Raw genomic sequence first — 144,179 nt, forward strand, 5'->3', positions numbered from 1 at the left:
CATGCAAATAAAATACAGGCCTTCAGAAAATAAATACATGTCGGCATAGTACATTCAGAATTTATATTTCTCAACATTCTACAACTGAAAATAAAACAGATATATATATATATATATATATATATATATATATAAATATATATATATATATATACAGCACATGGCTACACTTGCCTGTCCATCAAAAAGTGATGAAGTCCTTTTCACTTTACTCATATAGATATAAACAAATTCTACACACGCATTAGGTTCAGGTCAGAATTTAACATGGATTTCCAATAGTATTACAATGCACTTTAACATTTTGTTGACCTTACTGAATAATTCATAAACTTGCAAATAATTTCACCAAAATTAAACCATAAGCAGACCACAGTAAAAAAAAATAAAAAAAATAAAAGACAACATGCAGTAAGAGTGTTCTATAGAAACAATGCTCAATCTTAAATCTTACTTTCATTCCCTCTTTTGCTATAGTGCTTATTCTGTACAGGGTCACTGGAAGCCTGAAGCCTATCCCAGATGACTCAAGGCACAAGGTGGGGGGGCACCCTGGATGGGTGCCACAAGCACACACTCACACTCGCTCACACTTTTTTTTTAAGAAGAAAATAGGTCAGTATGAATTTGCTAAGTGCTGTAAAAGAGACTCACTCTTGTTCCTAGTTATAACAATGTCTAAAATAAAAAACTATTAGTTATAGCTTTTGTAACAGATTTTTTTAAATACAAGTCAGTGAGTGAGTAAGAGATTTGTTTCTAGTATTAATGGTACAGCAATTTTTAAATATGTGTAACTATTCAAACACACTTTCCACTTTTTCCTACATCATTTACTTCAGTAGACACATGTTTATTTTAACATTATTTTGCTATTCAAACCTTTGAAAGAATAAAATGAAAACAATTCTTTGTAATCATTATTGTAAATACCATCCATTTTGAGACATAATTGCGACCTCCCTTTCACCGTCTCCCTACATTTCAAAACAAATATCTTAATCTAATATAGCAACTAGGTTGCCAAAAATAAACACGTACACAGAGTGAAATAAAGTTAGGTTTGTTTAACGTAACTATACTAATTGGAATACAGTAACTACGTGACGTGAGAGACTGATAAATCCAACATAAAAATTAATTTGGCCACCAAAATACTGCCACAACATTGAAATCACTTCATTGTATATAATGTATGCAGTGGCATCACAGTTTCCCTTCATTGATTAGCTTCAAATTATGATGGTTTAGATGTGGAATAATTTATTTAAATATAATAAAAAGTGAATGCAACGAGTTTTAAACCCAACAGAAAGTATCATAATTACATTTGGCAGATGCTCTTATCCAGAGCGACTTACATTTTTATCTCATTATACATCTGAGCAATTGAGGGTTAAGGGCCTTGCTCAAGGGCCCAACAGTGGCAAGTTGGTGGTTGTGGGGTTTGAACCTGGGATCTTCCGAACCATAGTCCAAATGCCTTAACCACTGAGCTACCCCTGGCTAATTAAAATTAAATATATATATATTATACTGTATATTCCAATAAAATATAAGCTCCATGAGGAGCAGTGTTAGTTTTAAGAGTAGGAAGAGTGTGGATTTGCAGCAGAAAAAAAATGTAAATCAAACAATATCGTTAGCCCTAGCATCTTCACAGTCATCAACATGGTGCTGCCACCACTATACACAGTGTTATTTATTTCTGTCACGAACGGGGTGTAGTGGGAGGTGTTGATCGCCGTGGGCAGTGTTAGCAGGCACAGAGGTGTGTAATTAAAAAAAGGAGTCTTTAATGAAGACAAAATATAAATAAAGACACAAACAAAAGGAACAAACTCAAACAATACTCAACTCTGTGCCAACAGGGGCTCTCTGGCAAGACACAGACTGGAGGACAAACACATCCTGTGGTGAGACACAGGCAGAGGGAGACACATGACGCGTCCTGTGGCAAGACACAGGCAGGAGGAGGACAAACACATAAAAGGGCACACAAACTATGCGTGGAGCTGAAACCGGACACTAGAGGGAGACGCGTAGAGACTAGAGAGAGACACGTAGAGACCAAGAGAGAGAAGAGGCGAGGGCTTTCTAGCTAAACATGGTTAAGCTGTGCTTAACCATGGCAGTTAGCCACACATACACCTAGCTAAGCATGTCTTTAGCCCCAACATGCACTAAGCTACACTTACCTAATAGTGTAACACACACTAGGGAATAGGGGCACAGAAACACAGACAGAGGACACCCAGTGGCTAGGCGAGGCGGCCCTCTAAGGCTAAGCGAGGCGGCACTAACAAGCTAGTCGGTACTCCAAAGCTAGGAGGGGCAGCACTCTAAAGCTCTACCCCTGGGCCAGGGGTAGCTCAGTGGTTAAGGCATTGGACTACGGTTTGGAAGATCCCAGGTCCAAACCCCACAACCACCAAGTTGCCACTGTTGGGCCCTTGAGCAAGGCCCTTAACCCTCAACTGCTCAGATGTGTAATGAGATAAAAATGTAAGTCGCTCTGGATAAGAGCGTCTGCCAAATGCACAAATGTAAAGCTAGGCGCACTGGGACACTAGGGGAATAGGAAACACAGAACAGCTAGAGACACAAAGACCACCGTACTCACATACATTTAGGACAGGACTGAAGCAGCTCCACAAACACAGACACACAAAACATACACAGAAACATTGCCAATAAGAGAGCCCAAGTCAATACAACTAAAATCAAAGTACAAACTAAACAAAGAACAGAACAAAACGCCTAATAACTTGACAGTGGTGATACCAAAAATGCTTCACCCAGTTTCCCAGTCGAAACAGCTATTTATAGATGGATTGATGGCTACCTCGGTTCAGGTGTGCACTCGCATCACCTGACTGAGGTGCCTGCTGGGAAACTGAGTCAGCCAACAAAATCTACAAAATGAAAAACAGTGACCTCTAGTGGTGGACCCTTACAATTTTATTTCAGCATGCCTCAAACAAAGAATAAAACACTGTCTGTGCATTTTTTTTAAGTACAACATGTTTTAATAAAAGTTTATGACAGGTCAAATTGCACATGTCAAATCAAAATTTAGTCCACTTCATTAAAAAAAAACTACTGAGATATGCATATATTTTGTATTGTAACAGAGCTTTTTAATATCATTTAATATTTCTTAATTAACCTTAATTAATCTTAAAAAGTAACTGATTATGACTTCTAACATAAGAGCAAACAGCAAACAATTATCTGTTGAACATGAACATACAATGCCGGATTTTATTAAAATATTTATCACAGCTGCATCCATATTGTGATAGCATACAATATATCAGTAACAGAAAGAGAAGCAAGAAAAGCTCCAGCAGAATTTCCAATGGGATGTGTTACAGAAGTGGTAACAGGAGGAAGACCAGTAGCTTGAGAGGAATTTGTAATAGAATCTGCAACAGAAGGGGGAACAAGATGAGAAGATTTCATATTATAATTAAAAGTATTAATAGGGGCAACAGTTTTAACAATTAATCTAAGTACCATTTGTTAGCTGTTTCTTGAGCTCATTAATGAGAGGGTATTTTCCCTGTCCACAGAACAGTCCAGTAAAATCGTCCAGATCAAGAGCCCACACAAGTGCCCCTCCAAACTTAAAATTTTTGAGATAGGTCACCTAAAACAAAAAAAAAAAGTCTCTCTTGGATCTGTACAGAAATTGCATGCCTGTGCGCATAACACACACACACACACACACGCTGGATAAGTTCTACTGTGAATCAGATTTGCACATTTATTATGGTATTTTATTGAACAATTTCCTGGTGATATCGTTAGCCTATGTGTAGGTCTATGCAGGTCCTTAAGATTGTAACTTGTATAAGTTGGTGTTTAAATACAGTGCCCGGTGCAAAAAACTTGCCTGTGGATTTAAATATGCAAATACTTTGGCTCGGCTCAGCAACATTATGTTGTAACGTTTGGATTGTGATTAAACCACTAGTTACTATGCTACGGGGTCGAGAATCAAAATATGGGCTTGTAAACAGCACTTCCGGTATTGCACAATCGAAGTGGGACAAGTGAAGACGCGACACGAAAACAATTACTTAATCAGACCACAGTGTATTATACAAAACAAACCAATAAATAAACAAAAAAGGTGCACCACAAACCAATATATACAAAACATTTACAAATATAAACAAGGTGTGTGTCGTAGGCAGGTGTGCGAGTGTGTGTATGATAGTCCAGAGTCAATGATATTGCAGTGTGTGAAATGATGCATGGGAGAGATGGCTCGGCCTCACTGGTTAAGATGTCGAATCCGGGAGCTCGAAAAACGGAACGAGAGGTGAATTGTAAGTGTCCAATGAGATTAATCCGCCCGGGGATGAGTAAGGTGTATGAGCGGGTGTTGGCGGGATATTGGCGAGCCTTGCTAGTGGCCTGCTAGGTTTAGGGTTTTCTGTTTTGTATTGTTGACAAATGCTCCATGTTCTCATGTAGTGCCAGACGTCTTTTCGCACAGTCGGCCACCATGCCACATCTAGCAACCTCAGCATTGTTTTTAGTTGCCCCTGGTGTCCTCCCATGGGATTGTCATGGTAGTAATGGAGAAAAGTTTTCATTAATGCCTGGGGAACAACCAGCTGGAACTTCTCTCCGCGTTTTACTGGTACCCGGCAATATAATGCCCCCTGATGATGCTCGAATGAGACCCTCTGATCTAGTGTGCTTCTTGGATGGTCCGTAGAGAGCAGCTTTAAGATAGTAGGGTCCTTCTGTTGGGCTTGGACTATCTCACACAGGTCGCTGGGTAGGTCGGTGGAACCTTTAATGTTCTTGATGGCTAGACATTGTTCGTCACCCACTTTTAGTGACAGGGCACTTGGGAAATGGTATCTGGACCCAGATTTAAACAGTCCTGCTGTCTTTCTCTACCCTGGAACCTCTCTTCACCAGGTGTTCCTCAATGTTCACCATTCCTCTTAGACATCCAGCCACTTTTGGGTTGATGTTCTGCAGGATTGCTCCACTAGTTCTTCCTCAGAGATATCAGGCTTCCACTTTAGACAGAGGGCCCGGTAGTCATAGGCGAAGTGCCTCAGGCGTTGTCCCAGCTGCTGTACCAGAGACCTTAAGTTGTGGTCAACTTCCGTGAGGTAGTCATCAGGTAAAAACGCCGCCATGAATGCCTGTTTAAAAGACTTCCAATTCTTCACTTTGCCTTTTTCCGCCTTCCACCAACTCAGAGCAGGTCCTCGTAGAACCGTGCTGAGGGTTCCTAGCAGCTCTGGGCTGATCAGTGTTCTGATCTCCAGATAATTCTCGGCTTGCTCAATGAAGTTGAGCACATCAGCTGTCTCTGACGCGTCGCCAAAGGCTGGAAACTCCATGCAGATGGGTGGTCGAGCATAAAGAGAAGAAGAAGAGGGTGAGACTGAGGAGGTAACATGAGCAGAGGAGTGTACTGGAACACAAGGAGGAATGTCGTAGATATCATGCCTGCTAAGTTGCTTTACCTTGGCCGTAGCTGTAGTCATTGAAGTGCTGGGCGAATGTTGATCCTGAGATTGTTGAGATGCAGGGGTGCAGGCCTGTAACCTGTGGCTGGTGGGCGTACTAGTGAGACGCAGTTTCTTCATCTGGTTTTCCCAGATGACATCACGTCGCAGAAAACAGTCAATGACGGCTCTCTCCATTTTCTCGAGAGCCTCCTGGCAGTAGCGCTTCAGCCCTTCCAAGCTTGCGTCCACTGCGTCACGAAGACTGATTTCTCTGTTGATACTACTGTCTATGGATTGTCTAAAATCTTGCTCTACTGAGCTCACTTTATCTGTAAGCGCCACCATATCCACCTTGCATCGATTTAGTTCATTTTGTAGTGTGTGCACCACATCAATATCAGTCCCATGAGCAACAACATCATCATCATCATTGTCATCATCATGTCTATCAGATATATATATAGAGAACTAATCAATGAACTCATTCCAGCGGTAGCATCTACATCCTCCATCACACTACTAGCTATAGCAAAGTCGGCCTTCACAGCACCACTAGCATTAGCATTAGCGTTAGCACTATTAGCGTCCATTTTGTGCAGCCACGCCACACAACACCGGAAAATACCCAAAATACCGATTCCCTGTATGGGCCACCACTATGTAATGTTTGGATTTTATTAAAATCACTAGTTACTATTTTACTGGTCGGGAATCAAAATACAGGTTTATAAACAACACTTCCGGTATTGCGCAATCGAGGCGGGACAAGTAAAGACGCGACACAACAGTAATTACTAAACCAAACCACAGTGTATTATACAAAACAAACCAATAAATAAACAAAAAAGGTGCACCACAAACCAAAATATACAAAACATTTACAAATATAAACAAGGTGTGTGTCGTAGGCAGGTGTGTGAGTGTGTGTATGATAGTCCAGAGTCAATGATATTGCAGTGTATGAAATGATGCACGGGAGAGATGGCTTGGCCTCACCGGTAAAGATGTCGAATCCGGGAGTTCGAGAAACGGAACGAGAGGTGAATTGTAAGTGTCCAATGAGATTAATCCGCCCGGGGAAACAGACTCTCTCTCTTACTCAACAGCGTTGTGTATCTCATCTCTCCGTGTTGGGTCGCTTGCCGGTTCCGGCTTTATACCGGCACACGTGACCTGACGACGCTTACGGGTTCTCTCGCACTGCGATCACGCATGCTCGCGAGAGCTTAACCCTGTGACCAACACTTGTCCTTAAAATTAAAACCATATAGGGCACATTTCTTTGTGCAGGTGAGCAGCATTAGCTCCTTTATCAATACCCTGCTATTTTAACATAACCCTTTATGTGGTCGCGCTACAATGTGGCAATAAAATTAAGTTAGCTGTCTACCTAAATGCAATAAATGGCCTGGTTATCATGGAGTTTTTCTTCCCTGATGGCACAGGCTTATTCCAGTACGATACTGTCAAGATCCATCAGGCTCAAACGTTGAAAGAATGATTCTGGGAAAATTCTTTAAAGTTTAAAAGTTTGGAGTTTAAAGTTTAACTCGCCTGTTCTCATTATAAGGTTGTGTGGCAGGGTAAGTGTTTGTTTTGATTTGTGATTTGTTGGGGGTGTGGTTATAAGATTAACAAGGGGAATGCAGTCTATTTAAGGACTCTTATTTTGACCGATTTGTGGTGTCTGGGTCCTCTTCAGCCTGGCGTGTCCCTTTTCGTTCCTGGTTCCTTGTTATTAAGTTTAATTCTAGTGGAGGTGGCAGCATGGACTTGTGGATTATTCGTGGTGGAGCGCACTTTTAGTGTCAGCGGCGCTAGCAGGATGAGAATGCCGGCCGGTAGATTGAGCTGCAACATCGGCAGTGAGTAATCATCCAGCTTCACGCGGGCGATTGTTTAATCCAAGAGTGAGGTGGAATATTATACTTCCCTCGCCTTATTCCTAGCTGATAATGCTAGCGGCGACGCCATTGCTGTTTTGCTTATGAGTTTTTATTTGCGATTCGGCTCCTTTGTAGGCCGTTGGGCTGGTACTGTAGCTATGGTGTGCATGCTGGTTAAGTTTCTTTTTGTTTTCCTACTTTTATTTTTGATTGGCTTTTATTCTTGTTTTGTGTGGTTGGAAAATTTTCTTCTTGGCCGATTGTTTTGCATGTCTGCTCTGTGTATTATGTGGTGACGGCGCAAATGTTTGTGTTGTTGTTGTCCTTTTTTTTTTGTTATGTTAATTTGGTGCGTTTAGGCACCGATCTCGGTCGCATATAGGACTGGGAGACGACTTGGTGCCCTATATACTATTGAGTCTGTGAAATTGTTTATATTTTTTTCTTATGTTTGATGTGATTATTGTTCCATGTGGATTGTGTAGATTTTGTGTTATTTCTGTGTGTGTGTGTGCATGTTGTTGTTGTGCTCTTTTTTTTTTTCTTATTGTTGTGATTAGGACCCAGGCACGGTGCAGGACAGGGAAGGCTGGCTGCATGCGTTTGGGGTGTGTGCTTCACCAATTGCAAGTGTACCAACACAATCCTTTCTTGTAGTGAGTGCATTGCATTTAATTTGATGTGAATTTGGGTGGGTTTTTGACGATTTTCTAAGCTGCAGCTGCTCTGCTTTGTCCTGTTAGTCTTTGTTCCCTTTTCCCCTTTCCCCCTCCTGAGGAGTGTTTTTATTAATTAATTTTTGTTTATTGCTTCTGTGTCTCTTGGGAACAAATAGCTGTTGTTTGTTTTTAATAAAAAAAACATCCCTTTTGTATTGCTACCCACGTCTTAGTTGATCTGTATTCTTGCCTTTGATAGGTAGAGCTTACCTGTGTGTCATTATTGTGAGTATTCCCCTGGCGCCCCACCAGGGTGTCGTAGTCGGATTAAGTTAATCTTGCAAATTCCCGCCTTTCGGGATATTACGGTTGCCACAGCTGCATCCAAAATTATTGTAAACAATAAATGGAAGTACATTTTGTGATGTTGCATAAGGTTGTTAAAATTCCAAGGCAGATACATGTACAGTGCCTTGCAAAAGTATTCATACCCCTTGAACTTTGATATAAGCACAAACGTACATCTATGTTATTGGGATTTTATGTCTTAGACCAAAACAAAGTGGCACATAATTGTGAAGTATAAGAAAGTGTGGAAAGGTTCAAGTAACAAGTAATAAGTCAAAGCATAAGGTACAAAATATTAGACTGTGCAAATATTTTTGGCCAGAAAGTGTATATGTATCCACTACAAAATCTCAAAAAATTACATTTGACCTGAATTTTAAAATTCATACTTTTGTGTCAAAGCTCTCCTTGTTATCAAAGCCAACCCACTGATACCCCTTTGTGGCATAGGGTACTTTTTGATCCTGAATCCACTGAATGCTGGTTCCTTGAAGGAAGCTGCAGATCTGATGGGAAATAATAATTAGTTATTTTAAACATTAAAATTAAAACAATAAAATGACATTTAAGTGTCCCACCTAAACTATTTACAAACCTCATAATAAGCCAACATGCCTGCCTCTCTGGTAAAGTTGCCAGCAGGAGCAGGGCCACGTGATGAAGCTCCCAGGCCACTCACTGTCGATGACAGATTAAATGTTCTGCCATATGTAGCAAAACCCATCCTTAACTTCTCCACTGGAGCACCCTGATTCATCCAGTATGTCATTGAATAATTCTGTAAAATCCAAAACAACTCTTGCAGTCCATCTTTGATTGCCAAGCTCGGGTATAAGTAAAGTTATAAAACATTAATCTTTACAGTATTAAGGTTGGTTTGAGCTCCTGTTTCCTGAGATGATTGATACAGAGGACTATTGTGTCCGGTCATATTTTCCTGATAATTATGAAAGTCGTAGGTCATCACACTAATGAAGTCCAGGTACCTGTATGTTTAATAAAATAACAACTTCAATTAAATTTTATCCACTGCATTTTATAGACATATTTGCTATCTAACATAATTAGCAACACTATGATACAAAAACATTAAGATATCACTTCACTATGGTTAAATTACCCAAAAACTGTTCCAAATGCCCCTGTGCACAAATCTAACTTTCCGATGACAAGCTGTTGCAGAAGAAATAAAGTGGACTGCTCATGCCCAAATTCACCAATGCCCTTGTGGTTGATTGGGAAAATCCTCACAGCCAAAATTTATATTTAAAGAAAATCCTCAAATTAAACAAAATAATTCTACATTTGAATGAATGTGTAGAAATTGGCTTAGTGCCATTACACAGTTAAGACAATAAACCATTTCATACAATTGTATGCTTTTATTTATCAAGGCTTACATAACTGTTGTATGGGCAGTTTGTTTTACATAACCTACTTGGCAATCTTAGCAATTTCATATCCAGTATCTATAGTTGATTTCCCAGCAGCCACTGCAGCTGTGATCATAAGCTGGGGACGTCCTGTAGCCATGCTTTCATTCTTATATGCCTGTTGAAGCTCCTGCAGGATACAATTACTCATTTATTAACATTCTTTTTCACTATTATAAGATAATAAGGTACAACTTCAATTTCTAAAATATGTTAAAATGCTGTGTAAAATCTACATAAAAACAGAATTTAATGATTTGCAGAGCTGTTGTCTTAGATTCAGTATGTTGTTTAGCATTGTCTTACTGGAATATCCAAGGCCTGTCCTAGAAAAAGACTGACAGGGGCATTTGCTTCTTCAAAAACTGGATATATCAATCAGTATTGATTGTGCCTTTCCAAATATGCAAGCTGCCCATTCCATATGCACTTATGCACCCCATACCATCAGAGGTGCAATCTTTTGAACTCCACCCTGATAACAAGTCAGAAGGTCTCACTTTTAATCTGGAGGGCGTGACACCCATGGTTTCTAAAAGGAATGTCAAATTTCAATTTGACTGACCACAGACATTTTACATTTTAAATGAGCTTTGGCACACAGAAACAGTGGCATTTTAGGATCAGGTTCATATATTGCAACTTTCACTTGATCACACTGTTACTTTAGATGGCCTTACTGTTCCATCAAGTACAACAGTAAAAAACTTTGATGCGATTATAAATTCCAGTCTTTTATTTAAAGCACATGTAGCTAATATTATAAGGATAGCATTCTTCATTTCTAAATTTTGCCAAGATAAGGAATATTTTATCACTAAACGATACAAAAAAAAATGTTCATGCTTTTATTACATAGCTTGGACTACTGTCACACCTTACTGACTGGTTGTTCAACTAGGTGGATAAACAAGCCTCAGTTAGTTCAGAAAGCAGCAGCGAGAGTCCTCACTAGAACCAAAAGATAGGAGCACATCACCCCTATCTTATCTACACTGCATTGGTTCCCAGTGAAATTTCGCATCGATTTTAAAATTCTACTTTTGACATATAAATTAGTAAATGGTCACCTAAGTGAACTGCTAGTGTCTTATGGGCCACACCTACGTTGATCAAAGGCTGCAGGCTGCATGTCAGTACTGCGTATTATGAAATCTATAGCATGCAGGGAGAGTTTTGTCTTTACAAAGCCCTAGTAATAGTTGCTGAGCTGAGTCATGACCCTTTGCCCAACACGATAGGTTGGGGCAGATCTGCATGTAATTTAAATAGAGATACAGAGTGGCGGAGTCTGGTCCTAGCCCACAGCCTGTCCTCTAGCAATGTTGAACAAAGGCCTGGGCTGAGGGAACTGCCACCTCCTCCACTTGGGAAGGAAATAGGAGGGATAGCCCAGACTGCACTAGATTGGTGAAAGCCCTGTGGAGGCTGTAGGTAGCTAGTTGTGTGCACACATGATCCCTGGCAACATTTCACTCAAGAAGTGTGGATCTTGGGAGGTCATACTACGAATTTCAAGATCTTGATAGGCTCTCTCAGTCTGGCCACTGATATGGGGGTGGTAGCCAGATGAGAGGCTGGGAGTGGCCCTGATGAGTCTGCAGAATGCTGTCCAGAACAGAGCAGATAACTGGGGGCCGCAATCATGCACAATGTCTGTGGGAAGGCTGTGGAGGCGAAAAACATGGCTGATGAGTAGGTGTGACCAATGCAATATAAGACTATGGTCTGTGGGGAACCAGGAGTGGTCTGAGAAGACCCGCTGGTGGTTTATTACTAATCCAGTTGCACTGAGAAACTGGCATGTGTCTTCTATGATGGAAGGCCACCAGAAACTTTGTCAGATGAGTGCTAGAGTCCGGGCCCTACTGGGATGACAGGTCAATCTTAAGTTATGGCCCTATTTTAAGCTCAGGGAGTGTGCTGTGGGTGAAACAAAAAGCCAGCCTGGCAGTGTCCTTTGTGGGCCGGGGTTCTGGTTTAATGCCTGGTTGATACAGAAGGGTTATCTGTAACCAAGGCAAACTGACATGAGAGGGTGTCGGGCTTGGTGCTCTTGTTCCCCAGTCTGTGAGATTGGGAGAAATTGAAGTGAAGGAAAAACAGCAACCATGTGGCTTGGTGGGAGTTCAGTCGCTTGGCCGACTTGAGGTGCTCAAGACTTTTATGGTCAGTCCAGACGAGAAACGGAATGTTGGCCCCCTCAAGCCAGTGTCTCCACTCCTCCAGTGCTAGTTTTAACGGCAAAAGCTCCTGGTCACCAATCCCACAGTTTCTTTCAGGGACAAAGAGGTGATGGGAGAAGAATTGGAGGGCGGGGGTCTGGCTCACTATAACTTGGAGGGAGGGGTCTGGCTGCATGTGATTGGGCGCTGAGGTGAATCGGTTCTTGAGTTCAGAGAATGCCTCTTCTGCCTGACTCTGTCTTTTTGGGTTGCTGGCCATGGCCAGTCAGATACGGCTTTCACCTTGGCTGGGTCCATTTGGATCTTTGATGGGGTGATGATAAAACCAAGGAAGGATGACTAGCAGTGAAATTCTTAGCCTTTACATACAGCTGGTATGGCAGAAGTTTTTTAAAAGACTTGGCAGACATGCAATCTGTGCTCCTCCAGGGACCGGGAGAAGATGAAGATGTCCAAATAGACAAACATGAAGATGTTCAGAAAGTCCCTGAGCACATAGTTGACCAACGACTGGAAAACAGCTGGAGTGTTAGCTAGACCAAACAGCACTACCGGGTATTCGTAATGACCTGGTGGGGTGTTGGATGGAGTGGAATGCTGTCTTTCACTTGTCACCCTCCTTGATTCTGACTAAGTGATAGGCATGGCGCAGGTCAAGCTTCGTAAAGAAATTGGCCCCATGTAGGATATCAAAGGCCATTGACATGAGGGGGAGCAGGAACAGATTCTTGACTGTGACCTTGTTTAAACCGCGGTAATCAATACATAGCCATAGCGTCTTGTCCATCTTAGCTACAAAAAAGAAACCAGCCCCTGCAAAGAGATGAAGAATTGCGAATAATGAAAACCAGCATGAGATCTGTGTAGTCAGGAGGGACGGCAAATAGGTCGGGAAAGGCCTTGATGGAGGGAGATGTAGCAGGTTGGTAATGGCCTGACTTAAGACAGGATGCCAGGCATGAGGGCCTTGGCAGAGCTCCAGTAATTGCCTGGCAGCGTCTCAACCAGAGTGGGAGCGGTCTAACACGTTCCTCACACTCCTCAGTGAACAATTTGAAAGTAAAGCAACATTGGTCGTTGGCATCCCAAACAACAGTTCCCCACTTGCGTGCCTGGTCGGTTGATCACAAATGCCACTGTGGAGCATTCCGTGGAACAGGGAGCACTAAGAAACAAGGAAGCAACAGGTTCCGAGTGCGCCGCGGATGCTGGATTGAGGGCATGGTGGGCAGTTGTTGCAATTGTAAGAAGATGTAGAAGAGTTTTTGAGTAACTTGCTGGATGCTTTGCTGGTGGTCCTTGCTGTGAAAGCGCCTGCCTGAGTTGTTCCAAATCCACTGGGTTCATCATGGCCAATGTATACTGTCGGGTGCAGGAGAATGCTAAACCCATAAGCAGACTCAAAACACACAAAGCAGTTTAATGTGCAAATTGAATAACCTTATAATAGTGGCAGAGTTGGCAGTCTTGCTGTTGTGACCTAGTGTGCAGTCGAAGACTTCCAGGGTCAGTTTGGGAATCCCTGATGATGTGGAGGGGCTGGTCGATGACATAGACAGAATCACGAAAACCCGGAAGCAGAGTTTGAATGAGAATCAATGGTGGCGGTTGTGTATTTAAGCAAAAAACGTTGAGCACTCTGGAACAGAGTAAAAAGAATTGAGTTTGTCAGTGGAAGCACAAACATACACAAAGCCTAATGGGGAATCGGAATCGAAAGTAAAGACAGGCAGGGTCAGGAGTAGAGTAAATTCAACAAAGATTTCCAAATCCAGGTCAAACACAGATAGAAATTAAAAATCACTAAGACAGAAGCAAGATACATCAGCAGGGAATGAAGTCTCTGGCTTTCTTTTAAAGCCACAGGAGAATAGCTTAATTAGTGACAGGTGTGCTTAGGTAATTGGCTAGGAGAGCAGGAAACGGTTAGGACCTGGAATTACTAGGCTGATCAGACTGGCTCCTGACGGTTTTAAATGTTATGATTTCTTCAAAACATTTAAGTTATGGGTTGTGTTTACCCTTACATCATGGACATCCTTGTTTTGTTTTTTTTTCTTTTTGGAGTATTTGCATAGTAGGCCTGCAGTGTTGTTGTTGCTTTTTTCTATACGGCAATGCTTTTACTCAATGTCTTGTTAATGTAATAAAATTGTTTTTGTTTATGCAACCCCACCTTTTGCCTGATCATTTACCCCCACTCCTTTGGATTGGGGGGAGGGGCTTACAGTGCTACACTTGGATGCTTCGTGTTGTCTGCTTGAGATTGTTGTGGTCACTGGCGATGGTTCTACTTTACTGTGAAGACAGTCTGATACAGACAGCTGTTCTCTGAGAACTCGATAGTTCAGGACTGGAGTCTCCTACAGTCTACCTGACCCTCCATGAACTGAATACCTTCATATTAACTTAAAGACATCAACTGTTATATTGAATTTCCAGCTGCCTAACACACAATATGACAGCCTAACAATTCCTGCTATCGATTATCATTCAAATGAGAAGTCTGGGTCCTCTCAATGTTTCTTCCGACAATGACAATTGTTAAACACGTTATACAAATAAAATTGAATTGAATTGTTTTTAATGAGTGTTTTTTTAATACAATGGTCTTCCAGCTCTTCCTTATTAGTACTGCCTACTTTTCCAGTCTTTTGTTGCCTCTGTCCCCACTTTTTTGAGACTGTTGCTGCCATCAATAAAAATAAATAAATAATTGGTACAATTTTTAGTTTAAATATTTTTTATTTTCTATTGTGAATAAATATTATTAATAAATATAATGTTTTTATGATGGCCTATGATGGTGTGAAACATTAATAATAATATTAATAAAAATAATAATAATGCTTAGACACCGAATACAAAATGGTTGACCTGTTCTCAAATTAATGTAATAAAATGCTGTAAATAATTTTTTCCATTTTTTTATAAATAGGCATTATTGTTTTTTTTATTATTGTTGTTGTTGTTAAGAAGAAGAAGATGGTACGGTACTAAGATTTAACACATTTACAATACCACAGAACTAAAATTGTTAGAGGAAGATAAACATAAGAAAGCCACGTTGTAAGTGCTATTTACCTCATCTGTTTTGTTGGTGTCACATTTAAGTGAATAAATAATTTCCCAACACTGATATTGAATGATTTACATTATGTGAAAGTTTGCAAAACATTGTATTTTATTAATTCAATAAATAAATAAATATAGTAAATAAAATTATGTTTCATCCTTACACTATTCTATATGAACATTACTTATACTAATATTTTTTAATAATACCTTATAATAATCTAATGAATAATTTACATAATAAGAGAATAAAAAAATCAGATCTCGCTGCTGCATTTTGAATTAACTGAAGCTTGTTTATACATCTAGTTGAACAACCAGACAGTAAGGTGGTGCAAGAGTCCAACCTAGAGGTAATAAAAGCAAGAACTAATTTTTCTGCCAGACCCGCTCTGCCCTTTGGACCTGTCCAAAGGGCAGGTGCCCTGCTGGTGCCCTGCTTCTACTGTAGTTGGAGATCTCATCACTTGCAGCCCCATGTGGTCCGTTTGGAATGCATGCAGTGACTGGGGGTGGTTCCACTTTATTATGAATATGGTTCTGGCCTCAGCTGATGCAGACAGCTGTTCTCTAAGGACATGTGACTGCAGTTGCTTGATAGTTCAGGATAAGAAGTACACATGTGCTTTGTCTGCAGAGCATCAGGTGATCACAACTAAGCCAATGGTTCTTCTCTCTTGCACGCTACAGGATTATGGGTAATCCTCTCCCATGCTTATTGTGTGTGCGCACGCGTGAAGCAAAATTAAGCCTCATTAGAGAGGTTCCTTGTTAAAGATGCAGAGCACGCACACACACTAACGGAATGCTGTAAAGAAAAAAAATAAACAAATGAACCTGCGATTTTCCTTCGAAAAGAATCCCAACAGAGCAGTGTTTCCGTTAGTGTGTGTGTGAAGGCGAGAGAAGAAAAGGAGGGAGGTCGCTACTTTGTAGGATGACTTTCACACAAACACATACACAAATGGAATCGGACACACGGAATCTCTGCTTTCTGACAGAGTGAGACACATAGTCACAATGTTATAGTAAACAGTACATGCACATTCAGATGTTGACTATACAAGTAACGCACACGAACTAACACTGAGCATGAAAGACAGTTACCCATAATCCAGTAGCACTCGAAAGAGAGGAACCATTGGCTTAGTTGTGATCACGTGACGCTCGATATCAAGACCTCACTTGTTTAAGTTAAAATTTATTTTAAAATGTTGCTTCTTTTGAAAACAGACCAAGTTACTCACAATCCAAGGTTCCACTGTACTTTAAAATGTGTGTGAAATTTCACTGGAAGCTAATGCAGTGTAGACTAGATAAGGGTTCTGTATTCTGAATTAACTGAAGCTTGTTTATACACCTAGTTAAACAACCAGACAGTAAGGCATTTCAATAGTCCAACCTAAAGGTAATAAAAGCAATAACACATTTTTCTGCATTGTTTAGTGACAGTATATTCCTTATCTTGGCAATATTTTTGAGATGAAAGAATGGTATCCGGGTGAAATTTACCTATGCTCCAAATAAAAGACTGGAATCTATAAACACATAAGGTCTTTTATTGTTGCACATGATGGAACAAAAAGGCCATCAAAAGTTATAGTGTGATCAAAAAGCTTGCTTCTAGCTGCATGGGGTCCAATGACTAGAACTTCTGTCTTGTCAGGATTTAGAAAAGGGAAGTTAATTAACATCTCATTTCTTATTTCCTTCCCACATTGTTCAACTTTATTAAACTTGTTTTTCCCAGTTGTTTTTGCTGAGACATATAACTGTGTGTCATCAGCTTAACAGTGAAAGCTAATACCATGCTTATGAATTATGTAGCATCATCCGCACCGAGCTCCCTGACCTGCACTCAATCTACACCAAGCGGTGCTGGACCAAGGCCAGGAAGGTCGTAAAGGACCTCAGCCACCCCAACAATGGACTGTTCACTCTGTTACGGTCTGGGAAGCGATTCCGCTCCCTGAGGGCCAACACAGAGAGACTGAGGAGGAGCTTCTTCCCGCAGGCGATAAGGTCTCTCAACCACACCACTATGCAGAATTAACACAATATTTTCACAATTTTTACAATCAATCAATCAATCTTTATACATCCATGGACACTATGGACAACTCCACGCACATCTACACTACATGTTTACGTTTACATTCTGGACCATTGCACAAAGACACTTTAATAACCTTTGCACAAAGTCACTTTTTCTATGCATATTTGCACACCATTATATTTCTATTTGTACAGTACATTTCTATTTTCAGTTTCTATTTTTAGTTCTATTTTTCCTAGTTAAATTTATTTTATTTATTTATTTATTTTTATTTAAATTTTCTATCGTATTTCTTTTATTCATATTTATTACTATTATAAGCTTTAATTCTCTTTTTAAGGTCACTGGCGGTCGTGTAAGCATTGCACTACATTTCGTACTGTGTATGACTGTGTATGTGACAAACAAAATTTGAATTTGATTTGAATTTGATTTGATTTGATTTTTGAAAGCATGTAAAGAGAAAAACCTGTGGGTCTAAAACCTAACCTTGTAAAGCACCAAACTCTACCTGAGAACATGCAAAATATTCACCATTTAAATCTACAAACTGATAACGATCACTTAAATAGGATCTGAGAGAAGAGAGGGACATTTTCTTAATTACTACTACATTTTTCAATCTATGAAGGAGAATACTATGATCAAAAGCTTCGCTGAGATTAGGTTACACAAGCATAGTGACGTAACCATGATTAGAGACCAATAAAAGGTAATTTACTACTTTAACAAGTGTTGTCTCTGTGCTGCAAACAAGCGTGATTCTTTGATAGATACTTCTAAAAACCATGGATTCCCAGGCAACTAGGTTTGCCATGCGATCCAAAAATACAAGTTAAATCTCTATCTTGCAAAGAAGAGGAAATATATGAGCCTGCTCCTAAAACGCCACTGTTTTCTCTGCACCAAAGCTCATTAAAAATGGTAAAATATTTCTGTAGTCAGTCAAATTGAAAATGCTGTCTCTGTGTTGTGATGAGGTATAAATCCTGACTAATACAGTTTGTGTATGCTATTTCTATGTACTGTAGATATAAACGTAGCCACTGCTCTTCCTATCTTTTCCAGAGTCTTAGAGATAACGGGCAGGTTGAATGTTGCCCTGTAATTGAACAACTGACAGTCGTCAAGGTCAGATTTCTTAATTAATGTATTAATAACTGCCAACTTGAAAGATTTTGGAACATACCCATTGCTGAGTGAAGAACTATTTTCAATAGGGGTTGCATTATTGCTAATACTAAGATTATTTCTCTGCTTGAAGAAATGTGTCAGAATAAGATCTAATACACAGTTTGTTTATTTTGCAAAAGAGATGAGTGAAATTATGTACAAAATACTACAATAAAAAAAAGTTCAAGAATTTTCAATTATTTGAAACAAAGAAAGTTCATTTTAAATATAACTGTTTAATATGTTCACTATCTCATGTGTGAACACAATGACTGTACGTCATTTAGCCTGCCCCTACTGCTGGGAAGCCTGTGCCTGAAATTTGTTTTGTTTTCTTTTGTCAGTATTGTTTTGTTTTATTTTCCTGTTGTGTGAGTACACAGATATTTGATACCATTTGATACCTAGCATTGCATGGTATTGAATGTTTTAATTTGTTTTATTGTGAACTAAAAGTTTTGTACATTTTCTATCCCTGTCTTTCTTTCACTTAGCCTAATGAACTTGTGTTCCTTATTTGGGTTATTTCCCTGGTTAACCTCGGGGTGGCGTAATCGGTTTCAAAATACTTTATATTCATCTCTCCTCCCACAGCGTTAAAACATATACACTCAGCAAAAAAAGGAACGTCCTTTGACTTTTAACTGTTTTTACTTTCAGTAAACTTAATGTGTAAATATTTGTATGAACACTAAAAGAGTCAACACCATAAGACATAAACTAAAAATGTTTCACAATGTGTCCCTGAATGAAGGGAGGCTCAAAATCAAAAGAACCAGTCAGTATCTGGTGTGGCCACCAGCTGCTTGAAGTACTGCAGTGCATCTCCTCCTCATGGACTGCCTATTGCAGACAGTCTAAGCACTGATGGAGGGATTGTGTGTTCCTGGTGTGACTCAGGCAGTTGTGGCCATCCTGTACCTGTCACGCAGGTGTGATATTCGGATGTACCGATCCTGTGCAGGTGTTGTTACACGTGGTCTTCCACAGCGAGGATGATCAGCTGTCCTTCCTGTCTCCCTGTAGCGCTGTCTTAGGCGTCTCACAGTGCGGACATGGCGATTTATTGCCCTAGCCACATCAGCAATCCTCATGCCTCCCTGCAGCATGCCTAATGCACGTTCATGCAGATGAGCAGGGACCCTGGGCATCTTTCTTTGGGTGTTTTTCACAGTCGGTAGACAAGTCTCTTTAGTGTCCTGCGTTTTTAGAACTGTGACCTTAAATGCCTACTTTCTGTAAGCTGTTAAGGTCTTAACGACCATTCCACAGGTGCATGTTAATGAAATGATTATGGTTAATTGAACATGCATGGAAAACATTTTTTAAACCCTTTACAATGAAGATCTGTAAAGTAATTTAAATTTTTACAACATTATTTTTAAAATACACAGTCCTGAAAAAGGGACATTTCTTTTTTTTTGCTGAGTGTATATATGTTGCAATTTGTTTACAAACATTTTGTGGGGTTTAGATTTCAAGGTGAACATCTTGTAACTTTTAGCTGCCTACAGAACACTGTATGATGGCAATATACAGAATAAAGACTGAATAAATGTACTGACCTCACAAAGAAAAGTAAATTTTTGTTTGTCATTTGAAGGACTGCCGTTGGATCCAGGATATTCCCAGTCTAGATCCAATCCATCAAATCCATACTTTCTGAGAAAGCTGATGGACGACTGGATGAATGTACTTCTGTTTGCTTGGGTGGACACCATAGAGGAGAATCTGGATACAGAGAATGCAGCATGTGTTTTCAGTTTTTACTTTTGCTGACATCGAAGTTTAACAAAGTTTAAAGACGTTAAAAAAACACACAAAAAAAAACTTACCGTGCTGTGCCAAAGTTCCATCCTCCAACAGCCAACAGTGTTTTTAAGTTTGTATTACTAATAATTAATTAGTATTATTAGAATATAATTTTTAACCATAAGTATAAAATCATTTAACTAACAGAAAAAAAACTCACTTTTGCTTCAGATTATTGAAGGATTTGTATAGAGTTTCATCACTCAACTTGGAGGTGGCTAGCTGATTAGTAGAGTTAATGCTGGCAAATGCATAGATCAGATGTGTGCACAGAAAAGGATCGATGTTAGAAGGGTCATACTTCACAGGATCACGTCTGTCCTGAGCCCAGTTGGTAAAATAGCATATAAGCTGATAGGCATAGCCTAAATTTTAAATCAAATGCTTTATTATGTTGTTCGGATAAGTTAAAAACATGTCAGTTATTTCTAAAATAATGAATAAAGAAAACTCACCGAGAGGATTAAATAACAGACAGAGGCCTAAAAATTAAAACAAATATAAAGTGCAGTATTCAAACACATAGCCCACAAATATCAGATAACGAAAACTTAATGAATGAATAACAAGATAAAAAAAATATCTACCAGTGAGTAGAATGAATCTAGTCATTATTGCTACAGTTTTGTACTGGCTAGCTTTCCAGTGGAAGCACTTGAATTGTCCTATATCAACCTAACCTATTTGCATGATTTCCATAACCAACTTCCTCTGGTTTCCATCTGCAACATATGCGGGTGATCTTGTGACACTGAGTAGCATTGTTTTACATGTACTCCACTAGAATACTGACATGAGGTCTTACATTTTTTATGTGACCATTTATGTTTCTAAATTATATCTGTTACAGACAAATGATGACTTACACTTTTTAAATATTTAGTGTTATTTTGGCTCTGTAGGTTTTCTGTCAATTATAATTTTCATTTAATTTACCTATACATTTTGAGCAAACAATGGATTTTTTTTCTGCTGTCTTATTAAAAGGAAGTAACCATTTGAAAAGGTGGGTGGGAAGTTATGCAAATAAATTTTTACAATCCTTTCTTTTTGTCATTATTTACATTCTGCTCTCTCAATAGAATACCTAGTGTGATGTTTGTTTGTTTGTTTTTACAGTTTTAGGAAGTGTTGTTTATAGAGAAGTGTTATAAATGGAGTTTACATTTTCAAAATGCTTTTTTATACAAATTATTAAACAAAATGAATAAATATTAGGTATGTCCCTCTTTTTTCACAAAAACAGTAATGCATTGTGTGTTCTGACACCTTTTTATTAGAACCAGCTGACCCAATAGAAGAGCTTCTGTAACTCAAATTGCTCAAGTTTAAGATGAAAGAAAGATGTCAAAACACCCAGTTCATCACTGTTTTGGTAGCAAAAGTGGAGACCTAGTAAATATTAAGTAGAAGGTCATAATGGTATTGCTGATCTGTGAAAGTAAAAACTATCCTTATAACCACCCATATTCCTATATATAATGTCCAGCTACACTAATGCACTTATCCTAGCACTTCACTTGTATACCATTTTTCAATATACCAGAGCTCTGAATACTATTAATATGACTTGTTTTTAAAGAAATTGTTTTTATGAAGCAGAATATTACCTTATAGGACACTGTCATGAACTTTCCTTCCTTTAGTTATAAGTATAGAGAATAAAATAGTTAAAGTAATGGAAGATGTATTTTTCTTGATTTGGGGACATCATATGTAATATGCAATTTGTATTTTTATGCATGTGCATGCGCAGGCATGTGTGTGCATATATTCGGAGGGAGATGTGTTGCTGATGTTCATCGTAGATCTCAGTTTAGAGAAATGCACTAGACATTTGGTTCACACTTTTGCATTTTTAAATTCTTGAATGAATTTCGGGGTTATAAATGTTACTTAAAATCTAAAGGAAATTTAGTGTAGTGTTAAATCTAGTATGCGGGGTAAGAGATAAGTAAAAGTTTATTGTCCCAACCTTAATAATGTATGAATTATATAAGTTTTTGAGCAGTAAAATTTTTATTACTTTATATGCTAATTTATAAAAATATACAGTGGAAACCTCAGATTGCGGTTAACGCAGTTTTGCGAGTGTTCCGCAAGACGAGCAAAGATTTTTAAAAATATTTTGACTTGAAAAACAAATAAGTCTTGGTTTATTAGTAACGAGTATCATGTATTACATTGTTGTTTTGACGCCGAGCGTCACGTGATCACAACTGAGCCAATAGTTTTTCTCTCTTTTGCGCTGCGTAATTGTGGGTAATAGTCACCCCTCCTGGGTCTTAGTACACGTCTCTTACTGGTATAATCAACATCTGTGCACGCGTGTACTGTTTACTATAACACTGTGACCACGTGTTTGCGCGTAAAACATATTTTATTTTGTGTTTTTATACGTGTGAGCCCACGTGTACTGTTTATTATAACACACGTGTGTGTACGCGTGTAAAGCAAAAGAAAGAATTGTTATAGAAGTTAAAGATCCATTTTCTCTCTCCCTCTCTGTATCAGCCTGCATTTTGTCTGAGCGTGTCATTGGACACCGACCGTGCCCCTCCACACACACACTCACACAGACACACCCCTCCTCCCCTCACCTTCTCTCACACACACACACACACACACACACACACACACACACACTCTCTCTCTCTCTTTTTCTCTCTCTCTCTCTCTAATGGAAACACTGCTCTGTCGCGATTCTTTTCAAAGGTAAGGTGCAGGTTAATTTGTTTGATTTTTACTTTACAGCAGTGATTCCAGTAGTATGCGCTCATGCAAGTGTCATTACCGATGTTCCTTGTTAATTTTTCTGATAAAAGTCTTTCTGTTTGTGTGTGTGTGTGTGTGAAAATGACATATTTATAATAAACATATTTATAATAAACAGAATGAGTAGCATATCTCATATCTTCCAGTCTGAGTCGTTTGTTATTTTGAATATTTTGCACCGCATACTGTAGCGTCTATGGGAGTCCTGTGACAAAAGAACAAACGACTAGGACTTGAAGACTCATTGAGGCGAACCGTTCAATTCTGTTTCCTGTGTACTGCACTGCATAGCGTCTATGGGAATTACGTGACAAAAGAACGAACAACTGGGAGCAGAAGAGTCATTGAGAAAGAATCGCTCAATTTTGATTCCTGTACATACCCTACGGAGGTTTTGCGATGCTTTGCGCATGCGCACAGGAGAAAATGAACTCTCTGAGACTACTCGTTCTTCTGAGTCACGTTAAAGATTTGTTCAAACAGAAGGAATCGTTCATGAACAACCCATTACTACTTCACACACAAACACACACACAGCGCCTGTGCGCGTAAACAGAAACACTTATCTGTCGGGATTTATTTTTACTTTTTAAAAGTGCAGGTTAATTTGTTTTATTTTTACTTTATATTTTGTATTCATTATTTATATGTATTTCTTTTTTTGGGCTCTGGAACGAATATTTAGAATTTCCATTATTTCTTATGGGAAAATTTACTTTAGTTTACGAGGTTTTTGAGCCCCTTTTTATATGGAAAAGTGCTTTCAATTTACCTTTTTTGCCATGAATGGGTGGCTCTTCTTTCTGGTATTTTAAGTTGTGCTCAAGGTGATTATTTCACATGCCCATAAGACAACCATCTCACTTGGCCCTGCTTACCCCTCTCCTGTTCTAGTTTGTACTGAGCAAGTCTGTAGGGAGCGAGGGTGTGATGAGTGGGACAGAACACAAAGAAAAAGTTTCTAATTAGTGGCTTAATGTTTGCAGTGAGCCAGTATAGCAGTAAAAAAATAATCAGAGCAAGCATGCAGAGGAGAAAGAAATCCACTCACAGCAACAGATGCATGTGTATGTGTTTGTGTGCTAAAAACAAAGTTTACATTTAAAATGATTATAAAAATAAACATTCACGGACATTTACTGCCTGTGTTCACCTTCCTACCCATAGATTATCCTGAAACCAGGGAGAAGAAATCCTCAGTGCTTTCAGAGGTAATCCAAATCCATAAGAATTTCTATAGTCAGGAAAAAAAAAATCCTTCAATAATGAATTGGTCTCAATTAACTAACTTCATACTAACTTAAAGACTTCCAGTATGAACCTCCAGCAAAACAATTTCTGCTATCTGGTATTACCCAGGTTCCCTATTGAGTCTGGTTCCTGTCTAAGTGTTGCCATCTCAGGGAGTTTTTCCTTGCCACCGGCACCCTCGGCTCGCAATCTACTAATTTTGTTTCATACACATTTTTCACATTTCATACAAATTTCCATAATTTTCTTTTGATTGGGTAAAGCTCCTTTACGAGAATGACAATTGTTAAACGGTTGGGAGAAGTGGCGCATTGTGTGCCTGGCCGCACTGTCTCTGGAGGATGTTGAAGATATCTACCTATTCGGAACTCTGATAACAGGGATTCTGCTGATTGGATTAGGTGGGATACTTGGATATCGAAAAATTTTAAAAGCAGTCAGTCTCAACCCCAAGAGACTGGCTGGCTGGGAAATAGTGGTGACGAGAGCTGTCAGTAATCAGACTGTGGTTCTGGACCGCAAATTGGATAACATCTTGGTGAGACTAGCAGCTACGCAACGTGATTTGGACAGACCTGGAGACCAGTGATGGACATTAAATATCTGTGAAATTGGCAGATATTGATCGAAACCTGGAAAATATAATTTTCTTTTTGGCTGCCCTTTTTCTTTCCAGCTACTGCATTTAAGGCCGTCGCTGGAGACATAACTAACTCCCCGAAGAGCAAGATAACGAGACGCTCTGGAATCCTAATCCCCCCCCCTTCAAGGACACCTGGCGCAGACTGCTACGGGATGTTACAGGCTTACGAACTGACTCGCACACACATAACAGCTACAGATAGACACTCTACCTTCCCCTTATCCAACGGCTTCGTGTGCTTATTCCCTTCAGTGTGGGTAGGCGGAATCGGGACCAGCGCTCTCTAGCTGCAGGGACTGGAGCTGTTTGCCTACATTGGACATTTCCTATCCCCTGTACCCTCATCGTTGCAATGTTTATGTCTTGTGATTACATGTTTTTATGTGCTCGTTGCTGAGGTATTTTTTACCCCTGATCGCACACTGCCCTTTTCGAAGGACAGTCTGGGAGGGGCTTTTTTACCCTCGTTATCCTATTGTATCTTGTTCCTTATTTTCTATGATGGCTGCCGTCACGACTCTGTGGTCGCACAAAATCATTTCACTGCATATTGTACTCTGTATGATTGTGTATGTGACAAAAAAAATTTGAATTTGAAGAAGAAACAAAAAAAAGAACAAGAATGTACAGTACAAAGATTAACCACATTTACAATACCTTGGAACTAAAATTGTTAGAGCATGATAAACATCTGGAAGCCACATTTATTTTGCCTTTTTGTTGGTGTCACATTTAACTGAGTAAATATTTTCCCAACATAAATCATAGATCTCAGGGAGTTTTTCCTTGCCATCGGCGCCCTCGACTTACTTATCAGGGACAATCTGATGACATTGATTCATACACATTAACATTTCATACAAATTTTGATAACTTTCATTTGTGTAAAGCTGCTTTCTGACAATAACAATTGTTAAAAGCGCTATACAAATAAAATTTAATTTAATTGAAATTATAATCCACAGTTTTTGACAGCATACTGCACATGCATCAAACTGTTGGTGCGTCTTCAATCATGCCAGATATAAGAATCTATTTTAAAATAAACTACTAACAAGCTTCAGTACTTGCTCAATGTAAAAGAAACACCTGCACCTCTCACTCACTAACTCACTTACTCAATGTCTATACCGCTTTATCCTGTATTCAGGGTCGCAGGAGGCCTGGGGCATATACCAGGAGTCTTAGGACACGAGGCAGGCAGGGTACCAATACATCGCAGGACACACCCACATATATACACTCGCACACTCATTCACACACTATGAACGCCAATTAGCCTATCTGCATGTCTTGAAACTGTGGAAGGAAACCGATTACCCCGAGGAAATCCACCAAGCACGGGTGGTGCAAACTCCATGCACACAGAGGTGAGAATCGAACCTGTCTAGAAATCAAAAACCTGTACCGATAGATATTAATTACAAAAGCTAATCTAAAAATTATTTCTTGGGATTATATAATATTTTTATTGCTAAAATAACAGTGCTGAAGTGGTATAAGTGAATTGTAATGCGAATTGCATTTTACTGACGATGAAAGAGGTACAACTTAATGCAAACAAAGCGAACAAACCTTACACAATTTGATTTCTTTGTATTAATAAGTTAGGCACAGGGTTCTGTACAGAAAGACAGATAGACAAGTGCATGGGCTTCATCCTAAAATAATAATAGCACTGATTACATTAAAGCTGACCTTAAAGCTTTTTTTTTTTTTTTTTGCTTGAACCTTTTTACAAACTCTGCTCAGCTACTGGTGCAAAAGCTTGTATTCATACAATGTATATGTAAGACAAAACATGTAAACTAAAATATAAAAATGTAAAATATGTAAACAAAATCAGTAACACAGATCTTTTTAAGAATGAGAGATTGGACCAAAATAGTGAACACCCATTTCCTGTTTTGTTAAAGTGGCTGTTCTTAAAACCTTGGCAAACTTGTCATACAAAGTGTATGACAGTAAATTAGTTTATTGTAAATTACCAATGAATGCAGGTACATAAAGTATAGAGGAAGTTCAGGATAATATCACTCATGACCATGTGAAAGCTATATAATGTAATAAAAAGTTAATTCAATGTCATAATTGTATATCTATTGACATCTTTGGAGTTCTGTTTTGTTCTCAAATGGATACAAAATACATCATGATTTTTATTATCATAAACTGACTATGTACAATCCTGACCACTGAATTATATTATGCTGTACAGTGTTTTGTGACAGTATGTCACCAGGACAAAGCTATACATATATTGTTTATTTTTATTTAACGTTAAATGGCTTGGCATAAGGGTATACAATTTTAGTTTATTTAGAAGTAATAGGTGGAACAAAACAAAAGTCTGTACAGTTCAAATTATATGACAAAAGAACACTACAGAAAAATACTTTGTACATGCTAGACAAAGAAAAGACAAACTGTTACATTGTCTCAGTCTGAATTATGCAACTGTGACTACTGATATAGTACAGTAAGTGGTTAATAAAGAGAATGTAAGTACAGTAGTGCTTCGGGTATCTTTTGCATCCCTTACATGTACCATTACTTTTTCACATCTCTCATGTCTTCGTGTAACACATGCATGCATGCAAGTATAAATGTAAATGATAATGCTAAAAATACATTGTCATACTCTGATCAGCTTGGTTACTAATATCCATATCCAAATGATGGCCTGTATGTCCACTGCTTTTTTTTTTTTTTTTTTTTGACCAACAATGTAAGCAGACATCTGTACAGTATGTCTTTTATGCTGTCAGTGCTTTCATTTCATTCACAAACATGAGAAATCTGATTGATGTACAAGAAAAACACTCAGCAAAAACTCACACTCAAATAACAGTTCTTCCAAAACATGTACTCCAAAAAAAGGGGCTTCTTCAAGGGTTCTTTAGAGAGTTAAATGTCCTTAGCTCCCATCAAGGGTTCTACTTAGAACCATCATTAATAAATGCAATAGGAAGGAAACACTGTTTAAAGGTTTCTTTAAAAGAACAGACCAAAGGATCCGTAAGAGATACAAATTTTAATACTGCAAAGTTAGCACCTAAAAGAGATGTGTACAGTATGTGCTGTAGAAGTATTGTTTGTGTAATTTTCCCCTTTTTGACACATTCTAATGACAGTTATTCAGTACGCTGTGACATAATTATCAACTTATTACTGGCTTCATTGATAAATACCATTCTAATAGCTCGTGCACAATAATCAGTGTGCAGTTTAAATGGTAATCGATGAATCCACTGTTGCCCCATTGCTGCTATTAAAAACCTACAGCTTACCCCCAAACTTTTTATTGTAATGCCTCTGCTACAATTCAGGCATGATGTCGCCGGTAGCACATGAGTTCCATTTTGGTTATCCATCCATGCTCAGCAGTGTTTGAGGTAAAATTGGGGTTTCCCAGGACCAGAGGGTCTCATGTCTTTTATACTCTTTCACCCTGTTAAAGAGTTGCTTTATGCAAAAGTGTCTCTGTCTCTCTTACTGGTGCCAGTATATTCACCAATGAAAGAGCCATCTTCATTGAACTCGATCTCATCACCTTCAGTATATTCCATCAGGCTGTCATCACTGTTTGTCTTTTTCTGCATGTGTCCCTGACTCCGACCCTGGCGGCTTTCCTCCTCCCTGGAGAAACACAACCATACTTACATTAATATATAGGTGTTTTTCTGGACAAAACATATTTATGTAAAAGTCTTGGGAAATATTTTGCATACCGCCTGGAGTATGGTAGGGTGGGTGCACGCGTTATCCTACAGTAAACAACACAGCAACAGTAATAAAGCAACAGGCCTTCACTAGCGCCAAACAAAGCTATGTTTTTGTGACAGTGAAACCAACATACATGACTGAGTTTATTTAAATATCTAAAGTATTTTGTTATTAGTTAGTGTGTAATATAATATGTTAAACAAAGAACCTGATAAAAAAAAAAGTTATTATGTATGGCATATATCATACCTTTCAAGAGACCTTCAGGGGCCCGATGAGAAAATAAGAAAGAATGACCAGGAATGAGAGGCAGTTGAGGGAGGAAAGGATAAATTTACAGGAAAAAGAGGGACAGTTATTATGATGCATATTCGCTACATAATGTGGAATGACAGGGTTAAATCATGACATAGAATATAGGTACAAGACTGCATTGGTTTCATATATTTGTATTTCCCATAGCTATTTTCTACAAAACAATAGAGAATGTTATTAGATGTCATTACCTGTATTCAAAAGACCCCTCTTCCCTTTCATCCACAGAATCAAGTCCAAAACCCCGTTTGTCTCTCACTGAATAAAAAAAAAACAAAGGTATTGAATTTTATTTATTTTAGCTCTTGCATGTTTTCTTTTTTCCCAGTAATTGTACATTTAGAAGCTTACATTAAAAAAATAGGTGATTGTGCATGTGCTTTACTTATGGAAGTTTACTTTTGTGTAAAGTTCAACTGTAACTACAAAAATCCTGTAAGAAGTGTTCATTATACCTGGGTACTTTCCTCCACGTGTTCTTTTAATGAAGAAGACTGTGAGCATGATGAGAACCAAAAGTGCAATAGCACACATCAACCCGATGAACCATCCCTGTGTGATTATATCCACTTGTTCCCGGCTATATTCTGCTCAAAAGCACAAAGAGACACTGCATTAGTATTTTAAGATTTACATTTTTTTTTGTCTAAGGCACAAGATGTACATAATTATTTGTCAAGTTTTAAAAACTGTACTCATTATCTCCTTGTCCTGTACCCTTACCCAGCATGGTATTTCCCTATGCTTAGACAATCAGGTATACAATTAGATCATTGCAAAGTATTTATATTTATTGCAAATTGCTCCTGCAACTTTAACAAAGAACTCACATCCTGGGTATATAAATGAGAGGCTTATGAGTTGAAAGAAGGTAAACTGGGTAATTTATCAATAACCTATGTTTTGTTCAATATCCCTTTTCCCTATTCCTATATCGAGTATTCCAAGCCTTCATTACCAAGATATTACAGTTTACATATCTTATAGTTTACTCCAGTACTATAAAAGAGCATATCCCACTTGTCAAATTAGTTATTCAGAGATCACTAGAGAACAATTAGTTTGAAACAGGTTGGAGGTTTTGGTAGATCCTAATATAAGATATGGGGAAATTTCTAAGTTACAGCAACAAAGATGCCAGAAACTTTCTGCCACTCCAGAATCCAATGTTGTGCCTTCTGCATCATAATCTCTTCCTCCAACAGGTAATGGTTTTTAACTCCCTTGTGTCCCTGTAATGGAGCGATCAGTTTTTGTATCCCAGGATAGATGGTGTCCTATGTTTAGTGGAAAATGCGGTGTTGGGTTAGATGAATGGCTTTAGCATTTACAAGCGTGTATGAGGGTTCACCATTTGTCTGCTAGATTTTTTCTGTTCAATTACCTAGATTGAACAGTAAGCATTTTTCCTGTTCAATCACCTAGAGGGGGAAACCCGTGATAAAATAAGATTTCATTCTACTGTTGATAGGGAGGACCCAGAGATAATTATTTCAATACTGCAAGAGCTGTATGGGTGTTCTCAGTCTTATGTAGCTGTGCAGGAGACCATCTTTTCTAAAAGACAACTAGAAGGAGAAACATTACAGGAATTCTCACTAGCATTAATGAGCGGAGAGGGTAAAGCAGTGTGCCCCTACAAATATTTCTAATGCAGATGTCCTGTTAAGGGATCACTTTGTGGACCATGTTCTGGACTGTGCATTGCGTCATAAATTAAAGAAGATGGTGTGCAGGCAACCTGGTGCTACTCTGCTGAGGGTTAGAATTGAAGCAATTAGGTGGGAACAGGTCTTCCTAGTGGTGTGAGAGGTTGCAGTCATTCTGTTCCTTCAGCATTGGGGATTCAGTATGGGTTTCAGAATAGCCCTGATAGCATGGCCCATGCTCTTCCAGCAGAGATGGCTGAGTTGTTGCAATGTCAGCAAGATCAACTGGAAAATCTGCAGGAGCAGATTTATCAGCTTGCCCATAGCATTGCTCGGTTACAGCTTTCCCATCAGCGTAGAGGCTTTGTGTGCAGGTGTTGTCAACAACTTGGTTACTTTGCAAGAGTGTGTGATGGGATGCATGTTCCCCTCTGGTACCACTCCTCACATGTTCTTTTAGCTTCTAAATGCAGTCCCTTTCAAACCCAGCGCCGAAAAACTAGCAGCCACTGCACTGGTGAGCCACAGTTCCGGGGGGTATTTTATTGTCTCACAGGCCGCCCCTGGGGGTTTAGGTGGTGTTATTGTATGGCGTTATATTCCTGCCACAACTCTGAGCGCGTGGTTTGGCATTTTGAGAGCAGACAAAGCACTCTATGCGCGTGCAATGTCTCCACTGCGCGCTCAACAGCTCGATTCTGCGCGTGCAGTTCCGCCCCTGCTCGCTCAACGTGTTCTCCGCGCACGCGCGACTTTTCGATTCTGTGCGCGCGTGCAACGTTTGTTTTCTGTGCGCGCTCGACTCTGCCTGTACGCTCGCTCAACTTTGTCCAGTGTTACAAAACTGCCACAAAATCAGCCAATCACAGAGTTCCACACACTACTTCTGATTGGCTGTTCCTTCTCTATCAGCTGGCAATATGTGCTTTTAAAATGGTCATTGTCTCAAAGCAGCTTTACAAAATCAAAAGAAAATAATAAGAAATTAAAATTATATTATTATATATAATTATATACAAATGAAAATAAATTATATAAGGGAAGCAATGTAAATAAATTTGCATTTATTTATAACTATTATAAACAAATATAATAGTATTTATTTTTATTTAATGAAGTATTAGTATATACCAGTTTCGTTTGTCTATTGTGTGTTTTTATTCACTTATCTAATTATCCATATAGCTCATTGTTAGACTACATCGACTAAAATTCAAATCAGACAACCCGGCCTCTTCACTTATAAACCTTTATTTACAATGCTTCCGTTAAACGGTCGATAGTAGTGCCACTTGATTGGAGGAGAAACAGCCAATCAGAAGTAGTGTGTGGAAGTCTGTAATTGGCTGATTTTGTGGCAGTTTTGTAACACTGGACAAAGTTGAGCGAGCGTACACGCAGAGTCGAGCGCGCACAGAAAACAAACGTTGCACGCGCGTGCAGACAGAGTCGAGCGCGCACAGAATCGAGAAGTCGCGCGTGCGCGGAGAACATGTTGAGTGAGCAGGGGAGACATTGCATGCGCATAGAGTGCTTTGTCTGCTCTCAAAATGTCAAACCACACGCTCAGAATTGTGGCAGGAATATAACGCCATATTATTGGCTATTGGTTATTTAAAACTGGATGTGGAGCTGTGTGGTAAGGCAATGCCACAGTGTGGAGTGCTGGTGGTCAATGATCCTCCTGGTTGCAGATTCCGGTTTAATGGCTGGACTTTTGGCATCTCCCGCCATAGTACAAGTGGCGAGACGTATGGTTTATGTACCTGTAATTAATGTACATTCTACTGAGGTGGAGCTATCCCTGTGTGATGGTAGGCACCCTCCTTTCAGTTCATGTTGTTAGCCTGCCTACTGGAGAAATGTCATGTCAGTTTTGAGGCACTGAAGTACAAACTTACTACAGCACCTGTAATGGCATATGCTGACTTTTCATTACCTTTTGTTTTAGAGGTAGATGCAAGTCATTCTGGCCTGGGGGCAGTTTTTTCCCAAGAGCAAGGGGGGAAAGCTAAAGCCAATAGCTTATGCCAGTCAAGGTCTCAAGCCTAAAGATCTTCTATCAAGTTGGAATTTTTGGCACAAAATTGGGCAATGACTGAGAAATTTAAGGACTATCTCCTTGGCCAATGGTGCATTGTTTATAGTGCAATAATCCAACGAGCCATTTGAATTCTGTCAAGCTTGGTGCCACTGGCCAATGCCAATGCTGGGCAGTTCAGCTTGCCTCTTTTAATTTTGAGATCCAATATCGGTCAGATAGGAGCAACCGCAATGCAGATGGTCTGTCACAACAACTTTACCTAGGTTTACCAGTGGATGCCATGGTCCCGCTATTGCCATGTCATGGCACGCCACTCCCTGTGTCTCTCAAGCATGCCCCGCGGCTGGAGGTGTCTACTGCATCTCTAGCAATTGTGAAAGAGCTGCCTTGTCAGACAGCTGACCTGCAAGCCCTTCAGGAGGCTGATCCAGTTCTCCAAATGGTCCTTATGTTCTGGAAATGCAGTTAGTGGTCTAATGTTGAGGAGTTTCAACCTAGTGGGGCGAATCTGTTGACCAGCCGCTGTTGCTGATGTTGACATGGTTACATCAGTAGCATGGATATTAGTGCGTGAAGTGAAATTCTGAGAGTCTTCTTATGTGGGTCATCTGCTCTGTGGGATTTATGGGGTTCAGAAGTCTTGCACTATGTTACATCATCCAGCTGGTAATGGCCAGTGTGAGCATTTTAATCTGACCCTTCATAATTTGTTGTGTGCAGATGGGCACGGCTTGGCAAGTACACTATTCTCTAATGAAAGTGGTTGTGCTTTAGAATGCTCTTTGTCCTGTTTTTTCTGATGACACTGTATGTAAGAATCTTGCCTTGCCTCAGGGCCCATGTCATGAGAATAAATCCTATTATGAGGAAGATCTTTGGATTCTGGCTCTGGCTCACCTTGCTACACATGTATAAACACTGTGTAAGTACCATGTATAAATACAAAAGAAAAGAAAAGAAACATCATCAAAAATAAATATTTACAGTATACATGGTACTAAGGATAAATACACAAAAAAAGAAAAAATACAATACAGTAGTTACACCTTAAATCAAATCAAATTCCACTCGGTGAAATAATATTGCACAATTTAAAAAAATGTTATTGCACGGGTTACTATTGTACAAAAAAATATTCTAACTATATTGTCAAATAATGTAAATAATTGTACCTATTGTAACTATATTGTAAAAATGTAAGGTATTGTTCCAACAGTATTATAGTTTATGTAATCAGCCAATGACCTTCTTTGACCCCAATCACACTACACATTTACACAACCCCCCAATCCCCATATTTATTTTTAATAATGTTTATTATTATTATTTTTTTTGTATTTATACATTGTACTTACCAGTATTTATAAAATCACCAAACCCATCCACAGATTTATTTATGCTGCTAAATATTTTTTAAAGTAAGTTAGAACAGCAGCAGGTCTTTGGATTAATACCGCGGCTTGATCAAATCCCAATGTCTTTATGTTACTGTAGCATTGGTTTTCTGTTGTTACTGCTTTCGCTTTGCTCTTTCATCTCCTCGATTGCATTTTAATTAATTTATGCATTATTAATTAACATCAACTTTTTAACTAAGTACAGCTCTAATGAATCAATGATGAAATCTGTTGAAAACCTTTATTTGGTGAGACTCCGCAAATTCTTACCCTCTGTTGTGAAATGGGGCGACTCCTCTGTGAATGCTTCTCCCATTCCCACCTGCGTCTGAGCAGCCAGACTAAACTTGTAGCGGGTGTATCGGTCAAAGCGACGCAACGAAAAGTGCGTGGTGTTGGGAGGGATTTCCTCTTCCAGCATCCGCTCTCCTGCTGACACGTTCACTAAACAGAAAGTCACAAATATACTGTAACATAAGATTCAGGACAGAGGCAAAAAAAGTAGGCTAAATTGATTAACAGTTATTAGCTATTCATTTTTAAATTGTTGCAGAGATATCCGCACATGTCTGATATCTGAGGATGTATCCAGTCAGGATGCCATTGGGTTCTGCAGGTTCCTCCCAGTCTAGATAGATGGTGTCATAATGCTTATGCATGATCCTGAAGGACCTGGGTACTGATGGCACTGCCAATGAGGAGAATAAGAGTGACAGTTTGTTAGTACTTCGGGTAGGCAAATCAAAAAACATTATTAAAAAAAATATTGTAAAGTATTGTATTGATTTATTAATTCAATTATCAAGTAATCAGTACCTCCCTCAAGGGTCTGGAACTCAATCCTGTTGCTTGGAGGACCCTCAAAACGGTTGTTGGCTACTACTATGTACATCTTGTAATTGCTGTAAGGAATGAGACCAGACAGGGTGCCTGAAAGTCGAGGTCCATTTGCTTTAAAGCTCTTGGATTTGATCCTTGTGGTGACGCTGTGATGGGGCAGACGGCTGCTTTCTCGCCAGTAGTATACCTGAGCAATTATTATTATTAACAAAGCAAGTAATCTTATAGTACCACCACAGCAATCATGCTCACATCTGCCAAATTTAATCTCCTAATCATATACATGCTATTCAATATGATTAACACTGTAGAAGCTGTTTAACACTGTTTATAATCTAAAGCTCTGGTTACGAACAATAGTGAAAGTTTATCATAGGAGACTAACATAGCATTGCAGCACAAAATATTAAGACCAGTATTTTGTCAGTTCTCCCTTGTGCCACCAGGGCAGCACTGGACCCTTGGGATAATACCTCTAGGGGTGCACCGTGGAGCCTGACACCAAGACAAGGATGCTTTAGGTAAGAGGTGGGGTCGCCATGGATTGGACCTGTTTGTCCAGCACATTTATCCCATGGGTGCTCGGGTGCGAGCAGACTGTATCGAACTGGGTGGTTCTACAACCTTTAATCATGGCCAGCTTTCATTTTCATTTCATTTTCAGTGATCTATGCTGCATTGGCTTTTCTGTGGGACCAGACTGGACAGTCTTTTGGTTTCCGTGGGCATGGGTGAGTTTTAGGTGCCCATGATCCTGTCACCAGTTTACTGTTATATAATTGATAACCCACCTTTATGTTATGGCTAATTGGTGTAGATTTATTTATAATCCCTACATGTTCTCTATGTAGTGTCACTCTGAGTGACTAAAGACTGATTTCAGGTCTCACCGTGTACTCTTTAATCTCCCCCATGATGCTGGCTTGGGGAACAGGCTGCCAGTAGACTGTCAGTTTTGTGCTTTCGACATCTGAGACATGCAGGTCAGCTGGAGCAGCAGTGGGACCTATTAAATCATGCCATGTTTAAGACATTTATTGTGCAATATACTGATGAAATAGTGTGCATATACAGTATGTGTGTGTGTGTGTGTGTGTGTGTGTGTGTGTGTGTGTGTGTGAGTGTGTGTGAGCATGTAGGTGTGGGTGGTGAATATCACTCACGATCCTCCCCTGAGTATCCAATGATCACAGAAGATTCTGGTCCTAAGCCAAAGTAATTGACAGCCTGTACTTTAATCTCATAGGGTGTGAAGGTGTCAGTTTCGTAGATGATGTGACTACACCACCAGTAGGTGGTGTAGTTTTTCCACTCCTCTCTGGAATCTCTTCTTCTCCACCACACCATGTAGCCGAGCTTAGGCCCATTCCACTCTCTATACTCCAATGGCTTCACACACAACATACCAGAGACAAAGATGTATTTATGAAATGAATGTAGTCAATTAAATTCATATACAGTAACACAAACTATTCTGTATATCTTGCACAAATAAAAATATTTTGCCAGCTGTTACAACAAAATGGATATTAGATGCTCTTTCACAAATAAACGCAATCGCTGATTAAGCTTTTCCAGCAAATGTATACTAGCAGAGACGTTGGTATTGTTAATAACTACTGCATGGAAAAAATAAAAATAAAAAACACTGAAGGAACCAGTTGGCTAACTAGCTGTCAAATGTAACATTGTCTATTATCAGGTTAGCAGCAGGGAATTCTGTTAAAAACAGAGACAGAAAAAACAAAGTAATAAAAAAAAAAAAAAAAGCTGAAGTTGCGCTTAAAAAAAGCTGAAGTTGCGCTGTATAAGTTAGGTTATGTGTGACTCAGTGATCTAATTATAATGAATCTAACTAAAATTGTATATCATGTATTCATTGTAACAGTAAAAAATTTGTTGAAAAAAAAAATGTTGAATAATCTGTACAATAGTAATACAGTCGAATCTTTGATTACAAGCATAATTCATTCCGGAAGGGGCTCGTATTTCAAAACACCAAATTCGTAAACCAAAGTGAATTTTCCCATTAGAAATAATTAAAACTCAAATTATTCATCCCACAGCCCCAAAAAATAAATACATAAAAATAATGAATACAAAATATAAAGTAAAAATAAAACTAATTAAAAAAAAATAAAAAATAAATCCAGACAGATAAGTGTTTCCATTTGTGCGTGCAGATGCTGTGTGTGTGTGTGTGTGTGTGTGTGAAGCTAAAGTAAGAGGAGAAGAAGAATTAGTGCCTCCCCTCTTCTCGTTTTACACAGTAACCCTCCATCCTCTCACACATTAACGGAGAGACTGTTTTATCTGAACAATTAACAAGGAACATCTCTAATGACACTCCCGTGAGCTAACAGAATCATTGCTGTAAAGTAAAAATAAAACAAATTAACCACCTGTGTGTGTGTGTGTGTGTGTGTGTGTGTAGACGAGGGGAGGAGGAGAGGCAGGGTGTGTGTGAAGGCGAGAGGAGGGGTGTGTGTGTGTGTGTGTGTGTGTGTGAGTGAAGGGGCACGGTAAGAGCGTAAGAGAGAGAAAAACCATTGGCTCAGTTGTGATCACGCGACGCTCTGCGTCAAAACAAGAAGCGCATACGTGATACATGATACTCGGTACTCGTAAACCAAGACTTATTTGTTTTCCAAGTCAAAATGTATTACAAATATTTGCTCGTCTTGCAGAACGCTCGCAAACTGCGTTACTCGCAATCCGAGGTTCCACTGTATTAAAATGTATATTAAAATGTATTCGAATTTTTTGGTATATGTAGAATCAATAAAACTGTAGCCTTATTTTAAATGCATGCAAATGGTGGCATATGACACAATAAAAAAGAGCTATATGTTTATATATGCACAAATCCATGTAGCTGCATTCATCTATACATTCTAGGACCAACCACTCTTTCATTCATCCATGCATCTACTCATCACCTCCCAGCTGATCTCCATATTATTTCTGAACACTCCAGTCCCCACTCCTTTGATGTTTCGTGGGATGGCATCAGGAACTAAAATGTTTAACACAGACAATTACTACCAGTAGTTCATAGCAACTGTCTTCATCGTCAGTGAAAAAGACTGATACTGCGCTTAAAAAGCCCTAACCACAGCACAAATGGTGCCTCACTTACCAGCTCCACCAGTCTCGTAATACTCAGATGGCTTGCTGGGTTTGCTGGGGCCGAGCCCATTGATAGCAATAACCCGGAACTGGTACTCAACAAAGGGTCTCAGCTGCAACACAACAGAGTTCAGGTGGCCAGGGTAACTGGTCAGGTTCTTCCAGCCACTCTGCACCAGCCAATAATCAGCAAGCAGGTCCTCTGTGTACTGCACCAGATATTCTAAAAGAGAGATTTTACTTGATTTTACTGTATGCACATTAAACAAAAATGATGCACCAAAGTAATGATGAGGAGTACAAAGAAATACTCTTCGGAAAAAATGAATGAATTAAAAGTCTACAGTATATGCAACAGTGTTTGTGTGTGTGTGTGTGTGTGTGTGTGTGTGTGTGTGTGTGTGTGTGTGTGTGTGTGTGTGTGTGTGTGCGTGTGCACATGCCTTTGATAGAGTTGTGGTTGCTCAGTCCTGGTACCCAGGTGAGTCTTGCACTTCGTTCAGATGGATCTGACACCTCCAGGTCAGTAGGTGGGTCAGGACGATCTGGTAGTCAGAGAAGGAAAAGGGATTGACGCATCATTCACACTGACACATTCTGCAAGTAATAATTTTCCATGCCCCCTGCTCCTCCCTCTCTGTGAGTATGTGTGTATATATATATACCCATCACAGTGAGTTTTGCTGATGCATTGACTTCCTCCAACTCGGTCTTAACTCTGCAGGTGTAAACACCCTCATCTCTTCTATATACATCGGCAATGCTCATAGAGTCCTCATCCCTTGTCATTCTGTACAAATACACAACCACTTGCACAAAAGTCACAGAAAAAGTTATTTAAATAGCATTGTGTTTTGTTGCCTTTACCGTCTTCCAAAAATCAGGAATTTGTTGTCCTTGAGCCAGGTGACCTTTACCTCCAAGCTTGGGTCAGATTGGATCTTACAGTCAAATTCAGCCAAGTTCCCTTTCACCACAATGACATTATGCGGGGCACGGATGATTTTAGTGGGTTCTGGGAAAAAATTTAAATGTCAGAAATTTTTACAAACGGTGCAACCACTCAACCACAATGCACCATCATTGATAAAAAAAAAGTAAATAAGTAATAAGATCCATAGTACCCTACAGTACATTACAAATAACCATGTACTTGATATGTTGATAAGAAATTATTCAATATGTTCAGTTTCAGACAGTCACCTTTAACCTCCAGTTGTAGCTCCATTTCGTCTCGTCCAATGATGTTGCTAGCAACACACAGATATGTCCCCTGGTCTTGGAGCTTGGTACGCTTTATTTCTAGTGTTCCATTAGGAAGAATTCCATATCTACTTCCTTCTAATAAACCCATTCCACCTTTGGACCTAAAACCAAATGCACACAACCTTAACCATCCACATCCAAATACTGGACTTATACTGTATATGTAATCTTTGTCATATCCGAAAATTATATTGTACTACCAGCGCAAGTCAGGTTTTGGTGATCCAAAATATGGGCAGTGCAGAAGTGTCCGAGTTCCTTCAATTACCTTAACCAAGTCATCTCTAAGACCAAGCAATCGTGGCTTCATATCTGCCAAAGAAACCTGAACTTATTAGGATAATGACATGCATTTATGAAAGTTCTGTTATAATCCTGAATTCTACAAAATTTACCAATTACTGCAAGAAAGGCATTGGCCAGGATGTAGCCATATTGGTTAGAGGCATTACACTGGAACACAGCTGTGCTGTCAGGCACCACGGCACGAAATATCAAAGTATCACCTGATACTTGTCTTCCAGGCTTTTTAGGAGCATCTGGTATAAACAAAATAACATACATATAAAAAGAAAATTATGCCTAAGACATAGGCAGACTGGGCTTAATTTTTTTTTTTGCTTTGTCACTGAGTGTGGTCAGAAATCATGATTACTCATATGGCATGTGATGTCTCTGACCCTCAATAGGTTCTCCATTAACTAGCCACTGTATCTGAGGTCTGGGAATTCCATCAGCTTGACACACAATCTGCCCACTGTCATCTCGAGAGAGAATAAGGTTCTCTGGTTTCCTCACCCAAAATGGGGTTGCTACAGAAAAAAAAGAAGAGAAAGCATGAGGAAAAATGTTTAATTTCGACATATTAAACAGCTTCATTCTTCTCATTGAGTTAATTAATGGTATCCATTGCAAATTTACATTTAACTTTAACTGTGATTGTATGGTCCATGCTGCCCATCTTGTTGGTGGCAGTGCAGATGTAGCTCCCTCCATCATCCATAGAAATCTTTTTGATGCGCAGTGTTTTATTAAAGTTTTCCAGCTTCATGCCTTCCATGGATAAGCTCCCCCAATCTTTAGACCATTTAATGGTGGGAGCTGGACTGAGGAATCATAGGGTAAAATCACTTAATTTGTTACGGTTACCTTTGTGTATGCCTCCTAGCCAGACAAAGATCACTTATAACAGTTCCAAAAATCTAAAAAAATAAGATGACAAACTAAAGCATCTCTAAAAATAATAACCATTTTTGACAAAAGTCTAAGAAAAAAATAAATAACTGAATTACATTTTGATTTTGAATTTTAAATTAAATCCTGATTTTGAGTTTTTTATTCAGTGACATTTAGATAGCAATGAGTCATTATTGATTAGTTGAACTCTCCCTAAAGAACTCACACGCCAGAAGCGAAACATTCCAAGATAAGCTCCTCTCCTAGCATTGCAATCTGACTGCTGGCTGTTCCTTTGGGCTTCAAGAACTTGGGAAGGTTTTGAGCTGCCATACGAGCTAAATGATAACAAAACCACATGCAGTTAAAACTTTTAATCAGTGAGATAAACAAAATTACTACTCAATTTATATGTATCAGTCTGGACAGGAAATTCATAATGGGAACTCTGTCGTTGGATACAAAGAAAGATTAATTGTTGCCAAATAATAAACAAGAAGAAAAACACAAATTGACGGCAACAATTAGTTTTTTAGCTCCACCTAAGGTTTTGTTAGGTTTTCCAGCTTGACTTGCTTTAGATCAGTTATGTATGGTAACATATCATATGGAAGACAATAATTTCCATTGGTACCACATTTCTATTGTGTTCAACACACCTGTGTGCACCTGAAGAATTAATGGAGGTTTCTGATGGATGATGTTGGAGTTGGGGAAACGAGCTGTGCACACATAGTTTGTTAGCCCATCTTCAGCTATAACGCTGGAGAACATCAAATCTCCATTCTCTGCCATTGATACTCTACGATCCTGACGAATTGGTACCATAGCTGCGGCGATAGAGCAATAAAAAGAAGTTGCAAGGTGCACTTAAATATGCATATTTTTATTCTACTTAGACTTTTGCATGCTATATGAACTTTGCCTTATTAATATTATCATTATTTTAGCATTGAGGTCTATTAATACTTACAGCTGTTCATCCAGTAGGTCTGAGGTCTGGGTGGACCCACTGGAGGATTACAGGACAGAATCAAAGGAAGACCCACAAACACAGACACCGGTTCTAAATACTCCTTCAGCCATGTACGAGCCTCTGGTCAAACCATGATTGATAAAGAGGATGATACGCAAACAAAACAAAATGTCATTTAATATTAGATTTAACTCCTGGGTTGCTTTAGATTAAGTTATGTTAATGAGACTTACTGGAGACACGTAAATTAATGTGGCTGGATAGAGCTGACCCAAACTCATTAGTAGCAGTGCATTGGTACACGCCCTCATAATCATCTGGACGTCCCCAAAAAAATATCTCAAGTGTTCCAGAGCGCCTCTTCATGGTAACCTGAGGGTCACGTGCAACATTAAGGTACACTCCATTGCGTGTCCAAGTAAAACTATGGAGGAAAGCAAAATATGGTAGAGAGTAAATTTGCTGGAACATAAACCATCCTGTACATTCATAAGGTAGACTGTCTTTTCAAAAATGCAAATTTAAAATATAATTATGTGCTTTGAAAACTCTGCAAATATCACATAATCTTTTTTTAGTAAAAAAAAAGGGGGGGGGGGGGCAAACCAAATGACAATTCAAAACTGTGATAAGGTAATGTTTCGTACACTGGAGGAGGATTCCCTGTGGCCTCACACTCGACTATGATTGGATCTGTTGGCTCCACTATGTGATCTTGGATGCTCTGCTTAATTATGATAGGAGGCTGTCTCACTGCAATTGGGGTTCATACACACAGTCAAATACTGTTAATATCTTGGACAGCCATAGCCATTTTCTTTCAGTGTATGCAGAAGGACAAAATATACATGATGTAAGGATAATCAATAGAAACTGACTTACCATCAGCTGGGATTTCTAACGCAGATACCTCTTTCCATATCCGTAACAAGAGTATAAATGCAGCCACAATCTTCCACAAACTTTCAGTCCTCATTTCTGAAACCACCAGCAATATGCCACTAATACACTACTTGGACAAAAAGAGAAAAAGCCATTCTTAATCTTGCACATAACGTACTGGACAAAAGAGTCTTGTCCTGAAGTCACTTTGCGTGTCAACACATGACACAGTGAATAAACCTGATTCTTATTTCTACACACTCAGTTATGGGTCATGAGAGTCATTCAGAGGTTTACATCATCTGGAGGCTGGAGCAAACAAAGGGGTAAATCAGTGAACACAAAACATTAGAAGGCCTGTCCAAACTCAGCGACTGTTATATAAACCAAATGGAATTTAAGTGTCATTGTGGAATCATTCACTCAGCATACATTCTTCTAGTTTCCAATTATTCAAAATTGTATTGGTCTCAATTCCTCCCTGCCACCAGGAGGCTCCCACATTAAGGTTACTACTACCACTTAGTCGGTAGGGCCGAAGACTTTCATGTGTTTCCTCTGAATCACGTGAAACCAGCCGACTGCATCTTTTCGAACTGCTCACTGACGCACCGTTGGGGGAAATGTAACACACTCGGAGGACAGCGCTATCCGCTCCTTCCGCTTGCGTGAGCTCACAGACGCCCCTGATTGACTGTGGATCTGTGATTAATGTGGAAGCACCTCTCATCCTTCCCGTCTGGAAGAGCTCGGCCAATCAACTCTCTCTAGACCACTGGTTGCATAATCACACAGGAATCAAACTCGCGATCTCTGGATGATAGGGCATTTGTCCAGTCTTAATCATCAGTATTGCTCAAGCAACCTTGATACCAAAATGGGATAATTATATGATTATTTTAATCTATTTATGAATTCTGTTAAGTATTTTAAACATGTAAATTACAATATCCAGTAATTCTTTAGTGGTAGTTTCCTTCCCCCTGGAGGCAGAGCTTTTATGTCTGTTAGTTAGCTTTTTGATTTTATCATTATAACTTGGTAAAGCTCTTGGCTTTGGGCTATGCAAATTGGGAGTACATAATCAGGGAGTGAATCTGAAGGTAATTTGGTTAATTTACACCCTCCATAAGAGATCCCTTGTATGTCTTTTTCTAAAGCACTATGTAGATTTATTTCTCATGAAAAAGAGTGCATTGTACATGCATTGTTTAATGATAGCCAATCATTTCCTTATGCCAGCATGTAATTATTTTGATAACAGTTCATTTGACCTACTATTTTGCATATTAACAATACATTACAAATGAAACAGCATTTTAAATGTATCAAATACCTGTAAATATACTATACAGATTTAAGTACAATATGTGGACACCTGAATATCACAATTACATTTTCTTCTTAAACATCCCTTTCAGATTTAGTCTCCTTTGCTTTACAACCTTCACAGTTATAAGATGATTTTCTTCTAGATTTCTTAACAAGGATGTGGGGATTTAACCATCCAGCCTCATGAGCATTAGCGAAGTCAGGCACTGATACCCGGCAAGAAGGCTTGGCATGCAGCCAGCATTCCAGTTCATCCAGAAAGTCTTCAGTGGGGTTGAGGTCAGAGATGCAGGCCACTGTGAAGGCCACTCAAATTCTTCCACACCAACAAGCCATGGTTTATGAATCTGATCGGACACTAGGTCCAGTAAAATCATATAGATATAGAATACAAACACCTCTTATACAGTTTGGTGCTTTAAACTTTGCAGCAACAGTTTAGGGAAGAACCAGAGATGGGTGTAATATGTGGTCAGGTGTACACAGACTGCAGAGTATGTAAAGAATTCTATTGATTTGGTCTATTCACTGCCTCAGGACTTCTATTTTGCTTTCATAGCAATTTAAAATCATTATAAAATGATCAATGTAATCTTAACCTTATTTAAATTTTTAACAATGCAGCATTTATAATAAACAAACAAATGTAATGCCAGGTGTATACACAACTAAAAGGGCAAGTGACTGTTGCCTATTTATAAGGAACAATTATATTTAAATGTATTTCCCCATGTTAACTACAGAACAAAATTCACCACATAAGGTTTCATGGTGTTAAAAAAATGAAAAACAAAAAAGAAAGAATTAAGATTGGTTTTGAAATGAACAAGTAATTATGGAAGCAAAAAAAAAGAAAGAATAAATACATGTTTATGTATCAAAATGATCTCTTATGATTTTGTTTAACAGATAAATAAATGAATAAACATATTGAAGGCCTACCAGCTCAGACCCATAGAGCTCATAGATCTTTTTAGTAGTGAAGAAAATGAAACAAAATAGTTGTAATCATAATAACAATGTTAAGACAAATGTTCAAGTTAAAATTTTTACCTCTAAAGTCAAGTGTGGTCCGAAGAAAAAATAAAGCTTCAGCTATCCTCACATCATAATAGTCCAGTTTATGTATTGTTGCACATATAGTCCCAAATGCAGCACCTGTCGTATAAAGATGTGTTCAAAATAATGAAAAACTCAACAGATGTTTCATTGACTGTAAGCCACTCAAACCAATGTGATCTATTTGCAGCTGTCTCTCAACTGTTATCCACCCTATTCATGTAGCATGAATGACATACCACCACCACCACCCCCTCCCTCTTGTGAACATGTGGCTGAGTTACAATGAGATGGCTGATTTACAGCCAGTGTTTATTTATTTGCTTAATTATCTATGTATGTACGTATCTATCTATCTATCTATCTATCTATCTATCTATTGGAAGAAAAATATTCATACAGTTGTGCTAAAATATGTTAAACTATTTAAATAATCTTGTTATTGTGAAATTGTGTTAAATGTGATTTTTAAATGTGATCATCTTTGAAATTCAAGCCTGGGAATCATCGGGTCAAGTGAACAAATGGTAATCTGGACTTATTTTTAAAATAGTGAAACAATGTTTGCAATATGTAACACGCCACAAAAAATGTAACAGCGTTAATCATGACATCAATGTGTGGGTTTCATTGTTTGGTTTTGAAAACTGGAGCCGGCTCAGTGAATGAAATGTTTGTTTTCTCTAGGAAAATTAAAATGCAAAAAGAAAAAATCCCATGACTCCTCAAAGAAAAAGAAAAGAAAAAAAAATCTTTATGGAATAGTATTCGCTGACTGCCCAGATACAATGTTCAAGGAACTCCTGATTTTAACCTAAACAGGTGAAACCAGTTGATTTCTTGATGGCTCTGAGAAAGAATCGGGCCCAGGAGAGATGTACACTGTGGGTGAAACATTCTTATCCCACACACTGTGAGAAAAAGAGAGAACAATTTGCTGTGCTCTCAGATATGAGATATGGGCTTACTGTACTGTACGTATATGAAGGTTCTGTCAGAAGTGAATCATTAACATTTTAAATGTCAGGAATTGCATTTCAGTGTCATGACACACCAGAATATGGTTTTGGCTTACTGTTGACGTGAAGCAGATAGAGATATGATCTAATCTTGCTTACGGTTCCTTGCTGACCGTACTTCTCAGCAGCGGGCATGACATCAGTGACTGGTCAGTGCCATGCACCGGAAGGTACAGTGCTGAGCACGAGCACTCAGTGTGCCATTTCCTTCAAGAGCAGGACAACAAGGCTACTATTCTGCCCCTGCAACAATGCTCTAAAACCACTTCGTCTGACCTTATCATGATTTAAATGTAGCAACACAGCTTTTTCTTTATAAAAAAAAAAGAAAGAAAGAAAAAAGAAGGATAAACACCTTCATAGCTCATAATGGTAAATTACTGCGTACAAAGCTGGTCCTGATTCAGTGCTACGTTACTAATCAATAAAAGATAAACTACACTTTTATTGTAGAATTATTAAAATTACTCTTAATTTTTTTTCACTAAAGAAAACAGCCACATCAAGCTTTTACCCAATGTCCCAGCAGAGTATTATTAGTGCCTGTAACTTCTTCAAATCACCATTAAAGTAAATATTTCATTAGTTCTAAGTTATAAGTCATGGGGGGAAAATGTTAAACTCTCCCTACTTGAGACACTCTCTCCCTTTCTACAATTCACAAAAAGCAGCTGACTCACAAAAACCATCTCTTCATCATGACATCACCACACACATACAATGCATGTTATGTATGACAGTCCCTCCCAGCTCTCGGTTTGCACATACTGTACATACTGTACAGTCTTACATCAGAGCTTATCTGTGCCACTGCAGTGCATTTCCAAGTTTTCACATTATACCTATTCTGCTGTCTTTATTATTATTTTTTTTTTGTAATAACAAATAAATATGACTAGAAGACACATTTCAGATTTTTTATCTCTTACCAGAGTTGATGCTTTAGCCATTCATTAACAAAGAACCTGTCTAATTCCTCTTCCACGACAGTAAGATTGTCAGTAAGCTAGAGAAGTTCATGTGTCTGCTAGTGCACCTGAATCCTAGGATGAAATATGAGCAAAAGTTTCACAGGTCAAAAGCTGAGATGGAGATCAAGACAGCTCTGTCCCCTCTGTCAGCAACTCTCCCACTACATAGTGCATGCGCACTCACTTTCACTCTCACCCACTTGTGCGCGCGCACACACACACACACACACACACACACAATCATACAATCGTTACTAAACCAAAGTTACTATAGTATACAAATATTTTAAATGGTAAATAATTTAAACTATTGCAGTTATGTGTCCATTCATGTGTCAAGATTGTCTGATATAGCATTAAATAATAAAGATAGCATTATTTAGCAAAATGTGAATATAGCAAAATATAATATAAAAACTTGTCACTTACGCCCATAAATAAAATGTCAAATTTCTGTGACCTGTTTGACCTGTGGGGATGTGTTGTGATGTCCGGCACCAGAACATTGACAGTGGATCCTCTGGGTGCTGCATGTTGCTGGCTGGGGCCTCCATGGATCAAACTTTGTGTGTCCCGGTGTCCCGTGGGTGTTTAATCGGATTGGGATGTGTGGAACTTGGCCCTGGGCTCTTTCTCTGCTGGGTTCCATAAGTGGCATGCTGTGATTTGCTGGGTGTTCTGGTTCCTTTATGTTGTAGGTAGTTTTGGCTTGTTGGGAGTTTCTGTTGCATTGGCTTTTATGTGGGATCAGACCATAGAGGCTGGCCTTTGGTGTGAGCAAAGATGGCTCTTGGTTGCCCATGATCATGTCATCAGTTTACTGGTATATAATTTCATAATCAATGTCATTCGATTCACCTGGCAGCAGTGTGAGTAATATAATCATTTGTGATTATAAATGATAGATATAAGTGACCATATAGGCAAAGTTTTCACCAAAGTGTGTGCTTAGGTTGCTTGTATGGAAAAGAGATTTAGGATGTAGCGGAAGAGTGTTCTGTGATGCTGCACATCTTTTTGGGTGGTCCACAGAATATGACAACGGGTGTGTATATGTAGCCCTTTCTCGCTAATATTGTGGTTCCTTAAAGGTACCAATCACTTTTGGCTCGTTTCAAGAACCAAGTTTATATGACTGGCAGTAGCTCATTCCAAATCTGGTAACCAGATATCCTGAGATTAAAGGTGATTCCTCAGCCTGGCTATTGGATGGACACTGAACCAGTTTAAATTCTCTAGTGTTTTCCCCTTAATGTTATTTATGGTCTGTGCTTGTTTCTGGAGTAAAGCCTGGCATGTATCAGGACAAGCACTTAAACGAGCCTCCAAATCTTACTTGCATCAACTGCATATAAAAATTAGCCTTACTGTCAATGTAAACACTAACAGGAGCCTCTGGTTTAAATGCCTCCCAGTTGGAAGTAGAATACCTGAAAGAAGCTTGGACATAGCACAGTTTAACTATGTTTTAGAGTGGTCTACTGTATGTGCTCCTAAGGAATCTGGGACTTGTGGTACAAGGAGTGCCAGCAAGAAGAGACAAAGCTCTGATGTTTCTTATCTAGCATAGTAACAGCAACCTCTGTGACCCAAAGACTCAGATTCATGTTGATGTTCCACACCCAACATTCACATACGTACAATAAGAAAGAAAACTGATTGATTACTGAAGTAAAAAAAAAAAAGATAGGCCAAATATTCAGACCCACTCAGGTCTTAAAAGAAAAAAAAGACCAAAGCTTTTTCTGTATTCTGTGAAATATATTTGCCTACCTGACACTAAAACATGCCTTGTGTTGAAACAGCTTGCATTGTGCTAGACTGCCCCCTGCCAGTCAATTTCCTATTATTAGCTAGAGTCGTTTTCTTAGAGTTGTCAGACCACAATTTGTTTGTTAGATGTTTGATTCAACATCATAAATTGTAATTTCAGGATCAAATATGCCATCATGTACTTATCGCAATACATAACTGACTTACATGCATTTTTTTACATCAATATGCATAATTTACAAATAAACACTACCAACCATAAGCATGCTCCCTCAGGAAATCAAAGGCACCATTTTTTAAATGAAAAAATATCCCTTCATCAAATTGCTTTAGTATATCTATACTGATTTGTAGCATATCCATAGAAGCCTGATATACCAAATAACATGGCAAACAGGAGTCCCTCCTCTGATCTCCTGTGCACAAACTGTTCACCCATTTTGAAAGAACGTTGGTATAAATGTCCATACAAGACCATAAGGGACAATACAAGACAGAAAATTAACCACCAATCCAAAACTTTGTCCTATTACAGTGCAAATCCCTAAAAAACATTTGCTGTTTTTAATGTACTACAGCCTAAATAAAGATATCACAAGGAAACAGACTTGCATAAGTTAAAAGCAGGTTTAAATCTATCTCGACGTTTGTTTTTCATAACATTAATATTTGAAAGTAAGAAACGAAACTAAAATGTTTCTACATGACCTGCATATTTTACAAAAACCTTAAGCAAAAGGTAAAGTGCTTTCGTAAAAAATTTGGATAACATGCAGAAAAAAGAAAAGTAATTCAAATTACGTTGGATGCCATAAACAAAATGCATAGTATATTCTTTTAACCTTGGCCTTTATGCAATAATGCTGGTAACTTGAAAAAGATTTTTTTTTTTTCATCTCTAGTAAAAGTGTTCAGAGGCTTGTACACTTAAACAGAACATTTTTCTCAAAAATAGGGTTAATCAAACCTCATTACCAAACTTCACAAGTCTTTAAATTATCCCCAGTCATGTTTTTGTTTTCTGACCACATTTCTTCCATAAAATTGACAGTTCAGCTCTAACCCTCCAGAATTTACTGTGTGAACATTTTTACCCGGTAACTCAAAAGATCTCCTTGTTTCAATTGCTTGATGCAGGCCAATTATTTGACCCATCATTCAAGTTACTCAAAGAAAAATGTGTTTTAACCAAAACAACAGAAATTGTTCACTTGATTTTTCATTATATGTTTTTACATACTCACCTAAAGGATTATTAGGAACACCATACTAATATAATAATATCATATTGATAGGATAGCATCTTGCAGTTGATGGAGATTTGTGGGATGCACATCCAGGGCACGAAGCTCCCGTTCCACCACATCCCAAAGATACTCTATTGGGTTGAGATCTGGTGACTGTGGGGGCCATTTTAGTACAGTGAACTCATTGTCATGTTCATGAAACCAATTTGAACTGATTCGAGCTTTGTGACATGGTGCATTATCCTGCTGGAAGTAGCCATCAGAGGATGGGTACGTGGTGGTCATTATGGGATGGACATGGTCAGAAACAATGCTCAGGTAGCCCGTGGCATTTAAACAATGCCCAATTGGCACTAAGGGGTCTAAAGGGTGCCAAGAGAACATCCCCCACACCATTACACCACCACCACCAGCCTGCACAGTGGTAACAAGGCATGGACCAGGCAACATTTTTCCAGTCTTCAACTGTCCAATTTTGGTGATCTTGTGCAAATTGTAGCCTCTTTTTCCTATTTGTAGTGGAGATGAGTGGTACCCGGTGGGGTCTTCTGCTGTTGTAACCCATCCGCCTCAAGGTTGTGTTGTGGCTTCACAAATGCTTTGCTGCGTACCTCGGTTGTAACGAGTGGTTATTTCAGTCAAAGTTCCTTCATATATACACTACATGTCATACGCTACATCCTGGACCATTGCACAAAGACACTTTAATAACCTTGCACACCTACCTTCACAACTACACTACATTTTACAGTTTTACGTTTACATCCTGGACCAGTGCACAAAGACACTTTAATAACCTCTGCACTAAGACACTTTGCTCTATGCATATTTGCACACACCGTACAGTATATTTCAATTTGCACAGTATATTTCTATTTTGTACATCATATTTCTATTTTTATTTCTAGTTCTACTTTTTTCCTAGCACATTTCTATTTTTATTTTTAGTTCTATTTTTCCTAGTTTAATTTAATTTTTTAATTTAATTTCTATCGTATTTCTTTTATTCATATTTATTTCTTATTTGTAAAATTTAACTCTCTTTTAGGGTCAATGGCAGTCGTATAATACATTTCACTACATTTCGTACTGTGTATGTTTGTGTATGTGACAAATAAAATTTGAATTTGAAGTTGCTCTTCTATCAGCTTGAATCAGTCAGCCCATTCTCCTCTGACCTCTAGCATCAACAAGGCATTTTCGCCCACAGGACTGCCACATACTGGATGTTTTTTTTACTTTTCACACATTTCTTTGAAAACCCTAGAAATAGTTGTGTGTGAAAATCCCAGTAACTGAGCAGATTGTGAAATACTCAGACCGGCCCGTCTGGCACCAACAACCATGCCACGCTCAAAATTGCTTAAATCATTCTGACATTCAGTTTGGAGTTTAGGAGATTGTCTTGACCAGGACCACACCCCTAAATGCATTGAAGCAACTGCCATGTGATTGGTTGATTAGATAATTGTATTAACGAGAAATTGAACAGGTGCTCCTAATAATCCTTTAGGTGAGTGTGTATGTGCGTGTATATATATATAAACTAACTGTGTTATACAAGAGATAATAGTGGTCCAATTTGCTGGGTCAAGTGGTGTTAAAGTACTTCTATTAAGTATACCATCAGTGGTATAACTGCCTGTCTGTGCTTGGTATACAACATTCCAATTTTGCCAATAGTTTGTTATACAGAAACTACACTTGAAACATGCAACACTTTGTTCAGCTGAAGCTTCTTTGGGAATGCTTACTTTTGACAGACAAAAATATTTACCCACATTGTGTCTGAACTGCCAGCTACTTGGTTCTAATTAATGGGGCTTTTATAAAAAGACGATAGTGATAACAGTGTGGCTGTGATTAGCTACACTTGGCACGCTGATGTTCAATACAACAGTACTCTTACTTCTGTGAGTATTACTTAAGTGCATCCTAATTAGGCCAACCTGAATTACTGAAAGTAAACCATTAACCATTGTATTCCATTAACGGAAATACACTTGTTTAATTCTAATTTAATACTGTAAACATAGCAAGATAAGTCATTTTAGGAAGAAAAGAAATTAGTTAAAGACAAAAGCCATCAAGCCACAACTTTATTTCTTTTGGGTATAAATTGTACAAATAGTGTAGATTAATTCAGCAACATCTTTCTGCCCTGCTCTGATATCCACCTACATCGTCAATTCCTGTGAAGAAAATATAGGGAACACATTAAAATCGGAAAACATATGAAACTTGTAAAATGAAAAAAAATAAAATAAAAAAAAATCAACACAGAGCTCTTCTCAGAACAGATATTTGACTTCAGCAGACTCAGAAGAACGAAAGTCATGCTGTGAAATCATCACAGAAGTACTTCTGCATGCTGGAAATGCTGTTATTGCCTGAACTCACCATAATGGCATTGACAATGTCGTTGTTGTTATTCTTCAGTGCACGAACAGCCTTTGCCCGTGAAACGTTGGCTTGAGACATGACCAGCTCAATGTCCTTAACCTCTACTCCGGTCTCATCAACCTTAAAATAAAACAAATTCATTTAAAAATGAGTTTCCTACAGAACAAAGGCAAAATATTAGTATTTAGTTAGACTGGAAAGAACTTCTTAGTTTCTGAAAAAATTAGTTTAGTATTTCCTGACCTCCTCTTCTTCGCTTTCCTCGTGTACTGTGGGCGTCTGTGTGCTTTCTTGGATGTTTGATGCTGCTTCTCCCTGGACCTTGAACTTCTCTGCAGCAGCCAACTGAGCTTGCTGGGACAAGTCCTCGATCTAAAAAGGAGAAATGGTGATTTGTTTATATTAGCTTTCAAAAGTATTTTTCTTTTAAGTCAAAAACAGTGTGGCCAAAATCCCCTTTCAGGACAGAAAGTTTGGCTTCATTAGTCTCAGAAGAACGAAAGTCAAACTGTTTAAATCATCATAAGGAGGGAGAAAATGCACATAAAACTTTTAGGTTGACCGTGATGTGCAAGCATTTCTTTCTTACCTTAGCCTCTCCGAAGACAATGTAAGTGTCTGAAGCGGGGCTTTTGTAGACGTCTGGTTTGGTGATGACAAACAAAATGTTCTTAGATTTGCGAATGGTTACCCTGGTAACTCCTGTCACTTGTCTCAGACCCAGTTTTGACATTGCCTGGAAACACACAAGTCAAATGAAAAGCTTAGTTTTGGATCACAAAGCAGACATACACCTGCAAAAATGTGCCACTCCCACCTTTCTTGCTTTCTTTTCACTTCTGCTTTGTTTGGCTTTACTGACAGGTTCCTCATCAATTTCAGCAGCAGCTGCAAGCTAAATAAGGGATAAAACACCAAATTTTTACTATAATTACACCTTTGATATCAAAGTGTTTCACAAAAAATAAACAGTCCTACCTGTGCCTGTTGTGTCTGTGTCTGTGCAGAATCCTGCTCCTCGAGTTCAGGAACAGATTCATCACTGTCTGATTCAGTGCCGGACCCTTTAACATTAAAAAAAAAAAATAATAAATGAAAAAAACTTAATGTAAATAATTAGGGTTGTGTGTATACAAAGGCTAGCTGAGAGAATAAGGCATTGCTAAAGAAATACTATTCTGTAGGCTTGATTGACTCCTTATATTAAAGCAAAGGTTAAAAAAAACCCTCATTAATTTACTTTCAGGAGGAAGATTGGACCATTATCTTCTACATATTTACAGAATTATATTTATAATATGTTTTTAATTTTCTGTATACAGCCAATTCGTGCCTCTTGTTAAGAGGCATAATTTAAGAAAAATTCTGTGTATTAATCCAGTGGAAAGACTTCCGCCTTAAGTGTGAAACCAATAGCAAATGTGTAAATGAGTGCCCTGCAGATCAAGAATATACTGTGTATTAGGGATGCACCGAAATGAAAATTCTGGGCCGAAAACGAAACCGAAAATTTTGGATGCACTTGGCCGAAAACCGATACCGAAACCGAAAATGGCTTCATTAAAAAACATGTTTAAAATATTTTTTTGTTTGTATTAAAAAAATGTTGCATATTGCAACTTTGCTGTCCTCATCTAAAACTTTGAAGTGCTTCCAAACCGCCGACATACTCCGTGTTTGATGCGTAATGACAGCGCGAACGAGACGGGAGGATGGGAGAGGCGTGGCGACAATTTCGGCTTTTATTTTCGGCGCTTTCTAACGTTTCGGCCGAAGCCGATAATGCTATTTCGGCCGAAAATTTTCGGCGGCCGAAATTTCGGTGCATCCCTACTGTGTATACAATTAAATTAAGACTATTTTGTACAGAAACATTATCTTTTGCGCAAGTTACATCTATGAAATGAAAAACTGAGCTCAGAAAAGTGTGGGCAAAAACTGTAATAAAATTAGTATTCTCAATGTAGGCTTAACCTTTTTATTAACTGAGAAGTTGTATAAATTGCACATGCTCGTAGGATAACTCTGCATTGCAAAGGTACTCAACAGTCTCCATCACAAGCAATGAATTTTGGCCATCGCTGCACCCAACTCTTAAATCCTCATTAAAATTTCTAATTAGGTTAACTTCTGAATTCTATGCTCATATTTGAGAGACAGGATAAAAATGCCACAAAACAGAAAAGGCATGCTTACACCTTCAGTTTTACTACAGCAGTAACCTTACAGCACTCCCCTTTTCTGAACTAAATATCTAAGTGCTTGCCTTTTCTTTAAAACATATTAAAAACCACTTGATTTGCCTTAGTTGTTCATAAAATGCTCACTGGGGAAATCACACTGCAATAAAAAGTCACAATCACCATGTCCATTACAAAGGCACAGACAGACAAAAGGACAAAGAAATACCCTTGTCATTCTTGATGACTGGTTCCAGGTTGGATGCAGCTTTAACAGGTGTAGGTTGAGAAGGGGTTACACTGATTTTAGGACCAGTCGGAGGCACAACAGCTTTAACTACAGGATCTACTTTTGGTGGAGCCTCAGCCACAGGTTGGGGTTGGAAAGCAGGTACTATGGTAGGCTTCTCGGGTGGAATAAGTGGAGGGAGGTCATCCTCCTCTCCCAGGGGTGAAATGGAAGCCTGGGGAGGAGGTGCTGCAAAACCAGTAGACAGAGCAACACTAGGCTTCTTTTGGGGGGTTTCTGCTTTTCCTTTTGAAGCAGCAGCTGGAGCTGATTTCTCTTTTTTCTTATCTGGTGATAAAGCAGGTATAGGCTGTGCCTTTAGATTCTCAGGGGCTGCTTTGGGCACTTCAGTAGTCTTAGGGGTTTCTGGAACAACTGTAGGAACCTTCGTGACTTCGACCCCCTTGGGTGCTGCTGGGGCCTCATGAAAAACTTTTGGCACATCTGGCACTTTAGGTGGGCTACCTGCCACAACCTCCGAGTACGATTTAGGCACATGAACTGACTTGGAAAGTACTTTAAAAGCCTCGGGAGCTACAGTAGATTTAGGAGATACTGGAGTGGGCGTTACACTTCCTGTTTTTGTACCCCCTTTAGCTGGGGCAGCCACATCAGAAGTGGCTGGTGCAGGTGCAGCACCTTTCACCTTCACTACATCAACTGAAGGTGTGACTGGGGCAGCTGCTTCACCCTGCACTCGTTTGGGCTCTATTGGCACTGGGGCAACATCCTTAGCTAAGGCTGGTGCAGGTTGAGCACCTTTTACCTTTATCACATCAACTGAAGGTGTGGCTGGGGCTGCTGCTTCACCCTTCACTGGTTTTGCATCCACTGGAGTTGGGACAATATCTTTAGCTAAGGTTGGTGCGGCTGCTTCACCCTTCACTTTTTTGGCCTCCACTGGAGTTTGGACACCATTCTTAGCTAAGGCTGATGCAGGTTGAGCACCTTTTACCTTTATCACATCAACTGAAGGTGTGACTGGGGCAGCTGCTTTACCCTTCACTGGAGCTGGGACATCTTGTGCCAAGGCTGGTGCTTCAGTTTTCACAGGGGAAGCTGCAGCACCCTTCTGTTTTGCCTTCCCTGCAGCAACATTACTACCTTTAGGAGATGCTGCCGTAGGGCCTGCACCTTTTTTTGGTTTAACCTCCACTGAAGCTGAGGTAGTTGCTTCAACTTTCTCTAGTTTTGTTTGCACTGAAGCTGGTGCTTCAGCATTCACTGGGGCAGCAGCAGCTGAACTATTCTTTTCTTTTCCCTTTACTGGAGAAGCAGTAGTAGATTGAGATGTGGCTGTAGGGCCCGCACCTTTTACATGTTCTGCCTGTACTGGTGCTATGGCAGGAGCATGAGGACACACTAAAGCAGGAGCTGCACCCTCTACTGGTAGATTAGCCACCTTGGGAGAGGTGGCTACTTTGGCAGGAGCATGAGGACACACTGCAGCAGGAGCTGCACCCTCTAGATTAGCCACCTTGGGAGAGGTGGCTACTTTGGCAGGAGCATGAGGACACACTGCAGCAGGAGCTGCACCCTCTAATGGTAGAGTGGCCACCATGGGAGAGATTGGAGAAGACTCATGTGCCGTTTTAGCCTCTGAGGGTCCAGCAGAAGGAAGAGTCACCTGCTGGGGTTCAAGATTTTTAAAATCTGCTTTCTTGGATTTTGCCTGTTTACCAGCCTTCACGACCTTAGGAACAGTGGTCTCATGTTTGCCTACACCTGGAGACTGAGCTGAAGGAGATGCTAGTGGAGAACAAGTTGGGGTGGCTCGAGAGCCAGAGGCTGATTTGGGTGAAGTGGGAGAAGAGGAAGTAGCAGAAAGCGAGGAGCGCTTTCTGCGGCCCACAGGAACAGGCTTGGGGGCAGTGGTGTGTTGAGATGAGCCAGCCTTAGCCCCTTTAGTTTTTGGCTGAGAGCCGGCAGGAACTGAAACAGCAGCAGCTGAAAAGAGCAAAGGGGCTTAAGTTGATTTTGGAAATGCGACATGTGCATGGACAGAGAGCCATATCCATGCAGGTTAGGGAAAGGGCAGACCTCCTCACACACTTGAATGGTGTTAAAACATGCACAGGAATCCAAACTGGTTTAAATCAACCTCTCTGCCCTTAAGACAGTTCAGATGGGTCATATTGGTGGGTAAAATCTACATCCGCTAAACAGATGTGGTGATGTAGAACTACTGCTTATAACACACTCACACAGCAACCAATCACACAAACCTCCAAATCTGGACACAAAAATCACAAAGACCAACATCACATTGGAGTGACATCGGACTGTTCTACACTGGAGCAAGTTAGAAATTTTATTAAAGTGTTTATAGCATGCCATATGCGGTCAGAAAGTAATTATATGACAATTAGCTGTAAAACACCACACCTACCCCGGGTTACATCACTGCACAATGATGCACTTTCTGTTGTGTAGTATACCCATGCATAACTAGTAAAAGACCTTTTGTACAGTGTTGTCTGGAACAGTGTTAAATATACATAAAATAATTTATGTATAAGTGGGTTGGTAGCTCTGCTCAATCAGGAACAGTAAGGGAAAAGTATATATATGGAAAACCGATTATAAGCATCAAATAAATACTGAGTCTAGAATTATGCGAATATTAATCTTCAGTAAGATGGCAAGACAAGTACCCAAACAACTATGAAAAATTTTATGTAGAGCAGTAGCTGTGGAAGTTTTTTTTTCTGTGTCTTTGGATAGTCACAGTGACTGGTGGATTTAGATCTACGAGATAGCAATTTAGAATTCTGTCTACCAGAAGATCAGCATGAGAAAAAAAAACAAAAAAAAAAACAATGTACAACACAAAAACAACATCAACAGATGGCAGGAGCTTCGTTTAAATGCAAATAATTCCCTGGTGGTAAAACTGGCACTGGTTTATTACCAATGGTGAGACTGAAAATCCTACACTTGCCCACTTGTCTACAATGTTGTGAATGGGTTGTTGTGATATATATCCGTCTCTTTCATATGTGTGTGTATATATGAAACAGACAGACAGACAGACAGACATCCCCCCCCCTTCCTAGTGTGCTATTGCCCAACACATCACAAGGACAATTCTGGCTTTTGACATCACTCAAAGCATTTCTTTTCTCTGTCTGGATACAAGTCCCCCACCACACATCTATCTACTGTCTACTTTTAAAGACAGCAGAGATCCTAAAAAGCATAAGGTATGGACTACAGGTTTGGAAGTCAGCTGCATAGTTCTGTGATAAATGTTTGGCAAAATTTACTTATCTTTAACTGTTTTGCTATATCATTCCAACCTGAACAACCAATTTATGTAGTAACCTTAACATATTGTATTTTGTGAAGAAATACTATGTTATTGTGGATACTTCTACGCAACATATCCCATGCAATTACACATGTAAAAAAAAAAAAAAACACAGAAAACCTCATGCAAGTGAAATGCAAACCAACACACAGACAACTGATTTATTAAAAAAAAAAAAAAAAGGTCCTGGATCATCTTTTTAGTTCATAAAACAATAAACCTGATTTAGCAAAACATTTTAGACAACAGACATGTACTCCTCCAACCAGAAACCCAGCACTCCAGACCACATGGAGGCCATAACAGCTGGTCATTGGGGGTGATGAGTGTCAGAAGCAGGTGGTACATCAAGCAAGACCAAACTTTCTTTATTTGAATTCACCTGCATATTTTACAACAAATATACCACTACTGCTTAAAATAAGAGTTCCAGGACCCTCTTTATCATCGTATATTATATAAATACATATTTTTTTACAAACCCGTCTCCACTTGGGGCTGCTGCATCTCCTGCTCCGTCACTGGGACAGTTTCTGTGGCTTCACCTGGCATTGTTGGCTACCAAAGAAAAAGAAAAAAAAAAAATCATACAGAAGCCCTGTAGTAGTGGTTCATAAAACGTTTAAAATGCTTGTCTCTTACACAGAGGATTTACACAATTTGAAAAAGCTTCCTAAAACATCATGTTTAGGTCTAGACAGTACAGGTCAAAGTTATTTGGTAAAAATATTTGTATCAAACGTGTTTGTGTGGGCACACATCTTTAAACTGAACTAATTAAGTTTAGCAGCATTATGTAAAGCTATTTCACTGTATTTGATCTCTCTAAACTATGAGATTATCTAAAAGTTAACTTCCACTTAAAAACAGCTTAAGTATCATTACATGTAAAATCTACATCACATTTAATTAAACTTCCAGCTCTGGAAAAAATAATACTTTAATTATGAATCTTGTTTATTTTGATGCCTGCTTATACTCTTACTACATATAAAATTGTTGGATTGACCCAATGAAACAGGATTTCTTCTAACATAAAAATAAGTCATTTTCGTGACGTAAGAAAAAAAAAACATTAACAAAATTCTGTGAGTCTTTAAAACTTTTTTTATGCATGCACATGTATAGGACACTCCCATGCTTAAAAAAATAAATTCTATTGTATTTGATGATCCATTACAATGAATGCTTGTAAGATTAACAACAATGAACTAGCCTGGAAACCCGTTATCGGGGCTTAAAAAAAAAAAGATCCTGTAATAAAGTATTTTCCTTAAAGAATTTATAAACCAACTTAACACTCGGAGGTGATCTGGTTACAGCGCCTCACTTTCAGCTCCAAGCAGTTTGAAAGTGTGTATGATAAGTATGAGAAACAAACAGTTTAGTCTAAATACTAGAATAACTACAAGACGCAAATAAGGGTTTAAAAAAACCCTTAAAGCCGCGGTTGCAGAGAAACATAACGTGTTATAAACTTAGCTAGACCGTTAGAGACTACACACACCCTATGTCTGAAGCTAAAGTTACAGCCGGCATTAGCGAGTGTGTCACTGTGCAGGTGAGATGAACATTTCGCGCATGTTAACTGGTTAACCCTGAACAGCTTCTCAGTGTCCACTAACACAAAAATACGACAGGAAACAAAAACAAACACGCCAACGGTTTTAACTTTTAGAAATAAAGTTCCGGAAAACTAAATTAAAGCCTTAAACACGAGCTAGCCGGCCAGCCAGGGCCCCACTGCAGCAGCTCGCCCATTTTGCTCCGTCTGTCTCCCGGACTGTCGATGATATTAACAAGAAATTGAACAACATCGCCAAATTAATTCATGGAAATATTACCGCTTGTGATTAAAGCCTCCTAAAGCAACCTCAGGGAGAAAGTCTGAGCGAACAAACCCGCCTATAAACAATGGATGTCAAAAGATTGAACACAGAAACACTTACTAGCTTCGAGCTCGGGGTCCAAGATGGCTGAGAGAGAGAGATCCTGACCTTTGCGTCACGTTCACGTCAACATTGTTTTTCCGGTTCACATTGCCATCGACCGGAAGTTACTGTTTCGTGCTAGCAAATTCGTATGAAATAGCTTACTGTGTGAAGAGGTTGTTGTTTAATAAGGTGAGTTTTGTGATCCGTTTCGTGAAATGGTGTTCGTTCATTGGCAAAAGATTGTTGTAGTCACGCGTTAACATCATTAAACGACTTATTTTACGACCCGAGTTAGCTAGTGGTGCTAATTCTTAAAAGCTTCATATTGTCCTTACATTATTCATAAACAGTTCCTGGCTTATTGAAACCACCTTAGAGATAGGTGTAGATAATTTCTATACAATTTAGCTCTATTTACCCCTAGTTAAATTCGTGCTTTAAGCTGTTTTGTTTTGATTCCAACAGAATTATGTCTATGTCCCATCTGTATGGGAGAAGGGGAGGAGACGAGGATGAGGATGGAGTCGAAATCGAGAAGTTCGAGATTTCTGAATGGGACTTGGCCAACGAGTTTAATCCAGACCGACGTCGCCACAGACAGACCAAAGAGGAGGCGACATATGGTGTGTGGGCTGAACACGATTCAGATGATGAGAGACCAAGCTTTGGAGGCAAGAGGTATCTACAATGCTGTTCTGCAGCTGATCATTGATTTTATAGAAGGGCTGGCTGCATTGCCATCTGTCGGGTTTGCACTGTTTATGAATACTGAACTGGGATTGGTGGCTTAGTGGTACAGTAGGTTTCTCGCCTGCCACCCAGAAGGGCCAGGTTCAATTCCCGCCCAAACCCCAAGCACTGGATGCAGTGCGTCAGGAAAGGGGTAAAACCCATGCCAGGTTGTGTATGGATTGGATGGTCTGGTGTGCCTACCCCTTAACGGGAGCAGCTGAAAGACTAACAACAACCAATACCAAACTGGTATTGGCATTGTAATATTAGTGGCACTAGGACAGGTATCAGGTGCAGAAGCAATCCTAGGATTTTTAACAGTGAAACCGCAGAATGTATATTGGGTATCCCAAAAAGTCTGCATCCATATGCATTTTTTTCTTATATGATATTTTATATTCACTCAGTCATGGCTGGCATGGAGCCTATCCCAGGAGACTTGGGGCACAATTGGATGTGTTGCTAACTGGCTGTGGTGCCAATTCATCTCAGGGCACAGACACACACTCGCACCCTTATTCACACACTACGGGGAATTTAGGAATGCCAGATAGCTTTGTCTTTGCATGTGTTTGGACTTTGTGAGGATACTCAAGAAAACTCATCAAACACCGGGAAAACATGCAAACTTCATGCACACTTACCCGAGGTGATAATCGAACCCAGACCCTGAAGGTGTGAGGCCACAGTGCTAACCGCTAAGCCACTGTGCCGCCTTGATATTTTTCTTTTTAATTTGGTTCCAAGTTTTTCTGTATCTGTCTGTATCTGAATGGGATTTATTTAGTGTTCAATATAGCTTTGCTTATATTTTTCTCAGTGTGGTCTTTCCATAATGCTATATCCAATATCCAATTAATAGTTCACATTGATGGACCGGGTAAAGTAAGCCCCTACAGTAAGTATTGCTCATAAAATGTTCATTGATGATCGCCAAACCATGGGTATACATTATAAATTGCTGCAGTGATGTATATACACAAGGCACACCATCTCTTACTCTGTTTCTCTGCTTGAATAACATAAACAGAGCCACTGACATTTTTGTAACACATAGTCCCAGTCAGGACTGGGCTGATGCTGAGTTTTTGTCTGTTTGTAAAACTGAACAGAGCAAAAGATTACACAGCTCCTGTGAACTTTGTAAGTGGTGGTTTGAGGAAGACTGCGGCTGAGGAGAAAAGGGAGCAGGATGGCTCAGATGACTCTGATGAGGATGGAGAAGCACCACCACCACCACCACCACCCCGTGCTGCTGCACCAAGAAAGCTGCAAACGGTTTGCTAAATTAAATCACTTTGTTTTTAGACGTTCATTACCTCCTTTCTTTCTCTCACTTACATCTTGTGATTTCATTATGTTACATTGTATTACATGACGTTATATTACATTACATCACTACCTTTAGGTGATTGATATGCCAGCTCAATTATTCCAGCAAATGTTTTCTTGAAAAGATAATATTTAATATATGTTATCATATACCGTGAAACCTCTTAATTTGTTCCTAAGTTTTGGTCATAGGCCAGTTTAGTTTTTTTCACAGGAATACTTGTAAATCGAATTAGTTTGTTCTCTGTCACTATGAACTATATCTAACTTTTGATGTTTAATCACAAAATATGACACAAAGTATGTATCCAGAGAGATAATTTTTTTCCTCCGCTGCACACTTGTGCAACTGCGCTTTACAAAAAAGGCTTAATGGTTTAATAAATGTTATTTATTAATAGAACCACATTGAAATAGGAATATGCAAATGACATTTCAGATGAAATTTGATATCAGTGACCGATGCACATTATGCAAACTTAAATAACCATGCTATCAAGACATTTTTTAATTTTTGTAAAACATTGAGAATCTTTTTGATATAAAAGAAAGGTATCAGGTATCAAACATTTCCTGCAATGACCAATTTGTAAAAATTTGTTTGTATTATAAGATTTTAATATGGCACATTTCAGTGTTTTTTTTTTTTTTTTTTTGGTTTTGTTTCAAAATCTTCTTACAGGGTGGGAATTTTAAAACCTCCCAGAAGATATTTGCAGGCAATATTCGACCCGGGCAGGACATTGGTAGCTGGGAGAAACACACGAGAGGCATTGGCCAGAAGCTCCTACAGAAGATGGGCTATGTACCGGGCAAAGGCCTTGGAAAAAATGCACAAGGTAGATTGTCTTTTTGATACTGTCCAAGTCCTTTACTGAATCTATAGTATTTCAGTTCCTGATTAGTCAGTGTGTCCTGATCCGTGGATGCTTTTACAGGTATTGTAAACCCTATTGAGGCTAAAGTGCGCAAGGGAAAAGGGGCAGTGGGAGCGTATGGGAATGAGAGGACCCAGCAGTCAATTCAGGACTTTCCAGTGGTAGATTCGGAGGAAGAAGAGGAGATGGTGAGTCGACACTGGATAAATCTTTTAATTACCCTGTTTTTAAAAAGGAAACATTATTTTTAAACTGCTTGACCTACATAACCTTTATTACAATAGATCTGTATTTCCCTGTCTTTCTGTTCGCCTACAGGAGTTCCAGAGGGAATTGGGGCAGTGGCGGAAAGAACCTGGAGCAGTAAAGAAAAAGCCTAAATACTCCTTTAAAACTGTGGAGGAACTGAAAGCTCATGGAAAAATCTCCAACAAGAGCATGAGCCAACCAGCTGGAGAACTTGCACAAGTCAAGGTGAGATAATGATGCTACCTTCCCCCTGATCTAAAAGCTTAAAATCCTTCATTAGGTGTACATATTCAATTAAAATCATTTTATTTGTATAGCGCTTAAACAATGGTCATTGTCGCAAAGCAGCATCACAGAATAAAAAGAAAAAAATGAGTATGAAATGTGTGAGAAATTGTTTGAATCAAAATGTCAGATTGTCCATGATGAAGCCAAGGACGACAGTGGAAAGGAAAAACTCTCTGAGATGGCAATAGGAAAAAACCTTTAGAGGAATCAGACTTAACAGGGAACCCATCCTCATAAAAAATATATATAAATACTTTAAATAATTCCCATTGAGTGTTAGGCCGCTAGACGTTAAATAAGTTAATATGGAGTCCAGTTCCGTTATTGGCTCAGGTACAAAGGCTGTAGGGAGTTCCAGCCCTGAACTATTGAGCGACAGCAGTCACAAGTCCTCAGGGAACAGCTGTCTATATCGGCCGAGGCCAGGATCGTCCTGTGGTGGAATGGAACCGTCCCCAGTAACCACATGCATCTCAAGCAGACCACACAGGTTCTCCATGCAACGAGACTTCTAACTAGAAGCAGGGCACCAGGATGAGTCGGACAGGTCTAGAGGGCAGAGGGGGTCTGGATCACTGGGAGCGCAGGAGTGTAATGTGTAGCATGACAAAGAGAGAAAAAGATATAGAGAGAATTAGGTGATCATTGTCACATAATGTATAAGGTGAATGTATATTACATATTGTTGGCATGGATTCTCATCATCTCCAGATTTTTTTTTAATACAACTTTTATTTATTATTATTTTTTAAGGTGATAGATATGACAGGCCGGGAGCAGAAGGTCTACTACAGCTACAGCCAGATGAGTCAAAAGCACAGCATTCCCGAGGAGGCTCCTATGACTGCAAGTGCACGGGAGCAGAAGACCTCCAGTTTCACTCTGCCTGAACTCGAACACAACCTTAAACTACTCATCGAGCTCACTGAACAGGATATTTTACAGGTGGACTTTCAGATTCTATTAAAAAGATATTAACCACAATAAAGTTTTAGATTCAAAGGATGAAATTATTTATTTGTTTCTCTTTATTTTAAAATGTCTGTGTACTACAGCATACATGGCAAAATAAAAGACTTGACACACGTAAACATCATCTTTTTCCTTTTACATAACGGGCTTAACTACAATAGTGTCTTTGCAGTTCATTAGGTGCCTTTTACTTATTTATATGTTTCTACATACTTATAACATCTGCAATTACACAGGCAATTTTTTGCACCATCTGTGCTTTATGATTGTGTCCCAGTTCTCCCAATCATTATGCTGCATATTCTTTTTTACTTTTGAATTATTTGTCGATGCTGCGATTGTACTTTCTCAATACAAAATTCTGCATGTTTATCTTCCCAAAATCTAAACACAATTAAGAATTAATCATTTAATTCGGGACCTTTGTGACATCTCCACTGTTGTTGGTTCTGTGTGCAGAGCTCTCGGCGTTTGCAGCATGAGAGGGATACGGTGGTGTCTCTGAGGCACGAGAGCACGACCCTGCAGACTCGGTTAAGCGAGGAGAGTGAGGCAGTGGAGCGTCTTGAGCAGGTGCTGGAGATGGTTGAGAGGTTGGAGACAGCTGGGGAAGGAGGTAGCCTTCCACTTTCTCTTGAAGAGTGTGTCCAGGTTTTCCAGCAAATGCAGACGCACTTCTACAACGAGTACAAGAGCATGGGGCTCGCCGATCTTGCGGTGTCTGCGGTGCATCCACTACTGAATGAGAAACTCAGAAACTGGGACCCATTGAAGGTGAAAATGCATGCAGGAAAAAAAAGCTTCATGTGTGCTTTCTTGATTTGTATCTAATGCTAGATTTCTCTCTGTATAGGACTGTTCATATGGTTTCGAGGAGGTAGGGCAGTGGAGAGCTATTCTAGAGAATACACAACTTCAACATAGTGTACCTGACACAAATCACATGGACCCATACCACAGGTGATTTTTATATTATTATTATTATTATTTTATTCAATTTTTTGATGCAACTAGGATATAATGTATTTAAAAGACAATAACAGCCAATAAGTCTAATGGATGGAGACTATACACAGTCACCTCTCATTTCTTCATATTAAATTTAATTAAATAATGTAGATTAAATGAAAGAATTGAAAACAAATGATTTACTGCGACAGCCTGCAAAGTGCCTAAAGATACAATTTAAAAATGGGTTGTTGTGTAAAAAGTTCAGCAGCAACCTAATTTTCCCTCTTGTCTGTTCCAACCACTCCGCATTCAGCATCTCCAACCTCGTGTCATCTTCACCTGTTTCTCATTGGTTTATGCCTTAAGTTAGTTTTTTTTAAAGCTTGAATGATTCATTTACATTCCTCTGAACATCATGTTTCATGATATTTATTTAAAAAAAAATCTCATTCAATATTAATTAATTTTGTTAAAATCTTCAAAAACAACAACAACAAAAAATAAATACTCCTGCCACACTGGATGCTGTACTGCATGCTGGTGTGTGAAGTTTAGAGCACACCACCTAAAGGATTTTAGATGAATGGCAACATGTCACTACCAAAAAATAAATAAATAAAAATTCAGTGTGGCAATACATGAACTTAATTGATGGCTTTCATCCAGATACCATACCAGTTTAATATCTAACAAATTGGATGTCTGATTTTAGGTTGATTTGGGAGGTGTGGGTTCCTGTGCTGAGGAACTGTGTGGCAAAATGGCAGCCCAGAAATGTTGGTCCTATGGTGGACCTTGTGGACTGCTGGGCTCCTGTGCTACCCCTCTGGATTCTCGACTATGTGCTGGAGCAGCTCATCTTCCCACGCTTACAGAAAGAGGTCACTAACATTTTGTACAGTGAGGTTGAATTTATTTTCAAAATTTTAGTTTTACGAAAATGGAATTTTCTTACATAGACTATACATCTTATAGTCATATTAACTGGGTAAATTAAAAAGTGTTAGCAAACCTAAATACCAAGCCTGAAATCATTTTTCTGTTTCTCAGGTGGATAACTGGAACCCACTGACAGACACGGTGCCCATCCACTCATGGATTCATCCATGGTTGCCTCAGATGCAGATGCGTCTAGAGCCCCTGTACTCACCTATACGCAACAAGCTGGCAAATGCCCTGCAGCGTTGGCACCCCAGTGACACTTCAGCCAGACTTATCCTGCAGCCTTGGAAAGACGTCTTCACACCTGGAGCCTGGGAGGCCTTCATGGTCAAAAACATTGTCCCTAAACTAGGTGTGTTCAAGTTAGGGTTACCCTTTCTACCTTTCTATTCTACTGATGGAAAACATTTGTTTAGAGACATGTGTTGTTTTAGTCTAATAACTTTAATTTAAAATGTGTATTGCAGCTCTGTGTCTAGGGGAGCTGGTGGTGAACCCACATCAGCAGCTGATCGACCCATTCAACTGGGTGATGGACTGGGAGGGCATGTTGTCTCTCTCCAGTATGGTGGGATTGCTTGAGAAGCACTTTTTTAACAAATGGCTACAAGTAAGTTTGGATTCAAAGCAGCTTGTTTTTCCTACACTATGTCCCTTGTGTAAAAAGTTCATTTTTTTTTCGAAAGGAATTCTATAACTCTTTAAATGATAAAAGTTTGAAAAAAGTTAGTAGGATTACAACAAGAGCCATAATAATTCAGTTATTTTTGAGTTAATACCAGATATGGAAATGTTCATAAAATTATCTTTTTATTTGAACGTCTTCGTACATAAATGGATTTTTCAGTTTATTTACAACAGTATTTATGCTGCAGGTGTTGTGCTCTTGGTTGAGTAACAATCCTAACTATGAGGAAATCACTAAGTGGTATCTGGGTTGGAAGGGCATGCTGTCAGAGCAACTGCTTAGTCACCCTCTAATTAAAGAGAAGCTGAACGAGGCCTTGGACATAATGAACAGAGCTGTAGCCTCTGGAATAGGTCAGTCTCTTTCTTTCTCACTCTCTCTCTCTCTCACACACACTTTATTCTGAACTAAAGGTTTTTTGTTTTTTTTATCTGAATGCCGGTTCTTGTTGTGCATGAGATTTTAAACCACCCACTGCTGCATCTTTTTTTTGTTGTTGAGCCCTTTAGGATAATGTTCTCAGCCTACTCTTATCCCATGGCTAAAAGCCAGTAGAAATGATAATCTGTTCTCCCCGCATTTGTCAATTATTCCTGTTTGTCTTATGCCGTGTTGAAAGTGAACTGTAATTACCATATAACTGCCTTTTTAGCTGCTTTTGTCTGTTGCTAAATAAATAAACATCCTACTTAAAAAAAACAACAACAACAAAAAAAAAAACATTAGTAGCTGAAATAGGCAAGGGAAATAAAGAAACTTAATATCAGTAGAGCTGTATTTATCAGCATCAGATTACTTTAACCATTTTGGGTAGAACACCAAATGGAAAGTTATGTTCTGTGACTGCCTTATAATTTTACATAATAGTGTGGCTGCATTCAAATCTTTTCTTAGTAGGATACATTTTGGACTTCACAGAATTGTATATTTTTATTAAATAGGGTTTTCACTTCCTAAAAAAAAATTGACGGTTGGATGAAAACCTCATTACTGACATGTACACTTCAAGCTCACAGGTTTTGCTCTATTCATGTTCTCCGTCCTGTAGGTGGCTATATGCAGCCCGGAGCAAAGGAAAACATTGCGTACTTGACCCAGACCGAGAGAAGGAAAGATTTCCAGTATGAGCCACCAGCACCACCACAGCGCGAGATCGAGAGCAGCATTCCACGCCTGCCCGTCAGTGGCCCTGTCTCAGCTGCTGTACCCACCAACTTCAAAGACCTGATTCAGGCCAAAGCAGAAGAGAATGGCATTGTCTTCATGCCCATAGTGGGCAAGCGGCACATGGGCAAGCAGCTGTACACGTTTGGCCGGATTATTATCTATGTGGAGCGGGGTGTTGTGTTTGTCCAGGGGAAAAAGACCTGGGTTCCTACTTCACTACAGAGTCTTATTGATATGGCCAAATAAGGGACAGAGATACACAGATCTGTGGGACTTCAACCAACCAGGAAATTGAAGTTGTTTTGAGCGCTTCTTCAGGTGAACTGAAGAGTGAGTTGATTGAGTTATTTGATGTGGCGATGCATCATCTGTTTTATATATTTGTAAAGTGTTAAGTCTGAGCATGACAACCTTGAAAATAAATTGTTCATTTTTAAAAAGGTCATGAATTTAGACTTAAATGCTATATTTATTGTTTTTCCTCCTTGTGTGCTAGAAAATAATATACAATACATTGAATATTTCTCAGTTAAGAAAATACACAGTATAGACTAGAAAAACATTTCTCTACAGTACAAAATCCGTTCAGAGGGATACTCCCCAAAATGAAAGTCGCCCTACTGTTTTTAGATTAATTGATAATTTGGTCTGGGTTGACAATTTACAATTAAACATTAAAAAATCTACATGAGTGTGACATCCATACTGGTTCAATTTCTGCTCTGTTGTCAAACAATCCAGTAAGGCCGTAGGTTCTCAGACACTTCTTGGTTGACAAATCAGCAGGTGTTTGGACCATAAGTGACTCATTAAAACTCTTTCTGGAGATCTGTACAAAAAGGAAAAACAAACACTTTCATAAACCTGAAAACTATCCAAATTTTTTAAATCTGTAATTCAGGAACATACCACTTTTCTTCAGCATCTCTCCTTTTCTAGAACGGGCCATGGCGTCCAGAAACTGGTCAAACAGCTTGACATAGGTGCCCAGGCTAGTCTTCTTGTAATCTGGAAGAAGAAAGAAACAGTAAAGTCTGCATATAAAAGCCTTTAAAATGTTCAATATTAACACTTAGTCCATGGTTGTGCCTACCTCTGATTTTGCGCTGTTCACCAGGTTCCATTTCGTTTTCTTTATCCTTTATCTCCTCCTCATCCTCCTCGGCAGCTAGGGGTTTGTCCAGCTCTTCACAGATAAGGCTGTACACAACGAGAGAGAGTGCGATCAGAACAGCAACTGTCTTTGTCCTGTTAGACAGGTTGTGGTCCTATGTTCTCATTCCAGTTTTATTTACATATAATGCTAACCCAAACATTAACTACATGTCTCTAAACAAACTTATAAAAACTAAAAGATTTACTCACAAAATATTTTAAAATAAGCATTTCAAAATAATTTGTTTTAGCTAGACATATTTATACCGACCTGATTGTAGGAACTTCGAAAGGATCAAATTTGTCCAGATGTTTTAAGTCAATTGGTACAGAAATTCGACCTGAAGTACCCGAATACACACACAGACAAAAGTGTTAATTGAATAATCTGCATTTTTTTAAAAATACAGAATAGTTTCCAATTTCATGTGAATATATGTATATATGAAGATGGGTTGCAGTGGATTTAATTAGTAAATTGTTTTTATATGATAACTAGAAACAACCAAGGTGGGGAAAAAAAGCAGGCAGGGACAAACTAAAAAACTGCTGGATTGCATAGTAGTGATAAGCGTTTTGAACAGTGTATACACACGTGCACACACACACTTAATCAATCTTATACTTCTTCATAAAAGAGATTTTTCACCTGTTTTAGGATGGACACTGAACGGACTTTTCAGTAAATGGTTGACCCCTTTGCTGACATTCACGTCCAGGCGTGGATAACAGTACTGCAGCATGATCTCCTTGTCAGAGTACTGAGCTCCCTTCTTACCGGCATTCTGTTTCACAAAAACACATCTACAGTACACTCAGAACTGGAAGTGCTTTCTACAGAACATGCCACTGTAATTTATTAGGCCTAAACAAACCAGAAACTAGTCCTTCCAAGTGAGAAAATGACTATTTCACAAAAAAAATTAATTAAATCTTGTTATTCTTGTGTCCATGTTATTAAAACTAGTACTCTTACCAATAACAGGTACTTCAAATTGTGCATCAAATAATAAAAATGCAAAGGGATTTTTTTCCCTCTCTGACGTACCCGTTTCTGGTGTACTGCAGTTCTTAGTTGTTCCCAGCGCTTCATTGGGTTCTTCTCATTCTGGTAAATGTTTAACAGATCTTTCCTGACATGTGCATCCATTATTAAGGAAACAACATCAATCTACACTGTACATCCTTTAGAAGTGTACAAAGGTGAAAAACATGCATAAATTCTGACAAAGGATATCTTCAGGTAACAGGCTGAGCACTTTGTCAACGCTTTCTTTACTGCCGAGCAGGTCCTGTTCAATGATTGCGTACTGAGGGAAGTAGTGTTCCACTACATGAAGAGACTGGCTGTAAAAAACAGAGGAGTTAAAGGATTAGATGCTGTAGACAAAGCAGGCTGCATCTAATAGTTTACCGAATAACAAATAGAACAATAGATGAAAGAATGTCTGGTGACTGATGAGGGGAGCGTTTGAAACATCACCTGATGAAAGGGTGAATGGGGTCTGACAGCACAACTTTCTTCAGAGTCTCCTCACCTCCCTAAACACACATATATGAGAAGTTTTTGGACATAAAGCTTGTAGTTTCGTGTATAAAAAAACAAAAAACAAGGCCTGAAGGGGTTATTTATGGATGATTATTTTCTCAGAAAAGAGAGTTTCCTGAATATTCGACCAGCACCCATACAAATTTTTACCCTGCACTATTGAGAGTCTGCTGACGGGATGCATCACAGTGTGGTATGGAAACTGTTCCAGCCAAAGCCGGAAAGCAATGCAAAGAGTGGTAAAAACGGCACAGAAAATTACTGGAGGCACACTCCTGTCCGTCTGGTATATACCTTTTCTTGCTGCAAAGCAAAACCCCTTGTATTAAAGGAATGGCTAAATTTTTACACTTATAAAATTTATCAACATTGTGCAATACAAATTAATGTACAATTATGAGAATGTTTAATGTACAGTATGCGCAATAACACACACATATACACACACTTACCTATGCATATACTGTACATACAACATGTGCTCATATATTCAACCGCAGACACACAAAACATATGCTCACATATACACATATACTGACCGTTCACCTCCAAAGCATTTTATAAGTAGTATAAGAAATGTCTTTACTAGAAGTGTAAAAGTTTGCAGAAATCACGGTTTTAAAAAAATGTATTAGGAATTTAACTTTAAAACACATTTATTAGTAAAATTATAAAGCGAGCGATCATTTACGAATCACATAAGGAATGCCCATACACACCTTTCTTTCCATGAGAAAAAAATATATAAAAAACAATTAGTTACAGTATGTATCTAGTTGCAAGTTGTGAATATTAAAAGGACTATTTATAGCAACTTTTTAAAGATTTTTTTTAATGTAATGATATTCTCCTCAAACATGACTTCTTTCCCTGGTTATCGAATTGACGTCAAAATCAACATGGCTGAGCGTATCCTCACAAATAAAAAAAAGGAAAAATTCTTACTTGTATACACAGTAGAACAATTAAAAGTATTAGCCTTCTAAAACGCTGGTTATACAGTTCTACAGCTGTTATAGAAAAAAATATGTACATCACCAGTTAGCAACCCAGAATGATGCTAACAAAACACATACATTCACCACTTCGCCTGTAGACATAATTCCACCAAAAAATTTGCACTTAGGATGGAATGTAGAATTATATTTTAAGTATACTTGTTCATCTGTTCTTTTTTTTGTACCTGTACAAATTAGATTTATGTAAAGTTAGTTTTGAATGATTTCTAAATTACTAGAGAAAATACCACAACCTTAGTTAAGAGAGACTTCATATTTACTCGGACCACACCACACACCAAACCAAACGTCCTGCACCAAACGGTATGAATGTGCGCACTGTTACAATCCTAGTGTTAATTTTCTGAAATTACGTAATAGTCCAAGTTCAAATGCAGAAGCAAGGCTTACCTTGACCAGGCTGAGGTACTCGGCCACGGCTGAACGAGCCGCCACTGACAGCTTCCTGGCAGCTTCGTCACAAACCCAGCAATGCACTCCTCTCCTGCCCGAGTACACCCACAGGAGGTGCTGGAAGCCGAAGTCATCTGTTACACCACAACAGTGTGAAAATCTAGTGATTTTCAGTTTAATCTTGTTTTAATTTACCATTTAAAATAAGTTTTTGGAGGGGCAAACAAATATTTTATTCGGAGTCATACATAAGTAATATAGGATAAAAATAAAAGGAAAATAAAACAAAAAGAAAATGATTTCATTAATCTTCTATACCACGTTTCACAGTAAAGAAAAAATAAAAAATAAAAAAATAAAAGAAAGCAAAAAATAAGCATATAATAGAATAATATATATTGCACTGTTTGCACATATACACACATACAAATACTGTACATACATATACACACACACTGCAAACAGTATGTAGTGTGCAAATTACACAAGTGTATGGAAAAGTCTGCAGTATGTTTGAGAAGGAGAGAGAGAGAGAAAAAGAAAGTTTGCAGTGTGTTTACAAAGCTGCAATAGTTTGTACAAATTATGCAAATTTATGGTTGGGTTTGATGTGAAGGAATGGACACAAATTTTATTTCCTATATACAAATCCTTCACCAGTTTCTCTCTCTTAAGCTGTAAATCTTACCCCTCAGTGCTCGATCCAGAATCCGTATGGCAATAGTCATCAGAGTCCAGCACTTGGAGCAAATATCTGCAGCGCTGAAAAATTAAAATACATTAAATCACACTGATGACAAATAAGGTCTTAGGTGCAAAATACTAGCCAAATATTAGCCAAACAACAACAATAACACATCTTCAGGTACCTGCAGCATCTTCGGACATCATCATAGTCAGTCATGTCGATATCAAACACCAGCTCCTTCTCCAGCGCCTGAAACGTTCCAGACTTCACTGTGTTGTGTTGGCTGGGCTGTCAGTCAAAGAAACAGGCAAAAATAAGATTTACATCCACATACTTGCCACTCTCAAGAGTTCATCCAGTTATCAGCATGATAACAATATGTGCATGGTGTTAACGTGACAACTTTTGTGCACTTGCTCACCCTGTGACTGTAAACTGCACCAATGTCAATCTTATATGGATTCATTTTCTGCATCTCCTTCTCCAGTTCAATCTGTGTGCTGAACGACTGGTACCGGACATAGATGTCATCTTTGAGAGTAAATGAGAACTCTCGGTTCTGGAAGTAGTTCTTAGACACTGGCAAGGAAAACATTTCTATGAATACATTTATTAACATTGTAACAAATTTTAGCAAAGTAGATAAATTAGGAACAGATGATAAATTGTGAAGGGGAGTTGTGCTTTGGGAGGGGCATTCGGCGTAAGACAATTGCCAAATTAGTTATCTGCTGTGGCGATGCTGAAGACAAAAAAAAATCTGTCAGGGGTAGATATTTAGGAAATTGATGCTGCTAACTAAAAGGACCAAGTACATCATGTAATGTTATTCATAAGGCCTGCATGGGTGGGAAATTAGGTGACGTCTGTCAAATTGATTAAATTACAGGATTAACACAGTTGAGAGGACGTTTAATAGGACAAGCAAGAAATATTTGATGTGTTTGAAGAGTGGCAAGACTAGAAAAGAAGATTTAAATTGAAACGAGGATGGAAGAACAGAAGGTGCCGGTAATGCAAAATAGTGGATGCCAAATGCTGGTAAACACCATAAAGAGGAATAAATTACAGGAGAAAGAACATTATTCTACAATGAGGAACAAGTGCAATCTTAACAGTAAGCAAGACTATCTATTTTACTTTTATAAATTATTATGTTCTTCAGAGTCAGTGTTTCTGACTTACTCACTTTGTCACAAGATTTGATTATCTATTTAAAAAGATCCTTGCTTCAAATTTAAGTTCTACACTTGATACGGTCCTTCAGCTTATATATACTGTATCATAATTGTTGGTTGAGATAACAGATTCTGTTGACTCAATGACTTCGAGAAAACCGAGTTGTCCTGATGTCCCATCGCTGGTTATGACCGTCTCCTGACAGCCAATTGCAGATCACCACTGTTTGTTCCACCCACACACTTTTATGTTCTTCTAATAAAATCAATGTATTTAATCTATACAAATAAATTAATCTCTAACTATTTGTGCCTATTATCCCACTAAATACACAATAGTTTTATCTGACTATAACCAGCCACTTCTTACTGCTTTACACTTTAAGTCTAAACTTCATCAATAGGCAGTGTGATGCCATGAACTAAAGATACCGTAGGAAATATTATAATATAAACAACTATTATAATAAAAAAATATATATTTTTTTCCCTTAATGCAACACATTTTGATATGTAAATGCTTATGACGCTAAAAATACAAACTAGTCATACAAAATGAAACATTAGCCCATGACGTCATCTGACGACTTGAGCGACTACTGGGCATGCATTATCTGCTTTCCCCTGAAATAAAGTAAACATCACACGGGAGCGAACCGGGCAGAAATGACACTAAAGCCCGTCATTAACAGGTAAAAAACTTCTACATCTTTCTTTAAAGTTTGTCAGAGTGTCTGAGTTTATTATCAGCAACCATTTGCAGAGCTCTTCTCTTCTCCTTCATTCACAAAGGTAAAAGAAACACTGTAAGAAAAGTGACATTAGCTAACAGACTCACCGCCACCATAGCTTAGCCACCGATAGTACTGCGAATACGGAAACAGTCGGCGGTAATAAAGTGGCAACAAATCCGGTAAACAGGCAGAATCATAGTCGGAGGTCGGCATTGTTCAGTTATTAAAACTGCTGAAGCTCAGTGACAGCTGTATCAAAAGCCAGCGCGGGAAATACCAGGAAGTGACGACATGCGAGTGAGTAAACGTAGGGGCTCTTTATCGGCGCTCTGTAGCGTTTGTATCATCTGCTGCCACCTAAAGACTTGGAGGATACGCGGAGAACGTATTCATGGTTTGTTTTAGATGTTTTTTGTTTTATTTATTTATTTTACTTTTTATTAAAAGTGTCAAATGTAACATAAACGTCTCAAGTTATTTTTTAACCTTTTTTATTTTCCCGATTAGATTGAATTTTTTTCTTATTTCTTTAAATGTCACTCTCAAAATGAGAAAATAAATAGTTGATAATTAAGAATTTGCCCTCATGAATAAAGTAGAATTAAATTACACAGGCAATGTATACCTTGTTAGCACTGTTGCCTTGCACCTCCAGGGTCCGGGTCCAATTCCTGACTTAAGTCTTTGTGCATGGAGTCTGCATGTTCAATTCAATTTTATTTATATAGCGTTTTTAATAATGGTCATTTTTGCATGTTCACTCCATGCTTGATGAGTTTTCTCTGGGTACTCTGGTTTCCTCCCACAGTTCAGATTAGGCTAATAGGGGTTCCCAACTTGTCTGTATTGTGTGACTGAAAGTGTGAGTGTGTGTATTTGTGTTTTTAGGTATAACACTGCCTTCAGAGGGATGTACAGTGAACACTGTGTATGATGAGCCCATTACTTCATGCACTTGCCTTCTTACCCTGATGCAAATATCACACTGTAATGGGGTTAATCTGAACTCATCAGACAACATGACATTTTTTAATTGCTCTAAAATCCAATCTTTATGCTTCCTAGCAAAGTAAGGCCTTTTTTCTGATTACTGTCACAAACAAGTGGTTTTCCAATGGACACACAGCTGATGGAAATGCTATTATTTTCACAATTTAACATAGCTATGATTTTAACTGTTGATTTTTTAAATGGTCTCCAGTTAAGATTTTTCTGACCACATTACTTTCACAGACTTCCAGGTTTCAATAATGTGTCGAAGGGTTCTTAACCCAGTTCCAGTAATTTCAAATCTCTTTTTTTGTTTTCTTAGCTTGAAGCAGCCCAATAATTTGACCCCTTTGGCCTTTTTGGAAAGGCAGTGTACCTATGTATCCAGCAGAGGGACACAGGAAAGAAAAAAGGAAAAAAAAAACAGTCCGCAGATTGAAGTGTATAGCAGCAATTTTATCTTCACTCCTTGTCAAGCTCTGTCAAAGCATCGAAGCATACTCGACTTTACAGCAAACATTTATTTTATCTGTGTATTTTCCACAGTCACAGTCCATAATAAGTTCTATTCTGCATCATAATACATAATAGTTTGTTATTTATAAATAATAGTCTAGAAATAATAGCCTATTTTTCTAAATAACCAAAAGCCCTTATATGTAAGTTGATAAAATAATCCTAAATGTCCAGCCATTGTAAATCTTGCATAAGCATCAGTCTTCATGTTTTTAAACTGCATTTGTGGCATGCTATAAGAGGTGTGATGGGTTAAACCTGTAAAGTTTGGGCTCACATTTCTGTTTCTTAGTGAGGTTGGTAGCTTGTTATTTCTGTGTGAAGAAAGATATTACACTTATCACTTGTGCTAGTGCATGGAACCTGACAGTTAGACATTGCTGGACTGTTAAAGTTGAAAAATGCCAACATCCATTTATGTGATTGCAAACTCAGGAACTTGCCATAAATGCAAGTCTCATATACATATAATAGAATATACATACTGTACAGTACAGTTTAAATATGATTGAGTTTAAATATGACATGGGTTTCACTTAATGAAGACAAAACTATCTTTGCATCCAAGTGTTAAAGACATCCTAATATTTATAATTCTATAAATCTTTGTATAATTCCAAGGAATTAATAAAATATTTTGCTAAACCCCTTGAATTAAAGCTTTACCATCAATTACAGTATAATTGCTAAATTTCCAGTCCATTGTGGCACTTTACAGATGCAAAAATACAAAAATAGGCTCAGTGACCTAATAGACTACTTATGAGAGTAATTGTATAATAAGTTACAGTAGGAGATATGTCAAAACTGATAACCTCAGATATGCTCAGATATGCACAGAATTATTTTTTTTTTAAGCCAGAACCTTACTGATTCATAAAAATAAGTTACCAGTTACTTCCCACACCAGTAACTCATTTGGTTTCTGTGCAATATATATATATATATATATATATATATATATATATATATATACTGTATATAGATATATATATATATATATATATATATATATATATATAGATAGATAGATAGATAGATAGATCTTTCCAGAAGTGTGTATACATTTTCGACTGACTCTGTATATAATGTTTATCTATATATAACACCACAGTGCCACCACAGAAACCAATGTACAGTCAGCTACAGATACACTAAGGAAATGTAACTTGATGTGTCAGTCTGCAGAATTTACTCTCTGATCTGGATGGAAAGCAAAATGTACACTGATCAGATATAACATTAAAACCACTGATGGATAAATAAATAACCTTGCTTATCTTTTTACACTGACATTTATCAAGGGGTAGGATATATGAAGCAGAACGTAAACATAAGTGAACAGTCAAAAGTTAAACATGTATCTACAGATGTATGTAAAGACCTACACTTAATACACTTACTGTACTGTATGTCATGTCAAATGGACTTCTTTTTGTTGATTCAAAATGTTTGAGTTGTTTGCGTTGAATTTGTGTTTGAGTTATTGTAATTTTTTCCTGTAATTATAATCACCTCTCCATATTAATTTTATATTTGTTATCCCATTGTAGAAAAATAATAGAACAGGAATTCTTCCTTCTCTGCCTAACATGATAAGAGCCACTTCCAGACCACTTCTTCACACTCAATAATTCAAGGTTATTTATAGTCCTTCATTTGTTCATATGGCTTGTCCTCCTTAATTAAGACACTTTTTGACATCAGCAAAAAAAACTATTCATAATGTCAGTCATTCATTTACAAAATGAATACAAGCAAAAGCCCAAAGGATGGTATTTAGTCCATTATTTGGAATAAGGTCTAATAATTTAGTTTTAACTAAATAGCCTCAAGGCAGCACGGTGGTGTAGTGGTTAGCACCTGTGCACCTCCAGGGTCCTGGTTCGATTCCCAGCCAGGCTCAATTTCCATCTCTGTGTAAATGGAGTTTGCATGTTCTCTCCGTGCTTGGTGGGTTTCCTCCCACAGTCCCGCAGATTAAAGTAATTGGTGTTCCCAGATTGCCTGTTGTGTCCGTGCTTGTGTGCTGCTATGGATCGGCACCCTGTCCTGGGTGTACCCTGCCTCGTTCAAGTCTCCTGGGATAGGTTCCAGGCCCCGTGACCCTGAAAACAAGATAATGCAGTATAGACAATGAGTGAGTGAGTAAATAGCCTCAAACCAAGACGATGATTTGAGATCCTTGCGAATGATCTATATGTTAAAAGCGGGTGTGTATTTATGGAAAAGAAGTGTTCACCTGCTATGAAAATGTTCTAACAAAATCGGGCCAAAAACAAACTGCAGTGATGAGGGACTGATGATGCGAGAATGAACTGACTGGCAGGGGACAGTGTGATAAGGCTTACAGTACACCATGAAGCTCTCTCTACCTCCAACCCATGAGAGTCCATTGTTCAGCTTTCCTGTTTCTTCAGTTCCTTCATTTGGGATGAAACTGCCTATTTCTTAGTGGAAGAATCCCCAAGCTAGCCATAATCTTTTTTATAATCTTTTTCCATAGCACTGGACATTTATCTCTGAAGGGTTTTACGCACAACTGGCCAGAGATCAGCAAGACAAATTCCCAACCTGATTAATGTTTTAAAGAGCAAAAGCTAGTGGCAGCTGAAAGACTATGAATTAATAAATAAAATCTAATCTGTTGTAATTTGTAAAAACCTTATTAATAGAGGTATAAAATACACAACCAGTGGAAATGGATGTGCAGTAGGAACAACTGAGATCGATAGCTTAGCAAGTTTTTGAAGATAAAAAGCATCTATATTAGATTATGCTGTTAAGAAAAGTCTTAAGATAAATTATTGTGAAATTTTGTGGATCCAAGCACAAAATAAATACTAATGGTCATGTAAAAAAAAAAAACACACAGAACCTTGTAGCGACGAGGCTGTGGCTAATTTCTTTCTATCCTGAACAGTTCAGTGACCGATATTTCAGGTGATTGCCCAGAGTGAAGTATGAATATGAATATGCAGTATAGTTTCTCATTAAGACATGATTTCATTACTTATATTAGATTTAGTGTTTTTATGTTCTAGATTTATTGATGTAGAGCCAGGGTGTTACTGTAAATCGATTACATTTTAAAACCTGTGAGGATGTTGGCACTGATGTGAATTATACAGTAGCTATAGAATTAAGGTGATTAAGGTGATTAAAACATGCACTAAAATTAAGAGCAAAATCCTCAGTCTGTCATAAGGGGGCAGAGTAGAAAGATTAGGCAAGAATAAAAAAAAAATGCAGCAGTCTCCTGCTTTTTTCTTTTTTGGGTGTTTTATTTGAGAAAACGCATTATGCCAAATATAGCATTGCTTGCTGAAAAAAAAAAGATGCTAGATACCATTTCAGATGCTTATTAGGTTATGATTTTAATTTCTTCTAAAAGTAGAGGACAGATGATTCCATTTCTAACTCTCATCATTCTATGCAAAATTCTGTAGTCACTACTACAGGCTGATTCTCATGAAGGAGCCAGGAGAAGCGAATTCAAAACACTAAAAAAGAACTTGAGGACTTTTCCTTATAGTTCTGCTCATCCAGATTAAAGTGTAAATATCAAATAGACAATCACCACCTATTACTGCAAAGACAGTTTCTCTCTGCTATTGCTCTGTGATCTTCATATCACACTGAACAATGCTGACAGTCTGTCTGTCTGTGGAACTCACTTGTCTTTTAGTCTGTGCCGTTAGTCTTCTATCTGTCTCTATTCTTTTCCCTGTAATCTCACACATAGTTCAGATCTGTCTGAATTCGAGGCAAGCAGCGGTGGACAAATGATTTCCGGTCATGTATTGAGACTAAACAAGAAGTGTACACATATTAAGCCTTAAGTCAGAAAGGCGTAATATATAGGTTTCATACTGTACATACATACATACATACATACATACATAAATAACATTAGCCAAGTTCAAGACACTCAGATAAACAAAATTCCATGCAAACAGAACACAGAAGTTTGTCTTTACACTGTTCCATAAAATTCATTTCGAAAAGTATAAGTTGCTTTAATTATTAAATTATTTAGTAAGTGGATGCCTTTTTATTTAATTTCTTTTTTGGTGCTCCAATGTAATGCTTCCTTTCAGCTCAGTGTTGTAACGCCGGGATAATGCATATCAAAGGGTTTTCCATTAGCTTAAATCCTGGTTGATGAATGTCAGTTTATTGGAGGGACATGTCCCCTAGAGTAGAATAGTTCAGTGGCGGTTTGATCCCTAAGTCAAGTGAAAGTGTAGAGTTTGTTTTGGTTCAGCATTTTGAAAAGATATGATCGAATCATGTTGGATGTATGAAAACAAAATGTGCTCGTTAATATGAATCTAATGATGTGAAACCGATGTACACGTTTGAATAAGTTCAATTAATGAGCTTTGTTTCGGGTGAAACGTTACTTCATCAGCAGTGATTGAGCAGTTGCATATAAAATACATTATGTAAAAGTGGATTGTTTTTCTATATTAGGATTTAAAAAAAAAAAAAATCTGTAGGAAATATATTTACATTAAAAAATGCATAAAAAATGAACATGCTTTGTCTGATCAAAGTAGAAATTATAAACAGGGCACAACTTTTCTGGTAATCGTGTTTCGTGTTCAGAGAGAAAAACATTTAAAATATTTAAAATCTAGAAATCATTAATAAAGCTTTCTATCTATGTTGAAATGTGTTTCTGTGTGTGTGCGTGATACTGTAGTTGGTCCTATTACTCATTTTAAACCAATGATGAATCCTCACAATATAATGCACTGATCGATAGATTCATTATCAAGGTATTGTTACAATATTAGATTTTCTCTGTTTCATCTCCCAACCATCCAATATCACATCCAAACATCACTGATGTGCTGCACTTTTAATTAAAATGGTAGCACAGATGAGGTATAAGCTCATTAAGATTGGAAAGTTCTTTTGTTCCCATCAGAGGTAGGAGTTTTTTTATTCTCCAGCCGAGCAGAGATAAGAGAAAGGAAGAGAGACTGTGAGACACATACAAACCAGAAAGGTGTCCATTAAATATTTAATCTGACCCGCTCCTTTCTTTTGAATTCATAGAAGTGAATCTGTATTCACACACTTAGAGTGTTGCTATGACTACATACCTCCTGCCATAAGGGCAATGTCTGACACTGAAAGACAAAACATAATACTCATGCTTTCATGCTCTCTCTCTCTCTCTTTCTCATCTCATTCTAATGCTTTTAGGATTCATGAGTAAGTTGAGGCCTGATGTTCTCTATTTAAGATTCAAGGAAACACACTACCGCCTTTATAATAGTCCACAGTTCAGTCAACACTTTTATTATGCCAACTAAATCATCTTGCTTTCTAATAAAGAATAGGCTGCTCTGTGAAACATATGAATGTTTAAACCTTTCTTATTATTAATATTTAATTTGCTTATTGGCAGCACAGTTCCTTAGTGGTTAGCACCGTCGCCTTGCACCTCCCGGTTTTGGGTTTGATTCCCGCCTTGGGGCAGTGTGCATGGAGTTTGCATGTTCTCCCTGTGCTTGGTGGGTTTACTTTCACAGTTCAAAGACATGCAGTTTAGGCTGATTGTGATTCCCAAATTGCCCATAATGTGTGTATGTTTGTGCGCCCTGCGATGGATTGGCACCCGGTCCAGGGTGTACCACGTCTCGTGCCCTAAGTGTCATTGGATAGGCTCCATGACCCTGTATACAGGATAAAGCGGTGTAGACAATGACGACGATGAATTTGCTGATTGTCGATATACAAAGTAAATCTAAACACTTTTTAACATGAACACATACCATGCTAGTTTATTTTGTTCTTTAATTCATATTTTATTTACAAATTGATTGCTATTTCAAACCATGATTTTTTTAGACAGGTTTTATTGTATAGCAATTCCCTGCAGAGAGAATGCAATGCTATCTGTCAAGATAAAGGAAGAACTTTGCTCTCCTCAGCAGTATTTGACTTAGCATATGAAGTCTCATGAGAGACAAAGTGAGAGGAGACTCAGAAATTCAATCATTTAACAATATTGGCAAATATTGACCTGTCTTAGATTGTCTTTAACCTCATTCACAATTAGGGATCAGAATAATAAAACTGTTTGCTGGTGGGTTTTTTCCATCCTGAAACAGAAGAGATGTGCTTTGTGCTTTAGAGGTTTGCAAAAAAATGATAATATGATTTCTATTTTATGGCTCTCAACTCTCAACAATGGTGTGACGGGTTGGATGTTTGCAAACTTATTCCACTACATGAATTTATTGGTTAATTTATGGTGTACTCCATCAAATGCACTCATATGGAAACCAACCCATGTCTTTATGCTTAAAGACATACATTATCATTGTACCATGACCTAATGAGTCATTTACCATGCTATATAGCTAAACCCTATGTAGGGTTCCATATGTACAATTTAGATTTGCTTGGTAAGTGTTTATATTCTCAAAACACAGTTCCCATATAAAGTTATATCACTGTTGAATTATACATGACATTTTGGTCAGAAGGGGATTAAGCGAATATTACCATAAATTTAAATGATTGGTAATAATGCTATTCAGCATTATTTTTTAATAATAAATGTCAATTTCACCAGCATAACACACACACAAATATCAACCTTTCCACCATGACTTCATGCTGCCTTCAGACTGATCCCCTGATGCTGTGTCGTCCTAGACATCTAATTAAATGGCCAAACATGAAAATCCATTATCAGCATAGCCCCAGGGCATCATCATCATCACCAAGCCCAATCACTGTGTGTGTGTGTGTGTGTGTGTGTGTGTGTGTGTGTATGGGGGACGCATAAATGTTTCGTTTGGAGAGATTTCCTAATGGCATTTCCAAACCTTGAGCTAAAGAACAAAAAAACATAAAAGGAGGCGTGAGAATAAGTGTCAAAAATTGTAGTACTACAATTAGGGGTATATAGGGGTATAACCTTGCAAATTGTTAAATTAAATGCTGCTTTATATTGAGTATGGATAAAGACTTAAAACATGCAATGGAAGCTACCAAAGAGTTAGTCAAGGCAAAGAAATGGGATATATTTTACTGGTCATTTACCTGATCTCAACCCAATAGAATATGATTTTAACTTACTAAAGACAAGACTGAAGACAGAAAGACCCACAACCAAGCACCAGCTGAAGGCAGCTGCAGTAAAGGCCCGGCAAAGCACCCCAAAGGAGGAAACTCAGCATTTGGTCATGTCCATGGGTTCCTGACTTTAGGCAGTCATCGACTGCAAAGGATTTTTATTATCAAATATTAATGGCAATCCTTATGTTTGTAATTATGTGATTGTGAGTTTTGTACATTTAAAATTTAAATGATAAATTTTTCATCCATAGTTATTACAAGAAAATATTTTTAGAAACCATGGTTATTATATAGAAATGCTGCTTTTAAATAAACGCAACTTTACCCGCAGCAGGACTGACATTTCAAGACTAGAAATTTTTACCTGCTGTGCTCTTTGCTAGAAAGAGAATAAAATGCCTAAAATCTCATTTATCTATGTATAGATGAGAGTGGTGAAACTAGCCATGATCTCTGTGAGGGAAGGGTGGCATTACTCTCGTTATCCGTCGATCACAGTAACAATAGCCGATCATGGGCATGTACGATCTCAAGTATGCTGAGGAGGACAAACAGCTCTTCCTGCATTGTTGCCATTCCCAAGTTCTGTGAAAGGGGACCCCTGGCTAGGGAATGAGAATTTCTAATATATCTCAGAAAATATTTTCACTTTTTTTTATGGCACCAGAAGAACATGAAGGGTTATGATCCCAACAGTGACAGTGATGTTATCAGAACACTTTTTCAGTCTCTCATTATGTTAGTGTCATAATTGTTAAGAACATCAACTGTAATCATGACAGTTTTGCCACAGACGAAAACAACCAAAGAACAACTCCATGGGTCATTGGGCATTTGATAATGCTCTTTTTTTTTTAAAGCTTGTGAGCTTCTTAGTGTGTGCAATCTTCATGTAATACACTAGAAACAATTTTTGCTGCACCCTGGGGAGCTGCTTAAATGTGTAGAACTATTATATTGAGATGGTGGCACAGAGACAAACACATCATCTACATTACAGCCATCAGGCGGCAAACCTCAGGGGGTACACACTGCTTCACAGTTGTGGAGGAGGGGAAATATATTGATCTACTGCAGTGTTGGAATCATCCTTATGTCTGCACAAACACACAATAAATATATTTGAACACAATAAAGCCATTTTTAATGAAACCAGTTGAGGGAAATCAGCAGCTTAAAATTTTTTTTTAAACAAATTGCATGACGAAACACAAGATGCATGTCACTTTAACCTACATTCTCACAAACAAATATTAATGCCTATGTTACCCAAGTTTCATTAGCAAAAGCAAAAAGTTTTTTGGAAGCATATGTATTTAATTTAGATCCACTGTAGCACCTGTATTTAGCGCTACAGTAAAATAACACATCCTTACTACAGCTTGTCATCAGTATTGAGCAGTGCTGTACATCCTTGATCGTTGCTTAGCAACACTGCGGCATTCTGGTACTGTGCAGAGTTGTGAGCATCTTCTGTAAGATGCATAAAGGGATGTATGTATTAAATATTTTACTAAATCTGCAGTATCAAGGGTTACTTATCCCTTTGTGAAACAGAAAAGTGGGGAACAGAGCGTTTATGAGAAAACATCTAAGAAAAGATCTAAGAAAACATTGCGAGGTGTTCAGAGATGAAAAAGTAGTGATAGTCCCAGTCTGTGAGCTTTAAAGACTAATGTCTGCTTGTGCAGTACGGCAAGTACATGCACTCACACAATACTGTCCTGACAAAAACTGATATTATCACTGGCAAATTCTGAGTCAGGCACTATTCATCTTAAACCAACCGTGTAAAAATCAATACACGGTAAAAATCAATACACGGTTTACAACCAGATTCCCAAAGGTAGTGTCACTGTATGTTTTTCAGTATGTTACAGTTAAGCTGTATTGTTTAGTTTTATGAGATCTACTTTAGAAAAACAAATTCTGCATAGAACATAACTTTTCTCAAATGCAATTTAAAACATCACTAAGATTACTTTATTACACTGACCCAAATTATTAATAATTACTTAAAAAGTTAAACTCATATTCTATATTCATTACACATAGTAATTAAAAAAAATCAATATTAAAATATTTCCTAAGATCAATTAAAAACAGATTTACAGTAGAGAAATGTCCAGCTTCTGAAAAGTATGTTCATTCATGCACTCAGTACTTGGTCAGGGCTCCTGTAGCATGAATAATGCTATCATCATTGAGGCAATTCAGGTCAGGCAATTTGGCTGGTCAATCAAGCTTAGCAATACCATGGCAAACCAGTTAGTGGTAGTTTTGGTACTGCAGGCAGGTGCTAAGTCAGCAAGCTTGTCAGCGGATGAAAGTATGACGTGCTCTAAAATCTCCTGGTAGATGGCTGCATAGACTTTGGACTTAATAAAACACCATGGACCAACATCAGTAAAAAACATTCAGACTGGACTTCGAACAACTTGAATTCTGTGCCTCTCCACTCTTCCTCCAGGTCTGGGAATTTGATTTCCAAATAAAAAGAAAGATTTAATTTCATCTTAAAAGAGGATTACTGAGCATCGTTCTAGTTGTTTTTCTCCTTAGCCCAGAAAAGAACCTTCTAATCTTGTCTGTGGTTTAGAAGTGGGTTGATACTAGGATTGCAGGAGTCCCATTTTCTAAAGGCATCTATCTGTGCATGGTAGCTGTTGATGCACTGACTCCATCAAGAGATACACAGTGTTTATACTAAATGAATAGTAATTTACTCAAACTCAAAATAAAATGTTCTAATATTCTGAGATACTGGATTTTTTTTTTCCGTGAGCTACGGTATAAGAATTAATAAAAAATACAAAAACGAAAAAAGGCTTGAAATATTTCACTTGACAGGTAGTGAATCCAATATATATTAAAGTTTCACTTTTTTTAATTAAATTATAAAAGAAAATAACTTAATTACTTTTCTATTCTAGTTCACAGGACATCTGGTTGTGACTACAGGTGTGTGTCAGAATAAAAATCCCACAAACACAAAAAAACGGTTTGATTGATAAAGTAAAAAGAATTAAGTGAGGAGATTTTATAGACTATATTGATAGTGCTGGTGTTTCTACATTTCTCATTGTTCCCCCTTACATAGTTTTCCAGGATTTTTATGGTCATAGTGGTATGTTTTTGTCAAGACCACTACTGTGTTTAAATCCAAATACAGATATGAATATTGGAAGCATCAAACAGATGCAGATAAATGTAGTGGCTTTGCTGCTACACCCCTAGTATTTAATTCAATAATAATACAAAAGCCATTTAAGCACTAAAAGTCCAAATCAACTAATTAAAAGACATGAATTGAAGGAAAAATTTTTGAAGAAGGTCACCTTAAAAAGGCAGGTCATATAATCAGGCACGTTCAGTAGGATTACCTTATATCTTATTTCTTGTCAGTCTTGCCTAGGATAAAATGTCATCCTGTCTCCTCAACTAATCCCCCTAATCTCTTCTGTCCTGCTCTGACATGTTCTTCAAAGAGCCACAGCTACTCAGAGGTCAAGCCCCTTCTAAACTGAACTGAATTCATAATATGTGTGTTGTTCATGCTATTTCAAGATTTGTCCAGGCTAACCCGTCTCTTTGTTATTAGATTTATAGATGGACAAAGGATAGTGCTTGCAGTTGTAGTTTTTCTTCCTACATGCACACTCGATCAAGTGCCAGTTTTATAGCTGCTCTTTAAAACATTCCCAGTTAAGCAGTTAAGTTACCGTTTTGTGTCCTTCAACAAAATTACATATGCTTTGTCCGTCCCACATACTTGTACAGGAAGAATTCTTGTTACTGCTGATATGCATGGACAGCTCAGTTCTCCACCACACCATCAATAAATAATAAACAAGTAATTAAATAAAGTTCATGCGAACTGAATGTTAGCAGACAATTTTATGTAAAAAAAAAAAAGAAATCAATCAGTTGATCTGTATCGTTGTCTGTATCGTTGATGTAAAAAAATGTAGGACTGTGGACCAACTGGAAAGACAAACTATTGGGTGTGTAAAGACAACAAAGGCCTTTTCCCCCCTTCAAAACTGTCCTTGTGCCAATCTCAGGAAGCAGTAAGTTCGGGTCACATGACAGAACAACTCTTTGTTCTCTCTTTGCTGAAGGAGGAGCTCAGAATCTCTCTCTTCTTCGGCAGGTGTAACAGGCGTTTCCGGTGGGCGGGGCTTGGCTTGATAGGCGGCTGAAGTTTGTTAAGGCAAGCTAATGCTGCTAAACGAAAAACGCTGTGAATGCTTTTCTCTGACGTGAATGCGGAACACTCCAGATATGCCTCGGCTCCCACCTGCTTTGCTAGTGAAGAACCCTAGTAAAAAAGCCATGAGAAAACAAATAAAGATCAATAGACTGACAGGCAGATTAATAGATAAATAGATCAAGCAATAATCATATGGTATAAATCAAGTAGATGTAACTAAGTGACCTGTTCGTGGGAAATCGGGGCCATTTTTTGCATGGACAGCTCCATCAGTGTGCACACGTCAGTGCGCAGGTCCGTCTTACAGGCGACCAGGAGGATGCGTGCATTGGGACAAAAATCCATGATCTCTCTCTTCCACTATAAAAGGAAACACTATGATAACTGGGCAAATGTAACACTATACATCAAATATATCTATGCCTATGCTGTGGCCACATTTACCTTTTTCAGAGAGCTGTCAACAATGTCAGGTCGGCTGATGTCGAAACATAGCAGCACAGCATCAGAGTCACTATAGCAAAGTGGTCTGACATTATCGTAATATGGAGAACCTATAATACAACAATTTTATCAATAAATATAAAAACTGGAGAATATTGTAAACAAATACAACACAACAAAAACTGGTAGGTTTTTGGGTAGATGGAAAAAATTGGAGAAATTAAAAACACTCACATGGACAACATGCATATTTTGGCAGAAACAATAACCCAAGCTGGCACCACGCCATGCTTTATGAAACCGTTAAGCGGTTTTCTATTATCTATGATACCTGTGCCGCCCCTGCTGCTGAAGGAGCCGCACAAAAGCTGAGAGAGCAGAGAGGAGAGAGGAGGGGGGGTAGACTACAGTTCACCTCTCCCAAATGAAGTGGACAAGGAGGGGGGATAAATTGTCGGTGACACCTGACTTTCTTACAAATAACGCACATTTCATTCAAAATATTATAAACACAGACCAATAATTAGCACTTTTTTCATTTATTTAATTGTGTGAAATGGCTAATAAAAATTATTATGATGTGGAGGTGAATTGGTTTGGTCTTGACTTCTGGTCGTGACTGACAGCATTGGGGGAAATCTGTTGGTTGTCAAATCGTCGATTACAAAGTAAACACAGCGATGAAGAGACAAAGGCCAAAGCTGTCAGGTGCCCAGTTTAGGAAAATAAGAAAAGAAGATGAGGGGAAACGGGCAAAAGATAAAAGTATGCAACAATGTTCTCTTTGTATGATTAAGGTATTTATGTCATTATGTTCATTAGTGGTATAATGTTAACTCTTAGGTTTGTTAGCCATCTTGCTTATGATGCTTGCTATGCTTACCATGCTAAAAAAAAATATAACACAATAAAAGCCTAATATACAAACCATCACAAAAATTCTAATGGTTTCTATTGAATACCATTATGAACCATTAACTTTTTCCAGTGAAACTATCCCAAAATTCCTTATTCCACCCACCAATAGAATCCATATCATATACCAGCAGACATTGTTATACTTACCATTAAAACCAATACAACTCCCATTATAACCGTTAAAACCAATAATTTTTCTATTATTTTGGGGCAGGGTTCTATTGCTTTTTCAGCAGTGTATACAACATGAGATCTAATTAAATTTAACCATTAAATTATACTTTGCAACAAAACTGTTGCAAGTACAGTTATTTATTTCCATTGTTTATGTTAATGTTGGCTATAGCCAATATATTTACAATATATTTACAGTATACTGTACATAGCCAGTGTAATTTACATATGTGTAGATAGTTTAAAAGACATTTTAAGAAAATGTAGACATTTTCCATTTGCTAAAACTCTGTTATGTGACAAAGCATATAATTTGAGACAGTAAATTAACCAAGGAGCTAATTGTTTCTCCCTTAGATTAGATTAGATTAATAAGCATGTTAGGGCATGTTTATTTAAATTTGCAATTTTTAAGAGTAATATTTTAGACAACAGTCTTTTGATGTCAATTTCAACTGCGTCCTGTTTCAGGGACTTCTAAAATATTTTTATATTTGTATATTATTCTTAATAATAAAAAAAAATCTTAAATAATATGTTTATACAGAGTATATTTATTTAAGTTATGAGTAGTTTAGTTTAGGGGTAGGTGGCTTGGGGCGCCAGGCGGGAGTCTCGCCCAGGGAGCAATTCAGTGTAGAACCGCCACTGCTGACTGCACCTAATCATGTTGTACATTAAGTACGTCTGCTAAATGTAAACAAAAAATTAACTTTTATATGTCTTTATTTTGTACATTCGTTTAAAAAACATTGCATGCATATTATTTGATGTATATGCAAAATATAGAGGGTCGAAAAAAATCTAAATATATAATTATGTCAATTTTTTACAAGAGCAAAGTATCCACAACCTCTCATTATTCATGCAATTTGATAGGAAGAGTGTGAGATGCCCGAGTAAGACTGATGAGAATATTCTGCTGTAATTAGTAAGACTAATTAGTCATAATTATAGAGAAACAGTGTGTGTGTGTGTCTGTGTGTGTGTGTGTATGTATGTGTGTGTATCTGTGATATGGCCAATCTGTCCATATTCCCCTAGACTGTAATCTACTAATGATGCCGTGCATAATTAATGACATTTACTTTCACACCCTCCGATTACAAACACTGATCAGGAAATCAGTACTTGAACACGAGGTAGGGGTTGACTCCAAGCACTAGCAATACTGGTGAAATTTTATTTTCAGAGCTTACCTCTAATGTACCCTAGATGTTGTCATGACATCTTAATCATTTATTTGTTTTAAATCATTGTAATGGAGCTCAATCTATTCCCTTATCAGTGGTGCTGCAGAGGTGAAGTTCATTTTAAGTTACCATCCTCAGAAATCAATAATTGACAGCACCTCAAATTAGCACCGTTATGAAGGCTTTACAGAGCATAAGTAGCAGACATCTCAATATCAACTGTTCAAAAGAGATATTTTTGTACATTTTAAATGCCTCCAGCATTGTTTTATAATGTAGAAAGAAATCAAAATCAGGAAAGACCACTGAATTAGAAGGTGTGTCTAAACGTTTGATTGGTAACATTTGTCCTAAAATGTTTGTGGTAATGCATATGGTGCCTATGGCTTTTGCATAGTACTGAAACTATACTTTGACTTTTTCGACTTTGATCAGTGGGACAGAAAAGCAGTGTCAATAATGCACTGCTGGTGTTCAAACTTTTCCATGTTTATGCGGGAACACAGCTGTTTATTTGGTATAGTTTAAAATTTCTTACCTGATGTGTCCCAAAGACTGAGCTCAATGTGTTGTTCTTCTATTTCCATGCCTGATGTGTAGTTCTCAAACACTGTTGGGATATAGGTCTGAAACAATCACAATAAAAAGCAGTGAGTATTTCAAATTCAGTTTGTTTAAAATGCTTGTGTACAGATTAAAGACTTTTGTGTTCAAAAGAGACTTGAAAACCATGTGCACAAACCTGAATATATTTAATTATTATTCTTAAACTGCAAATGTGTTTCATGTTTTTAAAAAAGAAGTCACTTGAACTTATATTGTACATTTTCAGAAGATATTAAAAGAATTTGTATGCATGTGAAATGGTGAATTGAGACTGTTAGGTTCAAGTTAAGGGAGCAGGCCTTCTTGCTCAAGAATGTTTTTAAAAAAAATATTATTGCTATAGTTAATTTTGAAGAACAAGTTAAATAAATAAATTAATAAATAAATAAATAACGCTATAATTGAATCCACCTCTGTGAAGCCTGAATAATCAATTATTTGTCAATTGTACTTTACAGTACAGTAAAATGATTTTTTACATTACAGTTAGGAAACGGGTCAGAGTGCTGGGTCGGCCAGGATACAGCGCCCATAGAGCAGATAGGGTTAAGGGCCTTGCTCTAGGACTTAACAGTGGCAACTGGGCGATACTGGAACCCCTGACCTTTTAACCATTTGAGCCACCACTGTCCTACTAACATGGTGGCATGTTGACTTAGGGGTTATCACTATCTCCTTGCACCTACAGGGTGAAGGGTTAGATGCCAGCCGCGGATCCACGTGTAAGCAATTTGCATGTTCTCCCCGTGCTCGGTGGGTTTCTCCGGGTGTTTTGGTTTCCTACAACAGTCTGAAGACATGCAGATTGTGCTAATTAGCGTTCCCAAATTGCCCGTAGTGTGTGGAGAAGCCTGCGAGTGTGTGTATGTGCCATGCAATGGATTGGTACCCTGTTCAGAGTGTACCATGCCTCGTGCCCTAAATCTCCAGGGATAGGCTCTAGGCCCCTCGCGACCCTGTATACAGGATAAAGAGGTATAGACGATGTGTGAGAAAGTGAGTGAACTTTATTTCTATTGTGAAGCATATTTAAAACAAGGTTAAAATCATTCAGGCGTTTCTTCATTTTGTAAATATGTTTACTTGCTTCATTATTATTATTATTATTAGTAGTAGTAGTAGTAGTAGTAGTATTCTTGTTGTTGTTGTTTCTCATTAATTTACCGTTAAAATGATTTCACCTGGACCTGCCTGAGCAATTCAAAACCAGATGAAACAGACACTAGTTGATCCCTCACCTCGGGGTAGCAGTCCTTTGCCAAGACCTGTAACATCGCCGTTTTCCCGCACTGAACATCTCCCACTAACACCAGTTTACAGCGGACCACCAGCGGCTCGCTTATTCTCCTCTCCTTCATTCTCGCCGAGACGAAACAATGTGGAAAAAAAACTCAATTCGACTTCTTCAATATGTCATTCACGTGTTCCAGCGGCGCGTTAACTTAATACCCCGCACCAGCAGTGAAAGCAGTCGGCTGACTGGAGAACACGCGCAACTGCAGCGCTTTATGCGCCTCAGCCGTCCAATCAGCGCTGCGCATTACTGCGCGCGCCGCGTTCTGTAGTGGCCACGCCCCCACCACCCCAAAATATAGTTGATTGATGTTTTTTATGTTTTAATAAACTTAAACTATATATTGCAAAGGTTAAAACATTTTGGACATTTTCCTGAATATAATCATAGAATCTGTAAAAGCATTACTTTGTATGGCAGAGCTTCCAGTCTTGATCTGTTTATAGCTGGCACATATTAAAAACTCTTTAATCTGGTGTATTTTACTGTAATTCCCTCTGATTAGATGATCGAATTATTAACAAGATTGCATGTGCATGTTGGAGACTAAATATGATTAAAATATTATGAATAATAAAGTAAAAAGAAACAAACATCCAAAAATAGCACTAACCCTATTACTAAGTGCACATGTTTGTGTGTGTCTTATGGCTGTGTGAAGATTGTCCTTTACTATTTGTGATAACACATTTAACACCAAGGACCAATGTTGTAACTTTGATTAGATTTTAGGGTTAAAAATATGTATTAGAGATTTCCGTATACATTAAATGCATTAAATATTTGCACGCTGAAGTAACACTCGTGTGTCAGGAAAAGTTACACATTAAAAGTGTAAAACCTTTGTTTCTGATATGGATAAGATGACTGTTGTATAAATGGACAGGATTTATATATATATATATATATATATATATATATATATATATACACACACACACATATATATATATATGTGTGTGTGTGTGTGTGTGTGTGTGTCTATGTATATGTGTATATGTACATACAGTATATAGGTGTACAGTATTTATGTGTGTATGTATATATGTGTGTGTGTGTGTGTGTGTATAAGTCTAAAATGACTGAAATTGTCAAGTAGTCAAAAGGAGTAGGATTAAATAACTTTATACTTCTTCCTACTCCTTTTTTGAACATATTTGTTCTGCTTGTTTATTTTATTTTGTTTGTTATATTGTAAAAAATAAAGTTTTCAAATAAAATCAATCAAAATGATTCATGTCTTACAGATTTCCAATATACATTAAATTCATCAAATATATACTGTACAGTACATGCCGAAGTATGACTCCTGTGACAGGTAAGGGTACGGAATATCAGTACCTTTTTTTTCTGAAATGGAGATGATGTTTCATGATATGGAGTAAGGAAATATTACATAGCACCTAGGACATTTTGTTCTCTCAAATATTTTGGTCAGTCTGTTCCCAATCTGTACTGTAAATGTGGCTGTGTGTGAATTTTTGGTTTATTATGTAACTGGTTCAATTTTTAAAGTTTGTGAGTTGTCGCTCCCAATCCAACTTTCCACATTAGGTTGGTACGAGTAGACGAGTTGTGTGTGTGTGCGAGTGTGCGTGTGTGTGTGTGTGTGTGTGTGTGTGTGTGTGTGTGTATCCTTGTGTCCTGGCTAAACTCAACCAGAGACAGATGGTCTGGTCTTTCCTAAACACAAACTACAGGAAACAGAAAAATCACATCTCAGTTGGGAAGCTCTGTATGGTAAACCACAGAGCACACCCTGATCACACACAGTCTCAACAACAACAAAAATAACAAACAAATGTTATATATTTATATATTGTATATATAATATTTTATATATTTAGTTTTTATTTTTTTATTTTTAGTTATGTATTTTTTATTTTTGTCTTTTTTATCTGTCTCTGTCTTAGTTGCTCTCATATTTTAATCTTAAATTTGAAACATGTCAATTTCATCCTAGAGATAAATTTGTTATTGCACATTTTTTACTGAAAATCTATTTAATACCATAAACATTTCATACACCCATTATACATAAGTACTAAAGACTGTTGAAAGTATTGATGACATTGATTAATATTATATTATGTGGTGCGGGTTCTAAAAATCATTATCTTTAGTCTTTAATTAGATTTTATGTAGGTAGGAGATATTTCAGTAGCAAGCTCCTGCCTTTGGCCTCAATCAAGGATTATGCAAATGAAATAAAAGCATCATCAACAAGCAAGATGCTGTCATCCCCAACCCATTACGCTGCTTATGTAGCTCTTTTGTACTGCTTAAATGCACACATGTCCATTCTTTACACATAAAATAATATGATTAAAAACTGTTTGAATTCAATTTAATTATTGTGAACATTTAACTCAGCATGTAACTCCAGGAAATGGAGGGGAAAAAAATCCAATCATTGGCATGTAAAGCTTTTTTTTTCTTTTTTAAGTAAAAAAATTAACATTTGAGGCATTTGTTTTATATCTATATATTTATACAGTGGTTTAAGGGATCACTACTGGCAGTGTCAATTTGTGTGTTTTTCAATTTTATATAAATTGTCACAATGTGATGCACAACAACTAGCATGCATGCTTCTATTTTATTCTATTCTATTCTATTCCATAATTTACATAAAATATACATTTTAAATTTGAATTTAAATATAAGTTTTTTCTGAATGAGCAAGCCTGAGGTAATTGTGGCATGAAACCCCCCTGAGATGGCACTATGAAGAAACCTTGAATGGCCCAGAGTCAGAAGGGAAACTATCCATATCTGCATGCTAGTCAAAGGCTCATTGTGTAGACAGACACTGATAAGCAACATATGAATATGAGCATCAAAGTCATTTTAAAATGTATTATAGTTCCAACTTAATGTTAGATTTGTTGAAGCTATTGTCCGTTTTGTGATGAAGATCCAAATGCAAAACTGTTCATAGCACTTCCTATAACATAACACAATCCCAAGCTCTCCAAGGATGATCATCCACAGCCCCCATTATGCTTTCTAAAAGTCATACAAACTATGTCTCTGAATATCCACCCCCCATAGCAGCAGTGAGCGGTTATAAGGTGATGGGAACTCAACATCAAGTGATGAGAAATCATCCAACACAAGTCATCAGAATTGATCAAATGGGTCCAGGGGGAAGAAGGAGTCAAGATCATTGACATCCCATCACACTTGATGGATTGTTTTTGTTTTTGTTATGTTTTTTTTTTTTTTTTTTTTTTTTTACAGAATAATAAGTCTTGATAAAATATGTCTGCTACTCACAATGCAATATTTTTTAACACCTAGTTTATAATAAACAACAATAACAATTTGCCATTGTCAATTTAACACAACATGGAAATTATTCAAAACCCTTAAATCTGTGGTGATAGTCTTTACAGGTGCACAATAAACTCAACTGATAACTGCAAGCCTTAATAACATTTAAGGCATACATCTCCATGTTTGTCACACAAATTAACTTTCTCATTTCTAGATGTTCAAAGTTTTTTATCTTTAGTCCAAGAGATTTGACACTGACAGCTATACTGTGTATGATTGTAGATAATTACATATGGTGCATTTTGATGTCAGTGAAAAATCCTCTTAATTAAATATAAGGCTAAAGGGTCTCATGCCTGCTCCAGGAGTAATTCATGCCTTTCCATATTTAGAGTTTAGAGTTAAGCTTATTAGGTAAATCAGACTTGTTTGAGCAGAAAACATTATACAATGTGCAGGGGAAGGTGTACTCCAGGATCAGAACTTGTACAGTATGGAGGTCATAGTGTTGTAAACTTCTGACCTCTAGTGGTGGAAGACTAAATCAGGTTTAAACTTTTAAACAACCTTCACTAGCTAGTCTTATAAACAAACTTTGTGGTGGAAGAATTTCACTTTATATTTAATAATTTAAAGTAAAAGTACAAATAAACAGACAAAAAATACTCAGGTAAAAGATAAAGTGCCCCTCTGATCTATACACATACAGTAAGGGTCAATAAGTATTTGATCACCCTGTGATTTTGCAAGTTTTCTTACTTAGAAATCATGGAGGGGTCTACAATTTTTAAACGGTTCTTCACCAGATTTGCACACACTGCAGAAGAGATTTTGGCCCACTCCTCCATACAGATCTTCTTTAGATCTGTCAGGTTTCGGGGCTGTCACAACACAGAGTTTCATTATAAGGAAGCAACAGTAGTGAATCTTCTTGATCAACCACTTTGCCACATTTTTAAGCTTTAATTATTGGGACATGCAAAACACTGAACAGACTATGTAACCTATACATGTTTACTTTGTAGACAGATCGCAAAACTTAATTTTGGGAGATGGATCTGATCATTTTTAGATTCAACAAAAAATGGAAACAAATATATTTTTGTTTTCATTAATTATTTGTAGAAGAACACGTAAAACAATAAGAACACTTAAAGCAATAAACTTTTTCCCGTGGACTTAAGAAAGGCATATAAAATATGAAGCTGATAAAAACATTTTTTCAAAAGCTTTTTTTAAAAACATGATATGTCCACAAACTATTTTTTTATTCAGAGAGTAAAAAGCACTGAACTTTTTTTATTGTACAACAATGACTGAAATTATTGGGATACTTTTTTATTATCTTGGTAATAAAACAAAGAAAATTGGAAAATTAGTTCTAGTACAGATAGTTGGCCTATTTGGAGTGGGTGGTGTTTCAGCATTGCACTGGATGTGATCTGATGATCTGTGATCTGGCAACCCACACTTGAGGCAACCACAAAAGATGTGCAAGTTTCAGCATTTCACACAATGGATAGCACATGTCTGAATATTTACTAATGGCAATGTCTTGGGATAGTGAGCAAGTGATGCACATGCTCTCTGATCTTGTTGCCCAATGGCAAAACACATACTGTACATACACAAATGGTGCATCATTTCTCTGTCACTGTCTAAATAAAAACAGCAATGTGGTTGTAAAATTTAATGGATTGCTCATCAAAAACATAGTGGAATGGAAAATACAGATATTTACTCTAGGATGTGGTGGAGTAAAAGCTTACAAATACTCACACACTCACTACAGGCATATTGCAAATGCCAAATGTGCATGGATTGTGGGAGGAAATTAAAATTCCCAGAGGCAATCCACCATGCACAAGAAACACATGCAAATTCAATGTACAGAGAAACAAGGTCAAAGACAGATCTGCAGCAAACAGGAATCAGGATGCAGGAATCACAGAGAAAAGTTATATAAGCATTAGGAGATGACTGAGAAGCATCCCTTGACCTGAGGATGTTGATATTGAATTATTATTATAAATGTGCAATTACACATTATTAATAATTAATTAGTATTTATTAGTAGCTAATAATTAAATTTTCTATTATTATTATTATTATTATTATTATTACTACATGCAGGGCACAAGAAGCTCAGGAAGAACATGAAAAATCCATGCATACAAACTGGATGCAAGATTCATTCCTTCAACCCTGGAAGAGCTGCCCCATTTATTTAATATATTTTATATTGATGATCAATTAATTATTCATTATTTATTCATTCATTACCTATATTGCATACCGGGATCACTGTGGAGCTGGAGTAATGCTGAGTGTGAGTTTAAGGTTAATAATAAATAATTATTGTAGTTGTTACAGTTTATTCTATAATTATATTTAAAAACTTGTTGCACTCAGAGCGTTAGCCCCTGTTACCAGACACACCAGGTTTACAACTGATCAAGCTCTAATGAGTTGATGTATCTTGATTTCCCAGTTACCTGATGTACAGTACGTCAGCCTACTGGGTTAAGTTAGTGAAGAGCTGTAATCACCGCATGGTGGCGCTGCTGACCGACACTGCTTTACCGGTACAGCTCACAGCGCAAACAGCACCTTAGCTTTATTGTTTATGGGCAAAATGGATGAACATGAGACTGAAATGTTTGTGCAGTGCTGCAAATAAACGGATAATTTCGAATTATGAAAAAAATATATATTTAGTTATGTTCATATTTGTGTTCAAGTAAAGCATAATTTTTAGTTATCAAGAGCAGGACGTTCATCGAGCTGTCCAAGGTGCTGAACGCGTCCATTCAACCCTCTTTCTGTTTTAATGAACAGTAGACCGGCAAAGAATTACCCTTAGCCTAATTATCAGTAAACAAGACAACAAAACATTATAATTCAATACATTTTAAAATATATGTTTTAAATATAAATATTATTTTTATTGTTTCCTAAATTAACAAACTGACTAAGATTTTGTCAATCCAATTCTCCTTATAGACGCAGATCAGCAGATCAACTCGTCTTAAAGTACGACTATAAATTAATCTTATACAAATGCCCACTTATTTTGAAGCTATACAATTTGCTAGCACCGTATTATTTTAAGAATCGAGCGTTTATATGACCTATGCATAACTTAATATACTGTATGTTTAAAGCCAGCGTACGGAGGCCACTTGTCCTCAAGTGCTGAGAGCAAGTGCAATTCATCCAGTATTACACAACAGTCGCAACTGTATATTATCACATCACTTCAGAATACCTCGAACCTGCTAAGAGTTGAGTTTCCAACAGGCATAACAACACAAAGCTAAGTGTGAAATGATTAGCACGACTATATCATGCTCGAGGGATTATTTTAACATTACACTGAATAAGGGGACTACACTGTATATTTCCTTGTCACTGGGGTTGCACCATATCTTTGTAACCTTTACCTGGTCGAGTTGATGCAGTGCACATTACAAGTTCATAATTGGTCCGTAATTAATTTCTATTTTAAATTTAAATTGTACACTATACGCATAACGTCTAAGATAAACGATACATACAAAAGGCACAAAGGTTAGACTCTTGGATGAACGACTCCAGTAAGGAATGGTACATTTTAGTACCGTTTTTTTCTGTGCGTGCAGATGCTTGTGGAAAAGATGGGCCCTGATCATTTATATTCCTGAGTCTACAACACTTCTGCACATCTACTAAAACTTCATCCTAGGGAAAAGATAAAATGTTTTCTCCCTATTTGATTTTATATATATTTGTAAGTGTTAACAGCTAAAACTAATAATTTCTGAATAGAATACGCCTAAATACTAGGTTTACGGGTAAGGTAATATGTTGTCACAAAAATAGATATCTAACCGACAGGTGTCTTGTTTTACACACTGATATAGGACAAATCGTAACTGATAAATGTGAACTGATTTCTTTCTGAAATGGTGTCCAAAGACTGATAAATGTGAACTGATTAATTTCTGAAATGGTGTCCAAAGAGCAATAGCTGTATTTCTGTGGTTCATTGAAGCTTCGCGGCTCTGCGGACTATACATATTTTCAGCGCAACACTTCAGGCTTCAGTGATGCAGTTTGTCAATCAGATGACTAAAAATTAGCTTAATCTTTTTCTTTCTTATCTTTATTTACAGTGGTAAATGTAGGCACAAATGCTGTGGAATTGTGATAAGGTCCAAATAAAGTTTCAGTTTCGTTCCTGTGTAAATATAGCCTCCGACCTTTCAGTTCCACCCGTGAAGAAGAAGAAGTAGGCCAAATTAATAATGTGCTATACTAAATGAGCCTGTGTAGTTACTTATTGACAAGGTCGAATAAACATTTCAGTGGTGAACTAAACTCGCACTTCTAATTAGACATTAGTATAGTTCAGGCATACAATCATGAATAACAAGACAAAACGGATTTACACATTTATTTGTAATGTCACAAAATCAACCTATAATACATGATTTTCATATGCACAATACTTGTTTCCGTATCAAATTAAATAACCAGGCCTAAAATAATATATGTGGGTTCTCCATTTTGCAGTAAAAAAATATCACATTAATTACACACGAGCACAACAACAATAAAAACTCGATGGAATATTATCCTGTGTGGATAATTACGCGACTAATGCGATATTAATCAATCTTAAAAGAAAGATTACGACATATTGCGTATTTTAGGCTATATATAGCCTGATACATTCCCATAGGTTTGCCTGAACTTCTTGTTTTTTGGCTACTGTAACGATTTCTCGGCTTATAGATGCCCAAACAATCGCCTCTTTGTTTAAACAGTCTGCCTGCAACATTTACCCATTTGGCGGCTTATAAAATACGCACCACTGAAATATTTTAGTAAGAAGCCGAGCAACTTGTTCCACTGTATTTAGCCTATTGTTTGCCTATAACATGTTTTGTCTTTGTCACTTCACCACCTGGAGCAGCATTTGGCTGGAACATGCTGTTCCTCAGTAAAGATGTTAGGAACAGACTGTGCCATGTAGGACAAGCAGAAGCCTTAAAGGGAGACAGGCATAAACAAAAAATGCGACATTTTATATTTTAATGAACGATCTGTTTTTGACTCATTAAAACAACAAAGCAAAAAGCTGCTTTTATTTTATTTTTTTTTAAGGATCTACCGTTCAGAAATATCGCTGCGCAACGCGACTCTAACTGAAATTACATTCCAACAGATATGGTTTGCTTTTCCAATTTACTCTGCATTAATGAACTTTCTAAACTATGGATTCAGGACCAGACGGGCACGTAGCTCTATATGAACTGCAAACACTGTCTTACAATAGGCAAAACAAAAGCCAATTAACTCGTTGATTGCTGTATAGGATGGCGTGTTTCCAAACAGCACTGTTACTGATGGACTCTATAGGTGGCGCACTCACACAGAGCAAGCTTCAACTTGTCACATTGCAACATATGCTAATGTCATTTGATTGTGCCATAAGTAACCAATGCTACTGACGCCAAGCCCTATATTTCCCCCGTATAATCACTGTACTTTTGAATCTGTATTCTTTTGAAGGAAGAGATTCGGGCATGCATTTACTAGCCCACAAATAGCTAGGCCTCCTGACGCAAACGCGTCTGTCTGTTATGTGCGAAAATTAGGTTAGAAGTAAATAATAATTCCCACAGTAGACAACTTGCGTTGTACCTATAATGATCTATAGCATTTTGTTAGATTTTTAACAGAATTTCGCATTCTCAGTTGGTTGTGTAGATAGAGAAACTATTTTCATGCACAAAGTGGACATTCATTTATTTTCTGCTAAACCTTTAATGTACAAGGGAGAAAACTAGGCCCTGCGTTTACAGGTTGCGCAAAAAAAGACAATAAAGCTAAAGGCCTGTGTGCTATTCATTGTGAACGTGCAAGTAAAAATAACCTCTACTACTGGCATTATTCTGATCTGTTACTGAACGCCTCGCAGTAATGAAACTGATATTATTCTCGTCCCTCGGCTGAACTGAGCACGAGTAGGCGCGCTGGGATGCTGATGATATCCGCCGTGCGCTTTAAGCATGCTAATGCGAAAGAATGAAAGAAACAAGATGCTCAGGAGATTCCTCTCTTGGCATTCACCGCGTGCCTTAATTGTTTGGACATTAAATCAAGGTCCGCTGTGAACACGCAGAGCAAGAACCCGATGAAGCTTCCCGTTGAACGCCGACCACACAAAATACAGGGCGCTCGAACTTCGCGCTCCGAGCACCGCCTCTAGCAGGGCGCTTTCCGTGGATTTGGATGGACATCAGAGTGCACTGTTTCGTCCCCTCCCCTAAAATCACCCCCACACACACTCCCCCCCCCCTTTTTAACTTTAGCATGAATGCATGCGCAGCAGTGACGCAAAGCGACTAGGGCATCAACTGCCCCGTTACAACCACATATCCCGCAACGTTCAAAAACAAAGATGGAGTGAAATACACGACACATTTCAGTCCAGGCATGGGTATTTAAATGAAGCGCATAGTGTACAAGGTCACAGGGGTACGAACAGAACAAAACAGCTTGCTGGATTTACAGTACAGGAGGTTTTCTCTTGTACTCAGCATTGCCATGCTCCGTGGTATCTGAAGAGAGTGCTTTCATTTCATCGCTTCTCTGTGTCCCAGATTTTCTTAAAAAGCCGATGCTGTTACTTTGTTCATGATTAAAAAAGAAGGGAAAAAAGGCACAAGAAAAAGCAAAACAGAGTCTCATTTGTAAATATGCTACAGTACCGGGAAAAAACACGAAGCCTTGTCCAAGACTGTCCGCTTGTCTATGCAAATGCGCCCTCCTGCTCGATCTACGCACAGTCGCGTTCCTCTTCACCGCTGCCCGGTTTAATCGCGCTTCCGCAAATAAAACGCGCGTCAAAGCAAAACGTAAACCAAATGTAAAAAAAAAAGAATAACCTCGTGCTGCGCATAGACGTCTATGCTTTGCTATGTTCTTTGTATGCACTGTGCATTCTCGTCAGTAATTTGCCTTTTCCTTCCATGGAGTTCAGCTGTCCTTCGCGGCATCCTCGGTTCAGCTCATCCCTGCGTTGTAGCGCTCCGCGACCCTCACCAGAACTGGGCCGCGTCCTCTCCGATCCATCCCTTTTTAATCTCACCCGTCCTCGACAATTTTTTTCATTGCTCCAGCCCTGGGTGGGTGTTTTTTGCTCTCTCAGTCGCTCTGATCCAGTCTCGCGGATTAGAGGTTCTCTCTTCCTGGCCCAGACACGCGCAGCCTTCTGCTGATTGGGCTCAACGCAAAAGGATTACATGGGGACGTGATGACGTCACGGACCGGGCCGCGTTCTCCCCAGTTAGCCAAAGCCTCATCAGCGACATGTCCTTGAGAAAGACGTTCTGCAGATAGCTAGACCTATATGAAGTGTACAAGATTATTGTATAGTTCAATGTATGTTATACGTCATATTTACATATTAACTAACACGATTCTAAACATAGATTTATATAAAAGATATGCATAGATACTCCATTTATAGGGTCATAAAGCTTTTTGAGATTATTTGAAATGTGTAATTTGAACACATTGACTCTCGTCTGTGCACACACCTTTAGACTTGAGATATTACAGGGAATCGGATACATTGTGCGTAAACAGAGTGGAAAGTGAGCGGCATCTGCGTCTCCGCACCTTCCATTTAGGATTAAAATGCTTTAACAAACTGCAAGAAACACACCAGCACAATGTTGTCCCAAATACTTAAAAAAAATTGTTTTTGTTTGTTTTTGAAGCAAATAATAGATTTATATCTATCATACGAACTGTTCAGTTTATATGTTGAATTTTCGGTGTTTTTTTCACGGATGGCTGTAATGGGGGGGCGGGGGGGGGGGTGGATACTGCATAAAAAAAAGGCTGAATGGAAAGCCAGACTTTCTCATATCATGGAAAATTAGTGCACATCTGGGGCTGAATCGTTACGTTTATCTGTTCGTAATTAATTGCAATAAATTTTATTTGTTTATTTTAGACATTTCTAAAACATGTTCAATGGGTTGACTGTAAGAATTTGCTAGACTTGCTGGTAGATTGAATCTGTTATCATTTGTACCTCAACAGTTTAAGTATTGTGAAACCAATGTACTTATTGTGTTGCATTTCTGTTGCAACTGTAACCTTGCAATTAAAATGTATTTTAAATTATTTTTGAGCTATTCATTTTATGCGTTTTTTGGTGTAACAAGTATTTTTGCAGTATAAATGCAACACTTATCTATACCTAGCTAAACACCGATCATTGTATTTAAAATATTTTTGTGTCGTTTTTCGAAACTATCCTTTAACAATAAAAAAAAGGTTACTTTTAACACATATGTTTAAGTTTTTGATTTCTATTTCATTTTACACGAAGCTTATAGCTGGTGTATTTTGTATTTCTGCAACTATCTAGAATCCAATTGGCATCGTGTCAATCACTGGCCCGGAAGTGAACGACTATTTTCAAATGTTTCTTTTTCCTCAAAATTGGCACTTGGGCTATAGGGTTAAAGGAACACATGGCTCTAATGAAAGGTATCCAGAATATTAAATATCTGATGCAAAAGACCCCCACATTAGTTAACAGACAGCACTATTCACTTTGCATTGCTTTTTATTTTTTACTTTTTTCGTTTTTGTTTCTATTTGTCTGCAGGCCTACACTAACGGTGTTGATGCAATACTTCACCTAAGTAAATATTGTATAATACGGACTAAATAGGACAACTATTATTCTGTTTTAGTTAACACATATTTTAACAAGAATGTGCTGCTTTTCTTACTCAGTTATTCTTGCAAAACATCTTCACAAACGAATCCTGGTGCTCTGAAGATGATCCTTTGGGAAAACCTCCTTCAGTACTGCGTCCCAAAAGTAGCTGACATCCATCACTTGTCCCGAAACACAGAGAAAATATGGCGGAGTCATTGGCAAAGGGAACTGCAAGAGAAAAGTAGCGAAATTGCAGGCAGCGTTTTTCTCCCAGCTCGGTTTCTGGCCATTGCGGCCTCTCGGTCTTAACCAGTGCGAAGGAGGAGCTGTCCCGCTGCATTACAATGACATTCACTCCCCCATTCATTCTGGCGCTGTCTAACGGTCTTTGGACAGCAAATCCACCCCATCGGGGGGTCGCAGCCCTCTCATTACACCCCCGATCCCAACACACACTCATTACAATAGGGCCAACAAAAGGCGTGGAGAGTGGGGCCCCAGTGCAGCGTGGCCCGCTCAGTTCGGGTAAGATAAAAAAAAAAAAAAAACGCACCTCGGTGTTGGGAGTTTGGAGCAACATGCTTTCAGGCAACCTTGCTACCTGACACATTCATTTGTAGATGTCTAAAATTTTCTTTAAACATCTGAACCATGTCTTGCTGGGGGTGAATCAATGCTCCTGGTCGACCTGTCTCGTGGTCTGCGTGCCAAAAATGCTGCTTCCCGAGTTCAGAGCGCATTTTTAAATTGTCTAATTTAACCGATTAACAGGACCCATGGACTTGAGGAACGATGGTGTACATGTTCTAGCAGCTAGCTTGTTGGAAAGTCATCCTTGCATATGCGCTCTCTCTAACTCTCTCTCTTTCTTACAAGGAGTGCTTGGTACGCATAAACATGTAACTGCGACAAGGAAAGAAGTAGGCTAATTAACAGAAAGATTAATTGGGAATATTCTGCCTCTGGCGCTCACAGAATTTGGAATCATATGCAGCCTTATATACGGCATAGCATGTGCATGGAGTAGGGATTCCATCATTTCGCTATTCTCGAAAATCTGAACACAACATGTCGCTAGCAGGTTCTGTTTCAGGTAGAGATAGAGAGAGAGATTTCCGTATTTAAGTTAAGAAAAAGGAAAAAAAAATATGCAATATTATATGTTCCCATTCATGTTTGCAAATCTATTACAAATGTCGGCTTATTTTCACTCTATGCATTAAAAATACCCATAAAGGCATAAAACACCAGCCCCTTCGGAGAATATATTGTAATACACTTTATAGAAAGAAAGAATACATACATACAGCACACAGGCACATACACAGCACCTGGAAAATGTATATATATAGCCTATATATATATATATAGACAGACAAATAGATTATATTAGGTGTATGTGTGTGCGTATATATATATATATATATATATATATATATATATATATAGAGAGAGAGAGAGAGAGAGAGAGAGACATAGATAGATAGATAGATAGATAACTTTGCAAACATTTCCTAAAGTATAAGCAGAAGGGCCCTCGTGTATTGTTTGGGAAAATAAAGAGGGACACACTCACAAAAGAATCCATTGTTAAGAGCTAACAATTTGAGGGGCCTCGTAAGCTGTCCGCCACAATCAACATGGTGGGCGATGATGTGAACGCGAGAAAAGCCTGAGAAACGAGAATCAGCCGAGAAGAGAAATACCCCGCGCCCGCGCGCGCGCGCACACACACACACACACACGCAGAGTTTTCATTCAGTTTTTGATAAATTCAACATTACGTTAGAACATCAGCAGCAGCAGCAGTACAGTCGCATAGAGTATATAAGAAGATATAGGGGACATTTTGTACATAATGCTTGCACTAGTGTAAAGGAAGACGTCAGACCGAAATGAAGTTCAGGTAAGCGCCTCAATGTCTATCCGCAGGAGCATATCAGCTGGAAAAAATGCATTTAGGGAATCGTTTAACGAAATTCGTTCAATATTTTTTTAAATAACAAATTACATCTCAACTGATTAAAACTAAACGAACTTCTATTTTTATGGACCCCATTTAAGGTAGATCAGACTCACTTTTATATACTTTAACTAGTAAAACGCTGCCCTATACATTTTTGAGGTTTGAGGGGAAAAAACTTTTTTTATTTTTCTACTTTTAATTTGCTAATTATTCTTATCATAGCGTCAAAATTGGTACTATATATATATATATATATATATATATATATATATATATATATATACAGTATATATATATAATAAAAATTTATATATATATATATATATATATATATATATATATATATATATATATATACAATAATATAATATATTATTAGTGTTGAATTTTGCTGCAAAAGTTTCCACCATAATTCCACCACACAGATACACACAAACACACAAAAGCATACACACACACACACACACACACACACACACTCTCTCTCTCTTTGTGTGACATTGTATAGGTCAGTAATTTAAAATTTTCTTATGTAAAGAAAAATACCTTGCACATTGGGTAAAAATGCACAAGATGACTGCATTGTCTCATCAATATTGCTAAGGCATCATCTCTGAGTGTCTATAGGCTAGAAGTTTACGCTCTCCCCCTCTTCTGCGATTTTGCCATGACCTACCATTAACAGTACTTTAGGGGTACAAGATGACAACAAGGCCATACATATAGCAATCTCTTCAACAGATAAAAGATTCTAGCTTGTCACTTTACACCTAATCAAAAATAAGGACTGCACATTTAGAACTCTGCATGTGTTGGACAGCGCACACTGCAGTGATGTGCATAGAGTACAGTCTTGGAAGGCAATCACAATATTCTCTACGTTTATTGACAATTTGCCTCTTGAGCTATGTGGCCGATGCATCCATGTGTCGATATCAATGCAGGGGCTTTGTCACAGCCTAATAAATGTCAGCATCAGCAGCCATTGATCTGTTTGCACCAGTCATGATTAAATGCCAATCAGTTGTGCAGGAGTTGCATGTGGATCCTGCATGATTCTTATACAGGTTCCACTTAAACAACATGGCATATTGGTCTAACTAAAAATATTTTTTTCATATTAACACCAAAAATTTCAGTATTTATAAGTAAGCTTGGTCAACATGTAATGTAAAAAAATAGCACTGGCATGTTATAATGTAATGTGCACTTGAGCTGTCTATGCTCTTCATATATATTATTTTTTGATCTATAATGAATTATATCCATTAGCAAATTTTAATTGCTTCTTTTTCATGCCTTGCCAGGATTAATTTAAAGAAGCTATGCTGAGTAATGGTGTGTCTATCAAAAGTGGGGAAAAAAAATCAAACCTGAATTACAAAAAAAAAAAAAGCTACTGTACAACGAGAAGACAGTGTGAACTCTGACTAACCAGAACCACTGCCATCTGCATTTAACCAAAACATACCGGAACATTAACCTCTCCCTCTGACTGTGACTTCCTGCTGGCTTGTAATTCACTAAGAGCTACACCCAGTCAGCACCATGCACTGTGGAACACACAAAACTTTAGTGAATAATTCACCAGCACTTTTGGCTTGCTTTTTAAAATCAAACTCTTTCCTACTCCTACTTGAATGCATTCCACACAAAGACATGGATGAAAGGAGGATGAGACAAGCACAGCAGAGGTAGAGCTTTTCCAGGTTCCTGCTGTGAAACTGGTGTGGAGGCTAAAATTTCTCTTGACTCTTTTGGGCATGTCGGTATAAAATGTGTATTGGGTTCTGTTGGACACTTAAACAATTTTTTTTGGCTCTTCTCCAGGAGCCAAGATTTTGAATCAACATTATGTGCCATGATTAAAATTATTATATAATATGTACAAAACAACCATGTGGTGTGTAGTTTAGGATTTTGGAAATAACTAGATCAGTGATAATGCTTAGTGATTTAAACATTGTTCTATTCTTAGCTTTGGGGAAAACTGTACATTTTATTTTAGTCACATTCATGGATGTAGCATTATTGGGTTTAGTTTTTGACAGAGGTTATGCCCATACTATGTTACCATTGTTAACTCACAGAAACCTTTGCACATGAGATATAAACTCAGGATGCATGGATCAGCAGACAATGACAAAACATTTTTTTAGCCTCCCCTCCCCCTTTACCCTGCTCTTTACATGAAGCTGTTTGAGGGTTTAGCATACAGCTGTTGGAGCCTCTTCTCTTCTCCTGTGCTTCCTTCTTCTATGCTTTCCTTTCCTTTTCTTTTTATTTTCTGAAACCTATACTTTCTGGCTTTCAAGGGTTCAACATGGATGCATTATCTGGTGACAGATCAATTACAGTGTGTATGTGTGTCATGGCGAATGAGGCACATGCTTATGGCTGTCATACCTGGAATTGGCAAAAGAAAGGTCACCTTTCTGTTTGAGCATCAATGAATTATGAATCAAATGAACTGACAGAGTGAAACTGTCACAGATATACACTGTAAATTTATGGAACAAGCTTCCAAGAAATTTATAACAATCAAAATATTATATTAATAGCTTTAAAATTACAACGAAAACCTAGAAATAGCTATTACACATAGATAGCCACACTGATTTCAGACATGTCCATGCAAAAAAACGACAACTAAAACTAAACACCCAATTTACAAATACGCTGCACATTAATACTTGTGCTTCTGTATATACCAATTTAACATGACATAAAAAAAATTTCTTTCCTTCTTCTTCTTCTTCTTAATAATAATAATAATAATAATAATAATAGTTAATGGGTCCTTAAACAGGACCTGGAAAAGATGGAGCTGGGCAAAAAATTTAGATTTGGCGTGTTGTTTCTTTCCAGGTGGTTGCTTACATTATATTGCTACTGTAAATCTAAATGAATAACAACAGACAAGCAAACAATCCATAAACATTTTTAGTGACTGGGGAAAAAATGTGGAAGAAGTTGATTTGTGATTAGTCAAACAGATTTTAAATACTGCACATTCAATAAAAACAGTGGCATTTTCATGCTTGAGTTCCTTAGAATAAAAAAATAAATAAAAATAAATAATAAAAATCGAATTAAAATATATTAATTTACATTAAATAATTATTCACTTTGAGAACAAGCTATGTAATGCAATGTGCAGTGACTTAGGTCAATGACTGGGATATTCACTCGGATATTCTTAAATGAAATGTGTTAAGAATTCATATTTATTAACACTCCCATCTCAAATTTTACCTCAATTGTTTTTCGATTTTAATGTGCTTTTTTGTTTGCTCAGTCTGGGGTTGTGTCTTGTGTGATTCGGCTGTAACGGCCCACTGTTTGCTCAAGCAGAGCAGGTTTAGGTTAGACTGCAAGTGATTGGCTTTATTAGATGTGATTGGTCTTAGGGCTCTTATTGGTTTTATTGACTAGCTCTTCAGTATTTATCAGTCCTTTTATTGGCCATGGCTATAGAGCTCAGGTCAGCTGAAGGACTAACATAACAATTGGCAATGATGTCCATGCAAAAGAAAAAAAAATATATATCTCAGATGATTATAAAAGAAAAAAAAAAGCCCTACCTTTTTCCTTTTTTTTTCTTCTCCTGGCTGATCTTACCAGATGAAGTGTGAGCATGGATTTATATCACTGCTCTTCACAAAGATGCAGGTGATATGTTCTGTTTCCTGTTCATTCTGATGTGAAACCGATGGCCCTAGTTAATTTAATCCTTGTTAACCATAAAGGCTTTTACAGTAGGAGCTGCAAACAAGCTCATATACCACAAATAACCTATTGCCTAATTAAATTTTCTAAGTGAGTGTGTGAGGGAAAATATGCCATGCTTGTTGTTTGCAAGATTATTACAAGCAATAATAAAATTAAGGATTATTTTCTGCTCCTTTTCTCTTCCTCACCAGTGAGCTCTGTTGTAGTAATAATGCTGTTATAAATTAATAATAGTGTTGTGCTTCTCATGTGTTTGTTAGAATATGGAGTTCTCCAGTAAAAACTTTATATAAATCATGAGCTTCATTTAGGCACTTTCCAGAAATAAATGGAAATTTATATTTGGAAGTAATTAATATTAATTTGACTTGCGTTGACCAATGCTCTCCTCATGCTCTGGTATAGACTAGTGTTGAATTTAAGGTGCAACAGAAATGACTGTATGGAATCAAAGGTTGCGCTTCCAAGAATAGCTTCCATAGTGTTAAAGTCATTAAAATCCCACTGAGCCGGGTTGGTCATGATTCTACTATGGGTTTTGGCAAGGCATGCTGAGTGCCATGGTGGCCATGTTCTCAGTTAATGAAATGTTGTAATAGTGACACTGGGCCATGTGAGGGTCTGTAAAACGCTGTCACCATTGTACCACACATTTGCCATGAAAGGATCCTCCATTCTCTATCTCTCTTTCTCCCCCACCCTCACTCTCATCCCCTTATTGTCCACTCAGAGAATAAAAACGCCCGAATTCATTGCCAACAGCGGCTGTTTGCGTGTGTTTGGTCTGTGTGCATGCAATGTATGAAGCAGAGAACGGTTGAAAGTCATGTGATAGAAATAAACTATTTCCCACTCCTCTGTCTCTGCAAGAAGGTGTGAAGTGGTCAGAATTATTTCCAGTCATTATATCCAATGAAAGTGTCCGTATGCTGTTTTATTGTGCTATAAACTGCCATTCCATTTGCTTCAGTAGCCAAACACAAAGGACACCAGTACAGACCATCTCACTGCCTGGCACTCCATCAGAGCAGAGGGGGGGGGGGCAGGGGTGTGTGTGTTTGTTGGGGGGGGGGGGGGGGGGGGTTAAAGAGAGGGGGAGGAGATGTAAGGGAGTTTTTTGGCCAAGGCCCCACTACCAATAAGGTCTGTTAGCTTTGTTAGTTTTGGAGTGAATCCTAGCTGGGTGTTTAAAGGGCCCATAAAGTGTCCATTATTCTATTGCAGGCCTATTAAAGTGCTGGCTAGGGAGCAATGGTTAGCGAAATCAGATTTAGATAGCCTCTCATTCTGTGCCACTTTCGACCATTGGTCGCGCACATTGCCTGAGCTTGTTGCCACACACTGATGCAGCATGTCCGTCTCCACAGAAACCTTCATTGAGCACAGTGTGTGCATGTGTGCAGTTGTACAACGTTGAGTAATGCAAATGTTCAGCACTGTATTTGAAAGCAAATCTCTACAGTGCTGCTGGACTCTGTGTATGACTAGGGTAGTGATGGCAGTTTTGAGCCTAGGGGCACATAGACTAAGTGTGTCTCGCTTCAGAGGGTTTCAATGTGATGGTATCATCTCTCTCTCTCTCTCTCTCTCTCTCTCTCTCTCTCTCTCTCTCTCAAATCCATGTTCCGTGACACACGGGTGCAGAGTGCGATGTGTGAAAATCTAAACTGTACCAGCAATGCAGTTTCTATGGAAATGACTAGAAGTCATATTTGACACTTGAATTTAGAAATAAGAGGAAAGTGATGAACAGAAAAGAAAGAATAGCTTGGACACACTCCGGTGACTCTTGATGCATTCTGTAATGTAACACACACGCACACGCACACACACACACACACACACACACACACACACACATATCCTTAGGTACATTATGTGTCAAGATCTTGTACTGTGCAGCCTGTCCAATGAAGCCCAACCGTTAAAGGTCACTGTAATAGTTCTCGTCATCACCACGGTCATCTCCCATCACAGGCTCAATAACGGGGTCTGGAATTCACCTTCGTCTTCGGAGTTATGAAGGTTCAGATTAGATTTAGTATAGGTTAGGTTTAGCATTTAGCATTAGGTTTAGCATTTATGTTTTTTTTATGGACATGACTGTTAGCAGTTACATTATTGTTCAAGAATGAAAAGAAACAGATATTTAAATAGAGATAAAAGGAAAACTAATACACATAACAAATAATAACTCAGCGTATAGGTCAGTCAGGGTTGTGTGCATATGTAGTGTGTGAATGTGTGTGTTTTTGTGTGTTTGGGTGCAATACTCATTGTCCTTCAGATGGTTACAGGCTGAGACGCACTGTGCTGCCAGCGTGCTGCTCTCCTTCTGTTCTCCTAACAGGACGAGCAGTTTCTCAGGGTTGGTGAGAGAGTGTGGGATTGATGATAAACATTTAAAACATTTCTGAAGTCAGTTCTAAATGGTTGTATTTTTTGACATTCATCTCGGTTGTGTAGTTCTGTCTCGACATCATTGCTTTTGCACTGCGCGTCGCTTTATTCGTATGAAAATGAATGAAATCCACCACATCACCCCCATTCACTTTTGATTTATTAAATTGAGTTCTTTCATCTCTTTATGAGATGCAGTTTGGATTATATACTTATATATAATCTCCTGGTTCTCCTGGTGAAAAACCTGATGCACAGATCCAAATGCGAAAACGTAATGTAGCTGGAAATATGTGTAGAATGCGTTTTATCTATGGCATGATCTAGATAACTGCGTTTTTTTTTAAACATATTTTGGATTCGTGCGTAAGGATGACTGTGAGCGTGTTAAAGATGCTAGCTTCATGTTCAACTTGTGACTTTCTCCTTTCTCATCTTTTCATTTCTAATTTTCACCCTCTTACACCATCCTTCCTCTGCTCTCCTCGCATCCGCACCTCTTCCGCCTCTTCCTCTGAGCTCCCTTTTCATTGCTCTTCCTCTGCTTTTCTTTTTTTTCTCTCTGAATGTCTGCCTCTTCGCTTCTGTTCCTCCTCAACCCTCTCACTCATCGTTCCTCTTCTTCACTCCTTCTCTCCATCCTGCATGCTTCAGCAGGCCTCTCTCTCTCTCTCCCTGGCTCTGCCTTCGCCTGCCTGCAGTTTATGCTGATTGGACCAGCTGTTCCACTTAAAATCACCATGGCAACCACAACCGGTCACCTAGCAACCATGCCCATCTCCCTGAGTCCCAGCCAATGCTCTCCACAGGCGGGGGAAAGAGAGAGCGACAGCAAGAAAGAGAGAGATAGAGAGAGAGAGGCAGGGGAGTGTTGAAGGGCAAATGAGCATTCCTTTGGATTTCTATGAAATTTCTTTGTTTCTTGCACCCTCTGACTCATAAGCAGCATTGTTTTTGCATCCGTGCTTGTGTGTTATCTGTGTTTGCACAAAGGCTACGGAAATTATTATCTAACCTGGCGGATTTGTTTAGCTAGTCTGCGCTGGTTTGCTGTGAGTCCACAGGCATGGAAGTGGCTGTGGCTCAGAGTTCAGAGAACCAAACACAATGATGCAATATAAATCTTTTCATTTATTATTGGCATGATACAAAGCTTAAATACTGCTGTGTAGGAAAGAACATTATGATAGTTATGACAACTTGTTCAGAAAAATACCTGGTAGGGCTGTGTGTATGTGTTGGAGGGGTAAAATTCATCTGTAGTTATAGATGACAATATAAAAATATTCTTGTGAATGTTTGATTGGTTACATGAAAGATATTTTACTCAAATGCTGATTTTACTTGAACGATTTAACTGGCTGGAAGAGCTCCATTTGGGTCATGAAATTAGGATTAATGTTATGGATGGAGGTTGGGCCTTTCTTTGTGTTCCTATATATGACACTAAAAATATCCCTTTGTCCACATGTGTGTGTGTGTGTGTGTGTGTGTGTGTGTGAGAGAGAGTTTCTTTTTCTGTCTGGACATCCTCTAAAGCTGTGTTTTCATGTATCAATAAATTGTTTACCACACCAACGGTACTTTCTCAGTTATAGGCTTTAGTCCTTTTGAATTGAACTAGTTTGTTTTCTCTCTTGGAGGGGTTTTCTTTCATCTGGCGTGAACACTGTAATCACAATCAGGTGCAGACCAAAAACAACCATACTTGGAAAGAGGTGGCCTTGAGCCGAATCACTCGGTAACCGTTGGTGAAATTTAGCCGTTCTGGTGAGAAAGCATACCGAACCAAAACAAGACCAAAAGATTCATTTTTATATCAATATACATACCTGATTGATCATTGGAAATGACACATTTTGGTATTCTTGGACAGGAAAAGAATCCGAACCAAGGGCAAAATGCTACAAATTTACAAACTCATCAAGTGATTTGGATCAGAGCAAATTACATTAGGTGTGAAAGCACCCTTAGTTTCTGATGGCTTTTACTACTGCTTTAATGTGGACTTTGCTGTTGTGTACACTGCATTTTTCTCCTCAATGTTCCTCTTTATAAACACCTGATGACTTTTACCTTGATCAATGTCTTAAAACAGAAAAAAAAAACTTGACAAAAGAATTCTACCCAATGGTCTTCATATGAGGCTTGTACAAGAATATATAGACAATGTAGTTGACTATAGTCATATAGATGTCCCTATATAAAGATGTCCTTATACTGTATGTCCTCACAAGAAGTTAAGGTACTAAAATGTCACTTCACATACCGCAATCCAACAAGAGGCACATCAGAATCTCATCTTGCTCTCACCAAATAGAGTAAAATAAAAAATAAAACTGTAACAGCTAACAGTGTGTATTAGCAGTAGCCTACTACACACTGTACTAGCTGTACTAGCATACTTTATCTATGTTGTACAAATAGTAAATATCAAACATTGTAACTTCAGATGTGTACAAATCAAAGATATGTGACTCAAGCAGAAACCCAGACTTTCCATTTAACATAAACAAATACATATCACCCCCTTTTTTTTTATTTTTTATTTTGCTTAGAAGGGAATGCATCCTAGCTAGGTCATGTGAATAATGTTAGCGGTTAGATCAGGTTTTCTCATGTCTGCAGCTTATGGAACACTAAGTATACAGCTTTTATTCTTGTTTCATATAGTAAAAAGTAAAAGAACATTTCCCATTTATTTAAAATATACACACATGAACATGAAGTCATACTAGAAATTTAGTGTAAATTCTTTGTGAAATAGACATGACTATGCTGGATTGCACAAACCATTTCTGGGATTTATTGAAACCCCTGTACAGTCCTGTCCTCGCGCCAAGCCAGTTCCATATGTTTGATTCAGGAGTTCCTGAGAGGCCAATATTTCAGACACGAAGAATACATTCCAATCCTGGCTCTGATACTGAAAAAACATGATTGCGCATTAGTGCACCAGGTGATTATTGTAAGTAGAGAAATAAAGGTAATTTTTACTTTTACAACTTTTTCTGTTCTTCTGCACAATTAAAAGTCCTTCTACATTCTACACAAAACAAAAATATGTGATGATGCAAAACAGGCTGTCAAGAACATGCCAAACCAACAGATGGTGATATTAACCTAACCGTAAAGCAATGTTGGCCAATCAGAAATGTTAAAAAAAAGTTATTACTGGGTACGTCACAAGCTAACATCAAACACAAGATGCTCTTACAAGACAAAAACACAGATTTTCTGTTTAAATATTAACATTAAAAAATGGAATATCTTCATCCTGGATGGATTTTTTAAAGAAGGTCAATTTTAGTGACCTGAATGTAGATGAAAAGTCAAAATGAATAAAAAACCCTTACTTTAAAATTATCTGTGTATGTGTGGGGTAGCCTTAAGCTCAGGTTAATGTCTGTCTGTTCCTGTTATTTTCCTTCTAGCCCCCACCCCCTCTAAAACTACAGTATGCTGGTTGCTAAACCGACTACACTAAATTGCCCTAGATATAAAAGAGTGTGTGAATGTGTGTTTGCATGGTTCCCTACAATAGACTCATGTCCATCTGGGGGAAATTCTCTTGCCTTGCCACAAGCTTTATCTTGATATATTGTGACCCAGACCCTGAAGAAGACCCTGACTGAGTGCAAACTATAAATATTATAGTTCTACCATGTACTTCATCCTCTCCAATGGAATATATCTAATATAATAATAATCTAATACACCTTTACCACTGTTTCACTAGTTTGGATACCATAAAGGCAGAATTTGTTTTTCAGCCATGTTTAGACCATCTTCTTCCATGTCTGAAACGCTGGCATCCCAGGAACTTTTTTAATAGCGCAAACATGTGGAAATGACTTGAAGTGAGGTTAGGACTATACAGTAAGATGTGGCATACACTCTCAACTTAAATTTTATTGCCAGGGGGTGTTTGTGAATAACTGTGTATACAGTTCAAGTTATTTGTCGATTTTTAAGGACTGGGCGTTCGACCTGCTGAATATTCTCGATAATGACTGCAGGGGGCTCCAGGAATTGTCATTCACATACATACTGTACAGTCTTCTTTAAAATGTTTTCACCATTTAAATGTTTTATTGTGGCTAGAAGTTTGATCACCGTATATCACCGTGCGTCTGATAATGTCAATCGGTTTGACACCATTATTCACTAAAACGTTTTTCATAAGTCCTGGTTTGACTTGAACACATCTTGAACTTACTCCAGAATTCTACAGTGTGACAGCTGTTTGCAGCACATTCTATTTAAATGAAGATAATTTGAAAAAGTCTCATCTAATCTTATCATCTATACTGTTTTCTTTATCATGGTGCCTGGAGTCTATTCCAGGACACTTAGGTCACAAGGCAGGGTACACCCTGGACAAGGTGCCAATCCACCAAAGGACAAACACACACACGCACACATGCACACACGCAAAAACACACACACACACACACACACACACACATACACGCCTATGTCACTCACACACACAGACACACTTACTCATTCACACACTGTGGCCAATCTGCAAACAGCAATTAACCTAACCTGCATGTCTTTGGACTGTGGAAGGAAACCAAAACACCCGGAGGAAACAACATGACCTGAGGCGGGAATCAAAATCCATACACTGGAGGTACAAAGAGACAGGGCTAATCACTGAGCCACCATGTCGCTCATTTGAAAAAGTCTATTTAGAAAAAAAAAAGACTGGGATTTGAAGAGTAAGAATATATTTTAGTTTTGAAATAGTAAATAACAGAGTAAATGGAATGTGTGTGAGGTGTGGTCATGGTTTTATATCATGGTAGGGACCACAGCAATTAACATATCTGACAGTTGGTTGATTCACTTTAGGATTATTATTATTATTATTATTATTATTATTATTATTAATAATAATAATAATAATAATTAATTTGTTTGTTTGTGCCTTTATTTAAAAAAAACTGGAAGAACCTAATGGTTCTCTTCTGGTTAGCATTAATTAACTGTATAGATAATTATATCCTTAGAAGAATAGCAAAACAAGTGTGTGTGTGTGTGTCTGTGAGAGAGAGAGAGAGAGAGAGAGAGAGAGAAGGAGAGAGAGGAAAAGAGAGAGAATGCCGTAATGCTGTTCTGCCAGATTAAACAGATTAATGTCCTCAAAATAAGACCTGTGTCAGCTGTTGCCCAGTGCCCCTCAGTTCCTCATGCGTTCATTATATTTACTGTGTATACAGTGTGTTGTAGTATTTAGCACTGTGTGTGTGTTGCACTGTATTTGCTTCTAATGGCCCCTAACAGTAGCGCATTAAGCCCTGCAGCTTGGGCAGCTTTCAGTCCGAAGTGAGATGCGCTTTCTCTTCTCTTACCATATTTTTTTTTGTTTTGTCAAGTGCTCATGTTTATTCATGTTCTTAAGAGCACTCCTGTTTGATTTAGTTAAACAGGCCAGTTATGTTTTCACTCTTTCACTGTGCCACTTTACAGGCACATTCATATGGAAATGACCACCTACTTACCTGTTCTGCTTCTGCAAAGCTATGGAGTTCAGCCCTCCTTCCTCAGTTAAACTCCAGGCTTATTGTAGTGGAAGCCTGATACACTGGACACCTTCATTCTCTCTCCTCCCCCTCCCTCTTTCCATGCTGTCGGGTTCAATCCTTAGTGGTCGAAAATGTGTCAAAATAATCAAGAAAGATGCCAGGTTCAAATCTGTATAAAACTTTCATGTATAAACAGCTTGTGATTGCAAATGTATAACTGGAATTGTCATAGAAGGGTACCAAACTATATATGAACTCATTATCTATCAATAAAAAAATCTAATTGGTGCTGTGGATCATACTGTGTATCATCTTACTGCTTACTCTTCTGCTTTACAGAAAGCCCACGTATCATGCTGTAATGTGTCTTACCTTTGTTTTTCTAGTTAAACTACTGAAAAGGTGGCTATTTATACCTATACATCTCTATGTGTGTGCTTTTTACTGATTGTGTACTACAGTTTTACATTAAGAACTACTGACATAATAAACGAAACAATGAAAATAATGATAAGAATGATTTTGCATGATTTTTTGACAGTAATAAAAAACAACACCAACTAAATACAGAATGAGAGCAGCTTTAGGTTTACATCCATTTAATTTCTTCTGTAAAAATGAAAACAAGCAAAAACAGAAATTGAGGTAGTAACACCATAACACCTAGAGTTTCATTCGAGTGTGTCTGTGTGTGTGTGTGTGTCATTGTTAGTATGGGTTAATCTCTTCAGCTCATTTCAATCCTTACTTGTCTCAGCACAGGCAGGGAAATCCTCCTGTCTCATGTAATACGATCTGAGGAAAAGAGCTCTCTCTCTCTCTCTCTCTCTCTCTCTCTCTCTCTCTCTCTCTATTTCTCTCTCCCTCTCATCTCTGTCATTTTTGTTTGTCCTCCACACTTATTTTCACACACTTCATCTTTCTCTGTTCCTTGCATTGGCACTTTGTTTGCACTAACTATTTTGGTCAAACAGCACTTAACATGGTTGGTGAACAGGATAAAAAAAATGGGGCTTACATTGCAGAAATGTGTCGTGCATGTGTACAACATCAACTGTTAATTTTTAAGACTACTTTTGAACCAATTAAATATATTGGTTTACAAGACAGCCTGTTGACGCGGCACAGGTACCTCCAGAGTCCAGGGTTGGAGCCCTGCCTTTGGGTCTGTGTGCATGAAATTTGCATGTTTTCCCTTCGCATAAAAGATTTTCTGTGGGTACTCCGGTTTTCTCCCACAGTCCAAAGACATAAAAAGGAGCCTAACTGGCATAAGTAAATGTTTATGCTTGTGTGCACTGCAATGGGTTGGCACCCCATCCATGGCACCTGCATCATGCCACAAGTGCCCTGGGATCGGCCACCAGCGACCTTGTACAGCATGGTATAGAGAGAGAGAGAGAGAGAGAGACTGTTAAATTTTAAATTCCTGTGTGTGTGTGCATGTGCGTGGTGTTACTTTTGCTACTCATTAAGGGCTGTGTTTTGTCTACATATCAGTGTAAAGTGTAATGTATAATGAAGATAAATGCACAGCATCTACAAAGAGGTGCGACATGATGGATTTCAGTCTCACCACACACACATATGTGACTGTAATTAATTCACCAACATTCTGGCAGCATTCTGGCAATATCAGAGCTCTTAAAACACTGGCGAATAAATATTTTGGAGCCAGGGTGTACAGCGGTGCGGCAGTAAAACAGAAGCACAACACTATCTGTTTCCTCATCCACATCTGCACACCACCATCTGAGTTAATTAATGAGCTCTGCTGCTTAATAGATAAGGAAACCTAATTAGCAAAATTACACGATTTGCACTTAATTCTAATAAGTACCTGTAGGCACCTCCAACTCAAAGAATTCAGTGGAGCACTCATGCGTAACCTAGAGATTAGTGAGTGTGGTCCTGGAGGGATGCGACAGAACACAATTTTATTATTTTTTTAAAAACAATAATTCAACTATTTAGTCAATTAGCAAACTCTCAGTGAGGGAACAATGTGGTGGTAGAAACCTGAAAACATCAAACTCTGTGGTTACGAGCACCCACATATTGGATTGAACACCATAGTTTGCTTTGCGTTTGATAATTGCAGGAGCAACTCCTGAATCAAAAGTTCTTAAAAGGTTCTTTCATCACATTGTTTTCCTTTTCCTCTTCTAGTTCATGTGCCCTATTATTTATTTATTTATTTTTTTTTAAATCTGGTTTAGTTCTTTTTACAAGGTTGACTTTGTTTGGTGCTGAAAATATATCACATATTGTGTGGTCAAATTAAAAGCACTCAAGTAACAATTAACCTTAACTTCAGAAATCAACGCATCAAAGTGATTAGCTTAGCTTTTTTCAATTAAGTGGTTAACAAATAAAAACCAAATAAAATGCATTATTTATCACAGATAATTTGTAAAAGACACAATGAATTAATTACATATTCACATGAAATGTTTTAAATCTTTGACATCCAGATAGTGAAGTTCTGACATGTTGGATTACAGAAGAACATTGTGGTTTGAAGCTTTCTAATTAATCTTTATTTTTGCTTTTATTAATTCTTTGTTTATTATTTATTTATCAACCAACACAATGGCTCACATTTTTTATGTATTTAAATAAATTATACTCATAGTCCTCTCACTGAGAAAACATCCCTCCTCATTTCTTTAAATCCGATTACTTCTCTTCTCTTCTTTGTCCTATTTTTTCGCCTTTCTATGCCACAGATATATTTTTATCTCACTGTTCCCAGTGTATCTCCCTTTTCCATTTTTCACCTTATTTGTCAGTGTTTCATTACATAAGCCTAGCTTCAGCAGTTTACTGCGCTGCCCTCCGCCTTCTCACTGCATTCAAACATGCGTCCTTGTGAGCAGAACGTAGAGGAAAGACTCGAGAACGTGAATCCATCTCGGTTCGTGCATATCGATCTGTTCATGCATATTTACTGACAGCCATGAAAAGTGACACGTAATAATCAGAAGCATCCGTGGATGTTTGCACGAGTGTGTGCCCTATATACCCTTCAGCACCTCCTCTACAGCCCTCACACACTCATACACACACAATAGCACGAAGTAGAGGACAGGCTTGCATGCTAATGTAGATGCTCAGCTCTGTTAGCATGACAGCATAACATGGAGCAGATTTTAACATACTAAAGTATTTATTTATTAAATTGATTTTTATTTTATTGATAAATGTATGAGCAAATATGTTATTATTTTTTCTTTTTGCAATTTGGTTGTAATACCACTACTACTACTACTACTACTACTAATAATAATAATAATAATAATACTAATAATAATACTAATAATAATCAAAAATATAATAAAAAACTATTGTACAAATTGTATTCTGTTCAGTTAGATAGAGAGGAATTGATTTCATATGGGAGCAGAGACACATTGTATATTTAAAATAATATCATAGCATGATTGGTACAAGTAAATTGAATATACTGTACTGCTTATATGCTGTACAAATCCTGGGATGAAGTGTATCCCAGGAGGCTTTGGGCACAAGGCAGGGTACACTCTGGACAGGGTGCCAATCAATTGCAGGACACACACACACACACACACACAAAATGTTATATAATAGAATAATTATTAAACGATATCTACGGACCAGTTTGGTTGTCACCTTAATATCTGACTAGTAGCTTTAAAACATAAACAATAAAAATGTACAGTTCCAACTGGTTATTCCTTTTCCCACTGTAGCAACTAGTTAACCATACAATATAATTAAACAATCGGATTGTTTTACAACTTGGGTGGATAGAAATGAATAACTTGTAATGATTACTTACTGTACTTACAAATAGTTTTACAGCATGGAAAACAATCTTGGAGGTTCGAACATATGAACCTCTGGTTTTGTATTTCTTGCTTTCATTTTTTTGTTATTACATTGTGTGGTGTATAGCAATACAATGCATTGGCACTTTTTGTATCGGTTTAGTGCTTAAACTATTCCTATTCCTATCAGTATTGTGATTTTGTTTGTACTTGCCCTTAATACGTAACCCACTGTAGTCCTGACCATGCAGTTATGTAAACGCCACTTGCTTGACACATTTTGTTGCATCCCACTGGATCTCAGTCTCAATGCACACCTCTATTCTCAGCAAGATGCCATGTGAGCCTTTCTGGGGAAAGGAAGAGTAGCGTGTGCTTCATTGTGTCTGTATTTGTATCCGTTTAGAAGATATTATCTGTTCATTCTAAATGATGTATTTATATAGAGTTACATCCCAAGTGTAGTGATATCAAATAAACAGACACTCATGCGATTATGGAAAATTTTAGAACAGGTAATTTCACCAAAGCAGCTCTACTAACTACCAATGATCTACATTACCAAAGCTAAAGTAGCACTCTGTGTTGGTGAAAAGCTGTTTCTAAACAATAGGAAGACACAATAATAAAAAAAAACTATTTTAGAATAGTTTAAAAAAAACTTTGTTTATAAAGGTATAATATAATTGTATAATAAAGGTTTACAATAATGAATATGATCCGTCCTTTATTATTCATTAGACATTGTTGCCAATTGTTAAGCTGGTTGCTGGCTTGCATCAGTGTTTGATACTAGGTTTGATCCTGTAGCTATGTGGCACTTTTTTTTTTTTTTTTTTTACCAACAATCACAAAAACATTTATTGTATAATAATAAGTGAGAAATCAAAAGTAAAACTTTTTTGGGGATTATTTAGCATTAGCCACCAGAGTCTTAACATTACATATATTTACTCGAGTAGCACTATGAAATTATTTCTTTATTCTCACATTTCAGATGACACTGATTATTAACATTTGGAGATTTTATAATAGTGTAAAATAAGATTGTGCCCTCTCTCTGTAATACATTTTATTTGACTAATCGTGCAAGGGTCAGTGGCTACTTTGTCCACCTTTACCAACCTTAAAGTTTTTTCATCTCCCATGAAAAAAATACTTTGCATTAATTTCAGAGTGAGACCTGTGTGTTTATGACACCGTTAATAGTTTAAGCTCTTTCCACAGTAGAATGATTTGAGGGTTACACTGGGATTAAATATCATCACCTGATACACATTATCATTGAGTCCCAAAAAAAAAGAACAATGCGTGACATTTTCTCATGATCTTATTGGAAATAAGGAACAACTCTAAAAAGCTTGTATTCTTTGTTTCTGAGTTGTTTGTTTTACAGTCTCAACTATAGACACACACCAACATAAACACACTCCGTTCAAATAAGCTCTTAGTATTCATGTCACTTACTGGTTTTATTTTCTTTCCCACCACTCACTGCAATACAGAGCAGTTATTAGTACATCTACCCATTGGTGCATGTACGTCCAAACCACTCATTGCCCTTGACTCCCATTTACAAACTGCACTTGACCCACTGCCACATAACCCAACTGACTGTCTTGAATTGAGTTGGCCTGAGAGCCAATTCAACCTGCAGCCAAACCCACCCCCTCACAAACACACACACACACGCAACATCAACATAAAAGGACATCAGCCACAGTCATCTGTGCCCCCTTGAATGTCAACAGCCGAGTTTCCAGATACCAACAAGTGATTCACCAGTTGACATCTTTCATGTGATGGATCCGTTGGAGTAGGGCATGGTCCAATAAGAGGGCAAAGACCCAACTCATCAGATCAGGTGGGCGAGGATGGTCCACTTTATGCCCAGGCACTTGTTCTCAGTTGTGCTATACTGGCTGTCATAGAAGGAGAGCATGCAACATATGTAAGGCTCTAAGCACTCCTCCCTCTACACCAGCTGGAACAACACGCCCCCTAGCCCCTGATCAAAGACACAAATGAAATGTTAATTAAAATGTTAATGTAAGTTAAAACGTGAAACTGGCCTACCACAAAGTGCAGCTTTTAGCTGAATGGAGGCCTATTGGTACTCTGTCCACTGTACCAGACGCCCAAGTTCTGTAATATCACCTGGGCCTTGGGCAGGTTTCAATCACTGTTGTCTTTTTTTTTTTATTTGGCCCATAAGTAGGCACAGGTACCATACTTCCACCTATCTAATTGCACATTTCTTAGGGTTTGCTGGGAATCCTGCCCATCTTCAGGATCTCAGGAAATCCTTTAATGTTAAGGGGACTGCTGTCATTTTATTTACATTACTATGAATAATAATAATCTAAATAGGCTGTGGCATAATCAGCATGTTGGCTGAAGATTCTATCCATGAGTAAGTGAAATGAGGCTTTAAACAGACTTAAACAAGAGATTGGTGTAATTCAGGTGGCGTGGAAAAGATTGGTGTTGTAGTCAAATCTAGCATTCAATGCAATATTAATGAAAGCATGTTTGAATGCATGGACCGCTCAACTGGACTAGTCACAATAGGACTCCTCGCTTACACACATCGCAAGCATATCTTTAAGCTTCTTCTTCACCATCTGTTTTTTGTTTTTGTGTTCAGACAAATGGTATGTTATGCTGCATATCACCACACTACAGCATGTCTCAATGTGGTGTTCTGTTAAGCCTCTTTCACACAGCCTGTTCAAGACTTTTGGCCCTGCCGGTATGTTAAATACGCATGGAGGCAGAATCAGGGGTTGTTGTTGTTGTTTTTGTTATTGTGTCTTTAGGCTGGCAGCAGGGGTAGTCAAAGATGTTACACAAGATCAGGGGAAAAGGGAGGGCCTTGGTTAAGGGATGGGGGTGTGATGTTTTAAGACATGAATTGTGCGACCTACCACTAGGAGATTTAGAAAACAGTAAACTGTTGGCAGCTAATCATACAGGTATAAAATGAAATGAGTGTGACAGTCAGATATGGAAGCAAAATAGGGAGACAATGGAGTGTAGAAGCTCCTACAGTATTTCTCCAAGCAGATTGTTACATTTGGTGATTAATGTAAATGTGCACAGCTAGCAAAAGCACCTCAATCACTTCATCAAACACTGCGTAGGCTTGACAAGGGATTTGTGGGATTAATTCTTTTCAGCAGTTTTGCTGCCCAATATCTGTGTGAAAATACTTTTAGTATGACTAGAATTATGTTGGAAAGCCCCTCTTGCAACTTGCTAACCTACTCATATAATGTGGGACAAAGACGTGGTCTCCATAAGAAGTTGGAGAAGACTTAACTGTACATGGATTCACTTCTGGTTCAAGGTCCTTTTTCTTAGGAACCACTATGACCAAAGCCACAGGGGCCACCTCTTTCCATAATCCGAGGAGATGGAGGTGGTATATTTGCAGTGCTTCACCTCTATCTGTTGTCTATCTAGTCAGCATTCCTAACATGTGGTGTGACCTCAAAGGTCACTTGCAATTTTGTGAGTAATTTAGAGCTTGATGTGGGTAAAAACATGAGCCTTTTATGTCAGAGTGAAAACTCACATAGGCAAGTGCCCCATTATATACCTGAAACTGACTTCATCTTCATGCAGCAAATATATGCTATGTGTGGAGTTTTGCCCAAGTTCAAATATGTGCTAAATTTCTGTTTTATTTTAGAAAGCTTCACCCATTTTTCTCTAAATATTAGACACCACAGGGACCACCTCTGTAACAAAATGTGGAGACGCCCATGAAGGTTTATGAGACATCTTGTACTTGTAATTATATTATCCCAATTCTCAGTGTCATTGTGCGGAAAGTTCCAAATCATATTTTTAATCATGAATTAAATTGTTCAATCAGGCCATTCAAATGCTAATATGATTTTTTTTTTCAAAATAATCCATATATTTTGATCAGTCAGATTTTTTTGGAAACTCTATTATGTTACATAATTCTCTAGAACTATTGCAAACCAATAAGTGCATGTACTTCATTCTTTTTGCCATATTATTAACATAAATAAGTATTAACATATAATTATAATTTTTTTTTGCCCACTAAGTCCCCCACTCCCTACCCCACCATTAGCAACAATTCTTTTTCTCAGTTTTAGTTTTGTTTTGGTGCTTTGCTTTACAGCCCTGTTCAGAGTTTATGGTTTGCCCTTCCTGAGTGACAGTGTTTTTTTTTTTTTTCCTTGCTGCCTTTGCCCTTTGCAGTAACATTTTTACTACTTTTTAAAGTCAGGTATCTGTTGTTGATTTAGACGCTATAAAAAGCGGTTTGCTTGCTCCTCAATGTCTATAGTTGTGTCAGTGTCCTTGTGTGCTGTGCTGCACCCTGTTCCTTTAGTCTCCTGTGTTGCGGCGCTCAGAGTCTGACTGCATGTGTGATGAGTTCTCTGGTGGATGTTTTTTTCTTCACGGTTTGGCTGTAGTGTTCTTTTTAGGTAGTGGTGTGCTGATTTGTGGCTGCTGTACTTCTTCTGGTTAGGGACGGGGTCAGAATTAGGGGCAGGGTCACTATCAGCACTGATTACTATACTGACATTGGGTTTCACACTTGCACTGTTACAGTAATGGCATTGTTCATATCATCGCTGAGTGCAGTGTGTGTCCCTGTGGTGTCGGTGTGTTCAGGACTGACCTTTATGAGCTGTGACTCGGTCGGTGAGGCCCGCAGCAGACTTGGGCTCCTGGTGTTCCCCAGTTGGCTGTCCATGCACTGCTGCTGCTGTATCCTGGCCAAGTCGCCCCCTGAGATCCCTGGCTGCACAGCTCCGTGCGGACAGCTCAGCCTTTTATGTCCATTATCCCCGCACTTGAAACACCTCAGTCACTCCATAGTGGCAAAACAGTGTAATAGTTCTCCCCTTCTCTACACTTGAAGCAGGATAGCAGGATAGCTCTCATAGGGTCGGCAAACTTCCCAATGTAGGCCAGCTCGTTCTAATTTCCTCGTGCTTAATGAACAGGGGCACGTTTGATATTACCACTTGTGTAGCAGAGGAAGACAGAGGGGTAACTTGGACCGCAGTTGCTCTCACACATATTCCTGTTTTTATTAGTGTACTCACAAGGTTTGTCTTGATCAGAAAGTCCACCACTGCTTTCTTCATTCAGCAGGCAGAGTAGATGTTTTCTCATCCATCCTCTTAGCAGCACCTCCTCCAACTGTACTCCATCCACCAAAACACACCTGAAGACAAAGTCTCACCACCGGCCTCAAAGGCCATGGTGCTCCGCTCACATTAAACTTGTAACTTTGTTGTAATCAACAACATTGACAAAGTAAAAAAATAAGGGGGGGGGAGGGGGGGGGCTTTCAGAAAGTCTTTCAGAACTTGTGCTCTCCTTACACCCAGCACATGAAGAAATAGGCTACATGTTCCAGATACATCATCAAGTTGTCCTCAGGTAGTTGGGTCGCCTCCTCTAGCAGAGCCAGACAGCGGCACAGGATCCATTCCGCTGTCCCTTCAGGCAGCCGGGTAGCAAAATGCAAAAGTACCAATGTCTCCACTGTTCTTCTCTTATGCCAACCACCTGCGACAGTTGTCCAAGCTCCGAAGCACTTGGCCATCTCAATCTGGGCCTGGAGATTAGTCTGGAGTTAGGTCTGGAGAAGGGCCTGGAAGCACTGTTTTTGCTTTTCATTTTGTTTAAGAAATGTTGAATCTGTTGAATGCAAATGAGGGTCTTGGTTATCTCAGGCAGGGAAAAGTGCCCCATAGTGGCGTATTCACCTCACTTCTGGGTTTCGCTTCTAATGTGAAACTTTATTTTGTTTGCTTGAGACAACTTAAATTATTTTCAGTGCTGTCTGTTTTATGGTCTCAGGCAGGGAGATACCTGTGCGTGTGCACACACATTCCCTGTTCATATCAGTTCCTTCTTTTATTTCCTCCAGTGTTGTATACTGCAGCACAGAACACTTATTATAAAAAAAAAAACTCTCCTTTGAACCACTAATTGTCAGTGGCTCCACCTTCTATTCACAAACCGATGCTTGGCTACAGTATGTCCCACCTGCCATACAGCATAATGCAAAAATCAGAACTTTGGTTATGGTTTTCTATTTTGCCCAATAAGAAATAGACATTACTCTAAACCAATAAATGAGAAAATACAGTTGCTTGCACATGGCATTTATCTGCTACTTCAGGAAAAAAATACATTCCAGTATTGATTGTTTCTTTCCCTCCATTGCTCTCTATCACTCTCTGACAGATATTTGACCTTCCTTTTACTTTCCTGTTTTTTTCCAGGTAGGAGAAATGGATGGAAATGGAAAGAGTAAGTGCAAGAAGAAGATGCTTTTTTACTGCACAATATTTAGAGAGCCTGTTTTTCTAGGTGAAAAGGTGAGAAAGAGAGGGTGGGGGGCTGTGGCTACTTTGAGAAAAGGTTTGATTGGCACATACATTTATCTTTATTATAGAAGTCTATAATTGAAAATCGACCCTTTCTACCAAGCATTTTGGTCTTGGAGCAAAAAATTAAGTTGCACTAAACTATACAAAGGAGGTGCCAAAACAGAATTCAAACCTGCTTCCTGACCCTCCACCCCCACCCTCAAAAGAAAAAAAAAGAAAATCTATCTATCTATCTATCTATCTATCTATCTATCTATCTATCTATCTATCTATCTATCTATTCATCTATCTATCTATCTATCTATCTATCTATCTATCTATCTATCTATCTATCTATTTATCTATCTATCTATCTATCTATCTATCTATCTATCTATCTATCTATCTATCTATTCATCTATCTATCTATCTATCTATCTATATGCCTAACTGTTTTTGTTTCGTTTTGTTCTGTGTGTCAGAATATACCGTACATGGTTTAAAAAATGTAATTGCTCTGAAAACAGAATTTACAAGATACCGAATATACGTTTTTAAACTTTGGTAACTGTTTTTTTGGTAACTTGATTTTTAATGTCCAGCAATTAAAACCTTTTTTAAACGGGGTCTGGATCAAGAATTTTTTGCAGTTGTAGGACACTTTTAGCAGTGTTTTCAATCCATACTTCTAGCAATCACAGCGTGATGGATCTTCTGTAATTCTCGTGAAAGTTTTTTTTTTTTTTTTTTTTGCTTGAAATACATTGTCATTGACAAGCATGACAAGATAAAGGAAAAAAAGAAAGTAAACGTGTGAAACTGCATGCTGATCAAATAATAATGACAGCTACAATCAATTTAAAGGTTTTATGTTCACATTAACCAGGACTCACAGAATCACACATTCATTTACAGTAACTCTTCATCCTACATTATTCCCCATTACCTAACCTTGCAATGTTTTCCAGCAAAGCTGGCGTGAAATTTTGGAACGCGTCTTGAGCAAAGCAAGCAAGAGGCACAGATCGGGGAGGTGACAGTGGGGCATAACACTGACAGATGGCTGGAGCCATCCCGAGCCCGCTGCTTACCTTCCGGTGTGACGTGCAATATGTCGCCATGCCTCCTGACGACGTGCAGAGATGGCAGAAGGTCTTTCGCGTCAATTCATCTTGAACACATGCGTCTTCATTTATCCGATGATGGCATGAGTGTAGGTTGATGTATAATGACAAAAAAAGAATGTGTTGGCTTTATTAATAGCTCCACATCCTGAATTCATATATACATACATTCTTGTATCATGAACAATGACATCACTGGGGGGTGGGCAGACCGATTGAGTGACGCAATCACAGGAGATGCCTCTGACACCCCAGAACCCACTTGCTACCCCCACCGACAATCAACCATGAGGCCCCCATCCACCACCTCCCTCTTGATGCTTATTTAACCCTCCTTCAGATAAGGGGTTGAAATCATTGATATTCAGGGTGATGTTGAAGATGCAACGCCAGAATGACCTGACAGCATTTTTTTTCTTCTGGCCTATTTCTGGAGATGTTCAGTTTTCAGCTTCAGACTGAAAAGGTAATAAAACCTACTAAGCCTAATCAATTAAGTATTTTCTTTTGCTCTCAACAACTCATCCTACTCACTTTCTGTTTTTTTTGTTAGCTTTTTTTTAGCATATAACTGCGAAGGCACATATTCTAATTTTACATAATTTGTACTTGATTTTATTATACTCTTAAAATAACTGGACTGAAAATACTCCAATTTGGCTTGAGTTGGAACCCCAGCATTGGGTCTACTATGGACTAGACAAGTGTAAATTGGTATAAAAGTATAAAAGAACCAGTGTAAAAAAGTTTGTTAGATTGTTGACCCAATAAACTGAGTAATTTTTTTAAATAAACCATTTTGTGGATAAACTACTTGCTTTTTGTACAGAATGGTGATGTTAATACTTATGCAGCAAGCCAAAATGATCTAAATATGATTATGTAAGTATTTAATCTTTAAAATTAGATAAAACTATTTACAAGCCAAACTCATACAATTGTCCATTGTACATTTTTGTCATGAGCCTGGAACTCCATATCGCTGTTATCGGTTTTCCTATTTCCTGGCCACAAGCAGTATGGATAGACAGACATGTCTCACCCTCTCACACACTCAGCACTGAAGCCGTCCCAGTGTTGTGGGTGAAGAAGGCCATCAGCGATTATCTGACTTCAGACATCTGAACAACTTAAGACTGCTCTCCAAGGTGCTTAAAAACCTCTACACCAGCACAATAGAGAACATTCTGATGGGAAACATTAAAGTTTGATTGGGGTACAACACTATGCAGGACAGACGGTCTGTACAGAGGGTGGTGCAATCAGCTGAGCGCATCATCCACACTGAGCTCCCTGACCTTCACTCTGTCTGCAGCAAGCAGTGCTGGACCAAGGCCAGGGAAATAGTGAAGGACCTCAACCACCTGAACAATAAACTATTTTCTCTGTTGCGGTCAGGGAAACACTTCCGCTTCCTTAAGGTCAGCGAAGAGTGTATGAGGAGGAGTGTCTTCCCGCAGGACATTCGAGCTCTGAACCAAAACAAGAGCAAAATCAATCGAACTTGCTTTTTTCAAACAACAAACGCACACACAGACACACACACACAGACACACACACACACATTACATTCACACATTCCTCGTATGTTGCACATTTGTCCTATTTGCACACTGCTTGTTTGTGCATAAGAAGACTACCTTGCACTTTAACCCCCAGACAGTCACGCTGCTTCTGACACACATCTTTTATCATTTCATACTCATGTCTCTAATTATAGAAGCTGCTATAAGATTCCACACTATATTTTTTAATTTTCACACTTTTTTATTTTTTATATTTTTTACATTTATACTTTCATTTTGTAAATCATGTTAATGTGCAATTTAAATTTATCCTATAACAATTTCCAACTTTATTTATTTCATACACTTTATTTATTTTGTACATTTCTCACTGTAGTGTTGTGTAATCGTTTCACTGCATGTCACAATGTGTATGGTTGTGAATGTGACAAATGAAATTTGAATTTGAATTGGAATGTTCCCTCTCTGGTCTGATTTATTTATGCTATTGAAATAAATGTTCCTAATATATTTGATTATTAAGAAAAGTCAATTGTACATGTCACATTTTTGGGAAAGAATGCATTTTTTGATTCATGGTTTTGGATTTATGTTTAGAAAATGGGATTTAACACCTGAAAATCTGTGAACATGCTCAAACATGTCTTACCTTCAGACGTATTAAGACAGTTATTATCCTATCCTAATAAGAATTTGAAGAAAAGCTAATGCCAACTAAAAGGCACCACAAATACACCAGTTCTGGTGATAAACACAACATTGGATACAGGAATAAGAATCTACAAAAATAGATGTAAAGGATCCCCAATTATCAGAAATCAAAATAAAAGAAGAGTAAATAAATGTTGGGAGGTACATGGGGGCAGTTAAAAGTGTGAAGTGCGCCCATTCACGCCCCTCTTTGTTTATCCTGCGGCGTGGTGGGCGTGCGGCTCTGTTCACGGGAGCACGTGCGGAATCAGGCTAATGCGTGTGTGAGCGCACCGATTTATCCAGAGGCAGAGGTTAACGACGATGTGCCTCCCTGCCTCATGTTCTTTTCATTGTAATGTGGTTAGAGAGAACCCAGGGCCGTGTAGCACCCCTCCCTCCTGCCCTCATCTCCCTACACGTCTGACTAAACTGACCTGAACGTTTCTTATTTGCCGGAAACATTGGCGCAGAGATTTCCGATCATGACCTCAAAATGGGTCACGTGCTGAGAAGATAATATTTAGGGCATATGCATTATTTGATATGACCTCCTGGGTGTGATTTTTTTTGTCAAAGCATTTATTCTTAACACTCTTAAGAAAAGAAAAGAATATTTTGGTTATACAGAAAGGAAGTGTGAAATTTGTGTGTGTGTGGGGTTGGGGGCAGGGGGTGCATTTTTTTTAGATCTTGGGTATTACAAATTCGTTGCATAGAAAAATGCACCAGTTTTGACCTTGTGGTTAAAACTGTAATATTTGCCTGGTGGCATTTGGGTGGTCCGACAAGGAACACAAAATCTATTGTTTAAAATTACTGTTAAAAAAATCATAATAAATCTCAGATTTCTTTTTGGTTACTGAGGTTAAGGTTTGTGGTAAGGGGTAGGCAAAATACTGAAAGTGTGTGTGTGTATGTGTGTGTGTGTGTGTGTGTGTGTGTGTGTGTGTGTGTGTGTGTGTGAATGTGTGTGTGTGAGTGTATGTGTGAGTGTGTGTGTGTGTTAGTCATTCTGTAAATGATGACTTGCTGTGACATATGAGGAATATTTTGCATTGGGCAACACATTACATATTACAGCATTGTAAGCTTACTGTAAAGTTATAATTTTTGCCTTCTTAAATGGCTATCAAGCCAGCGAGCTCTTTTCTGAAACTATAATTCAACAGTTATTTTTGTATTTTCCTTTAACTAGTTAAAAATATCCTTGACATGGTATTTTGTGTAGCACATATCTTTACATAATAGACTACATCATATCTATGTCATATCTATCATACACATCTACATGATATTATATTATACATGTAAGTTTCCAGGTGACAGAAAATCCAGAGAATAGAAAATGTCCATAAAATATTATTTTGGTCATATGGAATTATGGAATCATTTTGGTCATATGAAAGTTTGGTTTCTTCTAAAATGTTGTTGCTTCTTTCATTAATTAATTAATCTATAGACTATACATTTATTAGCCAAAAACATGCATTATGATGTAAAACATCTAATTTATTATTTTTTTTATTAAATTTCTGATTATGTTCCTTTTTTTTTTTTGTTTGTTTTTTTCATCTCTGATGGTGTTAACCCTGTACTCTATATGGCTTGGTCACTAAATTTATGCACTTTTTGTAGCATCACTGTAACTAGTAAAACAGTTTTATGTGAAAATTTAAGCATGTAGATATTTGTTATGAATCAGTGTTCACACATGTTCAATTAGCTGCAGACACTTGAGTGAGACAGGGTGCATATGTTGTAAAACAATCATTTAAAGTAAACCTTGAATAATAATAATAATAATAATAATAATAATAATAATAATAATAAATGAGATTTATGAAAATGATAAATTACATTATTACACACATTATGCCATATTATGCATTTTCAAACAACACTGTAAGACAATATGATATGATAAATCAGACTGCACATGTTTGTCGGAATGTAAAAACTGAAACAAAGAAAACAAAAGTTTTGAGTTATGTTGTGTAAACAACCTCTTAAATTTAACCAAACTTCAGTTCGATAGTTGATAAAAGAGCCTTATCATAGAAATTTATGTGCTGTAAAACCTGTAATGACAGTCAATAGATAATAAATGTGCTATTACTTTTTTTAACATCCTGCAAAAGTCTGAATGCAGATCAATTTAGAATGTTTTGTAATCCTTCATTACAGACTACAGACATTTGATCATTTTAACTGCAAAATGAGACATCTCCATTTTGGCAATTTTGAGAAATGCAATTTATTTTTAAACAATGTAATAAGTATAACAAGCTGTAAGAAAATGTTTTGCACATTGTTGTTTAAATCATAATGGTGTTAATAAAATATTATGTCAAAATAGTTTTCTTACAATGGATAAATGAATCTGTATAGATACTGTATATACCAGGTTCAATATATATAGCAAGGAAAAAGTTTTAAGTTTTGTTGCAAACAAAACATTTTTATTTACAAAATTTGCTGAAGATCCTGAGAAATTTTAAAATCTTAAAATATTTTCTTTTGTTCATAGCAGCATTAGCTTTATATAATAATGATTATAATGGTGGAAGAATGGGAAGTAAACCAGGAAATAACCAGACATATAGTATATGCATGTTTCTCTCTCTCTCACTCTCTCTCTCTCTCTTACACACACACACACACACACACACACACACACACACACACACACACACACACACACACACACACGCAAAAACGCATGCATCTTGAGTGTTATCTCTCTGTTTTATTTTCCTTTGTGCATATTACAGTGAAGTGCACAATCACTCCCAAATTCAGCATAACCAACAGTTAGTAGTCACAGTTCAAAACTTTCAAAACATTAAAAATGTATCAACAACAAATTGTTGAATATGTTGACATGGTTTTGCTCTTTTATGAAATAACCAAAACAGCAATAAAGAATATGTCAATAATTAAAGGAGAGTACAGAATCAAGTGGCAATTCTTCAAATAATAATAATAATAAAAAAACAGGCAGTAAAAACATCTAATTAAAACCAGTACTTTTTTATTGCAAAATCAATTCTTCTTTGCAGTTAAAGTCTCATCTTTCACCTCCCTCCATTTCAACAAAAGCTTCATAACAACATTAATATCTATAACAGCTGCTATTTGATTTATTTTAGGGTGCATTGTCATTCTTTTTAGACCATTCAATTCAACTCTTAATTAGTTAAGAATTAGGTGCCTAATTCTTGACATTAATTCATCCAGACTTTAAAGCTTTACCATTTACTGCATTTAACACGTAGCCAGGTAGACTTACAATTCATCTCATTATACACCTGAGATAATAGTTAAACCTGTGCCAAGCTTGCCAGAAGATCAACGACAACATGTTTCACAGCTCATGGGGAAAAAAAACAGTATCTCTAATTATTAGAATATTTCTTAATATTAATCAAATACTTAGTTAGGGCTCCTTTACCATGGATTACTTCATCAGTGCATCATAGTATAAAGGTTATCAGCCTGTGGCACTAGTGAGGTATTATTAACAACCGGGTTGCCTTAGCACAGCAGCCTTCAGCTTGTCTGGATAGTTGGATGCGGTGTTTCTCATTCTCCTTTTGACAATACCCCATAGATTCCCCATGTAGTTTAGGTCAGTCAAGTTGGCTGGGCAATGAAGCACAGTAATACAGGGGAGGTAAAAATGAACTAAGCAATATTTAATGGTAGTAGAATTTGTAGTATCACTGGAGCACCACTCCACAGTGCACCCCATTTTATTATTTTGTGCCTGTGTGGGTAGACCAGCATTTTCCAGGACTGGGAAAATGCCTGGGAGAAGGCACATCTCATGTCTGGCCTCCAAGAAGTCCAGATCTCACTCCATGTGATTTTTTTCCATGTGGGGCTACACAAACGAGGAGGCTTCAGGACACCAGCCTCGCACCCCGGAGAACTTGAACACATGGATTCAGGAGGTTCAGCAATATCCCAAACAACTTCCTTTAGAAGATTCTGCATTTCATCCCAGGAGTTTAAGGAAACTGGTTGAAGGCACTAGTGCCTAAGTTGAAATGTAAAGATTTGCTTTCATTTTTATATATATCATAAAATACATGTACAATTTGTTTCAATGAATTTGGACTTTATTATCAATTTTTAATGCCTAGTTGCTTTTCATTCTGTATAATGGTCAGCAAACCAGTAAGCGGGAGTTTTGGCACTGCAGGCAGGCGTTAAGTCCTGCTGGAAAAGGAAATTGGCATCTCCATGAAGCTTGCCAGCACATGCAAGCATGAAGTGCACTAAAATCTCCTGGTAGATGACTCTGTTGACCTTTGACATAATTAAACAGTGGACCACCACCATCAGATGACATGGCACCTCAAACCCCACCGATCATGCAAACTTCACACTTCAAGCAACTTGGATTCTTGTACCTCTCCACGCTTCCTTAAGACCCTTGGACCTTGATTTCCAAATAAAAGACAGAATTTGCAAACTATGGAACACTGACCAAAGATCTAGATCTCTCTTTCTTTCCTTAAGGAGGAAAGATGTTTCTGATGTTATGGGTCAAGAGTGGCTTGAAAACAGTTGTCGCCCATTTTCGAAAGACGTCTTTGCATCGTGGCTCCACCTTTAGTCCACCCCTTGTAATCTTTCCCAAAGATCTATAACAAAGAGATAGATTATATTTATGGTGTCTGAATAATAATAATTTTACACAAACCCAAAATTAAATATTTTAATAATTTGAGGTACTGGAATTAGGCGGCACGGTGGTGTACTGGTTAGCACTGTCGCCTTGCACCTCCAGAGTCTGGGTTCCATTCCCGGCCAGGCTCGATCTCTGCTTGCATGTTCTCCCCGTGCTTGGTGGGTTTCCTCCGGGTACTCTGGTTTCCTCCCACATTCCACAGACATGAGGGTTAAGTTAATTGATGTTCGCAAGTTGTCTGTAGTGTGCGTATGTGTGTGTGCCCTGCGATGGATTGGCACCCTGTCCAGGGTGTACCCTAAGCCTCCTCGGATAGGTTTCAGGTCCCCGTGACCCTGAATACAGGATAAAGCGGTATAGAAGATGAGTGAGTGAGATTCTGGAATTTAGAATTTCCTGAGCTGAATCCAAAAAAAAAAAAAAAAAAAAAAAATCCAAAATATTCACTTTTAGAGTTGCATTTTTCTGTTTTGTTTTGTGTGTGTTGTTTTGGTGTGTGCATGCATAGGCATATGTTTATGTATATGTATACAAAAGGCAGGTAGAGGCAGCGAACCGGGTGACAGGCCCAACTTCTCGACTCTATGGCCCAACACACCCCCTTTCTGCGGACTCTAAATGAGAATTTCCAAAGGTTCAACATAACACACACACACACACAAACACACACACACACTGAAGCTTAAAAAGTAGCTTGTTCAATGCCTGTGACTTATTTTGATCATGGATTTTCCAGTTATAAAGTTATATTATAGAGTCTGTGTAAATTTCATAATTTCTTAGGCATGACTTTGTTTTACAGTGGATGATTTATTACTATTCATGTAAAGTCTGCAAGGCCTCCCATTTTTATCCATAATTGGAAATCCAAAAATTTAAATCCAATTTTGATGAGAAGCTCAAGCGTTTAAAGTTAAAAATTAACCAATGAAGCAAGAAAGATGAAGTGAATTGAGAAAAGCTTTCGGAAATCTCTCAGCTAAGCAGTGGAAGGCGAGTCACTGAATCAATGACATATTGTGTTTTTCTTTTTCTTTTTTTTTCTTTTTTATGCACATCGCATCACATAATTGAAGAATTGTCACGGTGGAAGTGACAGGATGTGGTTGTCCCTGTAGTCAGGAGAAGAAATGTCCAAACAATTTATCAAACTGCTCTGCTATGTGTCATTTAAATGGTGTTTTCTTAGGCTGTACTTTTGTTTATGATTGTGTCTATGCTTTTCCAAAGAGAATTCTGTAGTATTCTGGGCCTTCCTCAGAGGATTAGATTTTCTGGCTTTCTTTTCATGATATAGAAGATCTCTCAACAGAAAGCCTGAATACCGAATATTTTCTGACAGATTGTTATGTGTGAAAGATTCACTCTTCTCTTTTTTTCCCCCCTTTCTATCACTACTTGGTCACTTTGTTTTAAGCTATGCCATCCAAGTTATTTCCTAGCAAACTTTTACAGTTCATAATAAACATGAGTAACGATGAGGACAGAGGTCACATGGGCACTGGACTACTAAAGTCAGTTTAAAAGTTTAGTATGAAAATCTGCTTAGACATTTGCTATTTTTTATTAAATAATATTAAAAGCAAACCTGTTTCTTTTTTATATATCTAAAATGCTCCTATACCAAAATTTGGCATGATTATAAAGACAAAAAGTCAAAAGTAATGATTAGAAATTGTGAGCAACACTGATGACTCAGAGAAGTAACACCAAATGACTGTTTCAAGAGTTCCTGTTGATTCAGTTTGTTGACTCAGTGTTGTCTCACAGCCGTTTCGGCTTCTTCCATCCATTCAGCATAGCACTTCAGATTGAATAGACAAAAATTCTGCAAAGGAAGAGGATGCTGAAACAAACTGAACAAGCAGGATGCTGAAGGTGAAGCCAGTTAAATTAATAGAAATAGAATGGAAGCATAGAGAGGAACAGAGAGAGGTCAGACACTCGAACGCTGGTGATAAAGATTGAGAAGATATAGAAGGAGGAGATATAGAAAGGCAAGGGCTGAAAAGGTAATAAAGACGGGAGGACGAATGCAGTATAGAGAGAGGCACACAAGAAAGGTAATAGTTGGAGAACGTGGGGGGGGAGGGAAAAAATGGAGGACGAAAGGGAATTATATAGAGAAGAGCATTGAGAAGAGTGCAGGCTGGAGACATGTAAACCTTCAGTGAACAGGGCGTTAAGAGAGAGAGAGAGAGAGAGAGAGAGAGAGAGAGGATGACGCAATCACACACTGCAACACTAACACACACATGCACAATCACACACACATGCACAATCACACACACATGCACAAGCAGGCACACTCATTCACTGCGCCAAAATCTGTGGCCATCTGTCATACACGTTTTGCTCTGCACTCACCGTGTTTACCGTGTTTATTGAAACTCTAATAACACTGTTCATAATCCCAGGCACAACACACTGTGTTAATCTCTCTTATCTAACACAGTACTCTACAGCTCACTATTAAATCCGTGCTGTGCCACAATTTAGCAAAAAGAAAAATGTGCTACAGACAATATCCCAGTACTAATACTTCTGTAACCTTACTGTACTTCATAATAACTATGGTTAGTAAGACTGGCATGCCGTAGTAGTAATATTACTATGGGGAATATGGTAATTATTTACATTTTAATTACATAACTATTATGATACTACTCTGATTCTATCACTGCATTAACAATATTTATGACTCACAGTGTTTCATTTCGTACTACACCACATTTTCTAGGATAATTCACATGCTCTTGATCATGACGTACGATGATCTTACGCCTCTTATACGGCGCCGCTGTAGAATTGTATTAATCTGACTGCTCAGTTGTGACAAATGATTGCAACAGCACAACTGCTTCAGCTGTAATTTTAATTACAGGTTCATTTTAGTGCAATTTATCCTAATACCGTATTGTACTTATAGTAACAATGTAAGGTCATTGTGCATCGCTGATCCAAGTTTTTTTTTTTACTTTTTTTAAAAAATATTTATATAAAAAGCATTTTATTTAAAAAAAAAAAAGCTCTAACAAACTTGAGCTTATGATAGGACAGATTTTTTTGTCCACCATATTAAATGTTACTATAAAGGGTATATAGAATAAAATGGCATGATCAGTGTTAATTGCAATAAAAAATATTGCAATTTGGCACATCTGTCATTTATCATGCTTCTCAAAGTCATACTTTTTTTCTTACCTGGTAGAGAATTTCTCAATTTATTTTCAGCTATTTTGGATAGAAGATTTATTTAACATTTATTATATTTCAGAAATACTAGAGGATTGACTTAGTCATTACTGTAGAATTAAAATGGACTTTTTGAAAATCACAGAAAATGTCCTAATGTAGAATAATTAATTTTATACTCTGATGCCTGCAACAAACATAAATACAGATTTTACTCTTTCATAAAAAAAAAAATCTTACATGAAAGTAGATATTTCATATGTTAAATATGTTAAATATAAGGTTTACTTTTTAACCTTTATTTGAATTGGGTGCAGCGTTCTGGTTGTGGTGCAGCGTGTGCTGGTTTGTTCGTGCGCTGTTCCTGGTGCGTAACTGCTCTTCGGTTGCCTCCCGTCTGTTAGGGTCAAGGTTGCTTAAAGTTGAAGGTCACTAACCGCAGCGTGCGTGCAAGCATATGTGTGTCTGTAAATGAGTAAGGTGCAGCGTCTGTCTCAGGGGTGCGTGACCTGTATGACCTTAATTCCCTCCCCCAAGCCGGCTGGTGGAGGTAGTCACAACAGTCTGTGGCCCCCACCCTGAACACAACGCGCACACGCCATGTGTACATGAGACGCTAGGCGTATGCTTATCTGCATATGTATTGAGCAGCGCCCCAATCCCCAAGCCCACTCACAATAACCTTTTCAACCCCAACACTTAGTTTCAACCCTTTTGCCCCACACAGAGGCACAGAGAGAAGGAGAGGAAGTGGCTGATGGTGCGTTTCGCTCACCATGAGGCTAGCATGGTGATGGAGATGCTGGTTTGGATGAGAAGGGGTCGGGGGGGGGGCGGAGCCATGTTCCTTCCACCTGCCCCTTTCCCCTCCTCCACAAAACCTTACAATGACTGCTGCTCACCAGATTTATTGTGTGTGTGTGTGTGTGTGTGTGTGTGTGTGTGTGTGTGTGTGTGTGTGTGTGTGTGAATGCAAGGCACGCGCCAAGTGTCTGCTGCTGAATCTTATTCCCTCCCCCAGCCCCCGAGGCCACTCTGGGATTACACACACACACACACACACACACACACACACACACACACACACGGCTTTAATCAGACACACACTTCGTCTTCGCACACTCTGGTGTGAAGCACACATTATATTCCAAGGGGAATTCGAGACCTTCTCTGTCTCCCTCTGCTGCTGTGTCTCGTCCCCTTACAGGAACTGTCCCGTCCTGTTTTAACTCTGAAGACTTACACGCAAATGCAACTCAGCATAATGGCACAGCCATGTGTTCATGCACTCGAGCACTGAGATATTCACAAAGCCGTGGTGGAGGTTAGGACAGGAGAGCCCTCAAGAGGACAAGCTGAGCCTTCTCCCTACCTGATCAGTGCCTCGCTATAGGAAAAAAGTTTCTTCATTCCTACATCCCCCTTAACAAACTCTCACCTATAGAAGTTTCTATCATCCCCCAGAAAATGCCCGAAGTCTCATTTGAGACTAAAGAAAAGAAGAAATAATTACGCAGAGACAATTTTTTAATGAATCCTTATGGAATTGTGCAGCACCTTATACACAGCTGCAAATGGAAACCTGACACCAGCAGTTTGAGATGCCCATAAGAAACATGGTTTTCCATTTAGTAGCAGTTTTAGGTGAGTGTAAGCAAATACACCAAAGCAAAATGTAGCATCTTTGGAGTGAAAAAATAATAATGCACATTGATCTCTGGAGGTATATACATACAGTAAGAGCAAACTTGCATATACATATTGCATTATACAGGAAGATAATATACAGATGCATAATGTAATTTTACATTACACACACACACACACACACACACACACATAGAGGCGTTTGCACATCTCTGTCAATTCAGTCTATTTCACAGCATCATGATCCCAAGGCAGTATGGCTGGTAGCCATGGAAACAAGATGATATAGTGTTTCTTTGTAGAATGCTCTTTTTTCCCCCCACACACATGATTTACAGGTCTGTATTTTTTTTCAAAATAAAATTAATTTTAGCATCTCCCTGTCCCTGCTTTACGTTTGGCCCCATTTGCCAGAGTAGATCAAATGTGACATGTCTGAGTTAGTGCTTTATTGGGTGATGGGGAGCAGATCTGTGATCATATTTATTTTGTATTTAAGTGTGTCAGTCAGAGTAAAGAGTGTAATGAAGATGCGGATTAATCTCAGCATGGTCCCTGTTAGCATGACGATGCAGGAGCATACAGTATGTATGTTTTTGTCATGATATTATTAGTGTTTGAAACGAACCCAGTGTCCCTACACATGAACAGATACACACATAAGAGGTGTATTTTTCCTAACTGCTGTTAGTGTGAATGGGTTTAAAGACTTCGACAAATATGAATGCTTCCTATCGCTCTCTCACACACACGTGCCCGAATCACTCACGATCAGTAATTCATATCCGCATGCGAAATCTATCAGCGCTCAGAATGAACTCGATATATATTTTTCAAAGCTTTCTGAGAACAGGTGAAATTCTAGATAACTGTTACTATGTGACTATGAATTCCTTCATTCCGCCTGACATCACGCGCTTGGCAGGTTAAACGCTTTCGAAGGAGTCGGTGTGACAGAGGCATGTTGACAGGTTTCATCTCTGCCCCTGAATCAGCAGTTAGTAGATAATCAGGCAGGGATGGTTTTAATTACTTTGTTAATTGATAGGAAACAGAAAGGATCTAATTAGATGTAATAATACAAGCTGCTCCCTGCTATCACAGAACTGATGATTTAGCACACTAGCACCAGTGCTCAAAGTGGATTGTTCTCAGGGAGATTTACATATGAAACAGAAACACACTTGGTCCATGATTGTGTGTGTGCGTGTGTGTGTGTGTGTGTGTGGGTGTATGAGATTTGGTGAATGAACACAGAAAAACAGAAATCAACTGCAATGAACAATGAGAGCATTTTCCAGTTCCAGTTCATCCCCTACCCCTCTTCCTCTCTCGTCCTGTCACTTTATCTTGGGAAAATCCATTTGGGTGTTTGGCAGGGGTGAGCAAACATCTTTTAAAGAGAAATATATATTTATCCATTCATCCCTAGTTTATAAAGTATTTCTGCAAAGCTTGTATGATATTGATTTTTTTTCCCTGGCGCTTGTTTAACCATTAAAAAATGATGTGATAAATGATTTAATCATCCAGATGTGATAGCCTAAAAAAAAAAATGACCGGAAAACAAGGATTTCCACTATTTTAGGATTTAGAAGTGTGTGTGTGTGTGTGTGTGTGTGTGTGTGTGTGTTTGATATAATATAATCAGCTGTGCAGCAATCATGAAAACCTCAGCTGGATGATGGATTTTTGGGTGATTCTGCAGTAAACACGTATAATCCATTTACTAATCGGTTGTCTAATGTCCACATGGTGACTTTTTTTCTCTGTTGTTCTGCTGCTCATACGGTTTTTATGTATCTGAAAGCTGACCAGTGCAGCTTATGTAACCGTCTTCTAATTATCATCCCCATTAACGTTGTTTTCATGTTAAATTTGCACCAAATTGTAGGTTTAATTAGGGCTATTTTAAACCAGGGTTTGTGTTCTTTTTGCTTTTCTGTTAGTTTCTGTTTCTATTTCTCTTCTACATACTTTGACCAGTTGTAATAAGATTGTTGTAGTATTTCTCTACTGCACTGTACTGTACTGGCAATTTAATATATTGTTTTTTTTCTAGCATTTGTTCAAATTCACATTTCACCTTTTACAGCGGCCATTTAAATCAAACCAGAACATGATGAAATTACTTGTCAATGAAGACATAAAAGTGATTGATATGGATCACCCTGGATGAGGTGGCTCAGAGCTCACCACATTCGTTTACATGAACATTCAGCAAACGCCTGATCCATGAAAATCAATGGATACCTGTCACCAACCTGCCGAAGAGTTGCATCTGTCTGTGGGAACTGCACATACAACACCACATGGTCACAAAAAAAAAAAAAAAAAAAAAAAAAAAAAAATATATATATATATATATATATATATAGGTAATTTAGTGTAAAGATTTTACAGAAAATTACTTGGTTACTATTACAGATATGTCTTCTTTTATTCATTTGTTAGTTATATACTTGCTGGTGACCTTATGTACAGTTTCATTCCCACCTGTATATACAATCATCATGCTCGTGTACATAGAAGCAGTATTTTCATATTCATGAAAATGTCCCCCTTTCTCATTGCAATTCTTGTTTGCTGCTTACTTGTTGTATATTATGTGCACTGGCTGCTGTAACAATACAATTTCCCTTTGAGATAAATAAAGTTATCCATCCATCCATCTATCCATCCATCTATCTATGACTTGAAGAACTGATTCCGTAACTTTTACGTTGCCAAATGCCCGATTGAATGCCTCAACATGAAGCAGGCAGTCCAATCATGGATCCAGAATACTGAGAAAACTTTCTTTATACCTTAATGGTATACAATCTTTATACCTTAATGGTATACAAGCACTAGTGAAATACTGGGATACGTGCATTAGTGTAGCAGATCATTATATAGAGAACTAAAGTTATTACTCTCAGAACTGTGTTCTGTCATTGTGCGCAATCAAAAGTCCCAGTTTGACTTGAACATCACCCATCCCCCCACCTTGTACAAACATAAATTACAGCTACAGAGGGCTTATGATTTTTTAGATTCAGAGAATGAGATGAGGGAAAGGAGAGAGAGAGAGAGATGAAAGTCTTATATCTCTGAACGCAGTATCTATCATTTATTTGTGCGCGGAAAGATCGAGAGATAAGGTGAGATCAAGAGAGAAATAGTCGGAGTGACAGAAGTGAAGAGGGTGTGAAGGAGAGTGAGTGACAGAACACACGACACACAAAGAGAGTGTAATAGAGGTTAAAAAGGAGCTTGACTGAATTTGCTGTAACATCAACTACATTACAGTCGACACATGATGCATTTTAACTGGTATTTGTGTCTAATGCTGTTTCAATGGAGCACTTTGTCAAGTCAAATACTAATATCGAACCGTTAGCCTTCTCTACGCGTGAACTCTGAG

At 38.0% G+C, this 144,179-nt stretch overlaps 6 protein-coding genes and 2 non-coding genes across 9 annotated transcripts; 1 reads left to right on the top strand and 7 right to left on the bottom strand.

Moving 5' to 3' along the window:
• Nucleotides 1–3,263: 3,263 nt before the first annotated feature.
• On the bottom strand, nucleotides 3,264–20,765 carry LOC128510342 (acidic mammalian chitinase-like). The gene is made up of 11 exons (XM_053482554.1): nucleotides 20,702–20,765; nucleotides 20,570–20,596; nucleotides 20,275–20,479; nucleotides 20,138–20,194; nucleotides 19,868–20,033; nucleotides 9,818–9,942; nucleotides 9,242–9,365; nucleotides 8,975–9,157; nucleotides 8,769–8,885; nucleotides 3,520–3,652; nucleotides 3,264–3,428 (listed from the first exon to the last, which is right to left on the bottom strand). The coding sequence occupies exons 1-11, from the start codon at nucleotides 20,724–20,726 to the stop codon at nucleotides 3,280–3,282; spliced, it is 1,311 nt and encodes a 436-aa protein (XP_053338529.1). The 5' UTR covers nucleotides 20,727–20,765; the 3' UTR covers nucleotides 3,264–3,279.
• Nucleotides 20,766–26,910: 6,145 nt separating this feature from the next.
• Nucleotides 26,911–42,309, bottom strand: nfascb (neurofascin homolog (chicken) b). Its single transcript, XM_053483218.1, has 25 exons — nucleotides 42,184–42,309; nucleotides 41,949–42,054; nucleotides 41,535–41,725; nucleotides 41,299–41,421; nucleotides 40,985–41,155; nucleotides 40,552–40,663; nucleotides 40,071–40,255; nucleotides 39,830–39,961; nucleotides 39,545–39,688; nucleotides 39,350–39,461; nucleotides 39,087–39,250; nucleotides 38,751–38,898; nucleotides 38,549–38,673; nucleotides 38,327–38,428; nucleotides 37,894–38,106; nucleotides 37,694–37,770; nucleotides 35,918–36,143; nucleotides 35,645–35,760; nucleotides 34,731–34,941; nucleotides 34,480–34,602; nucleotides 34,185–34,358; nucleotides 29,280–29,411; nucleotides 29,016–29,082; nucleotides 28,515–28,550; nucleotides 26,911–28,422 (listed from the first exon to the last, which is right to left on the bottom strand). The coding sequence occupies exons 1-25, from the start codon at nucleotides 42,275–42,277 to the stop codon at nucleotides 28,251–28,253; spliced, it is 3,456 nt and encodes a 1,151-aa protein (XP_053339193.1). The 5' UTR covers nucleotides 42,278–42,309; the 3' UTR covers nucleotides 26,911–28,250.
• Nucleotides 42,310–51,666: 9,357 nt separating this feature from the next.
• On the bottom strand, nucleotides 51,667–59,816 carry naca (nascent polypeptide associated complex subunit alpha). 2 transcript variants are annotated; one of them, XM_053482065.1, is made up of 9 exons: nucleotides 59,716–59,816; nucleotides 58,249–58,324; nucleotides 54,397–56,403; nucleotides 52,966–53,051; nucleotides 52,805–52,882; nucleotides 52,577–52,723; nucleotides 52,231–52,359; nucleotides 51,985–52,107; nucleotides 51,667–51,776 (listed from the first exon to the last, which is right to left on the bottom strand). In XM_053482065.1, the coding sequence occupies exons 2-9, from the start codon at nucleotides 58,316–58,318 to the stop codon at nucleotides 51,762–51,764; spliced, it is 2,655 nt and encodes an 884-aa protein (XP_053338040.1). In that variant the 5' UTR covers nucleotides 58,319–58,324; nucleotides 59,716–59,816; the 3' UTR covers nucleotides 51,667–51,761. The 2 variants fall into 2 exon arrangements, with proteins under 2 accessions (XP_053338040.1, XP_053338041.1); XM_053482066.1 differs by lacking the exon at nucleotides 54,397–56,403 and having other exon boundaries at nucleotides 59,716–59,799.
• LOC128510898 (small nucleolar RNA SNORD59) lies at nucleotides 51,871–51,944 on the bottom strand. The gene has a single exon (XR_008356147.1). It is a non-coding gene; the product is annotated as a small nucleolar RNA SNORD59 (small nucleolar RNA).
• Nucleotides 52,442–52,516, bottom strand: LOC128510899 (small nucleolar RNA SNORD59). Its single transcript, XR_008356148.1, has one exon. It is a non-coding gene; the product is annotated as a small nucleolar RNA SNORD59 (small nucleolar RNA).
• Nucleotides 59,806–68,342, top strand: tfip11 (tuftelin interacting protein 11). The gene is made up of 14 exons (XM_053482067.1): nucleotides 59,806–59,889; nucleotides 60,166–60,378; nucleotides 61,545–61,710; nucleotides 62,447–62,603; nucleotides 62,703–62,830; nucleotides 62,961–63,116; nucleotides 63,933–64,124; nucleotides 64,611–64,925; nucleotides 65,005–65,111; nucleotides 65,815–65,983; nucleotides 66,153–66,396; nucleotides 66,512–66,654; nucleotides 66,920–67,085; nucleotides 67,781–68,342. The coding sequence occupies exons 2-14, from the start codon at nucleotides 60,170–60,172 to the stop codon at nucleotides 68,143–68,145; spliced, it is 2,517 nt and encodes an 838-aa protein (XP_053338042.1). The 5' UTR covers nucleotides 59,806–59,889; nucleotides 60,166–60,169; the 3' UTR covers nucleotides 68,146–68,342.
• Nucleotides 68,343–68,344: 2 nt separating this feature from the next.
• prim1 (DNA primase subunit 1) lies at nucleotides 68,345–74,893 on the bottom strand. Its single transcript, XM_053482068.1, has 13 exons — nucleotides 74,720–74,893; nucleotides 73,125–73,282; nucleotides 72,885–72,991; nucleotides 72,704–72,777; nucleotides 72,013–72,149; nucleotides 70,538–70,596; nucleotides 70,290–70,401; nucleotides 70,103–70,192; nucleotides 69,704–69,839; nucleotides 69,326–69,395; nucleotides 68,993–69,099; nucleotides 68,809–68,907; nucleotides 68,345–68,728 (listed from the first exon to the last, which is right to left on the bottom strand). Exons 1-13 carry the CDS (start codon nucleotides 74,826–74,828, stop codon nucleotides 68,709–68,711), a joined length of 1,278 nt encoding a protein of 425 aa, XP_053338043.1. The 5' UTR covers nucleotides 74,829–74,893; the 3' UTR covers nucleotides 68,345–68,708.
• Nucleotides 74,894–86,062: 11,169 nt separating this feature from the next.
• On the bottom strand, nucleotides 86,063–92,223 carry rnd1a (Rho family GTPase 1a). Its single transcript, XM_053482908.1, has 5 exons — nucleotides 92,012–92,223; nucleotides 90,706–90,793; nucleotides 87,883–87,992; nucleotides 87,664–87,798; nucleotides 86,063–87,546 (listed from the first exon to the last, which is right to left on the bottom strand). Exons 1-5 carry the CDS (start codon nucleotides 92,129–92,131, stop codon nucleotides 87,307–87,309), a joined length of 693 nt encoding a protein of 230 aa, XP_053338883.1. The 5' UTR covers nucleotides 92,132–92,223; the 3' UTR covers nucleotides 86,063–87,306.
• Nucleotides 92,224–144,179: the final 51,956 nt, after the last annotated feature.

Source organism: Clarias gariepinus, chromosome 22 (genome assembly GCF_024256425.1).
Source record: "Clarias gariepinus isolate MV-2021 ecotype Netherlands chromosome 22, CGAR_prim_01v2, whole genome shotgun sequence".
Lineage (NCBI taxonomy): Eukaryota > Metazoa > Chordata > Actinopteri > Siluriformes > Clariidae > Clarias > Clarias gariepinus.

Bases quoted from the DNA above. Each gene is read 5' to 3' on its own strand.
- LOC128510342 (XM_053482554.1), bottom strand. From the start codon at position 20,726: ATGACTAGATTCATTCTACTCACTG. The intron at 20,195-20,274 runs GTGAGTTTTTTT...ATTAATTATTAG, and splicing joins TTCAATAATCTGAAGCAAAA to TAATACAAACTTAAAAACAC. The intron at 9,366-9,817 runs GTAGGTTATGTA...TTAAACATACAG, and splicing joins GAAATTGCTAAGATTGCCAA to GTACCTGGACTTCATTAGTG.
- nfascb (XM_053483218.1), bottom strand. From the start codon at position 42,277: ATGAGGACTGAAAGTTTGTGGAAGATTGTGGCTGCATTTATACTCTTG. The intron at 38,107-38,326 runs GCATGTGCACAC...TCTCTCTTTTAG, and splicing joins CAACCACAACTCTATCAAAG to AATATCTGGTGCAGTACACA. The intron at 34,942-35,644 runs GTGAGACCTGAA...ATAATTGCTCAG, and splicing joins GGGAGATTAAAGAGTACACG to GTATACTACTGGCGAGAAAG.
- naca (XM_053482065.1), bottom strand. From the start codon at position 58,318: ATGCCAGGTGAAGCCACAGAAACTGTCCCAGTGACGGAGCAGGAGATG. The intron at 56,404-58,248 runs GTTTGTAAAAAA...TGCTCTTTTCAG, and splicing joins GCAGCCCCAAGTGGAGACGG to CTGCTGCTGTTTCAGTTCCT. The intron at 52,108-52,230 runs GTCAGGAAATAC...TTTTATTTTAAG, and splicing joins AGGAAAGCGAAGAAGAGGAG to GTTGATGAGACCGGAGTAGA.
- tfip11 (XM_053482067.1), top strand. From the start codon at position 60,170: ATGTCTATGTCCCATCTGTATGGGAGAAGGGGAGGAGACGAGGATGAG. The intron at 60,379-61,544 runs GTATCTACAATG...AAAACTGAACAG, and splicing joins CCAAGCTTTGGAGGCAAGAG to AGCAAAAGATTACACAGCTC. The intron at 62,604-62,702 runs GTAGATTGTCTT...ATGCTTTTACAG, and splicing joins CCTTGGAAAAAATGCACAAG to GTATTGTAAACCCTATTGAG.
- prim1 (XM_053482068.1), bottom strand. From the start codon at position 74,828: ATGCCGACCTCCGACTATGATTCTGCCTGTTTACCGGATTTGTTGCCA. The intron at 70,402-70,537 runs GTGATGTTTCAA...TGTTTTTTACAG, and splicing joins CCCATTCACCCTTTCATCAG to CCAGTCTCTTCATGTAGTGG. The intron at 68,729-68,808 runs GTATGTTCCTGA...CTTTTTGTACAG, and splicing joins AGAGATGCTGAAGAAAAGTG to ATCTCCAGAAAGAGTTTTAA.
- rnd1a (XM_053482908.1), bottom strand. From the start codon at position 92,131: ATGAAGGAGAGGAGAATAAGCGAGCCGCTGGTGGTCCGCTGTAAACTG. The intron at 90,794-92,011 runs GTGAGGGATCAA...TGATTGTTTCAG, and splicing joins CAAAGGACTGCTACCCCGAG to ACCTATATCCCAACAGTGTT. The intron at 87,547-87,663 runs GTCACTTAGTTA...CTTTTTTACTAG, and splicing joins CCCCGATTTCCCACGAACAG to GGTTCTTCACTAGCAAAGCA.